Source organism: Panthera leo, chromosome A1 (assembly GCF_018350215.1).
Source record: "Panthera leo isolate Ple1 chromosome A1, P.leo_Ple1_pat1.1, whole genome shotgun sequence".
NCBI classification, from domain to species: Eukaryota; Metazoa; Chordata; class Mammalia; order Carnivora; family Felidae; genus Panthera; species Panthera leo.
This window is the reverse complement of record NC_056679.1, coordinates 27335449-27466643: the sequence shown is the minus strand read 5'-3', so window position 1 is coordinate 27466643 and position 131195 is coordinate 27335449. Positions and strand designations below refer to the sequence as shown.

Genomic DNA, 131195 nt, shown 5'->3' with positions numbered 1-131195 from the left:
TCATGGGTATCTATTTTATTCAATGGGGTATAATCCATTATTATCATTATTTATTTAGATTGCCACATTTGGCCAATGAGAAATCCCTTCATGCTGGCTCCTGATACTTTTGACATGTCCCCATCATTTTTTGAGTACTTCCTCACTTTCTGTTACAAGATGTTCCAGGCTTATCTTGTACTTTTCCTGCTTCAACCATACAATTATCCAAGAAACCCTCTCTCCATTTAGTGAGGAATGATATTTAGAAACCATTTGAGTGCAAGGTGTATATATTTTTACTGGGGTATCATTGTTTCTAAGCTCTTTCCAAAGACATGCATAGGAAATACACACACACACACACACACACACACACACACTCTTCCATATCCATCCATAAAGATATTTTAATCCATTGGGATTAATTCCCATGATTCCCATAACAATATGGGGAAAAAAAGAATTCTAAAGATAGCTTCCCTAAGATTCTTGTCTCTCATTTATTCAATCAAACATTAATGTAGGTACTGCTCTTAAGTGGTTTTGCAGATATCATTCAAGCCCCAAATCAGATGCTTCAGGTAGGTAAGTCTTGCCTATTCAGGTGAGTTCTTTAAAAGTAGAGAGTTTTCTTCAGCTGGAAGCAGAAGAGAAGTCAAAGATGTGAAGCACAAGAAGGTTTGACATAATGTTGCTGCCTTAAAGATAAAGATGAAGGGACAATATGTTGAAGAATGCAGGTGGCCTCCAGTGGCTGAAAATGGCCCTGTCTGACAGCCAGAAAGAAACAGGGACCTCAGTCCTACAACCACAAGGAACTAAATTCTGTCAACAACCTGACCAAAACAGATTCTTTCCCAGAGCCTCCAGATAAAAGCCTAGCCTGACAGACACCTTGATTTTAGTCTTGTGAGACCTTGAACATAGAACCCAACTGAACTCCCTTGGATTTCTGACCTACAGAACTAAGAGCCAATTAATAAATGAGTGTTGTTTTAAGTCACTGAATTTGTGGTAATTTTATAGTAGCAATAGAAACTTATACAGATAGACTATGAGGTAAATATAAAACGGAATTTACACTGATTCTGATTGAATACCACAGGGTTTTTCTGATCTTCCCTTTTTCGTATCTGTACCTCTCATAGGCCAAAGGCTCAGACCCACAAAATTGCAACCTCAGTCTCACTTCAGATGCCAAATACAAGTCCAGGTTGTTACCTGTGCTTCTGATAGACTGGCTAGAATTTGGAGGTTCCTAAGACTGCCTCCTCGGGTTTGATTAATTTACTAGAGTAAGTCACAGAACTCAGAGAAACATTTACTTTTGTTAACCTGTTTCCTCTAAAGGATGCTATAGAGGATACAGACGAGCAGCCAGATAAAGAGGTGCATAGGATAAAGTCCAGAAGAGTGCCAAGCACAGGAGTTTCTATCCCCTTAGAACTGGGGTGCAGGATGCTCCTGAGTTCACAGACTTGGAAGCTCATCAAATCTCCTAGTTCAGCACTTTTTAACAGCCTAAGGTGCAGCCTCCAGCCCCTTTCTCCTTCGCAGAGGTTGGTGGGTGGGGGCTGAAATTTGCAACCTTCTAATTACTTGGTTTTTGTGACCCCCTTATCCTGAGGCTATCCAGGGACCCCACCCTAAGCCACTCATTAGCATAAACTCAGGCTGCTCCAAAGCAGCTCAGTTTGGATAGCAAGAGATGCTCCTCTGTATTGCTGAAGCAATTCCAAGGGTTTTAGGAGATCTGTGACAGGAACCAGGGGCAAAGATCAACTATATTTCTTATTATACCACAATTAGGAACACGTCTTCCACACATTTCTTCTCCTTTTGGAACAGAGAGAGAAAAAGGAAGGGCCAGATTCGGGAACATGTCAAACATAATAAATTCTAATTATAATAGTCAGGTAATACAAAGAACTTGTTTTGCTATCTGGTAGAAAAAGACCTCCTCTCTCAACTATAAATCTGGCTGAGAGACAAGGACAAAATAATTATATATTCACCTCCGTCTTTCAATAAAAGCAGAAAGAGCTTTCCATTTCAAATTTGTTTTGTTTTGTACCACATGTGGGTTAATTAGATAAAACCATGTCATGTGCCAGATTCAATCAGCCTGAAAATAATCAGAAAACCGGGTTTGGCATTGTTTATGCTGTTCTGGCTCAGATAGACAAAAGCACAAAATGTAAATTGGCTCCAGAAAATAACATGTGTGTACGGGTGCCAGCTTTTCTTTCATGGGATTATCTCTAGCTGGCACCTGGACAGCAGAAGCTGCTCTGGGTGACCATTAGACGAGCCTACATGATGTAGATTCCCATTTTCCATGAGTGGACACCTCCATGAAGGGCACTTACTTCACTGCCTTTGACATAGGCCAGAACCAGCTTTCCAGCTACTGGTAGTCAGTCAACTGAAAATACGTGTTGAAGCGAAAAACTGAAAATGCATTTTTGTTTGGCTTATCCCCTAGTGACTTCCTGGAGGCTTATTTCTTTGGTTTTAAAATCTCCTATCAGATTAGAAATACAGTCCTGAAACCACGCCTCAGCTGTATTTCTTTGCCTTAGGTAGTTCAGTGAATTTTATTACGGGGAAGAAGGCAGAGTATTTCACTGTCTTCCTACTTAAGTTCCAAGGGATGAACTTTGTAGCAATTATCCAAGCCATCATGGAGTGAGCAATAGTCATTTTAAAAAACTAATCATCTGATGGATGATAAAATCCAAATTAACTCATTTTTTGCCTTCTCTTTGTGCTATGTAAACTGTCTGATATCAGTGCACAGGGGAATAGGATTCCACATTGCTCAACTCATACTTTTTTTTTAAAAGAATATTTTTTAGAATATTCTAGAGTGTGTGATGGGAGGTGATGGATGAAACTATTTTTGCTCTGGTCACAAGTGAGCACCTGAGATAGGGAAACTAAGAGGACTCCATGAAGAATTGCTTTTTTGTTCATTTTCCTGCCTTTTTTTATTTTTATTTTTTGCTGGGACCGGCACCCCCCCCCCCCCCCACCCCACATACCTTATAATAGGTATGTCCTCTTTGTAAGGGTGAAAGAGTTCATGATTTCTTTGGAAGCTTCCAGCACAGTAGATAACATCTGAGGAGTGACCAGGTCACTTTAAGACTGTCATGTGTGTTTTCCAGACCCCTGACTCCAGATACCTGACACAACCACCACCGGCTGCAGGACATAAATGACTTATGGAGGATGCCTAGATACTTGTCTTTGTCTTTGTTCCTGGTTGCCTGAGAGGACACGTACATGAGACCACAATCCTCAAAAAACCCCGCAGACCCCAAGCAAAGGAGAGACTCACTCTCCTTTCCTTTCCCAATTTCCCAGATGCTCTGTCTGTATCTGCATTCTTTCTCTATCTTCAGTAAACCCTGATCTCACTTCCTTCCAGCTGATGTTTGATTTCTATCCTACGTGAAGCCAAGGACCCCCTTGGCTGGTCCTATGGGACCCCTTCTGGGTCCTCGGGCCTGGCCTGCCTATGTCATACCTACTTGTCAAATTCAATGGGCACATTAGACCCTCATCTTACTTGGTTTACCTACAGGTATCTGGCATTTTCCACTGTTTCATCCTTTTTGAAATTTCCTTGGTTTCCATGACCCCACTCTCTCCTGATTTCTACCTCTTCTACCTTTCTGGCTTTTTATTTGTAGTTTCCTCCTTCTCTCCCTTCCTCCCATCTGCTTTCTCAGTCTTGGTGTGCACAGAGTCTAATTCTTTCTTTCTTTCTTTCTTTCTTTCTTTCTTTCTTTCTTTCTTTCTTTCTTTTTGTTCTATATGTGTTTTCCTACCCCAGTAATTGCCACTGGCAGAAATCTAAGAATCACTTCGAACTCTTCCCTTTTCCTTTTCCCTTCTATCTGCTCAATCCCCTGTCTTCTTGACACTATCTCTTCACTCCTTAGATTTCTCCCCTTGGATTAGTAAGACTACTTCGGTGACAAATATGGAAAATCCCACTAAAACCTGGCTTAAAACTAGGGTGATGGTTTCTTCAACAAGTCAATGGTATGAAAAATGTGGGGAAAGGGATTTTGTGATTAAATGCGACTAATGTGACATAAACATCAGCTGCTGCATGTTTGTTTGGATTTTGTTCGGATCCCAACATGAACAAACCAGCTATTTTAAAGGTTTTTTTTGTAACAATCAGGGAAATTTGGATAAGTACTGGATATTAGATGACACTGTACTGTACAAGGGCAGGCTGCCCCAAGGTGGGTCTCCTTGGCATGAGCACTATTTTGAGTTAAATATAATCTGAACACAGCAGATGGAGGAAAAGCCCTCTTCCTGATTCTCAACTGCCTGGATATACATTGGAAAGAAGAGCCCGTACCAGAAAGGGAGCTATTAACAGAAACTCCCATTTACCTAAGAAACTTACCTGTATAATAGAGCAAACTTTTTCCAAAACATCTCCTTTCACCTTCCTGCTAGTGGCCTTCCTACTTTTTGTCTCCTCAGACCCTACCCCTCTCCTTAGCTCATATAAACTTCATGTTGCCTCATTGTCTTTGGAATTCGATGTCTGTATGGATTCCTCATACGTACACCTATTAAATTTGATTTTCTCCTCTTAATCCGTCTCATGTCAATTTGATGCCAAGTCCAGCTAGAAGAACTGTGAAAGGCAGAGGACAGTCTTCCTCCCCGACAACACAAAAGGCTATCAACAATTTTTGTTAGGTTCACAATGACGTGACATTAGAACATGTCCACACTGAAATGCCTACTGAAATAATCAGAAATAATCAGAAATGACGTGATACCTTGATTTTCTTTAAAATACTTCATCAGAAAAGGAAAATAGATGAAGAATTGCAGCAGAATCTTGACAATTGTTGAATCTGGATTTGCGGAATATGAGGGTTCATTCTACTATCTTTATGCTTTTTAAATACTTAAAGAAATTAAAACAAAGGGAATTTTTACTTTAAACTAAGAAGTTCAGAGATGAGGTAGACTTTAATTGAAGCTTGAAATAGTAGTTAATATCATGAGGGCCTCAGTTTCTTTTTAATCTCCTTGTGGCTTTCAACGGTGTTTGCTTCATCCTAAAGTCCTAACGTAATTATTTATAGCACTGACTTTCATTCACCTGTAACCTAGTTTGAGATGGGAAGTAAAATGGTCACCGTAGCTCATGATTGTCCCATGATTGCCAACCACAATTAGGTCTTTACGCTTCTCTGTTCATGTCTAGCAGAAGAGAGAAAAAGCTGCTCTCCCAGAAGCACCCAGCAAATATTTTCTATAACCCCAATGTCCTAGAAGAGATATGTGCCATCCATGAAACAAACATATGCTTAGAATGATGTGATACCTTGGTTGGCTTAGGTTACTCAGGACCGACCCTGACAGTTGGGGGCAGAGTCAATCCTTGGGTCCCTTTGGGTGGGGCCAAGAGGGATTGAAGTGGGGAGGAAACTAATAAAGGTCACCATATTCCTCCTTGCCGTGTCTGCCCACGTTCCTAGTTCAGCACCCGACATTTCTTACTGAGACTTTTGAAATAACTTTCTTGCAGATTTCCCTCCTTTTGTTTTGACCCATCAATCCCACACCACTACCAGAATGGTCTTCTTAGCGTGTAGATCTGATCATGTCACTGCCACAGTCTACATTTTTTGATGTCTTGGCTTTACCTATAAGGTCAATTCCAAATGCCTTTTCTTATTAAGTAAAGCTGTTTAATATCTGGCCCTCCTCTGGTTATCTGTCCACTCTCATCTACCTATATTCTCTTGTCTATACTTTAAGCTTTAGCAGAACTGAATTACTTGTAGTACTGTTCATACACATTGCTTTCTCATACCTTGTTCCCCCAAGCCTGTCTCAGTCTTATCAATCCAGCAAATCTGTATTCATTCTCCCATAGTCAGCTTGAACGCTGTCTTCTGTGAATCCTTTCCTCTTTTTTTAGACCCATCCTCCTTTATGCTCGCTGCACTTGCCACACAGGAGAGCCCTCTTTTCTGACCAGACCAGGATAGTGGTTGATGGGTTAATTGAAAAACTAAATAAATCAGGGATCATAACGATAATGACATATGCTTTAAACATTATTATTAATATTTTGTTTTATTTTATTTTATTTTATTTTATTTTATTTTATTTTGAGAGACAAGGAGAGAGTGCAAGCTGGGGTAAGGGGCAGAGGGAGAGAGAGAGAGAGAAAGAGAGAGAGAGAGAGGGAATCTCCCTGCTGAGTGTGGAGCCCAACATGGGGCTTGATCCTATGACCCTGGGATCATGACCTAAGCCTAAATCAAGAGTTGGCTGCTTAACTGACTGAGCCACCCAGGTGCCCCTAAACATTATTTTTTAAAGATCCCTTATAAATCACTATTTCTCACTAAGGAGCTTTCTTCTTCTTCTTCTTCTTCTTCTTCTTCTTCTTCTTCTTCTTCTTCTTCTTCTTTTCCTAAGTAACCTCTATGTGCATCGTGAAGCTTGAAATCACCACCCTGAGATCAAGGGTCTCATGCTCTACCAACTGAGCCAGCCAGGCACCCTTCACTAAAGAGCTTTTTCAGACTTTTATTTTTATCCTAAAAGCATCCTTCCTCCCATTGCCTATGAAATTTTGATAACATAACAGACACACGCTGTATCTATTCATGTGTTCCATGTCTATCTTCAGGGTTAAGGCCTTTTATATGGATGTGGGTCCTCTGCCTCAGATTTCTTCCGCATAGATAATCTTCTGATATGATTCCTAATTTGGGTTCCTTTAAAATAGAGGGGGAACAAAACATTTGAAAAACAAACTGAATATAGAATCATGCTCCATTGTTACGATTCTCACCCCATGCCTACCATTTAACAGCATTTTATTTTACTTTATTTTTAAATGTTTATTTATTATTTTTGAGAGAGAGCGAGAGAGAGCCCTAGCGGGGTAGGAGCAGAGAGCGAGGGAGACACAGAATCCTAAACAGGCTCCAGGCTCTGAGCTGTCAGCACAGAGCCAGACACAGGGCTTGAACTCACAAACTGTGAGATCATGACCTAAGCAGAAGTCAGACACTTAACTCATTGAGCCACCTAGGCACCCCTATTATTTTATTTTTATTTTTTTAATGTTCATTTATTTATTTTCGTGGGGGAGGGGCAGAGAGAGAATCCGAAGCAGACTCCCTGCTGTCAGCACAGAGCCCAACATCTGGCTGGATCCCACAAACCACATCATGACCTGAGCTGAAATTAAGAGTTGGAGGCTTGGGGCGCCTGGGTGGCTCAGTCGGTTAAGTGTCCGACTTCAGCTCAGGTCACGATCTCGCGGTCCATGAGTTTGAGCCCCGCGTCGGGCTCTGGGCTGATGGCTCAGAGCCTGGAGCCTGCTTCAGATTCTGTGTCTCCCTCTCTCTCTGCCTCTCCCCCGTTCATGCTCTCTCTCTGTCTCAAAAATAAATAAAACGTTAAAAAAAAAAAAAAAGAGTTGGAGGCTTAACTGACAGAGCCACCCAGGCACCCCTGAGTTGTTTTTTAAAAAAATAAGTTGCATAAGTTGCTTTTTATGAAGTATTTCTAATGCATTTAATTTCATTTTCATAAAAATAAATTTTTCTCTCCCCACACTTACACTTTCTCACTATATATAATGTTTAATCACATTTTATCATTTCAAAGACAGGACAATCACTTGGAGATCAAACACAATCGCTGGCGGGGGCAGGGGGCATCAATGAGAAAATACATAGAAAACAAATAGGTGAAAGAAGTAATAAACAGAAAATAGTAACTAACACTTTCATAGAATTTACAAGGCATCCAGCACTGTTTTAAGAGCTTTACAAAAGCCGGGGCACCTGGGTGCCTCAGAGGGATGAGAGTCTGACTTCAGCTCAGGTCATGATCTCTCAGTTAGTGAGTTCAAGCCCCATGTTGGGCTCACTGATCATCTCCCATTTTCCTGATGAGGAGACTGAGGCACACAGAGTTTTTTTTTTTTTTTTTTTTTTTTTTTTTTTTTTTTTTGCTAAAAGTATTCTTAAGCAACAAATGTTTAAGACATCTTTTACCAAAATGTTTCTAAGATATATTACCAGCACCCGCCTTTCTTTTACAAAGTCTATTGAACATAATGTAACCTGTCTTTAAAATGGTGTAACTAATAAAAACGGGCTGATGAAAATTTAATGTGCCTTCCTTTTTGGGTTTCACAAAAAACATTCCTTTTCGTTCTCGGGGAAACCAGAGAAGTGAATTTAGCTCAAGACATCTGTGTGAGGTGAGAGGGGACTTAATTGTTCATTTCCACCCTTTCCTTGGGGGTGAGGGGGACCTTAGCAACGAACCAAAAGCTGAGAACTGATAGTCTCTGTGGAAGGTTTTTCTTTAAAATTGGAGTCATCTGGGGCGCCTGGGTGGCTCGGTCGGTTAAGCATCCAACTTCGGCTCAGGTCATGATCTCACAGTCCGTGAATTCGAGCCCCGCGTCGGGCTCTGTGCTGACCGCTCAGAGCCTGGAGCCTGTTTCAGATTCTGTGTCTGCCTCTCTCTCTGCCCCTCCCCTGTTCATGCTCTGTCTCTCTCTGTCTCAAAAATAAATAAACGTTAAAATTTAAAAAAAAAAAATAAAAAAATAAAGTTGGAGTCATCAGACCCTTCTCTGAAGATCCCTGTTAAAGGTGACTATGCCCTCCCATAAATACCAACAGCATTGTGGTAGTAACTGTGTGTAGTATACGGTAACTGCATGTACAAGCTGCCTGCATATCCTTCTCTCCTCCCCCCTCCCCCTCCCCCCGCCTTTTTTCATTTTATCCTTGCAACTTCCCTGAGTCTGAATTTTGGGCAATGTCATTCCCCTTCCACAGATAAGGAGAGATTTGGAGAGGTAAATGGGTATTTCAGGGACACAAGCCCAGAAAAATGATAGACCATACACTAGAACTCACACCTCTTCCAATGGTTACAAACGGCAAAAGAGGGGCCAAGTGGGTTCAGGAGTTGGAAAACCCTTCACTGGCTTCATCTGTTGGTTAATTTTTGCACCAAAAGGCTTCACTTAAACATTAATAATAAAATGGGTCTTTCTACATCCAAGTCAGCACAAAACCATTCGTGGGGAGTGAGGTTTATTTCCTTGCTTATGTTTCTTCTTTGTAATTTCATCTTAAATATAACCGTCCATGCGGAGCGAAGTGTAGAATATGCAAATTACCACTTCTATTGCTTTCATGGGTTGGAGAATTGCGGCATTAAACAGAAGTATGATCAGTAGTTGCGGGTGGGAAGAAAGGTCTGGTGTGGGTCAGAGACCTATAGGCATTGCAGTTGGAGCCTCCGGGTCTCCCTTGAATAGCAATTTGATGAGAATAACATCAGACCATAGGGCTTAAGTCCTGGCCCCTGGTAGGAAGGAGGGTTGGGGAAGAGCCAGCTCCACCACACAATGCCCAAGAGGCCCAACCTTGACTTTGGGCCTCCTAATCTCCGTCAAACAAAAAACCCTACACGTCCTAGGGGGTCTCAGCTCGGAGTCTGACCCCAGGTTTCGCTGGGACGAAACGGTCCCAGCCTGGGTGAGAACGAGATCTTCTGGGGCCACGCCCTCCTTTGGGGCAGCGGGGGGCGGTGCCAACTAAACCCGCGAGTGAAGCGCCCTAACTAGTTTGTCCCTGAGGCCGTCTCGTAGGCGACGCCCCGGCGCCCGGAGTCCTCCCCGCCTCCCATTGCCATGGCTGCCGGTGGCGGCGTCGCTCCTGCCGGCGAAGGTCTGCGTTACGCCGAGTATTCGCCGCCGGCGACCAAAAGGGCCGATGCGGACATCGACCACGGACTGGTGAGTCCCGCCGGTCGTTCCCGCCCGTCTCCGGGCCTGCCTGCTGGCACCCCGCGGACTCCTGTAGGCCGTGCGTCACTCCTCACCCCTCTCTCCCTTCCGACGGTGGTAGTCCCGGCGTTCACGTCCTTGTCCCACCCCCTCTTTCGTGCGCCGAGCTGTGCTCCGTGCCGGGCGTGGACGAGTAGGCGTGTGTAGTCTCTGTTCCCTCAAGGAGCTTACAGTCTTGCGGGGAGATAGACCAGGAGACAGGCAGTTGCAGATACCGCGTGGTAAGTACGGTAGGATGGATTCGCCGATCACCTATCATCCTAGGTAGGATGGATTCACCTATCGCCTAGAGTGGACCCCACTCCAGCCTTGCGGGGGTAAGGGGTGAAGTCAGAGGAGGCTTCTTGGAGAAAGACGGTTAAAAACTAAGATCTGAAGAATGAGTGGCAGATAACTCAGCGAAAGGAAGAGGAAAAAGTGTTTCAGGCACCAGTAGTAGTGTCTACAGAGTCGTAAGCCAGAGAAACAGGGCCCAGTTGGAAATTGCAAGTGGTTTCTTCAGGCTAAAATGCAGAGCTGGGAAAAGTTAAGTGTCCAGTAGAAGCATAATGCAAGCCACATACAGATCTTTAAGTTTTCTGTAGCCATTTTTAAAACGTGAAAAACAGGTGAAGTTAATTTAATTATCTTTTTAATGTTTATTTTTGAGAGAGAGCGAGAGAGCGGGGGAGGGGCAGAGAGAGAGGGAGACACAGAATCGGAAGTAGGCTCAAGGCTCTGAGCTGTCACCACAGAGCCTGATATGGGGCTCGAACTCACAAACCGGGAGATATGACCTGAGCGGAAGTCGGATGTTTAACCGACTGAGCTACCCAGGTGCCCCAGGTGAATTTAGTTTTAACAATGTATTTTATTTAGCCCCGTGTATCCACATTGATATTTTGACATGTAATCAATATAAAATTGTTGAGGTATTTTTTATTTGTATCCTTTTTTTATTGTACCAAGTCGTTGAAACCCAGTGTGTATTTTACAGTAATGGCACATCTTACCTGAGACTAGCCACATTTCAAGCGCTCAGCCACATGTAGCTAGTGGCTACATTATTAATCTGTGCAGTTGCCAGATATAAGTGGGGGCTAGAACATGCGAAGTATCTGATAAAACACGTGAACAAGTTAGGATATCCTGAGGGCAGTGATACCATTTTGATGAGCTTTAAGCAGAGAAGTGACAGGTTTGGCTGTTGTAGAGTTCTCTCAGGCTTTGTGTAAGAAGAGTGGAAGAAGTCTAGAAACATGGCTGTTTTGTTTCTTTTTCACGTGGCATTCCATGCTGTGCCAGCCTGCGGTGATGTAGACCTTGCCTTTAGATGCACAGCACTTAACTGTCCCATACCATTTGTTGACTACTGTACTATGACATTTTTTATGTTGACCGGTCGTTTTCTGGTATTTTTCTAAGTTTCCTAAGAGCAGGGACTGGGGATTTTCTTCTAGTAACCGCTCACTTTGTGGGCACTCAGTTATCCTTACTTGATTAACTGATACATTTCTGGAGCGGTCAGATTGGGCTTGCCTGGGAAGGTTTCCGGAAGCAATGTGTTTTCATTCAACAGACACTTCTTGAATACTGCTAGGTGCCAGTTATTATTCTAAGGCCTTGGGATAGGTGAGTAAACAAAACAGGTGAAAGTTTGAAGTAGTAAGCTCTGAGCTCTTACTTGTTTGAGTCATTTCATACCACAACCTTGGGAGGAAGGTTCTTTTTTCTCATTTAAGAAATGAGGAGATTCAGAAAGTGGTAAGTAGGGGCGCCTGGGTGGCTCAGTCGGTTAAGCGTCCGACTTCAGCTCAGGTCATGATCTCACGGTTTGTGAGTTCGAGCCCCGCGTCGGGCTCTGTGCTGACAGCTCAGAGCCTGGAGCCTGCTTCGGATTCTGTGTCTGCCCCTCCCCTGCTCATGCTCTGTCTCTCACTGTCTCAAAAATAAATAAAAACACTAAAAAAAAAAAGTGGTAACTTACCCAAGGATCATTGTCATAATAAGTAAGGGGCAGACCTAGGATTCCCTCTACCCTTCCACTGTGACTTGCTGACTTCTTAGAAATAAGGCTTTTTGAGGGTAATATTCAGTCTGTGATGTAGAACCGGTAAGTTCTTAGGTAGAGGAATCTCTTTATGGAGAATTGTAGAAATCTCAGTACTGGACCGACTTGCAAGGCAGTTGGCAGCTCTGGTATTTTGAAGATAGAAGTAATATTGGTGATCTTTCACATCTGTAGGTACTTCATTTGGAGGAGGGTATGTGTAGAATTTAAGATATCAGTTAGATGTCTTCAGTAGTCCAGGCACATGAAGGCTAAAGTGTGGGCCAGTGATTCTAAAGTGATTCCTGTCCTACCTAGTGCCCCCTTTTTTATAATAAATATTTTGTAAAGTCTTCTGTAATATCCTAAAATGATCATCATAGACAATGAAATATACTCATAAAAATAACTTTTAAAAGTCAACGCAATGCAGGGCACCTGGGTGGCTCAGTTGGCTAAGTGGCGTCTGACTCTTGTTTTCAGATTAGGTCATGATTGCACGGGTTCGTGAGATCAAGCCCCGCTTGGGATTCGGTCTTCGCTCTCTCTCCTTCTCCTTTCCTCCCTCCCCGTCTCTCAAAATAAATCAATTAAAAAAAAAAAAAACAACCAATGTAGTGCTTTAATTGAAACATAAAGGTGAAATATTTTATTAGAAAATAACAGGTTTGCTATTTAGGTATGTAAATGCTCAGACATGATTATATTAGAAGATAAAATGAAGTAATCAATTGCTGGCATATTGCAAAGAATCACTATGAATGTGACAACTATATATGCAGACTGATTTCACATGCATTCTGGCATTTCAGATACCGTAAGGGCCATCATCCTTGACAAACTGATTTTTCCCAAATTGTTAACAATGTTTGGTAAAATTTTGAACACAACAAAGTGGATGCTTCCCTCAATTTACATAAATAATAGTTGCACTTCTGAAAAATTTGGTCTTCTTTAAAATAGCACAAAAACGATATGTTTTATATATACTATATTATAAAAGTTTAGACTAAGATGATCATAAATAAACTTTTCACCTACTTAATGCCCAGCAGATCTTTTAAAATCCTGAGGGATGCAGACAGTTCTCGGTTATACAGGGTTGTCTTACACATTTTAGGACTTCTAGGATGAATAGTTCCCCATCCACCAAATACCCTCCCTCCTATCCAAATGATTGTGACAACCAAAAGGTCCTCACAGATTTTCACAATGTCCCTAAGGATCTGTTCAGCTTCTGTTGGAATCATTGGTCCAGGTAATGACCAATGATGTGTTCGAAGATAAGAGAACTGATAGTAATAATTTTGGGAGAGCTTGGAAGTACTGAAAGTGATGGGAAGCTGACAAAGAGTAAGTGTTAGGAAAAAAGAAACAACCCAGGAGTGGGACATGTGGGTAATCTTAGGAAATAAAATAGTAAAAAATAAAATATCAAGGAGTTGAAGAAGAAATTTTTTACATTGTTTCTTAAAAAGATCCAATTTATTTTAAAGTTGTTGAAATATACTAAAGCAGCTGTAGATGTTAAATAACTCTTTCTCAGGTAAACTTCCCTTTAGAGACTAGGAATTAATGTGCAATAACCAGTTTAGGAGATTAAAAAGATAAAAATATAGGCAAAAATACCCATGTCATACCTTGAATAAAATAGTAGCTTAAAATTAATTCTTTAATAGAGGTCATGGTCAGATTTTGCTTTGTAGCAAAACTGATTCTTATGAAAAAGTAGAGAAGAAACTTGAATGTTAGGAAGAGAATATTACCAATTTTTAAAGCATTTTGAAAAAAACCTGGTTTGTATGAAATGATAGCCTTCAGTTTTCAGTACTTTCCCAAAAAGCGTAACTCCTAGTGTCAGTAGCATAGTGTAACATGTAATTAGCCACATACACATTTCAGTATAGGCCAGCTTGGAAACGAAAACCTATCAAACATGTAAGTCATTAACTACTTATTACCAAAACAAATCACTTCTAGTATTTTTCATCGCAATTTGATTAAAATGTTTACCTTGAAGCTTCCCTTTGAAGAAATCACGTGACTTACATATTGTATATCCATAGTTTTAATTTTATCTGATTTTTTCCCTCACTGTTATCATAAGCGGAGGTTAACTTTATATGATAAGAGGAGGCTGAAATCTAAGCTCCATGGGCAGGGACTTTGCTTGCTGTCTGTGTTTTTCCAGCATTTATAATGGTGCCTGATATGTGATAAGCTTTCCAAAAAGAAATTGCTGAATGAATAAATGTTATTCTGGAATGGGAAGGAATGGGAACTATTCTCTCAGTGAATGGAGTTAATACGAATTTCCACTTGTCTCACCACTGAGTCCTACAAACCAAAATACAAACTTCAGCTGCCTAAAATGTAGCTTATTATGTCCTCTCCCCATACGAGCTGATTCTCTTCTTTCCCCTATCGTGAACAATGCCATTATCATTTCTGGTTTCTTCTCTATCTCCAGGTTTCTTCTGTTAGTCCGTTATCCTGATCTCTGATTTCTTCCTCTGACCTTGCCACTGCTATTCTGTTAGTCTTTATCATCTCTCCCCTGGCCTATTGTAATAGCCTTTAAAAAACAGTCCTCTTGGCTTCTGGTACTTTATCCTTTTTAAACTTCACACTGCCATCAGTTATTTTTATAACCTTTTTTAAGTGTACCATGGTCCAAACTTTCCTCAGGGTGGTATACAGGGCTTTCTATCAACTGACCCCCAAACAACTTACCCCAACCCTATTTTCCATTCCCCACACTGCACTGGACCCTGTGCTCTGACTTCACTTGTGGTTTTCTCCTGTCTGAAATTCTTTGCCTGGCAAACTCCTGTTCATTTTGTAAGACTCAGGTTACTGATGTGAAGCCTTGCCTGACTCAAGTTCCCTTTCCCTAGTAATGTTTCCTCTTGTGTACTTCCTCAGAAAGTTGTACAGTTTTTTGAAATATTTCATCTATCAAAATTATTCATCGTTGGGGTGCTAGGGTGGCTCAGTCAGTTAAGCATCTGACTCTTGATTTCGGCTCAGGTCATGACCTCACAGTTTGAGTTCAAGCCCTGTGTCGGACTCTATGCTGACAGTGCAGAGCCTGCTTGGGATTCTCTCTCTCCCTCTCTTTCTATGCCCCTTCTCTCTGCATGTGCACTCTCTCTCTCAAAATACATAAATAAACTTTAAAAAGTTACTCATCTTTGTATAAGCACCCAGGCTGTGAAGTCTTCTGAGCAAGAACTTTTTTATGCTTCTGTGATTGCACTGTAATTGACCCAGGGTGGTCACTTAATTGTTTATTAAATAACAGCTATTAACTTTTATTACTGTTGAGTGACTTAAACATGAATGTTTGATTCTGACATTGATGAATGTGTTTTTTCTGTAGGATTTCTCCTTTATGTTAGCCTCTGAGGGAGAACAGGAGTCTTTGTCTTACTTAGCACTGGGCCTGGTGCATGCTGAGTAAATGTTTGTATATGTATATGGTAAATGCTAAATAAATATTTGTGGTATGAGTGAATAGTCTCCATCTTTACTCTCTGCATCGCCAGTTCTGCCTCTTTCTGAGGCAGAATGATTTTTTTCCTTCTTAATTTCCCACTGGTACAGCTATTGTCTAACTTGAACTTAAGTGTTATAGTCTCCATAGAAGTTTCAGCATTTTATAACACTTTCAGGCAACTTATATTTATTGAGAAGGTTATTTACTGCTTATGCTGTTTTGGAAGAATAGAATGCCTTAGGGAATTAGTAAACAAATTTGATGCTCTTTTTCCCCTCCCCCAGCAGTGGCAGCTGTGATGGAGTGAGCTGTTTTCCCAATTTTCAGAAATACTTGGATTCATAGTAGTGGAACATTTAATTTTTTTGGTTTGTTTGGTTTTTTTGTTTTTTTCTGGTGAAGATTTGAAATTAGGTGACAGTAACAGATACCAGACTTGACCCACTTGTTGATTTGCTGGTATTTAAATAGTGCTTCTCCTTTTTGAAATATGTCTTTTAAACGAAGATTAGATAGCCTTCATAGGCAGGGACCAAGTTTTAAGGATCCTCATTCTCTCAGCTCTCAACATAGTACCAGTAACCTGGTTACTGCTCCATAAATTTTTATTGAATGTTTAAATTAGCAATTGAATGAAAACAACTGGATAGGAAAAAAATAGAAGATGAGAGAAATGTTTTATAGAATTATGAACTGATAGCCCTAAGGAATAGAAAAGAATAAGATAAATGAGACTCTCTTGTTTCACTTTTTAATGGTAAAGAGAGGGCTAAAATATAAGTAATAGTATGTGTAGTCAGAGTATACCTAATACTCTGACTTCTGATGTGCTTTTCCAGGTTTTGGTAATTTTATTGCTTATTACCTCCAATAACACAGTCTCCAACTCTGTTTTTAAAGTTTGTCAATTCAGTTTAATTAAAAAAATTTTGGGGGCGCCTGGGTGGCTCAGTCAGTTAAGCGTCCGACTTCAGCTCAGGTCACGATCTCGCGGTCCGTGAGTTCGAGCCCCGCGTCGGGCTCTGGGCTGATGGCTCAGAGCCTGGAGCCTGCTTCCCATTCTGTGTCTCCCTCTCTCTCTGCCCCTCCCCCGTTCATGCTCTGTCTCTCTCTGTCTCAAAAATAAATAAACGTTAAAAAAAAATTAAAAAAAAATTTTTTTTGAACACCAAATATATGGAAGCTATATACTAGATGTCTGTGGGGAGGATATGGATAAACCAGGATTGCCACTCTCAAGGACGGATGTCAGCAAATTTATTTTGTAGAGGGCTAAGTAGTATTTTAGCCTTTGCAGCCACAGGGTCGCTACTACACTACCGAACTCTGCCATTGTAAAGCCAAAAGTAGCCATAGATAATCCATAAATATGGCTGTATTCCAAAAAATATTTATTCCAATAAAACTTTATTTATCCAACAAAATAGTTGGAGGGCTGCATTTGGCCTGTGGGCTTTAAGTTTGCCTGTCACTGCTCGAGAAGGTAAATTGGATCAAATTTAAATACCTAATGCAAGACCGATTCTATTAAGTACTGTCCTACTTTAAACCTCCTAGAAGAGAAAACATGGGCAGCAATTTCTTTGATATTGGCCTTAGCAACATGTTTTAGATATGTCTCTTCGGGCAAGAGAGACAAAAGCAAAACTACCTAAATGTGAGATATGGAGTCCCATTTTATTAGGTAAAGTACTGAGGCTAAGTGCTGTAGTAAGTACAAAGATGAATCAAACATGGGTTTCTCCTCAAGAGCCTTGAAAAATATCTCATTTTTCGAGAGAAGCTACAAAGAGAGAAAACCAACTGTAGCTTATATTAAGGGGGAAAAAGTAAGGGAAAATATGTTGGGATAAGATTGTGGATATACCTGAGTGGCAGGTTAAGGAACGAGTACCTTATCTATAGGCTGTTGCAGTTTTGTAGGAGCTGTGTGATCAGTAGTGGGCTTCAGGAAGATAAAGCCTAGGGCACTGTTCAAGAAGGGTAGAGGATAGAGAAGCAGAAGAGGGCAAGACCAGTTAAGATTGTATTACAGTGGACAGTCCTCTGGAGTCTAGAAGCCATAATGGCAGCTGTAATAGTGGTGGTAGCTAAATGTTTTGTACCAGGCATTAGGCTAGTTCTTTAAATGCATGAAGTAATTTAGTCCATGTAATAACCCTGTGAAACGTAGATACTGTTATAATCCCCCACTGATGGATGAACGAATCAAAGCTTAAAGCAGTGAAATAATTTGCCCAGGGCCACACAGTTGATGTGTGGATGAGCTCCAAAGGTGTTCTGCTTTCTTTTCTTTCTTTTTTTTTTTTCAGTTTTTTTTCTTTTAATGTTTATTTATTTTTGAGAGAGAGCCAGAGCATGAGCAGGAGGGGGGCAGAGAGCGAGGGAGACACAGAATCCGAAGCAGTCTCCAGGCTCTGAGCTGTCAGCATGGAGCCCGACATGAGGCTCGAACTCACGAGCTGCAAGACCATGACATGAGCCGAAGTCGGTCGCTTAACCAACTGAGCCACCCAGGCACCCCGGAATTCTGTTTTCTTTACTTTGCTTTTACTCAAAATATATTCCATCTCCATTGCCCTTCAACCTGTCTGTGTCCTCAAGGTCTAACTAGGAAAACAGACACATTTAAATTATGTAAAACAAAGGGAATGTAGAGAGTTGGTTTTACAGGTGAAGGAGTTGTTGAGAAGATGGGATTGTGAGGCAGTGCAGAGGCTGAGAACAGGAAAAAGCCACTAGCGCTCTCCGGCTGCAGGGTCAAAAGGAAGAGGTGTTTTCATAACCACTGTTCTGTAACTAGACCGTGGGGGTCTGTGCAGGAGGGAGCTGGAGCCTCGGGACGCTGCTGCTGTGAGAGCTGCTACAAGGCAGAGGAAAGGGGAGACGTACCGTGGACTTCCCTTTTTTCCCACCCTCCTGTCTCCCACCATTGAGCCCCATTCATCAGACTCAACTGGAGCCAGGTGACACAGGAGCCTGCAGGACTCAGCTCTCCTCCCAAAAGAACAGAGTAGGGAAAAGCCGGGAAATGGATCAGTGAATGCAAACAGGTCTGGGACCAACACACTTACTTTTATCTATTTTCAGCTGTAAGATGATTTGAATTTCACAGATGTGAGAAATTTGAAAGCATAGTCTCCTACAAGCAGTGTTACCAAACACTAGTTTATAAATGGTGTGTATTCCCTTAGCCCACAGGTCTATGTAACTCACAGCGTAAGACAGAGTATTTCAGGAACTCCATTTTCACTGTCTTATGTGCTCTGAATGTTATCTAAATGCTGTTAGGGATTCAATAAACATTATTAGCTCTCGTGAAAATCTAATCACATATAACATTTTTTTTCTTTTAAAATTAGATGTTTTTTCAACTACAGTTTTAGATTTACAGAAAAGTGAGAAGAGAGCACACAGAATCTCCATGTACCCACACTCAGTTTCCCCTTTTAACATCTTGTGTTAGTATGGTACATTTCTTATAATTAACAAACGATTGTTGCTTCATACATTATTAACCAGAGTCCCTACTTTATTCAGAATCTCTTGGTTTTTACCTACAGCCCTTCTAATGTATTCCAGGATCTCATCCAGGAGATCACATTACATGTAGTTTTCATGTCTCTTTTGGCTCCTCTTGGCCGACAGTTTCTCAGACTTGCCTTGTTTTTGATGCGCCTGACAGATTTGAGGAATGCTATTCCGATATTTTGTAGTGCCTCTCCACTGGAATTTGTCCATATGGAAGGCACGTACTAGAAACATGATTTCTCACTATTTAGGTTCTCCTTGAACTAATCTGATGACGTAGTATTTGTCTGGTTTCTCCACTGTAAAGTTAGCTGTTTTTTCCCCTTTCCCTTTCCCTACTGTACTTTTTGAAAGGAAGTCACTATGTATGGCGTACATTTAAGGAGTAGGGAGTTATGCTTCCCCTCCTTGAGGGTGGAGTTCTTTATGAAAGTATTTGGAATTTTTCTGCACAGGAGATTTGTCTCTTCTCCCCCATTTATTTATTTATTCCATCATGTATTTATATTGGCCTGGATTCATGGATATTTATACTTTGGGTTATAACAGTATTGTTTATTTTGTTGTTTAAATTATTCTTCCTTCGGCCTTGGTATCTCTTTCAGTTGGTTCCCATATACCTTTGACATACCCCATTATTGTGGAGTTTTTTTGAGCACTTCCTTACTTCTGGCACTATAAGGCGTTCTAGGCTTATTTTGTATATTTCTTGCTCCTGTCCTAGAATCAGCCATTTCTCTAAGAAGCCTTGTGTGTATAACATTTTATCTCATGGGAAACTTCATTCTGGGTCACAACTCTGGATCCTAATAGTTTCATTTTTATCCTCTTACCCAACTTGTCCCCATTTTCCTTATCTTCCTCTTGTGTAGCTGATGAAGTATGATACTAAAAGATTTCCTTGTCTTGGAGTAAGTGGCTTTGCTTTTAGTCCACTAGAGAATGTGGCATTTCTCCTACAGCTTCAGCAATGCACTTTTTTGTTTTGTTGGTTTGGCTTTATTTTTGTTTTTCAATATCTGCCAACAGAGAGTGTCAGGGGATTGTGAAATCAGAGAGAGAGAGAGAGAGAGAGAGAGGGAGAGATTCATCAATTGTTCTGTATTTATCATTATATTTCAAGTTTGTTATAGTTTTACCAGGTCAGTGAACAGAAGTGCCTATGTCCAGGGATATGGTAAAATATCACATATTCCTCTAAGTAATTTATTATGGTCTTCCAGAGAATAATTCCACTTCCTTTTGGTATCTCTGGAATTTCACAATAACTATCATCACCATCACAACTGAAAAAATAGTTTTGGGGGTGCCTGGGTGGCTCAGTCGGTTAAAACGTCCAACTTCTGCTCAGGTCATACTCTCCTGGTTTGTTAGTTCGAGCCCACATCCGACTTCTGCTGTCAGCGCACGGCCCACTTTGGATCTTCTGTCCTCCTCTCTCTACCCTTTCCCCCGTCATCCTGTCTCTCTCCCTCAAAAATAAATAAACATTAAAAAATTAGTTTTGTATAGCAGGCATATAGAACTGAGGAGATAAGAACTAAGCCAGCCATGAAATCAGTTACAGATGGTACTACAAACAGCACTTTTCCCCTCAAATACTGCCTACATACAATGATGTTACAGTTTTATTCACCAAAAACTTTATTACTATATAGTATTTAATAATATTTCTAAATATATGGTTTTTGTAAAATTAGTAGATTTTTAAAGAGTAGATTTATTTATTTATTTTTTTTAGAGAGAGAACATGAGCAGGGGAGAGGGACAGAGGGAGGGAGAGAGAGAGAGAGAGAATCTTTTATTTTTATTTATTTTTTTATTTTAAAGAGAGAGCATGCAAGTAGGGGAGAGGGGCAGATGGAGAGAGAGAATCTTAAGCAGGCTCCACACTCAGCATGGAGTCTGATGCAGGGCTCGATCCTACAACCCTGCAATCATGACCTGAGCTGAAATCAAGAGTCAGACACTCAACTGACACCCCTTTTCCAATGTGTGGCTTGAACTCATGACCCTGAGATCAAGACCTGAGCTGAGATCAAGAGTCGGACACTTAAGCGACTGAGCCACCCAGGCACCCCTGTGAAGAATTTTAAATAGAAGTTTTAAAAAAGGCTCTGAATTGATACCCAGTTTGTATATTCCTTTAACTGATTCAGGGTAGCCCGTTTCAGCCTTTCCCTCCATTCTAGAAAACTTGTACTATTCTATTTAAACTACATGGAATATCATGTAGTTTAGAACTGTTGACTCATTCATTCTCATTTCTAAGTGTCAACACATCTATTTCTTTTTTTTTAATTTTTAAAAAATATTTATTTTTGAGAGAGAGAGACAGAGAGAGAGAGAGAGAGAGAGAGAAGGGTAGGGGCAGAGAGAGAGGGAGACACAGAATCTGAAGCAGGCTCCAGGCTGTGAGCTGTCAGCACAGAGCCCAATGCAGGGCTTGAACTCAAAAACCGTGAGATCATGACCTGAGCTAAAGTTGGATGCTTAACCAACAGAGCCACCCAGGTGCCCCTAACACATCTATTTCTGATACTAAAGTTGTCTATATTGGTATCATAGAGTTTTTGACTCAGATTTTGTAGAGGATTACTTTTTCACTTTTGGGGGCGCCTGGGTGGTTCAGTTGTTAAGCATCCGACTTCAGCTCAGGTCGTGATCTCATATTTCGTGAGTTTGAGCCCTGTGTTGGGCTCTGTGCTAACAGCTCAGAGCCTGGAGCTTGCTTCGGATTCTGTGTCTCCCTCTCTCTCTGTCCCACCCCCACTCACACTCTGTCTCTCTCTCTCAAAAATAAACATTAAAAATAAATAAAGGAGTTTTTTTTTTTTAATTCACTTTTGGCCAGTACAAGTTTTTTCCAGATTTGTTTGCCCCAAAACACTGCCTCTTAATCTTTTCAAATGTAAGTTCTTTTATAAAATGAAAAATTTCATACCTGTCTCCTCCTGCTTCCATAATATTAGTAATATTTTCTATTTTTATTCATTGCGTGTATGAAAAGAAGATAAAACTGTATGATATGCATGAATGTACTGAGTGCATGATGTGCATGCAAATGGTTAAGGAGGAAGTAAACTAACAGTTAATGTCTGCTAAGTACCAAACACTGTGATTACATTGTCCCATTTCTCATCTTAACCCTGTGAAGTTAGATGCTTCTTTTCTTACATATAAGAAAACCGAGGACCAAAGAGTTCTCAAGGTCATATAGCTAGTAAGTGGCAGGACTAGAACATGAAACCAATTTTGACTTTGGAAGTCCTTGACTTTTTCACTAAATTATATTGCTGCTTCGTCATTTAGATATCGGAAATTGATGAAATCCAGCTCCAAGAAATGATTTATAGCCCTGATATTTGTGGTAATTTTCAGAGTCTTCAGATGCTTCAAGATAGTTTAAAATTCTTAAACCTTGAAGCAGAGTTAATTTTATCTCACCTTAACTCAGAAAGGAAGAAAAGAATACTGTGTAATGAAATTTAAGCTGTGAGTATTACCACTCTAAGAAATTGTTGCCTAAAGTAAAATAGGTTCTTGTAAGGGAGTAAAAGTAGCTTTTAGAAAGTGGCATGATTTGCCAAGCAAGAAGAATAAGCAAAGCTACAGAGTGTTGCTGGTAAGGTGTACATCAGATGTAATCTAAGAGAGTTTAGGGAGTACTTGCCCAGGGCCTCTAAAGTCAGCGTAATAAAAGCTTGTAGGAGTACATGATAGAGAAGAGGCCAGCTAGAGATTCAGCAAGATCATTCTTATGCTCAGGGTGCAAACTTAAGTGCAAGGATAAAAAGGGAGATGCCAGAGATCAGTGCATTTGTTTTTATTGGAGAGTGCCAGGAAGAATTTGTTTTTAAAGTTTATTTGTAAGTAGATAGGTCAGTGCATGTTTCACATATGCACTAATTTATTTAATTATCCCCTGTTGTTGGGTATTCTAATTGTTTCCAACTTTTTATATTATGAATAGTGCAGTTATAAATATTCTCATATATAAGCTTTTATGCACCTCTCTGATTATTTTCTTAGTGTAATTTTTTCTAATTGTAGTTACTGAGCCTAGTGTCTTGCATATATTTAAGGATGTTGATTCCTATGCTGAAATTACTTTCAAGACAGATTGTCCCAATTTGCATTCCCAGCATCAGTTCATGAGATTGTTCATTGAGTTACTCCCTCAACAACTTGTAAGACTTTCAGTTGTTGGCTAAATTGTGTGCCTTTCATTAGTACTGGTCTTTATACTGAAAGAATGACAGAGTGCCACATGTTCCCATCCAGAAGAAAAGTTGAAGGAAATATGAGTAATTCCACTTATTTGCTTATTGAAGTGGTCAGTTTTATCCGCTTCCATACTTAAAAACTGAATGATTTTATATTAAATGTGAGAGTATTGAAAATACAACTTATTGGGAGTGGGTGAGGGAATATAAAATTTTGTGAAAAAATAGGGAATTATGAGGAGTAAGGGCATCAAGGACTGGTGCTAGAATCTAGTTTGGCATGAAATAATTAAATGACATTATGTTCTCTAGGTCATTAAAAAACTAATAAATAGGATAAGACATTATAAGGTGTTTGTGAATGGGTGTTGAAGTCAGATAGGGATGTTTCATTGCCTATCAGCTCACACTGGAAAGATTGACGAATTTTTATAATCTTTTAAAAGAGCATGGCAATAATTTAAATTTTTTTTAATGTTTATTATTTATTTTTGGGAGAAATAGAGAGACAGAGTGCCAACAGGAGAGGGGCAGAGAGAAAGGGAGACACAGAATCCGAAGCAGGCGTCAGGCTCTGAGTTATCAGCACAGAGCCCAAGGCGGGGGTCGAACCCATGAAACACGAGCCGAAGTTGGATGCTTAACCGACTGAGCCACGCAGGTGCCCCATTTTTAAAAAAAAATTTTTTTAATGTTTATTTTTGAGAGAGATAGAGTGCAAGCAGGAGAGGGCATGGCAATAATTTTAAATTGTTGCTTGAAGACATAGGGTCTGGTCTGGAATTAGGATACTTGTATTTTAGTCTAGGTGCAGACACTAATGACCAATGCTAAACCTTGGACAAAGAATGTCACTTTTTAGGACATCAGTGTCTTCCTCTATAAAATGTGGGTTTTTCTATGCTAGATGTTTTCTGTAATTCCTTTCAGCTCTATGATTGTGACACTGACTTACTGTATTAGTCAGAAACGACAACAAAACATTGGACACCCTATGGAAGCTGTTGGAAATAAAGCAAAACAGAAACATATCTTTTTGTATAAAAGTATGGTGTCTCTATATCTAGAATAATTTGTGTATTTCTGCTTGTACCTTTTAAAACAGTCAAATAGAAATGGAAATTTTCCAGGGGTGCCTGGGTGGCTCAGTGAGTAAAGTGTCTGACTTCGGCTCAGGTCATGATCTTACAGTTTGTGGGTTTGAGCCCCACATCAGGTTCTGGGCTGACAGCTCAGAGCCTGGAAGCTGCTTCAGATTCTGTGTCTTCTCTCTCTCTGCCCGTCCCCCACTTGTGCTCTCTCTTGCTCTCAAAAATAAATAATAAGCATGAAAAAAAATTTTGATTTTTTTCCTTTTTAAATATTTATTTATTTGTTTATTTATTTTCAATATATGAAATTTATTGTCAAATTGATTTCCATACAACACCCAGTGCTCATCCCAAAAGGTGCCCTCCTCAATACCCATTACCCACCCTCCCCTCCCTCCTACCCCCCATCAACCCTCAGTTTGTTCTCAGTTGAAAAACACATTTTTAAAGAGAAATGGAAACTTTCCAGAAAGAGATGTATTGAGGGGAGAAGTATGTATTGAGTGTGGAGGTGTGGGGAAGGGAAAGCTCATTTGAAGAAAGGCGAAATTTGTTTAGAACTGTAATTCAAGGATAGTTTAGAACTCTTAATTCAGGACATCACTGGACATGGAAATAGTTTAATAAAAGTACAGTAATAAAATGGTAAAGGATATCCATTGGGTAAAAAAGTCTCTTTCCTCCAAATTTTGGAAAACAGAACTGAGGATACTCCTTAAACATAAAAGAGATCAATTTAGGGCCAGCAAATTAAATAGCAGTGATGAACAAGTTAAAGTAACTCTTAGACCTAAATGAACCTTGAAGTGCCCAGAAGACCCAGCTTTTGAGAAGAGGTATATCTGAAGCTTCAGATCAAAGAACACATTTCAGAAGTTGTATTTATAGATTTGATGTGTTTAACATCAAGAGCTACAAAGGAAGAATACAGAGCCTATGATAGTTATTACTTTTTAATAGGTATTTTCCAAATGCTGTGGTTATTTTTCAGTATCATTCTGAGTTAGCTTTCTGATCAGAATTTTGCTTCAAAAATCTTGTCTGTTTTTGGTCTGTCTGCTTAATCTTGAGATGATTCCGTATTGTTAAATAGATGGAAGGTTGACTTTATGTTTTATGAGTTGTCTGATCTAATCTGTTTAAAATATTCCATAGGTAACTAGTCTAATCTGTATTTAACATTTTATAGATTTTTAATATATTCTATAGATGATCCCTGCCCTCTATCACACATACACATTCACTTGGGATGACCAAAGGTCACAATGAGTTAAGGGCAGAACCCTAGTCAGAAGTCAGGTTTCCCAGCTTCTAACCTTTATTTTGTCCCTATACCTTCACTTTTTCCTCTTTGGCCTAACCTTGACTGTGTCCTTCAGCTTTATCTGGACTCTTCTCAGAAGCCATCTATTGCCCAGAAGCAGAGGACTCAATCAGCTGGCCATCTGTCTGTCGAACCATCTGTCCCCATATACATCCATCCTGTCAACTAACTACTAGCTTATTTAGCCCATAATATATTTTGGGAATATAAAGATGAATAAAGCCTACTTTTTGCTCTCTAGAGGCTCATGATTTAGTAAGGGAGACAATTCTGGGATCACAATGGAGAAATAAACTGGGAGATAGGTGGTATTGATGTTGGAATAGGGGAGATTCCAATGACATTGATTTCTTTCATATTTGAGAGTTTACTTGATCTTGCTGCCTGTCTAGAGTAGTTCCATTTTTCTTCTTTCCTGTTTAGTAGCTGAAAAGCCATGTTCGCAACACTCTTCTCTGTTAGGGATAAGGATTGATCATATCACCTTTTCGTGAAGGGTGGTGACATAGAAGGGCAGGGACTAGTGGAGTCAGTGAGGGTAGTGGGGATATGACTCAGGTACCTCTGCTCCGCTTCAGAGGAGAGAGAACTTATTTTGATAAAAAGTGCCGTGTTCCGGATACAGGGTTGGGACCAGCTCCTACGGAAAATGTGTAAGAGTAGGTACAGGTTTCTTATTGGCAGCCTCTGTCAAATATCTGCAAAAGCCCTCTTTCAGCCTCTCAATTCCATTGCTCCCTACTACATCAACGAAAATGAAATAAAGATATTAAAATGAAGTCTTCCCCTCTCAAGTTATATCTAGTGTTAAAGTGAAAGTTTTCACAAAATTTCTAATTCCAATTACTATATGATTATAATTTTATACGCATAGAATAGTTTTTAGTTAGTGCATCCTTGTTCCAAAATTTACTGATGAACTGTGTTAACACTAGCAAAGTATGTGTACTGGATTATTCTTAGCGCTCTGGTTATCTCAGTATAATCGTATAAAGTGGTGGATCTTAACTTCGATGTTCCCACATATTAATATAGCAACACGAGAAAATGGATGGGGTTTACAACCATGTGCTTTTGCAAGTAGCCTAGAGCATGCTTTATATGTGGTCCATAATCTGACTTAAAATCTGAGCCTAAGAATGAAAGTGTCCAATATGTCAACTTTTGAGAATCATTGACAACTAGTATTAGCATACCTTTATTATCCAAGAAGTATTTCTAGCTAAAAATCTAGTAAGTTTTAAAAGGAATTAAATATGCTTATGGATAAATAAAATAATGAAAGCAAACTAGTAAAATTTGAAGGCATGCATGGTTTAAGATTGTGAATCAGTTTGTAACCTTTGTGAGGTCATCTTATTGATCTGTTTCTCTATCCCTACTGCAGTGTCTGGTCTGTAGTAGGCACCCAGATTAAATGTTTAAATGTTGATTTAATTAGTGAATAATATATGAATCAAGGGCATATGCCTAAAAGCTTTATTTTCTGGTCCTAAAGCAGAAATCTGTATCAGTCAGGATTTTCCAGAAAACAGAACCAAGTAGTATGTATTATTTATCTATTTATTTTGATGATTTGGCTTAAATAGTTATGTGGACTGGCAAGTCTAAAATTTGTAGGGCGGGCCTGCAGGCTGGAAACTTTCAGACTGCAGCTTATTCTTGAGGCAGAATTTCTGCTTCCTTAGGGAAACTTCGGTTTTGTTCTTAGCGCCTTTCAGCTGATTGTGTGAGGCCCACCAATATTATCAAAGATAAATTTCTTTAAAGATAATACGCACTAGCCACAGGTATGAAATACCTACACAGTAGTGTTTAAATGACTGATGTAGCCAAATGGACATATGAAATGAACCATCACAGTGTCTTCAGGTTTAAGGACATGAAACCAAATGTACAGCCTGGTTTGGCAAACCTGTGATGAGCCCAGGAGCTCTTTGTGCTCTCTGAGGCATCCAGAGCTAGGTTGATACTGGGGCAGGATTTTGACAAGCTATGTTGAATGTGAACAAAGAAAGCTGCTTATCTTATTAGGAAAAGGGGAGATAAGGTTTACATCAGTGGGTCACTGAAGAAATGCAAAATAGTACTTGAAGACTATTCTTAAGAAATCACTGTTTACAGCAAGAATTTCAGTTTGGGGATTTTAATTATATTAGAAAGTGGAGAAATACTCAATTGGGCCATGCCTGAGTTTTGTTTCTTAACTATGTTTGACTTTTGGCTTTGTTTTGTTTTATTGTTTTGCTTTGTTTTTGTTTTACCCTTTTATTTACTGTCTAGTCTTGTATAAATTAATGCTTGTCTATAGTTAAAAATAAATCAAGTGACTTAAAAATTTTTTTTAATGTTTTTATTTTATTTATTTTTAACGTTTATTTATTTTTGAGACAGAGAGAGACAGAGCATGAATGGGGGAGGGTCAGAGAGAGAGGGAGACACAGAATCTGAAACAGTCTCCAGGCTTTGAGCTGTCAGCACAGAGCCCTATGCAGGGCTCGAACTTACGGACTGCGAGATCATAACCTGAGCCGAAGTCGGACACTCAACTGACTGAGCCACCCAGGCGCCCCAAAATATGTTTTTATTTTAGTTTTGAGAGAGAGAGAGAGAGAAAGAGAGGAAAGGAGGGTCAGAGAGAGAGGGAGACACAGAATCTGAAGCAGGCTCCAGGCTCTGAGCTCTCAGCACAGAGCCGGATGCGGGTCTTGAACCCATGAACCGCGAGATCATGACCTGAGCTGAAGTTGGATGCTTAACCGACTGAGCCACCCATGCGCCCCTCAAGTGACCTTAAAGTGGAGGAAATACAGATGTAGTCAGTATTGCCTTCACTTTTTACGTAATTTAAGATTTTCAGGGGAATTGGTATTTTGAGAGAGGTTCAAGTGTGTTTGTTTTTGGCAATGGCTGGTAAAGGCAGGTAGATTAATGTGGACTAGTCCAATTTAGATATGATAGTCTGTGAAATTCATGCCAGCTTGAAGATTTTAGGGAAGGGTAATTGTAAAAATTATCTTCCTAATGTCATTTTATCATGTCTGACATTTTTTCTTGAATGTCAGTTCTCTTCCTCTCTTTCTTTTGATCTGAATGTGCAATACTTTTCTTTCCCAAATTCTGCTGATTTGCCAGCAGTCTTTCTTGTTTCCTTTTTTCTTTTCCACTTATGTTGTCTAAATTCAAAGAGCTTTCTTTGTAGAAATTGAACCAAATAATAAGGCAGCATAAAACTCTGAGTTCAGCAGAAAGTGATTTGCTTGTGATTAACCCTTGAGAATTGAGAGTCACTGCAAGATAACAAAGAAAGAGTGTTTTTTGATACAACTTGCTCATTCTTCTTTTCCAATCGTAGACGAGACCTTTTTTTTTTTCTCTCCAGTTGTTATGAATTCACATAGTGCTTTGGTTGGGCTTTATGTATTATACTTATCATGGCATGGTTTTAGAAAAATAAGTACCAAAAGAGAGCTTATGGCCTCCCTTTCCTCTGACTGCAGTCCTGTCACAGACTTTACTCTCAACAAAAAGGGAACTCATTTTCCAGTTGTTTAAGGCAAATAACCTTGACATCTCTTCTTACCCCCCAGCTTTATTGAGGTATAATTGACACATAAAAATTGTTTACATGTAAGGTATACTTGTAATTTGATACACATTGTGAAATGATTACCACAATCAAACTAGTTAACACATACATCACCTCACATTGTGTGTGTGGATATGTCTGGTGAGACACTCAAAGACCTACTCTTAGCAAAGTCAAGTGTAAAACTTAACTCATCTTATAACTAAAAATTTGACCAACATCATCCCCATTTCTCCTACCCCCAGCCTGGCAATCACTGTTCTACTCTGCTTCTGTGAGATCATACAGTTTTGTCTTTCTGTGTCTGGCTTATTTCACTTTGCATAATGCCCTTAAGGCCCATCCACATTGTTGGCAAATGTTAGAATTTCCTTCTTTTTTGTGGGTGAATAATATCCTTTGTATATATACATATTTTCTTTATCCATTCATCTGTCAGTAGACACTGTTTCTTTCATACAGTCTCTCAACAAATCTTAATGCCTTTATCTTGAAAGTGTATCCAGAATCTGACCCCCCCCCCCATCTCCGTCACTAATCACTTTGGTCCCAGCTACCGTTATCTCTTGGATTATTTTAATAGGCTCCTGATGCATCTCCATACCTACGGCCTTGACATTCTATTCTTTTTTTTTTTTTTTTAAACGTTTATTTATTTTTGAGACAGACAGAGACAGCATGAACGGGGGAGGGTCAGAGAGAGGGAGACACAGAATCTGAAACAGGCTCCAGGCTCTGAGCGGTCAGCACAGAGCCCGACGTGGGGCTCGAACTCATGGACCGCGAGATTGTGACCTGAGCCGAGGTCGGATGCTTAACTGACGGAGCCACCCAGGCGCCCCGACATTCTATTCTTAACATGACAACTAGTGGTCATTTTACAGTTCTAACTAAGATAATGTTAGGCCTCTTCTCAAAACAATCATGTCTCCTATCACTCAGAGAGAAGTTAAAGTTTTTATGTTGATCCTTAAGGCCTGACATGAGCTGTTCCCCATGTTATCTTCTGATCTCATTACCTTTTTCCTCCCCCCCTCCCCCCTCCCACGTTCTGCTCTGTGTACCCTGGCCTTCTGGGTATTCCTCAGGCACACTAGGTATATCCCTGCTTTGGGGCCTTCAAACTTGTTCCACCTGCCCAGTGATCTATCTTCCTTAAATATTGGCATGGCTTCTTGACTTCCTTCAGCTTTATTTTTGTTTTTTTCCAAAAATCACGTTTTCAGTGAATCTTTCCCTGCTTATTCTATCTAAATTTGCTGTTCTCAGTATATAAATACACATCCTTGTCTTTACCTGCTTAATATTCTCCATAGCACATAACACTTTCTATTGTCTCTTTTCCTGATTTATATTGTTTAATGTCTATTTCTTGTGCTAAAATGTAGCTTCAGAAGGATAAGGATTTTGTCTGATAAATCATTAGGACTTAGAATTGTGACTGGCATATAATATCGTAGGCACTCACTGAGTATTTATTGAAATCAGTCAACCAGTCAGAGATGAGAGATGGCCTCCAAATAGCTACTTGAAAAATATCTAACTCTTTTATTGGGAGTTTCTTTATTTTTCTTTGTATAACAACTCAATCATTTCTTCATGTTTTCCTATATGGACCTGTGGATTATCTTCACTTACGTAATGAAATTTACTGACGTACGACTTTTTAATTCATTTTCTTGGTCATCCATGAGACTTTTGGATATGTATTTATCTGGTCCAGGATATTTAGAGACATGATTATGTGTTATTTTCTTAATTAAATGTGACTGTCCTTGTCCATTTTATTTTCCTATTTCAAATAAAATTCTGTTCAGTAGCAGACACCAATGTCGTACACAAATCATACAAACTCCAAAAGGCATCTGGATAAGTGGGGAACCTTCTTAAGGTCATTTTTATCTCATTATACAAGTTTTTGAAAACCTATTATGTACTGGATACTTTGTTAGATTTTGGAAATGCAGAGATAAACAGTCCCTACTTCCAGAAAGCTCACCTTTTAGGAGGGTTTGAAGTAGACAGATAAAACCATTATTAATAATGTATCATGTATTATAATCTGTTAAATACCGTGAGAGCACTAGTGAGGGCACTAAAGAGGTTTGCTTGGGTGAGGAGGTGAATGGGGAAAGCTTCATTGGGAGATGACTTAAAGCTATTTGTTGAGGAGTAAGTAGGGATTTTCCAGGTGGACTGAGCAGAGAGGAATAGAAAGGAGTAAAAGTAAAGAAGGACTAGCAGAGATCTGCTATTGTTTGCACAGTGTGCTGGTCATTTTTTATAATCTTGTCTCATAAATCGTTTTGAGCATCCTATGACGTAGGCATTCACATTGCCATTTTATTGATGAGGAAATGGGCCCAGACAGATCAGCTTAGGGTAACAGAACTGGTAAATGTTGGTTTGGATTTTGAACCTGATTAACTTTGAAGCCCATGTTTATCTATACATTCAGGAGTGGAATGTATGGATAATCAGGGTGGAAGATTGAGAGAGTTCATACCTGCTGCATGGATGAAAAACATGAATGAAGTCTTATTTAAAAAGTAAATGTTTAGAATAGTAAAGGCAAAGAGGAACGGTATGAATTTGGGTTGAGGATGATGATGATACTGAACAGATTTGAAGGTCAGCAGACATCAGAAGCCATAATTTTCTACTGATGCCATTTAGTGTGGACATAAAACTTTTCTTCAGCCAGACTTAGCAGTCTAGGGAAAAGATTGTCTCTGGTAACTCTCTAACCATTTTGAAACCAATCAATGATTTCATTGAGAAGTTACCATTCATTGGTTTCTGCATATGCTATTATGCATATGCCTGGACATTTTAAAATTTAAAATACTCATACTTTGTGTATGGTCAAAGGTGATGCTTTATGAAAAGTGAAAACCGCTTTGTGGCATTTTTCACAGATATAATCTAAAATTGTCATGAATTTTTAAGACTTAATTAAATACCATTGGGCAATATCACATACATTTATTATGTGTATACATATAGTCTTTGTTTTCCATGGTGACCATAATGAAATTGTTAAGAGCTGAATTTCCAAATTTGGTGCAAGTAGAATATTTTCTGTTTTCCTTATATATAGACCACTGTTCCCAAACACTAGTCTGGACCGGTTGTAAAGAATTAGTTGGCTGAGGTCAGAGAGGTCTTTTCCTGCTTTCTCCTCTAGGGTTTTGATGGTTTCCTGTCTCACATTCAGGTCCTTTATCCATTTTGAATTTATTTTTGTGAATGGTGTGAGAAAGTGGTCTAGTTTCAACCTTCTGCATGTTGCTGTCCAGTTCTCCCAGCACCATTTGTTAAAGAGACTGTCTTTTTTCCATTGGATGTTCTTTCCTGCTTTGTCAAAGATTAGTTGGCCATACGTTTGTGGGTCTAATTCTGGGGTTTCTATTCTATTCCATTGGTCTATGTGTCTGTTTTTGTGCCAACATCTTTCTTTTTAAAGAACACTGCCTGATTTCTTCTATTTTCAGCACCTATTGTAATTTTCCTAAGTCAAAGAAATAACATTTCTGTAGTTTTCTGTGAAATCACAGATGTACCATGTCTAGTCGCATGAGCAATTTTAGACATTTAACCTGGTTATTGCCTAGTTGTTAGAAAATGACTGTCTTTGTGGTAGTAATGCTGTGCCTCATTCACCATTTTGCTTTTAAATTGTCTTTTCAGTGTCGTTTTTGTTGTTCTGTTACTGGCAATTTAGTTTTAAAGAATCATTATTTAAAACACATTCAAAATAAAAATTGAAGTATATCGTGTGCTTGACACTGGATCAGATATGATGTTGCTTATATAAAAGAAAGAAATTAGATCCTGTTAGCCTGAGGATATAATACTGAAATTTAAGTAAATGTGAAATAGCATAGTGATAGAGCATATGTGAAATTTTTTTTGAATAGTGGTAAATTAGAGATGTTGATGGAATTCTCTGATATTTACAGAGTTAGGCCAAATGAACCATGGGCTATTTAAACGCCCCAGTATGTTTTAGATGTTATTTTACTTTTAAAAATTAAAGTCGAATAAAGGTATTGTCAAGAATTCTGTCTGAACTACTTGCTGAGATTTCAGATTCAATCTCCTGTACTTCCTGTTTTCTACATTTGCAATTAGATAGTTTCTTTTCCCCTTTGGGGTCATTCAGATATGTGGAGGGCTGGGGGAATTTATTGTTGCCTTAGAGCTCTCTCAATTTGTGTCTGAAAAAAAAATACCAATGATGTTTTAGTGCATGAAAAACTGTTACATAGCAGATAAATGTGTTTTTCTAGGAAATTGATCATATTCTTATTTTGGACCAGTTAATGTTAAAGTTTTAACTTAATTGCTTTATATCTAACAGTTTTAGTATTTCCATAGAAAACTTTATGAGAAAGACCTATGTTCTTATTTCAGAGTCTAAGATCTGATTGTGTAAGATACATGGTATTTTTTGAAAATCTCAAGTGGAGTTCAATTTCCAAATAATATATTTTTATTTGTTATAAATGGTTTATGCTTAAAAAGTGTAAACTATTTTAATATCAATTAATTAAAATATAATTAAAGAGGTAAATCAGTTATAGGTCCCTTCCAATAAGGAAAATGAGATTGGTTTTTTTTTAATATTTATTTATTTTTGAGAGAGAGAGAGAGAGAGACCAAGCCTGAGTGGAGGATGGGCAAAGAAAGAGGGAGAATCCAAAGCAGGCTCCAGGTTCTGAGCTGTCAGCGCAGAGCCTGATGCTGTGCTCAAACTCACAAACCATGAGATCATGACCTGAGCTGAAGCCGGACGCTCAACCGACTGAGCCACCTAGGTGCCCCAGAAAGATGAGTTTTTGATGAAAGCTGTGCATAACTTTGTCCATTCACTGTGGGTAAATAAGATTTGACTGCAGTTTTTGGTCATATATTGAACATTCTTATTTGCGCCAGTGATCTTGGTTTCTTTTTGACTTTAAAGGTTGTAAGGCCTTTCATGTTTATCTTTCTATAAAGTTAGTCTTGAGAAACAGAGGTTAACTCTGTCGTCAGTGTTATTTTTCTGGTATTTGATATATTATTGTATTAATACTTTTCTTGTATTGTTGAATGAATGTAAAGTGAAATATATGTGGCAGGTCTTCTCATGTGCTCTAGGACCACGAAGGTAAATGATACACCCTTTTTGACTTTAGCGAGCTTATTTATTTATATATTTTTTATGGAGGTTCTCATGTTGGGCTTGTGAACTAAAGGGCTTCAGAGAAACCTTTGGATCCCTTCAAATTATGTATAAAAAATTTGCTGTGTGTATATATCTGTGGTTTTCTGGTGTGACCCATAGATTTAACCAGATTTTTAAAAAGTTCTTTATATGTAGAAAAGCTAAAGGAGACAGAGCACATCTAACTATAAACTAGTGTAGTAAATGTTGTAATAAGGGTAAAAATAAAGGTCTTTGGGAGATTAAACGTTGGAGGCCCATCACGTTTCAGGTCCTACATAGGACTCATTTGATATGGACCTTTGCCTTGCTACATGCTATGTCTGTTGTGCATAATATAGTGACTGATACAGTAATTTTTGTGTCAGTGAGGGTCCTGGCAGTAATGGATGGTTTTTTTTTTGAAGATAGTTTAATGAAGAGATTATTTGCACAGGGAGGCATGGTTTAAGGTAACCAGAAATGGGTGATGAATCATCCAGGGGCTAGCAATGGTTGGAGACTGTTATCCACCCAGAGAAAGGGGCAAGAGAATGGGAATTATGTATGTTCCAGAACCCAGTGAGAGTCGTGGGCATGGAAGAGGAGCCCTTTAACAGGAGCTGTGGCTGAAAAGGAAACATAACAGGAAGTAAATTGTACCATTACTTCTATCTTTTTCCACCTTTTGCTTTTCTGCTGATGCTTCTTGTTTAAGAAGTCGGTCTTTTGTGCACAGTCATCAATCCCACTTGGCCACATAAAAGTGGGTGCTGGGCTCAGAATACTTCCCTACCAAGAGATGAGGAGTTCACATACCCTGTGCTGGGATTACCACCTTTGTGGGATTTGTTCTGCTGAAGCATAGTCAATGGCTCTCACATATGCCCTCAGCTTTCAGTATTTCAGACTCCAGGGATGGTGTGGGGTGGAGAGGGGTGAGTCCTTCTGCTGCGCCACCAGAGGGGTGGGTGTTTGTAGGCCCATTTCCCTTAGTTAGCTAGCACTGGGGGTGGGGGAGGGGGAACCCATTAGCCATAACGGACTGATGCATACAGCTGGAGCTGAACTTTGTCTTCTTTCGTGTAAGGAAAGCATTATCCAGTGCTTGACTGTGTAATGTTTTCCTTGGCAACTTTGATACCAAGATGCAACAGGCAGAAGTGTTTGGAGTCCTCTCCTGGGATTGGTCACCTGTGCCTGGTGTTCTTTTTGACACTTCCTCTCTTTGGTAAAGCCCAGACAGAAACTAGTGGGCAAGTGAGGACTTGGATAATGTGGATAAGGGGATGCAGAAGTACAGAGCAAGTCAGAGAAGGGTGGAGAATGAATCTAGAAGGACAAATGGAGAATGACAGCAGAGTGCTTAATACTTATTTGTTGAATTCAATTGAATATTGTTAAAAATTTTAGATTTACATATTAAAGGGAAAAATGACCGGATGCCTAATGGTTTAATGTTTCTGATATAAATACCTCCAAATGAAAATCTCTTTGGAATTGTAGAGGCAACAATTTGTATTTTGAGTAGTTAAAATAGTAAAAGTGACACAATTATTAATCTATAAAAATGTGAAATTAGAATAACACAACTTTTTAAGACTGTATTTTTCAAATATGGTTTTTTGAAATGTGAGAATTTGGATTATTTAATTTAGAGAAGACCAACTCATTTTCTAGGGCCTACCTCAAAAATTACTTCTATGAATCTTCCCTTAGACAAATTTAAGTGTTTGCAGAACACTGTTCTTTTTTCTGCTATACCACTTATATTCAATTAATAGTAGTTATTTTATTGATAATATTAAAAGCAGTTCACATTTACTGACTGCTTACTATGTGCCAACCCACTGTGTTAAGTCCTTTACATACATAATTACATTTTATCCTCACAATAACCTTAGGAATTATAGATACTGTTGTTTCGCGCTTGAGATGGCTCAACGGACAGAAGTTCCACAAAGGCCAGAGGTCTTTATGTGCTGGTATTAATATTTCTGCAGCATTTTGTTGTTAGCATCCCCTAGGTATTCTTTTAGTTGAGTACCTTTTCATATGTTTATTAGCCATTTAGATTTTTTTCTATAAAGTCCCTGACCTTTTTGCCCATGGTTCTGTTGGATTGTCTCCCTTACTAGTAATATGGAGGAATTCTGTACATGTCTTTGGATATATGCTCATTGTCAATTATGTGTTACAAATGACTTCTCCAATTCTGTGGCAGATTTAGACTAAAGTGTTAAGAACAGGACATATCTGGTAGGCAAAGATAAATATTTCTAGACAGATGAAAGACTAAACAAGGTTATAAGGAAGGAATAAATTCACACATGAAACAGTTGAGTAGTTTGTTAGGACTGAGGTTCATTAAAGTGAACCAGTGGAAGATAAGACTGGAAATTTCAAACCATACAGCCTCAGGGAAGCTTTAGAAAATGGTAAACATATACCTCAACAGAATATCCTCTTTAAATCTATACTCTTTAAATCTATACCTCCCTTCTGTTCAGGACAGACAACCTGTCTAGACAACCTGAAGGGAACTTTGAAAACTGTTTTGCCTCTCTGGGTAGCTAGCTCTAGACTTCCTCTGCTCTGCTGGGGGAAAAAGATCTTTCTTTACTAGGGTGTCCAGTGTTACTGCCTGGTAAAAAAAGTATATCTTAGCATTAGAACTGAGGAGGAGAACCATAGATGAACTTCCTTCATCTTGTCTATGAAGAGCTCTAGATTTCTAAGAGACAGATGCTGGATATTAAAGTTAGACCACTTTCATAACATCCCTCCAGGCTCAACCTCTGTCTTACTACTTCTGCACCAGTGTGAAATGAATCCATTCTGTTCCCTACTGAGGAAATTTTTTTTCTAGATGTATTTTTTAGTCTTTCCTGGATCTTAACAGATTTACCTCTCACCATTAGAGAAAAACATTTCTATCGTGTCTCTTCTGAATTCTGTATCCATCAAAATTTGATTTGGCTGCAAGCGCTTACAAAGATAGAATTTTATTTTTATCTTGTGTAAATAGAGGCAGTCCTGGGGTGCTATGGCGTCTCCCTGATCATCTGGGGCACAGTCTCCTTTCATCTCATTGTTTTTCCTTCTTTATCCAACATGGCTGCTCTAGCTGTAGAATATCTACATTTCTAGCCGGTAAGAAGGAGGAATAGAAAAGGAGAAGGACATTTCTTCCATCCCCCAAAGGACTTCTCAGAAGTTGCATATACCACCCTGCTTATATCTTATAAGCCAGTATTTAGTTAACATAGTCATAGTCTAAGGGAGGCTTGGAAATATGTCTGACTAAAAATAGGAATTCCCGATCCTAGAGAAGAAAGGGGGAATGGATGTTGGGGTGGGGGAGCTATTGAGCTCTGTTATGTAAACCTTATCTGTTTTGATTTAAATATTTTTCTGAGATGGTAAAGGAGAAAAGCATAGAATATAACCAATTTAAATTAGATTTTTATCAGAATGAGCTCATAACTTTATGGATTCTAAATTCTTGGCTCTTATTTAAAAAACTTTACATTGGTCTGTAAAGGTAGAAATAAACTAACTTTTAAATTATTCATAATTCTTACTAATTTTTGGCAGTTTGACTTCTTTACTAAACATAGATCTAATGTTTTATCAAAATTTAAAATAATAGCAAATGCTATTGCAAATATAAAGGAAATATGTTCCTTCTATTTTTGTAGAAGATAAATATATTTAACCACTATTAAGAATAACCTATAGAAAATATTTTAGCATAAAAGATCTTGGGTAGAATGAATTCATATATACAGAAATTAAGTGAAATCTAGAATAATTTTAGTTTACTGAAAATTAATTTTTTTTAATGTTTATTTACTTAGAAGGACAGAGATATAGAGCATGAGCAGGGGAGGGGCAGACAGAGAGGGAGACAGAGAATCTGAAGTGGGCTACAGGCTGTTAGCTGTCAGCACAGAGCCTGACGCGGGGCTTGGACTCATGAGCCATGAGATCATGACCTGAGTCGAAGTCGGATGCTTAACCGACTGAGCCACCCAGGTGCCCCAAGTTCACTGAAAATTAGCCAATATGGTACACAGCAGGTAGAATCCCATAGACACTGCAGATTTAAAAAAAATTCTGTTTTTCACAGCAGAGCTTGAGTAAAATGTTGTATTTAACATAATTATTCTCATTATTTTAAATGGTTTACTTGAAGAAAAAAAAAAAGCCAGTGTAAGACTGTAAGTGATAATCATTTTTTTCCTTTATAGGCAAGAAGTTTGATAGCTGTTGGACTGGGTGTTGCAACTCTTGCCTTTGCAGGTAAGATAAGTAAAGCATACTTCTCAATGAATGTTGCAGGAGAAATATTTCCAAATAGCTTCTATAGTGATTCATGAGGATACCCTCTGTATTCTGAGGTTTGGGTTTTAAGACATTATACATTCTCATTTGTTTCTCCATTTATAGTCCCTGAACATTTGTCAGTGTAGCAAAAGCTAGATAACTGTGTAGTGAAGAAAATTAACAATAAGAAGCTAGGAAAACTAGCCCCAATAATAGTTGATCTTCATAGTATTTTTTTTTAGCTTGAACTATAATGTACTTTAAAAACATTGTTCAGGGGCGCCTGGGTGGCTCAGTCGGTTAAGCGGCCGACTTCGGCTCGGGTCACGATCTCGCGGTCCATGAGTTCAAGCCCCGCATCAGGCTCTGTGCTGACAGCTCAGAGCCTGGAGCCTGTTTCAGATTCTGTGTCTCCCTCTCTCTGACCCTCCCCCGTTCATGCTCTGTCTCTCTCTGTCTCAAAAATAAATAAAACATTAAAAAAAATAAATAAATAAAAATAAAAAATAAAAACATTGTTCAGTATGAAGCAATGTAACTGATATGGGGTTCCTCTGTTCTCCCTTGTTTTTTTGTTTGTTTATTCTTGTTTTTTTCTTGCAGTAAGATGTCACATTTCCTGAGTAGTCACTTTTTTTGTTTTTTTTTGTTTTTTTTGTTTTTTTTTGTTTTTTTTTTTAATTTTTTTTTAACGTTTTATTTATTTTTGAGACAGAGAGAGACAGAGCATGAACGGGGGAGGGGCAGAGAGAGAGGGAGACACAGAATCGGAAGCAGGCTCCAGGCTCTGAGCCATCAGCCCAGAGCCCGATGCGGGGCTCGAACTCACGGACCGCGAGATCATGACCTGAGCCGAAGTCGGATGCTTAACTGACTGAGCCACCCAGGCGCCCCTGTAGTCACTTTTTTTGATGAGTATAGTTATTCCCTGTAATGTATTAATTACTTCATTTTTTTTTTAACACATTGGTGTAATTTCTTTTGAAAACCTGGGAGAATTTCTTTTACTGTCCAAATCACCAAATAGTTATAAAAATTTAAAGCAAAATTGTTATCTCTTCCAGTTGTAAATTGGATAGCTATTTCCTAATCAGATGTTGATCTGAGAGCATGTCTCGTTACATTTTTTGTTTTAGCATTTGTGTCTCTTAAGTTTCGTGGATTTGATTTTGTTTGTTGGATCTTCTCTTTAAGTGAAGCTACATTCCATTGTGGTTATATGGAGTTGGTAAGATCCAATTGCAAAATGGGACATAAAAGATTGTTGTTTTGTTTTGTTTTATATGATACTTAATTTCATGCAGTTCTCTTAAAGCACCTTAAGCATAAACACTTAAAAATCAAGATCAGTGGTTCAGATTCTCTTGGTCTTTGTGCCATCAACGTCTTGTGTCTCATCGTGATGACTACACTGAGGTTTTCTGAGAAGACTATTGTCCAAAAAGGAATTCTGACAAACTTGGCCCTAAACATGAAACGTGAATTTTAGTATCAACTATTTTAGCAGAATTGGTATAGTTATTTTGAAATTCAAATGGAAGATTTTTATTTGAAATTAAAGACAGATGCTGTACTTTTGCCAGGGTTTTCTTTCTAAAATGAGAAGAATTGGTGTGTGAATTGTGTACATACCACACTTTTGCCAAGTTCTTATTACTAACTAGAATGTTAATAGCAGGCAGCTCTCTTCCAGAGCCAAATGCAACTGAATAATGGAATTTAGGAGAAAGTACACTTAGACTTGTTGGAACTAGGTCTTCTGGTTTATGGTTAAAGTAAACCTTCAGATGTCACTTGTTGAAGACTTTACCTACTTTTTTCATCAAGACTGCCTGATTATATGTGCTTTTATATTTTAAATTTTGAGGTAATTTAAAAGCTATACTGTGTACTATTGTAGAATCAGATGGAAATTGACATCTATAGGACAAGAGGTTTGGATGAGTTAGGCTCTCACTTATTCAGTGTCACTTATTTAACTTAATTTCCCTTTATTTAATGCTCTCCTTGAGGTCAAGAACTTTTTCTCTTCTATGTGGATTGACTATTTCCCATCTCCCATACCTAGCATCCTATTTTTCACATGTTGTTTGCACAGGAATAATAGTGTGTTTAGACAGGTAACTACTTCTTTTTTTTTTTTTTTAATGTTTTCTTTTTTTAATATTTATTTACTTTTGGGAGACAGAGTGCAAGCAGGAGAGGGGCAGAGAGAGAGGGAGACACAGAATCTGAAGCCGGCTCCACACTCTGAGCTGTCAGCACGTAGCCCGACGTGGGGCTTGAACCCATGAAGCGTGGGATCATGACCTGGGCCAAAGTCTGCCGCCTAACCGACTGAGCCACCCAGGCGCCCCTAGACAGGAAATTTCTAAGAGGTGTATGTAATTGAGCTTTCCCAGTGGAAATCTTGATTTGCAAAGAAGGTTATGGTTGGAAATTGAATAAAATCCAGAGTATCATAGTGGGTTTTCTAGTAAGACTTTTGGGAAGAGAGACACTACTGTTGATCGGTACATAATGCTGATTAGGGTATAAAAGGTAAATTAATCAGGTAATATTTTATTCTTGTTCTATGCCCTCAAAATAGTTTGGGACCTGTTTTGCTATTGATGACTCAGGAGTTTTAATTATTAGGATACCTAAGAAAAGAAAGCACCAAAATAAATTATGCTTTTAGGAGAATAGTTAAATTTGATGAGAAATTGACAGTAAATATCTTTGGTGAATATTTCTTACATAGTTGCTTTTTACTTTGTAGATAGTTCCATTAAAATTGTTCCTATGTTTTACAGATCCTAGATAGTATTTGTTCTCTTAAGTATTTCAAAGTGATTATCACTGGGAAAATCAGTACAAATAACCAGATGTGTGAATCTACACATACATAAAAGGACTTTATCTATAGTTTGTGTTAGAGTACTAGGATGTTTTGTTTTTTTTTTTTTTGTTACCTATCATATGGTATAAATAGAAGATATACATAAACATTGACATTTTCTAATTTTATAATCATTAATTAGAACTTGATAAATAATAACTTTATTTTTATTTTTATTTTATTTTTTATTTTCGAGAGAGACAGAATGTGTGAGCTGGGGAGAGGGGCAGAGGGAGAAAGAGAGAATCCCAGACAGGTTTTATGCTCAGCACAGAGCCCAATGCAGGAGCTCGATCCCACGACCCTGGGATCATGACCTGACCTGCAAGAGTTGGATGCTGAACCAGCTGAGCCACCCAGACATCCCTCAATCTAATAACTATTTTAATTATGTTAAAATGAAATGCTTCCTCCATTCAATAAATTAGACATTTGGAAAAATAGAACTTTCTGGTAAATTTTGAAATAGTTATTGAAATAATACATAGAAAAGAAACTATCGATAAATATTGTAGTTACTACCTTGTGGGTATTGTCTTTCCATATTATGGAAAATATGTTTGCTCTTATTCCTGTTGTTTTTTAGGTCGCTATGCATTTCAGATCTGGAAACCTCTAGAACAAGTAATCACAGAAACAGCAAAGAAGATTTCCACTCCTGTGAGTTAAAGATGGCTTTAGTTAGAAGGCTTGTTTTGATTTTTGTTTATATGCCATATTTGATAGTAATTTAGAAAATGTCTTAGATTTTTCAACATTTGTAGTTTACTTTCTTCATGATACCCTTGGGGTGTTTATTTATTGATTTGTTTCAGTCTCTTAGTCACGTTATTTTTATTTCTAATCTTATTCCTCCTTTTGACATCTAATTATTATATCTCTCTTAGTAGTATTACACCAACTTTGAGGTAATTTATCTTCCTTGTTTAATTAATATTAATTCTTTTAGTGATTGTCTATATTAATTCTTGTGGTAGAAGCTGGATATAGTTGATGAATAAAACAGACAAGTTCCTTGCCCTGATGGAGCTTACCCAAGAGTTTATTTCATCATAAAATTTGAAACTGATCCCCGTGTACCACCGCCTGATCATTTCAAACATAAAATTATAAGATTCCAATCCTGAAATCCTATAGGGCTTATACATTCATCTATAGGCATTGTAGCTACTCTGCTGAGCTAAATGTAAGTGAAGAATGAATGATAGTAGATACTTAAAAGCTACTGCGTAGTGGACTGGTTTGTAACTACTGGACACAATGCAAAGAAAACTCACTGAAGCGTTGCAGCATAATCGTTGACTTCTGGGAAATAGAAGCAGATATGGGATAGATCAACTTGGCTTGCAGCAATTGGAGAATGAATGACTTGTTTTAGCAAAGGCATTACAGGCTTGTGAGGCTTAGTTAGCCGTGAACAATGACCACACTTTCAAAGGATGACATACTGACAAATAATTAAACTCAGGTCCAAAAGAACTGCAAGTGATTTTGCAGACCTATAAATGTATGTCTGTGATTAGAGGGAGCATGTGTGTTTTGTTTTTTTTTTTTTCTGTGTTCCTATTTATATTTTATTTGGCTACAGTATTAATAGGTATTTAGCATTCGTTCAGTAATTATTCATTCTACATGCCAGACATTACTGTGGAGAGTGGGGTATAGTCAAGGACCATATAAAGATATTGACCTTAGGAGTGTATATTTTAGTGGACACAGACAATTAACAAGTGAATGAATAAGTAAAGTATATACTATGTAGAAGTGTTGACTGCTTATAAGAAAACTAAATCAGGCTAAGAGTTTAAAGAATAACAGCAGAGAGGAATTGATACTAGATGGGTCAGGGAAGGCCTCACTGAGAAGATGAGAGAGCAGATGTGAATCTCTGAAGAAAGAGCTATCTAGGGACTGAAATACTACAGAGGTCCTGAAGTGGAAATGAGCTTTGCAGCAAGAATAACCCCAGTGAAATATGCAAAGGGAATAGTGGTAGGATAGGGACCAGATCATTTGAGGCCCCATAGACTATGATCAAAACTGCGAATTTTACTTCAAGTATAATGGAAAGCTTTTGGAAGGTTTTGAGCATGGGGGCAACGTGATTTGCATTTTATTTTATTTTTAATGTTTATTTATTTTTGAGAGACAGAATGTGAGCGACGCAGGAGCAGAGAGAGAGGGAGACACAGAATCCAAAGCAGGCTCTATCCAGGCTCTGAGCTGTCAGCACAGAGCCCGATGCGGGGCTCGAACTCCCGAACCATGAGATCATGACCTGAGCCGAAGTCAGACACTTAACCAACTGAGCCACCCAGGTGCCCGTGATTTGCATTTTAGATGATCACTTTGCTGCATGGAGGGTCAACAAGAACAAGCCAGAGTAAAAGCTCTCAATCCAGTTAAGAGGGTATTGAGATACTTCAGGTAATAGATAATGGTGGCTTGAAATACAGGAATGAAAATAGTGGCATAATTCCTTAATTCAGTGTTACTTATGTCTTTCCATATGTTTATAAATAATGAATGGAGAGAATTTCAGAAATTATTTCTCTTCTGTTAAGGTGATATTCAGTAGATATATTTATACTATAAATAAAGGACTCCCAAGTTTTGTAGAATGGCATTATTTAACATTGTAAAGGAAGAGAGAGCAAGAAAATGAGAAAATTTTCACTGCTCCGTGGAGGCTCACGGATAAGGTAGAATAATTTAAGAGATTGTCATGGGTATACTAAATAGAGAAATAATGTGTCTCTCTTTCCTTTTCCTTTGTGGGCTTGAGTTAAGAAACAGTTTTTGATAAATCTGGCCCTGTTTTCCCCCACAAAATACTACTGTTGCAGTTTGCAGTGAAAATATTTTTTAGAACATCTTTATCATCATCACTGTCATCATAATTATACCTCTGTGAAGATAAGGGTGTTTTAAACAATTCTTTAAATATTAATAATTCTAGGGAAACTGAGAAATTAAATATGTGCATGCTTTCTCTTGGCACTAATGATTCCAAAAAGTCAAACTTCATAAAACACAGCATTTACAATGTTTTGATGTTATTAATATGATTCATTATTAAACCAAATAGGGTTGTTAAAAAAAATAGGAATTTGTAACTGTGTGCCACTAAATCTCTGTCGCTCAAGAGAACCTGGAAAGCATTCAAGGTTCAAGTTTCTATATTTTTAAAAAAAAATTTTTTTTAAAGGAGCCTGGGTGGCTCAGTTGGTTAAGCATCCGACTTCAGCTCAGGTCATGATCTCACACTCCGTGAGTTAGAGCCCCGCCTCGGGCTCTGTGCTGACAGCTCAGAACCTGGAGCCTGCTTAGGATTCTATGTCTCCCTCTCTCTTTGCCCCTCCACTGCTCATGCTCTGTCTCTCTGTGTCTCAAAAGTAAATTTAAAAAAATAAAAAAAAATTTTTTTTAATGTTTATTTTTGAGACAGAGACAGAGTGTGAGCGGGGGAAGGGCAGTGAGAAAGAGAGAGACAGAATCTGAAGCAGGCTCCAGGCTCTGAGCTGTCAGCACAGAGCCGCCCCACCCCCCCATCCCCCCCACCCCCGTGAGGCTCAAACACAGGAACTGCTAGATCATCACCTGAACCAAAGTCAGATGCTTAACCGACTGAGCCACCCAGGCACCCCTCTATGGGTTCTTTTTAAATTTCTTCTTGAAGTTTGTTTTCTCTGTACTTTATTTAACATCATTTTGTCCTTAAATCTCATCTTTGTATTTTCATACCTTTTTTTCCCCCCATTTTTCTTGAATACTACCTGGAGTAATTTTTTCATATGGAATGCGTGGATGGTAAATGTTTTAAGTTCTTCTCTACTAAACGGTTTGTTTCTTTTCTCTCATTGTTAGTCATCAGCTGCTGGCTCCTTGGAAATCTGGTGAGCCAGTATGAGGGAAGAACAGAAGTTTCTGCTCAGGGGCCAACTGGCTGGCTCAGTCAGTGGAGCCTACAACTCTAGGCTCATGAGTCTGAGCCCCATATTGAGTGTAGATTACTTAAAAAAAAAAAATCTCTGCTCAGACTGAACCTCAGTGCTCACATACATGCTTTCCTGTATACTCTCAGCCACATTTTCTGGTAACTGAGACTCTTAGCCAGAATTTCTTGTGTTCTTATTCTTACTCCTTTGTAAGCAGCCTGTTTCGGTTTTCTTTTGTTGTTTGTGTTTTAGGTTTTTAGTTTTTTGGTAATTTTTATTTGTTTTTTAACTATGGAAGTTTTGGGTTTTTTTTTTTCTTTATTACTGATGTTCTGAAATTTCACAGGTATTCTCAGTGAAATTTAAGTGAAAATTCCCTATCTTTTATTCTGGAAGATTCTCCTATACTTTTTCTTTAATTATTTTTTCTTTTACATTTTCTCTCTTTTCTGTTCCTGGAACTCTTACTAGAGACACATTGGACCTCTGAGTCTATCCTTTATGTCACTGAACAGTTTCTTTCTTATTTTTCATCTTCTTATCTTTTTGTTTTACATTCCACAGTATTTCCATAGCTTATCTTCCAGATCACCAGATTGGGTTTTAGCAATGGCCAGTCTGTTATTTAATCCATCACTAAATGTTTTACTTCAGTAATATTTAATATCTCTTTTCATAGCAATTTACTCTTTTATGGATATAAGATACTAATTTGAAAATTGTCAAGTCCTCTTCTGCTTTCTGATTTACCTCCTTCCTCCAAAAGCCAGTTGTTACTTGTTCATCTTTGTTCTGTTTTATTGCCCCCCGTGGTATTGGATTTGTTCAAATGTCTGACAATCCTTGGTTATTGGTGTATGTTTGTGAGGACTGAGTTGAATAATGTAAGTGTTATAATAGTATAACAGTTTGGTAAACTCACTTTATTAAAAAAATTTTTTTTAATGTTTATTTATTTTTGAGAGACAGAGCACAAGCAGGGGAGGGGCAGAGAGAGAGGGAGACATAGAATCCGAAGCAGGCTCCAGGCTCTGAGCTGTCAGCACAGAGCCTGACGTGGGGCTCGGACTCACAGACCATGAGATCATGACCTGAGCCAAAGTTGTACACTTTAATGGACTGAGCCACCCAGGTCGCCCCTGTACATTCACTTTAATTGAACAAGAGTGTTGATAGTGGGCTGTGAATACAAAGATGGTTTATGTCAACAGGCATGTTTTCCAAAGCAAGGCACCCAGAGGCAGGCTTGAGACCTCCAGAGAGAGGTTGAGGAAAGATTAAGCACTGTGTATATTTCATTCCTTGGCATAACTGTCCCCCTCACTGGCCTCCTGGGTTCTGTAGTGTGATCTGCTAGTACTCTCCTTTGCTTCTGTTGGGACCTACCACCCACAATGAGATACATCTCAGTCTAGTAGTTGTTTTTCTTAGCCAGAGGGCAAAAATGGCAGGTGGTAGGCCCCTTATGCTCTGTGTTAATGGAGTTAGAAATGGTCATCTCTGCTGTCTGGTTTAATTAATTATCCTGATGTCATTATTATATTTGTTGACTCTAAAGTTAGTGCTTTCTTTATTTCCTGGGAAGGCTTTTCCACTTTCCTCTGGTGTTTGAAGCTGCAGTGATGTTTTTGTGTCTTTAATTGTAATCTTACCTGTTTTCAGCTCTCTGGTTTTCTCTTTGTCTCATTTCTTGTTTTCTAGGCCTCATATGGACTTTTCTGTTTAAAAATATCTCTCTTCTTATTTCAGAGGCACTTTAGGAAGCAAAAGACCTTTTTTTATTCAATCTTCTGTTTTGAACCAGTAGTTTTTTTGCTTGACCTTTCATATGTTAGTGTCTGTTATAAACTCAGTCAGTGTTTACCCCTAATTTTTTTTCCTGGGGAAGAAACCCAAGTCACTCATCTTCTTCTGAGGCTTTTTCTTTTTAATTTTTAAAAATGTTTTTATTTATTTTTGAGACACAGAGAGACAGAGCATGAGCAGGGGAGGGGCAGAGAGAGAGGGAGACACAGAATCCAAAGCAGGCTCCAGGCTCCGAGCTGTCAGCACAGAGCCTGATGCAGGGCTCGAACTCACGAACTGTGCGATCATGACTTGAGCCCAAGTTGGACATCTAACCGACTTGGCCACCCAGGCACCCCGAGGCTTTTATTTTTCTATTTGTGAAAATGTCCCTTTATTTGAATACAGTTTTTAAAAATTGGACTTCTTTTGTTTTATGGTTAAGTGAATTTCATGGAAACAACGCAAATTAAAATCGTACCTCTGTGGCTCTATAAACGAAATAGATTATTGTAAATAATAGGAGATTATAGTTTATGGTAAACTTATTTCTTCTTAAGATTATGGAATGATATAGTTCTTCTTTGGTTGTGTGGAGGGCATTTGTATTTCAAGCTCTTGGCTGAGCCAATTAACGAAGTTTTGTTGAACTTGGTTCATTTCATATCTCCTTTGATAATATGTGACACCATAGCATTTAATGCTAATTTCAGAACGAAAATGATTTTGAGGTATGTTGTTTATGTGTATGCTTTATAGATAGAATAACACAGAATAATAATTTGTAAGGTGCAGGGTATATTTCAAATGGCAGCATAAAAGTCGTGGCATCCTGTTTCTGTTCTTGGAAATTCTGTTAGAAAAATATAACCATTTACTCTATTTGATGGAGTTTTTGTATAGTTAAACTGTTCCTTATGGATATGCAGAGATTAACTTACTCATAAGAAGGTCAGTGTTTTAGGGTATGAGTCTCATCTAGATGCTATATTTTAAGTAGCTTTTTCTAGGGCACCTGGGTGGCTCAGTCGGTTAAGCATCCAACATCAGCAGAAGTCCTGATCTCACGGTCCATGGGTTCGAGCTCTGTGTTAGGCTCTGTGCTGACAGCTCAGAGCCTGGAGCCTGCTTCGGATTCTGTGGAATCCGAATTCTGTCTCTCTCTGCCCCTCCCTGACTCACTCTGCTGTGTCTCTGTTTCTCTCAAAAATAAATAAACATTACAAAGAATTTAAAAAAAATTTAAGTAGTTTTTTCTGTGTCTCCTTTTCTACCTGGGCAAACCAGAAAGTAAATCAATTGCTCTGATACAATACCTGCTGTTAGGGCTAATGAGTTTCTGACTCGTGGGGTGACACTTCATGAAACATCAGTTTATCATGTTTATTATGCTGAGATTTTGGAGTTCCCTAAGGTAAATAAATACTTACAGAAATGTCAGGGAGTAAGGTACGTATCTAGTAAAAATTTTGATCGGTTGAGAGAAAACTTAAAACTAGCTGTTATTCCTCTGTGAAGTCCCCTTGTTCTTTATATAATCTCCATGTGCATGTGTGTGTATAATTTGTCCAGGTTACTATGTGTACTTCCATAATTTGATTCTTTTGCTCCCCTTACAACTTAGAGACGGGTATTTTTAGTTTTCTTTCTAGATTGTAAATTACTTGAAACTTGAAATAGTACGTCATATCCCTCACGGCACTGGTGCATTGATACATTAGCATCTATGTGATAAGGATGGAACTTGACCTGTCTCTTTTGAAATGTTGCTGGCATGTAATAGGTGCTGAAGTGTTTGTGAAATGAATTAATTGCCAGGGAATTATTCCCAGGTGGAAATTTATATCAAGCTGTTCAAAGAGAGCAGCTTATATAAGTGACCAGATCTGGCTCCCTGGGACTCATTTTTAAGTTTGTTTTCTTGGTCTTTTATTTAGTCCTCCTTTTTAAAAAAATTATACGAATAGTCTGTGTTCATTGTTGAAAACTTAGGAAATAAAAATAAGAAAAAAATTATTCATAACATCACCAACCAGAAGTAACATTTTAGTGTATATATACTTTCAGAGTTTGTTTTATGTAAACATACACTTATTTATCTTTCCTTACAAAAATAGAGTTTCATGTTTTAGAAACATGTATACAGTACAGTCATCGATGCATTTTTTTTTTCCTTCTAAAGTTGAGTTCGTGCATCCTGTTGCTTTGTTACGAGCTCCTAAAGAGCTGTCTCCCATTCCTTCTCTCCTGTTCTCCCTCAAACCCAGTCTCATCAGACTCTCACTCCTACTCCCTGCGACTCTTGTCAAAGACTTTGACCTCTTTGATAAATCTAGCAGTCAGTTCTCAGCTCACATCTGATTTGACCTACAGAAGTGTTTGAAACTTTTTTCCTTCCTTACTTTGGGCTGCTTTTCCTTCAGCCTTACTGCTGGTCCTACTCAGTCTGCTTACGGATTCCTCTCCTTTTGTGTGCCCCTAAAACCTGCAATCTCTAGGGCTCACTGTTTGGACTTCTTACCTACTCTTACTCCTTAGGTGATCTCATTCAGTCTCATGGCTTTACATACTGTCTATATATACTCGTGACTCCTAAATGTTATCTCCAGGTCAGACTTTTCCATTTAGATATTTAACAGACATTTCAAACTCAATATATCCAAAACCAGTCTCCTGATACCTATTACCCTCAATAAACAACTGCTCCCTCTCTAAGTCATTTAGTGGCAGTTTGGCAATTTAGGCCAGAAACCTTAAAGTCATTTGCAGTTTAAGTTCCTTGGAACTGAGACAAAGCAGACAGACAGAAATTAGCAAGCTGGTAGTTCATCAGGGAGTGCTTTTAGGATCAACAGCTCCAGAAGGGAAGAGAAGGAAGGACAGAAGGACAATTTAGGCTGCAGTAGGCCTCAGCCAACCCCATAGTGAGCTCTGGAGCACGGGTAGCTCATTGTGGTTGTCCCAGGTTGGGGCAAGGAGCCACAAGACTGAATGATGTCACTCGATAAGTGAATATAGATGGGAAGTTTAAGGACTGAACTCAATGAACTACAATGTTTATCCCCCCATATCAACCAGTCATTAAATAGAAAACTGCCCTGGGAAGGGGGCCTGAGCTTGACTTTCTTTAGCCAAGGCAACTCCTCTAACGAGTCTGACAGCTGAGTGCTGTCTGCCAGCAACAGCCCCAACGTCCACGAAGTAAGTCCTTCACGTCTGAAGGGGGAGCTGCACGTGTATAGCAGTGTTTACTGCATCATCTTTAATCCCTTTTTCATATCCCTTATGTAATCTGCCAAGCAAATTATTAGTTTTCCTTTCAGAATACATCTAGAATGTGACCAGTTTCAAACTACCTCCTCTATTACCACGTTGGCCCATACCACCATCATCTCTTGCCTAGGTTATTGTTATCTCGTCTTAACTGGTCTCCTGATTCCCTCCTGCACCTTTCTTCCTATTCTTCACGTGGTATTTAGAGTAATCCTTTCAAACGAAAGCCAAATGACATGACTCCAGTGCCCTGGTTTCTCCTACCATTGAGAATAGAATCCTAAAGATTGCTGCCACTTACAGGGCCCCCCACAATCTGGCCCCTAGTTGCCTCTCTGATACTACGGTCTTCCTTGCTCATGCATTTCCAGCCACCTTTCAGTGACCTTTCAGTCCAGTTTTGTGCTCTCTCTTGGCCTTGCTGTCTGCTATTCTGACGTCCTCCCCACTTTGTCAGTTCCTCCTCTTCCTCTTCCTTCTCTATCAACCAGTCCAGTGGGTAAAAAAGATGTGTGTCATATCAATATTAAATGACTTGTCAAGGTTACCCAATGAGAAAATTATTGCAGAGCTTAGGAAGACTTCAAGCCTTTGCTTCTGTTGATTTCTTTGATTCTGTTATAATCTTAGTGTAGAAAAATCAATGTATTTGAATGTGAAAAAATTGTTAATGTTTTTTAAGTTCGTCTTGGTCATAGTTTCTTGTAAAGGATCCTTGTTTAGTGCCCTCCCCCCCTACAGTTTCAGGTTGCCTTGTAGTAAAATGCATTACTCTTATTGCCGCTATGATAGGTTTGAGGTCCTGCCACCTCATACATGCAACTAATTATTTCATGCTCTTTCTTTCCTGTACAGAGCCTTTCATCCTACTATAAAGGAGGATTTGAACAGAAAATGAGTAGGCGAGAAGCTAGTCTTATTTTGGGTATAAGGTAGGTGAGCTACATAAGTCTTATTCTGTGGCCAAGCTTGTCTTGAAAAAGGGAGAAAATGTTACAGTAAAGTTTTCCTTATATTTTAAATTATGAATAGGAAGCAGAGGAAAAAATACAAAATTTTTACATTTTAAAAGCCCAAATCCCTAAAAATATCAGGCAAAGATGTGATGTGTCCTTATTCCTTAACAAGGGGCTCTGAGCTCTTATGTTGGAATACAGTACTAAAATTTCAAAGCAATTGTTAAAATCTCCCTTACTGTGATACCCCATTCTTTCTGAACTCAGTTTTATGATTTATTATCTATCATATTTTCTGTTATAATATAGGATATATTTCACAGTTCTTTTCTATTTTCACAATTTGACATCTAGCATATTTTATTATAATTGTTTCACCCTAGTATCTATTGTGTGACTTTGGACCACATAGGAGAAAGCTAATGATGTTGTGTGATTGCTCTGTGATAACATTTAACACTTAAAGTTAAGAATATGCCCCCTGCCATTTAGTTGCTAGTCGCTATATTCATTTGTTTACCTTATGTTCCCTTAGAGCCCACTCAAATTTTTGTGGGGGTTGGTTACAGTATGTCATCTGCAGCAGATCTTCTGATGATTTAATCAACATCATTAAGCAGAATAGGTCATAAAGTCCTGTACTGATACAGTTTTTTGGATCTCTTGTAGATTTGCACATTTTTAAGGCCAAAACATGTTATTATTTCTTTTGACTTAGCAAGAAAAGATAAGGGGTAGGGAGCAAAGGAAATGGTTCGGTTGAGCTTGGTGCTTTATTTAAATATAAGAGATGAAGCTTCTTACTGAGAATAGGTTTTAGGTAGGGGAGGGAACCAAATTAGGAAGTTGGCTCTATTTCTGACCATTCTTTGCTCTAATATTATTCAGGATGGCCTTGTTATTTTTCTGGAACTATTATTGGACCCCCATAGCATCCCATTCATAGTCTTGAAATGTGAATATGGAACTTACTATAAAACCAAACACAAAGGTTTTTGAGACTGTCAGTCGATATCATCCAAAGCATTCCTGTTGTTACAACAGATAATTAGGAGTTGACTTAAGATTTCTGTTTTTAAAGGTTTATCTTGTTAACCTAGAAACTGTAGAAAATTTCACAAAGATGATTTGCTGGTTAAGCGTATATACTCTCAGGGAGTCTGGGTGGCTCATTTGGTTAAGTGTCAGACTCCTGATTTCAGCTCAGGCCATGATCTGACAGTTTATGAGAGTGAGTCCCAGATCTGGCTCTGCGCTGACAGTGTGGAGCCTGCTTGGGATTCTCTCACTCCCTCTCTCTCTCTGCTCCTCCCCTGCTCACTTGCATGCACATGTGCTCTCTCTCACAATGTAAACTGAAAAGTATATGCTCTTAACAGGTGAATGTGTCCTCATTTGTAAAATAGAGATAGTAATAGTTTCTGTCTGGTAGGGTTGTTGTGAAGACCGATACATAGATAATTCTGCACGTAAACACAGCACTTAGTGCCACAAGATTAGAGAACGCCACTCGGTCCCGTGAACCCCACTTCCCAAGTCCCAGTCACGTGCATTCCAGGGAACAGTCTGTATTCCTTGATGTAGGCAACATGATATTTAAAGTTATATTTCAATTTCATGGTGAAATTGTCTGTACTGGAGATCCATCCGAGCTTTATTTAATTTTTGTACTGTGTTTAAGAACTAGGATTCTCCCATCCTGTTTAATCTTTAGAATAACAAATAAATGTCTTATGTATTAACAAATAACAACAAATACCAGCTGAGCCAAACAGATTCTTATCCTGCTTCTGTCACTGAAGCACTGCATTATAGGATCCAAGTCAAGTTATTTTTAGCTTTTCTGCCCTTCAGTTTCTTCATTTTTGAATGGAGTTAGTAATATTTAGGCTTGTTGAAATAATATAAAATGATATGACGATACCTTTTTATAATAGTGCCTACCAAATAACAGATGCTAAATAAATGTTGGCTCCTCTTTCTTCCCGTTTGTATCACAAATGCAGAAGCTAAATATTTGCCCTTTACATATTAAACAGAAAGGTAACCCTTATTTGCTTTCCTCTAGCCTTTTCTTTCAGTCAGGTAGTGTTGTTTTTGAGAAGACTCTTCAAGATGTGAATACGTTGCTGTGGCTCCCTTCTCTGTGATCATTGAATCTAAACTACTTAGACTATGTAACAAGTAGGTAAAGGCACAGTGGAGCTGACTGTTGATGACCTATTAAAAAAATACTCTATATGCTATTAGATGAGTCTATGCATTTTTATTGATTTCTCGAAGCCTAAAATATTTTACCAAGCGGCCCAGGAAAACTATTGTTCATACTTGTTACTTTCTGAAATGATGAACATTTGAGATTTTCATACTTTCTGAACACTTCTGTGGAATTATGTTAAGCTAAATGTTATTCAAAAGACCAATAGTAAAAGTGATGAAACCAAAACTGCTCCATTTGCCACGAGATTAGAGAACACCACTCAGTCCCAGGAACCCCACTTCCCAAGTCCCAGTCACATGCATTCCTGGGAACAGTTTGTATTCCTTGATGTAGGCAACGTGATATTTAAAGTTATATTTCAATTTCACAGTGAAATTGTCCGTACTGGAGATATATCCAAGCTTTATTTAATTTTTGTAGTGTTTAAGAGCTAGGATTCTCCCATCCCGTTTAATCTTTAGACTAACAAATAAAGGTACTAAAGTGTATTAAATTCCTAGAGCCTTAATATAGCAGTCAGGAAAAGGGAATAAATTCTGCAGGCACACAAGAATATTTCCCTTATCACCAGAGCTCACCACTAGGACTCTGATCATTATTATCTTAAAGGCATAATGTTTTGAATGGCCGTACTTGTACATAGAAACTTTCCTTGCGTTTCTTACTTCCTTCAGTGCAGTTCAGTGGTTGGCAGACTACATTGTACATAATGCTTTATGGACTTTTATGTACAAAACCAAGTGTTAAAGGCAATGTAAGTGATTATGAACGATAATCTATGAGATATAATTATCAAGGATAATTTTCAGATTTTGTCCTACATGCTAAATTAAAGTTTAATATCCAGAATAAGATGCAACTTACCATTTATACTCCCCCCAAAGAACATAGAATGTACATTTGGATTTTACCCAACTTACATCTTCATTATCTAGTGGTTCACATTTGATTTGTTTTATGAAATGTTTTTTAAAGCGCCTCTTTTTCCATTTTAAGATTTTCTGCAATACAGTAATCCTTTATAGTGTCAGTGTTTACTAATATAGAGCCATTATTTGAAGGAGTTTACCTTTTAGAGCCATTTTGTTTTGGAGGACTATATAAAATGCATTAAGCACATATTGCATATTCAATACTGGATGCGATTTTAAGATACAAATCATAGCTTCTGCTCTTTAGTATCTACCTTAAGAAGACATGTTAAATACTTGCAGAGCAACTAGAAAGTATAACTAATAAAGGAAAGAAGGGTTGTAGAGCACCACAAAAGAGAATGAGAAATGTAAGTTTGCGGCAGGAAACTAACCATACTGGAATTAAAAAAATAATGTGTGTTTCATTTCTTAATAGGCAATTAATAAAGTATTCACAGCCATGATGTAATTTTAGTGACTTATTTTTCAAAACTTAGTAGTCTTTAGAATCAGACACTGTCTTGATTATCTGGGAAGTATCTACAAACCAAAAAGTTAAGTTTGAAATGGTCCCCCAAAGGACTTTCATAAGCCAAGAGGAATACCCTAAAGTCCTTATACTAAAAGACTTTTTTATTATTAAAAAGGTTTTTTTAATTTAAAAAATTTCCCTCGTTTCATTGAGATATAATTGACATATAACATTGTATGTTAGTTTAAGACGTATAACATAATGATTTGACATGTATAATATGTACAGATTGCAAAATGGTTACCATAACAACTTTAGTTAACATCCTTCACCTCACATAGTTACAGATGTATTTTTTCTTGTGATGAGAACTTTTAAGATCTACTGTTCTATCACCATTCAAATATAAACTACAGCATTGTTGACTGTAGTCACCATGCTGTATATTCCATCCCCAGGACTCACTTATCTTATAACTGTAAGTTGTACCTTTTGACACTCATTTCCCCCACCCTTCTCCTCTTGCCTCTGGCAACCACCAGTCTGTTCTGTTTTTGGGAGTTTGGCTTTTTTAGATTCCACATATAAATGAGATCATACAGTATTTGTCTGTCTTTGACTGATTTTTTACTTAGCATAATGCTGTCAGGGTCAATTCATGTTGTCACCAAGTAGCAAGATTTTCTTCTTTTTAATGACTGAAAAATATTCTGTTGTATATGTGTGTGTGTGTGTGTGTGTGTGTGTGTGACATTTTTCACTCATTCATCTGCTGATGGACACAGGTTGTTTCCATGTCTTGCTACAGTGAACGTGGGGGTGCTGATATCTCTTTGAGAGACTGATACTTTTTTTTAAGTTTATTCATTTATTTTTGAGAGAGACAGAGACAGCATGAGTGAAGGAGGGGCAGAGAGAGGGAGAGAGAATTCCGAGCAGGCTCCACACTGTCAGCACAGAGCCCAATGAGGGGCTCAAACTCACAAAACCAAGACATCGTGACCCGAGCCGAAACCAAGAGTTGGACAGTGAACCGACTGAACCACCCAGGCGTCCTGAGAGTGATTTTATTTCCTTCAGATATATACCTAGAAGTAGAATTGCTGGATCATATGGTAGTTTTATTTTTAATTTTTTCAGAACCTCCATACTGTTCCATAGTAGCTGTACCAGTCTACATTTCCACCAACAGTGTACAGGGGTTCCCTTCACGTCTTTCTAACACTTGTTTGTCTCTTGTCTTTTTGATGGTAGTCATTCTAGAAGGTGTGATGTGATATTTCATTGTTGTTTTGATTTGCATTTTCCCTGATGACCAGTGATGCTGATCACCTTCGCGTGTACCTGTTTGCCATTTTATGTTTTTGGAAAAATGTCTAGTGAGATCCTCCACTCATTTTTTTTTTTTTTTTAAAACGTTTATTTATTTTTGAGACAGAGAGAGACAGAACATGAACGGGGGAGGGACAGAGAGAGAGGGAGACACAGAATCGGAAGCAGGCTCCAGGCTCTGAGCCATCAGCCCAGAGCCCGATGCGGGGCTTGAACTCACGGACCGTGAGATCGTGACCTGAGCTGAAGTCGGACGCTTAACCGACTGAGCCACCCAGGTGCCCCATCCTCCACTCATTTTAAAATGAGATCTATCTATCATCTGTCTGTCCGTCTATCTTTGCTATTGAATTGTATGAGTTCTTTATATATTTTGTATATAACCTCTTATCAGATATATGATTTGCAAATATTTTGTCTTATTCCATAGGTTGCTTTTTCACTTTGTTGATGGTTTTCCTTTCTGTGTAGAAACTTCTTAAACTTTGATGGAGTCCCATTGTTTTAATTTTGTTGCCTAGCTTTTGATTTCAGATTTTAAAAATTACTGCCAAGAACGATGTCAAGGGGTTTACCCCCTGTGTTTTATTCTAGGAGTTTTATGGTTTCAGGTCTTTAGTTCAAGGCTTTAATCTATTTTGGGTTGATTTTGTGTATGGTATAAGATAAGGGTCCAGTTTTATTCCTTTGCATGTCAGCTGTCCAAATTTCCCAACGCCATATTGACAAGACTATCTTTTACTTGTTTTACATTTTTGGCTCCTTTGTCATAAACTAATTGACCATATATACATGGGTTTATTTCTGAGGTCTCTCAGAACTGTTTCATTGATCTGTGTGTTTCTTTTTAAGTTAATATTATACTGTTTTGACTTTTATAGCTTTGTAATATACTTTGAATGCAGGAAGGGTGATGCCTCCAGCTTTGTTATTTACCAAGATCTTTGGCTGTTTGGAGTCTTTTGTGGTTCCATACAAATTTTAAGATTGTTTGTTCTATTTTTGTGAAAAATGCCTTTGGAATTTTCATAGGTCTTTCATTGAATCTATAGATTGCTTTGAATAGTATGGACATATTAACAAATTTCTTCCAACTTATGAGCATGGAATATCTTCTATTTATTAGTGTTTTCAATTTCTTTCATCAGAATTTTATAGTTTTCATTGTACAGGTCTTAACTTCATTGATTAAGTTTATTACTAGGTATTTTATTCTTGATGCAATTGTAAAAGGGATCATTTTCTTTTTTTCTTTTTTTGGAGAGAGAGAGAGAGTGTGTGTGTGTACATGTGAGCAGGGGTAGGGGCAAAGGGAGAGGAAGAGAGAAAATCTTAAGCAGGCTCCACATCCAGCACAGAGCCTGATACGGGGCTTAATCTCACGACTCTGAGATCATGACCCGAGTCAAAATCAAGAGTCAGATACTTAACTGATTGAGTCATCCAGGCACCAGTGGGGTTGTTTTCTTAATTTCTCTTTCTGATTATTTGTTATTAGTATATAGAAAGGTAACAGATTTTTGTATATTGATTTTATATCCTCCAACTTTATTGAATTTGTTGATCAGTTCTAAGTTTCAGGGTTTTCTTTATATAATATCCTGTAATCTGCAGTTTTACTTCTTGGTTTCCAATTTGGATGCCTTTCATTTCTTTATCTTGCCTAATTGCTCTATAACTTCTAGTACTATGTTGGATAAAAGTGGTGAGAGCAGGCAACCTTGTGTTGTATCTGATCTTAGGGGAAAAACTTTGAGCTTTTCACCATTGAGTGCGATATTTGCTATGCATTTGTCATATGGCCTTTATCATGTTGAAATATGTTCCCTCTATACCCATTTTGTTGAGAGTTTTTATCATGAGTGGGTGTTGAATTTTGTCAAATGGTTTTTCTGTGTCTTTGGGGAGATCATATGATTTTTATCCTGTATTTCGTTTCACATTTATGGTGTTTCACATCGATAGGTGGATGTTGAACCATCCTTTCGTCCCTGGAATAATCCTACTTGTTCATGATGTATGATCCTTTTACTAATATTTTGTTGAGGACTTTTGCATCTATGTTCATCAGGGATATTGACCTATAATTTTCTTTTCTATAGTGTCCTTGTCCGCTTGTGGTGTCGGGATAATACTGGTCTCATAAAATGAATTTGGAAATGTTTCTTCTTTTTTTTTGAAAAGTTTGAGGGGAATTGGTATTCTTTAAATGTTTGGTAGATTTCATTTAAGCCATAGGTCCTGAGCTTTTCTTTGTTGGGAGGTTTTTGATTAATGATTTAATCTCATTATTAATAATTGGTCTGTTCAGCTTTTCTGTTTCATCCTGATTCGATCTTGGTAGGTTGTATGTTTCTGGGATTTATCTGTTTCTTCTACATTTCCATTTTGTGGATGTATAATTGTTAATATAGTCTCTAATGATCCTTTGTATTTCTGTGGTATCACTTTTAATGTCTTCTCTTTCATTTCTGATTTTGAGTACTGTCTTCTTTTTTCTTGGTGAGTATAGCTAATGGTTTGTCTATTTTGATTATCTTTAAAAAAATAACTTAGTTTCATTGATCTTTTGTCATCTTTTTAGTCACTATTTCATTTATTTTTACTCTAATCCTTGTTATTTCCTTCCTTCAGCTAAGTTTGGTCTTAGTTTTTCCTTTTTTTCTAGTTCCCTTGGGGATAAAGGAGGTTATTTATTTGAGCTCTTTCCTTTTTCTTAATATAGGCATTTATTAGTATAAACTTTCCTCTTAAAACTGCTTTTGCTGCATCCTATAAGTTTGTTACGTTATATTTCCATTTTTTTGTCTCAAAATATTTTTTCTCTTTTGATTTCGTCTTTGACTCAAGACATTTTTTATTCATAGAAGAATGTTTTATATGCTTATTGCTTTAACATGTTTGGTGATCTGGTATTTAACCTCAGAAGATTAGAAGTAGTAAGTAATGGTCAAGGAATAGCTAGAGACTGGAACAATGGCAGAATCAAGGCTTGACAGCTGATAGCAAAGGAGGCAGTTCTAAAAGTAAATAGAAAAACTTAAATGGAAAGCATTCTAGAACTCTTTAAAACAAGGGTAAGCAAATCTCTGCAGACCTTAAGAATTTCTTTGCACTTAATTTATACTCATGATAATACTTTTGAGTCCTTCAAGAGATGTCAAATTAGGTTATTTATACCCCAGTTTTGAAAGGAAATATGTAATGTACTTTCATAAGCATCCTTTGTCTTCATAATAATTACTAAAAACTATTTATTTTTGAACACTTTGAACACTGTATATGATGTTATGCTAATCCTTTTACTTGCATTATCTAATTTATCCTTAGAATAATCCTGGGAGGTGGTTTATTATGTCCATTTTACTTAGGAGAGTTTAAGTGAGCAAAACTACAGAGTTTTGTAGCTAATGAGTGGTGGAATCTGGATGTTAAACCTATGTCTGAATATCTCTCTAAAAGTACCTGCTTTTTAGCTATTGCAGTGTGGTTCATTCATATGAATTAAATTACTTTGAGTTTTGCAATGCCATGCTATACTTTAAGTCAGTTGCTATTATCCCCATTTGAGACCCATAAATACTAAGTAGCTTAGATAAGATAATAGAGCTATTAATAAGCAATACCAGAATTTTGTTGTTGTTAGTGTTAATTTTGTTTCCTTGCCTGGAGAATGTGCTAGTGAGAAACATTTCCAATACTGGATAGATTAGTTTTTACTGAAATAATTTTAGGTTTATTTAACTTTCTCCTTTAATTTTTGTTTACAGCATAGGCTCTAACAGCTAGGCTTTTCCCATAGGTTTCTCCCAAGCTAAATAAATTATGAGCTATGAAATTTAACAGAAGACCATGGGGGAGGAGAAGGGGGGGAAAAAAGTTACAGAGACAGAGGGGGGCAAACCATTAGAGACTCTTAAGGACTGAGAACAAACTGAGGGTTGATGGCGGGTAGGAGAGAGGGGAAAGTGGGTGATGGGCATGGAAGAGGGCACTTGGGATCAGCACTGGCTGTTGTATGGAAACCAATTTGATAATAAATTATATTAAAAAAATTATGAGTTATGAAGAGTTTTGAGATGCTTTGTTGAAATGTAATAATAATAAAAGCTAACTAGTTTGGAACACTTGATCTAGCACTTTGTTGGCTTTAACTGATTCAGTCCTTACAGTTGCTCTGTGAGGAATATGTCTTTCTGAGCCCTGTTTTACAATGAGAAAACTGAAATACAGGGAGGTTAAAAAATTTCACCAAGGTTACCCCTATCCTAAATAGGAATGGGATTAAAATCTGGTAGTCTAGGAGCTCAGGAGTCTGAATATGTGTCTTTTACACTATATAAAATACCTTCTCCTCAGATAACTTGAAGCATAAGTTTTCAAACTGAGTATAATCTATAGACTGTGACTGTCCTACCCTATATATTGTGTTTTATTTTTTAAAGTGATTAAGAATAGAGATTGGCATTACAAAGGAAGAAAAATGCATGTGACATTGAATCAACGGTTTATTTTGATAGTTAGTAAAATTAAGTGACAAGCTGTAATTTCATATTTATCCACAAGATGGTGAAATTCTCATTAGTTTTTAATTCCTTAAAACCCATATAAACTGTTAATTTATAATCTGCATTTGACACTATTTATTATAAGCACTTTAATTTCTTTTTACAGCCCATCTGCTGGCAAAGCCAAGATTAGAACAGCTCATAGGAGAATTATGATTTTGAATCACCCAGATAAAGGTAGGCAAAATTCCTAATTTTCAAAATATGTGGATGTGAATCTGCTTTGAATTTCTTTTCAGTTTACTTAAACTCATTATAAGTGATATATGTATACACACACACACACACACACACACACACATACATACATACAAAATGGAAGATTATGTGCCACATGTATTGTGATTTTTCTTATAAATAAATATGCTTTTGGATTAGAGTTCATTGACCCACAGAAGTGGTGGGTTTATATCATAAGCTTTCAAGAATTTAGTTACTGATTTTTATATATGTGTACCTAACTACTGTTTGAGGCTCCTAGCATTTTGATTGGGAAAGAGAAAACATGAATTGTAGACTCTGTATAAACTGATTTGGGCATCATGAGTTATGTTGGTTTAACCTTAAACATAAAAACATAAGATTTAGAGGATATCCTCTAAATCTCTGTAATATGTCATAGATAATTCTGTATTTCTTAATTTTATTCTGGAAGGCTCTGAGGCTGAGCCATTTGTTTTTAACTGGCCAGGTTTTTAATGTAAATTTATCTTACAGAAAGACAATTATTATAACTTTAACTACACTACAGCTGCTTGAGAGAGAAAGCCCATATGTTCATTACTGTTTCTTCTCTAAAATAACAGATGGTAGAAAGTTGCACTGTATTCAGAAGTCAAGGGTGGCGGGGGGGAGTGAAGGGTTTTTTGGAGTCTTATTTACAGGATTTCAGTTTTCTAATTATTTTGAAAAAAATTAAAAACAAATTTTGGATTTCTACACATCCTAACTCACACCAAAGTAGGGCATTCGTTTTGAGTTTTCTTACTTAATTATTTCCTATAAAAATTCTTTTCACTAAACATCATCATTGATTTTTGCATTTGCTATTCTTTAGTATGAATAAACAGAAAATAAACTTTGAAAAGAGGTTTTGCTTAAAATTTCCAAATAGCTTTAACAGTTACTGAAAGATCTACTCAACTATTACTTTGTATTGTGGGGTTTCTGAGGTAATCGACTCAGGCAGAAATGTGTTTAAAGTGCCTCCTTAAAGCCCTCTTTCTCCTAAACATCTTTGTCCCTTCCAGGTCAAGTGTGTGCCCTTCTCTGATTGATTGCAGTGGGATCAGGCACTCAGGTCTTTCAGACGATTGACAAGTTGTTGACGGTGCCTACTGGCAAGGAAACCAGTTCTAAAATGGATCTAAGAGAACATCTATTTTTAGCTACCTGTAGTGAAAGAAAAAAGAAAATGTGTATCTTATACAGTAGTATTCAAAAAATTACTTGATTTGTGTTGAGGTCATATATTTATCAGAGGTGGGATTGTTGATTGCCTGTAGCCTGCTTACTGATAATCCTGTCTGGCCCTGTGTAGGAGGCAGGATGTTAGGGAAGGGACCTGGAAGCAGGAGGCTGGTGTTTTTCTCTGGCTTCTGCCTTCCAGCCAGCATTATGGCCTTGAACACTTCCTTAAACTATCCAAATGTCAATTTTATGTTCTGGAAGATGAAGGGATTTATTTCTAAAGTCCTTTTGGTTATAGAATGTAATGTCTTTATATACCTATTCAATTAATGAAAAACCTGTAGTCTGTATTTTTCTTTCTTTCTTTTTTTAACTTTTATTTATTTTTGAGGGATAGAGACAGAGCATGAATGAGGGAGGAGCAGAGAGAGAGGGAGACACAGAATCCAAGGCAGGCTCCAGGCTCTGAACTGTCAGCACAGAGCCCAACACAGGGCTCGAACCCACAAACTGTGAGATCATGACCTGAGCTGAAGTCGGACATTTAACCGACTGAGCCACCCAGGTGCCCTTGTACTCTGTATTTCTATTTGGATCACTTTTTTTTTTTTTTTTAAGTTTATTCATTTTTGAGAGAAAGAATGGGGAGAGGCAGACAGAGGGAGAGAAAGAGAATCCCAAGTAAGCTCCATGATGTCAGCACAGAGCCTGATGTGGGGCTTACACTCACAAACCGTGAGATCATGACCTGAGCTGAAATCAAGAGTTGGACGCTTAACCGACTGAGCCACCCAGGTGCCCCCAGATCACATTTTTAAGAAAGATACTTTTAATCATTTTGGATTATTGTACCCTTTAAGAATATGTTGGCAACTGTGTACATTTTGTCCATATAATTGCTCATTCACCCACAATTTTAAAAAACATTCGGAGTTTCAGAGAGTTCATAGACCTCTCAACACCCAGCCATATGCTCACAGTTAAGAACTCCTGTTCTAGGGACACCTGGGTGGCTTACTTGGTTAAGCATCTGACTTTGGCTCAGGTCATGATCTCACAATTCCTGAGTTTAAGCCCCACATCGGGCTCTGTGCTATCAGCACAGAGCCTGCTTTGTATCCTCTGTACCACCCCGCACCCCCGACCCTCTTCTGCATACATGCACATACATTCTCTCTCTCTTTCAAATAAATAAACATAAAAAAGAACTCCTGCTCTAGTACAAGTAGTGTGAATTAAGGAATACTGGAATTACTGAAGGGAGAATATTCATAGATGATGGAGTTGGGAGATAATAGTCCATAAATCCTGAAATTGTCTCTTGAGAAGGAAGGTTGTTTTATTTTATTTTTTTGTTTTGTTTTGTTCTGAATGAGAAGAAGATAACAGATTTTAAACAAAAATGTCTCACTGTCCTCAGAGAAAGCCAGAAGTATTGGGGGAAATACGAGAATGGGCAACTCTTAATTTTGTCTCCTCTTTTTCTAATTCTTCACCATATTGCTTTGGCCAGATCAGCACTGACTGTTACATAGGTAGTTGAAAAAACTTAAATCCTCTACTCCATGCTTCTGAAATTCATGAATGTACCCCCACTTTATCCCCAAGTCACTTTTACTGCCAGCTAGTAAAACAAAGTTAGAACTTCAGATGTGTGATCAACTATAATTTGTCACACATTTCATTATCAGATTATGCAAAGAAAGTGACACCAGAAAAGTAGGTGTGGTAATGGCTGAAAATACATTTTTTGTAACCAGTTTTAAATAAGCATTCAGATGTGCTTTGGTAAAAAGTAAATTTTGCTATTCAATTTAGGGAGATAAAATCTCAGTTGATCTAATGTATTCAGATTAGATTATGTTTTTTTTGAAATTGCTGGAGAGGCTAGATGTTTGGAAATAAGTAGTTTGATATTATGCCTCATGAATGAATATAGAAAGGAAGACAGACTAGGTAAATTTGAAAAACTGTAGAACCTCAACGATCTCTTACAAACTCTCTAATCCAGTGCTACTCAGAGGATAGTTTGCTCGTGCATGCAGGCCGGCTTGTCACCTGTATGCAGTGAGTTTCAAACAAAAATCAAAGTAAGCATTTAGAAGCCTCTGTAGCAATTTGACATTGTGGTGACATCCAAATGTGTGATACTTTTGTAATTTGTGAAAGTATCGGTCCACTACAAATTGGAAATATTTTAAAAGGTGCTTTTTTTACCATAGTTTGAAAGACACTGATCTGATCAATGTTGCCTCCTAAGTCAGGACTGTTTCTGCTCATCCTGGGGAAAATGGCCTGTTAGCTCTCCTGAAAGATTTTTAGTGATGGAGAGCTTTCTGCTTTACAAGCAGCCTGTTGATAGGCAGCTCTAACTACTAGAAAGTTCTTACATTTAGCTGCAGTTTACCTGCCTGCAGCAGAGATTCTCTGTCTTTTCTCATTTATGCCCTCTTTCAATAAACATTGTTTATTGTCACTCTTCTTTCACAGTGTTTCAATAAAAATTAAATATTGGGGCTACAGACAAATCAAAGTATACCATTGAATGGATTTCCCCTAATTACTCTCATTGTAGAAGAAGCTAAATTTGACAAATAGCCCTAGTAATAAGATATTACAATTTATTACAATATGTTACACTTAGAAGATGTACTGCAAACATTTATAAAAAGAAAGACATGATCACCAAGAGTCAAAATGGATTCACTAAGAAAAAGTGGTGCTTAATTAGCTTGATTTCCTTTTTTGATAGATGTACTAGACTCATACTTGTTTCAAAGGGCTCATCTTTTCTTCCCCTTATTTCAACAATTTTAATTAGATTTAAGGCTGTGTATTTGAGTTAATAACTTTTTTAGTAAATGTATGATTTTGTTTTATCCACATTGATTTTCCTTGGTAAATAGATGATGTGATCTTTAAAACATAAAGAACATGGGTTATTCATCTTTATAGTTTGTATAGCTGACACTTGAACTTTTTTTTTCATGAGTAATGAATAAGAAAATGGATAAAAAGTAAGCAAATAAAATTTACAGGTAAAATAGAATTGGGATTGATAATACATAATGATCATATGAAATATTTTACATACTTATTGATTGATATGAAACCATCTGTAACTGTTCTTTCAGTCATTCAGAAGGTATTTATTTAACTTCTGTAATGTGCCAGATGTGGTAAATCTTGGGGCTTTAACTGTAAAACAGGACAACTGGATCTTTGGCTTCAAGGAGCATGAATTCTACTGGAGAGACAGACAAAAAAGAAGTAAACCTATTTCACGTTGTGCTTAGTTTGGTAAAGGGTGTGAGAAAGAGGCAGCTTTACATACAGTGACTGGGAAGGCCTCCATGAGGAGACCTGAAGGATGAAAAGAAGCCAGCTGTGTGAAGAATGCTTGCAAGGCCAGGGAACTAGCATAAGCAAAGGCTCTAGGGGTGTTTAATTACTTGGAAGAAGACTAGAATGATAGGGGTGTAATATGCAAGGGGAGAGAGAGCAGGAGATGAGGTGGTGTCCACATTTTGAAAACTGCAGGTGTGCTTTATGATAATGAAATGCTGTAGGTGGTGTGTAATACTTGATTCTAAACACAGTGGGAAGTTTCTGTCAGCTTTTAAGCAGTAGAGTGATGTAATTTACTTCTTAAGAAATTTTTCTCCTCAATCTCTGCTTCTTTTTCTTTTTTTGAATATACTCCGTTTTGAAGTATGCAAGCAGAAAAGTGCACAAATCATAAGTATATATCTACATAAATTTTTACAAACACACCTGTATAACCATCCCCTACGTCAAAAACTAGAACGTCACCACACCCCTGAAACCCCTTCATGAGCCCTTCCAGTTCTACTTCACTCTTAAAAAGAACCACTGTCTTGATTCATAGTATCACAAATTCATCTTGCCTCTTTTGAATGTGTGTAGTCATTTGCACCTGGCTGCTTTCGTTCAGTATTTATCCTTGTGAGAATTATCCATATTGTAATGTGAAGCAATAGTGTGTTCATTCTCACTGATATATAGCAGCCTTAGCAAGGTGGGCTCTGTGGGCCACCAGGGGTTCCTGAGACCCTTTCAGGAGCTCTTAGGTGAAACTGTTTTCCTTTTACTGTGTGGACATTTGTAATGATGTTGCAAAAACATCATTGGTGTGTAAACTGCTAGTGCCTTAGCACCAGTAAAGGCAATGGCACCAAAGTGTCTGTACACCCATATGAGAAAAATGCATGTTGACTCCATCTCACATCATGTAGAAAGTTAATTCTTAATGGATTTTAATGTAAATGTGTGATACGAAACAGCAATACATCTCTATATTTCAAAACACAGAGTAGGTAAAGATTTCTTAAATAAGGCATAAATAAATAGTACTTAAGGTATTTACAAGGAAAAATGTGCCTTTGTTTGTGAGAAAAATTAGCCTGTAGTTTTGCTTTTTTAGAAAGTTAATAGATTTTGCTATCAGGGTCACTCTAGCCTCTTAAAGGAATTGGCAGTGTTCTCCTTTGTTCTCTGAATGAGTTTGTGTAAGATGTGTTACTTCTTGTTTTAATATTTGTAAGAATTCACCAATGAAGCCATCTGGGCTTGGAGACTTCTTTGTGGGAAGGTTTAAAATTACAGATTCAGCATTTAAAAAATATACGTCTCTTCAGATTTTCTGTTTCTCCTTATCCCTAGTTTTGGGTAACTTTTTTATAGGAGTTTTTCCAGTTCACCTAAAATTTCAGATTGGCACAAGGTTGTTTATAATATCCCCTTATTACCTTTTTTTGTCTTTTAAAGTTTATTTATTTATTTTGAGAGAACAAGAGAATGAGAGCGATGGAGGGGCAGAGAGAGAGAATCCCAAGCAGGCTCAGCACTATCAGCTCAGGGCCTGACTCACAAACGGTGAGATCATACCTGAGAGAATTAAAGAGTCAGACACTCAGCTGACTGAGCCACCCAGGCACCCCTGCCCTTAATACCTTTTTAATGTTTGTAGTAGCTGTGGTTTTCACTACTTTTTCATTCTCAGTGTTAACGTAATTTGTTCATTGGTATCATCCCCTTTGTTCTCTTGACAGGTCATGCTAAAGGTCAATATATGTGCATTAGTCTTTTAAAAACTTATGGTCGTATTTTGTTATTCTGCATTTGTAAGTTAATTTTCTGTATCATGAATTGTTATTTTTATTTCTTCTAACTTTGGTTTTAATTTGCTGTTCGTTTTCTTTTTTCTTTTTTTTTAAGTTTATTTATTTTGAGAGAGAGCAAGCAGGGGAGGGGTAGAGAGAGAGAGGGAGAGAGAGGGAGAGGGAGAGGGAATCCCAAGAAGGCTCTGCACTATCAGTGCAGAGCCCGACACGGGACCCAAACCCATAGACCATGAGACCACGACCTGAGCCAAAGTCATATGCTTAACCCACTGAGCCACGCAGGCACCCTGCTGCTCTTTTTCTGTTTTTTAAACTGAATATTCAGATCATTGGTTTTAGCTAACATTAGTTCAAAGTTTTTTTCTTTCACTCATGTGTTAACATATATTGCCTAATTTCCTAGTGACCGAATATTTTCTAGTTATCTGTGTTAGTGATTTCTGTCTTCATTCCACTTGGGAAGAGAACATACTCTGGTTTCAGTTCTTTAGAAGTTGTTTGAACCTTACTTTATAATCCAGCATATATATGGTTAATTTTTGGTAAGTAATCTGTGAACACATTGTATAGTCTGTAATTCTTGAATTCAATATTAAACATATATGAGTAAGGTAAATTGTTTTGTCAATTAGATCTTCTATATCCTTGCTGTTTTCTTGTTTACCTACTATGGTTGTGTATTTGTTTATTTCTCCATTTAGGTTTTGTTTGTTTTGCTTCACTTACTGTGATGGTATGGTTATATACTTTGCTTCACTTACTGTGATGGTATGGTTATATGGTATCTTGGGGACAGATAATTTAGAATTGTTATATTTTCCTTGTGGATTGACTCCTCGTTTTGAAATATCCTTCTTTATATCTAGTATTGCTCCTTGCCATAAAGTCTGCTTTATTTGAAACTGTAGCTTCCCCAGCTTTCTTTTGGTTAACGTTTACATGGTATATCCTTTCCTGTCTTTTTCTTTCAGCCTTTTTTAACTTTTGAAGTTTGACGCTTCTAAGCAGCAGGTTTTAGTTTTTTAATGAGATCTAACAGGTTTTGACTTTTAATACAAGTATTTAGTTCTTTTATGTTTAATGTACTTATTGATGTTTGAATATATATATTTATATACATTGAAAAGAAGTTGTGAGAACAGACATTTTTGTCTTGTTTCTGATCTTAGGGAAAAACATCCAGTCTTTACCACATTAGTATGGTATTCTCTGTAGGTTTTTTTTATGGATGCCCTTTATCAGGTTAGGAAATCCCCTTCTATTTTTGTTTTTTATTCTATAGATGTAATGGATTCCATTAATTGATTTTCAGTTGTTAAACCAACCTCAGATCCCTGGGATAAATTTCACCTGGTCTAGCGTATAATTTTTTTATATGTTGCTATATTCAGTTTGCTAGTATTTTCTTGGGTTTTTGGAATACATATTCATAAGAAATATAGATCTGTAGTTTTATTGTGATGTCTTTGGTTTTAGTATCAAGATAATGTGGGCCTTATAAAATGAGTTAGGAAGTGTTTCCTCCTCTTCTATAAACTGTCTAGGCCTGGGCTTTTCTTTGTGCATAGTTTTTTGATTACTGATTCAATCTCTTAAGTTGTTATAGGTCTATTCGATTGTCTATTCCTTCTTGAGTCGGGTTTCAGTAATTTGTGTCTTCCATGGAATTCGTCCATTTTATCTAAGTAATCCAATTTGTTGAAATGCAACTGTTCATAGTATTCTTTTATAACCTTTTTTTTATTTCTCTAAGGTTGATAGTAATACTGGTTTCTAATTCCAATAATTTGAATCTGTTCTCTTTTTCTTGGTCGAACAAGAAAAAGGTTTTTATTGCTGATCAACAAGTTAAAGGTTTCTTTTCAAAGAACCAGCTTTTGGGTTCATTGATTTTTCTGTAATTCTTTTTTTTCTGTTCTCTCTTTCATTAATTTCTGTTTTAATTTTTACTGTTTTCTTCCTTATAATTGCTTTGGGTTTAGTTTATTCTTCTCCTTACATTGTCTTAAGGTTGAAGGTTAGGTCGTTGATTTAAGATTTTCTTTTTTTAACATAGGCATTTATAGCTATAATTGCCTTGTAAGCACTGCTTTAGTTGTGCTCCATAAGTTTGAGTATGTTGTGTCTTCATTTTCATTTATCTTCAAGTACTTTCTAATTTCCCTTTTTTGACTCATTTGACTCATTGATTGTTCAAGAGTATGTTGTTTAATTTCCACATATTTATTTCCTAAATCTGTCCTTATTGATTTCTAATTTCATACCATTGTGTTTGGAAAACATAATGTGATTCTTTCTATCCTTTTAGCCTATTGAGGCTTGTTTAATGGCCTAGCATATGGTCTCTCCTGGAGAATGTTCCATGTGCACTTGAGAAGAATGTATATTCTGCTTTTTGGGGGGGCGGAGTGTTTTGTTCTGTAGATGTCTGTTAGATCTAGTTGGTATAAGTGTTGTGCAATTCTTCTGTTTTCTTGATCTTTTTTCTAGTTGTTATATCCGTTATTGAAAGTGGGGCATTAAATTTTGTTGTTGAATTGTCTGCTTCTTTCTTCATGCTGTTAGTTTCTGTTTCATATATTTTGGTCCTCTGTTGTTAGATGCATACATGTTTATAATTGTTATATCTTCTTAATGAATTTGATCCTATTAGGTGTTCCTTTTAAAAATCTCATTTACATTTTTAAAGTCTATTTTGAGAATATGCACTCTAGCTTTTCTGTGGTTGGTTTTTTCATGATATATCTTTTTGCATCCTTTTACTTTCAATCTGTGTTTTTGTGTCTGGCAAACAGCATATAGTTGGGTCGTGTTTTTTTAAATAAAATCTGACAACATTTTGATTAATTGGATTGTTTAACCCATTCACATGTATTATTACTAATAATATAGTTGGATTTATGTCTGATTTACTTTTTGTTTTCTATGTTTCATGTCTTTTTTTTTTTTTTTTTTTTACTCCTCTGTTCCTCCTTTACTTTTTTCTTTTACGTGGAGTGAATATTTTCTAGCATTTTAATTTCATTAATTATTTTTTCACTGTTTCTGAGGTTTTTAAAAAGTGATTGCTGTAGGGTTTCTCATATGTACCCTTCCTTTATCAGACTCTGTTTCGTATTTGTACTAGATTCCAGTAATATTTAGAAACATTAGTCTTACATAGCTCTATTCCTTGTGTACCCTTTTTGTGGTATTATTGTTACACGTATTATATCTACTAATGTTACAAACCCAACAGTACGCTTAGTATTACTACTTCATCATCTCATGTTATTTCCTTAGTCCATATTAGCTTTGTTCCCACAGACCTCCTTTGTACTATTACTAGCAAATATATTTTGCATATGTTTCTAAATGTTATAGGTTCAACAATACATTCTGTATGTATTATCTTCTACCATTCATTGCCTTTTCAGTGAATTAAGAGAAGAAAGAAAAATATGTGTTTATATTGTCTTCTATAATTATGGAGATCTTTACCTAGTGTTCTTTGTGCGTGTGAATTCAGATTGCTGTCTATGGTCATTTGCTCGCAGCCTAAAGAAATTCCTCTAGTATTTCTTGTCAAGTGGTCTGCTAACAACAAATTCTTTCAGTTTTGTGTATATAGGATAGTGTTTGTTTTGCCTTCGTTTCTGAATGAAGGCCTTGCTGAATTTAGGATTCTTGGCCTACCGTTTTTTTCTTTGAGGACTTTGATTATGTATCCCACTGCTTCTGGCCACCATTGTTTCTGTTAAGTCAGCTATCAGTCTTATTGGAGGGTTTTTTAAATAAGTGACACATTGTTTTCCTGTTGCTACTTTTAAAAGATAAACCTAGGCGGGCGCCTGGGTGGGTCAGTCCGACTTCGGCTCAGGTCATGATCTCGTGGTCCGTGAGTTTGAGCCCCGCGTCGGGCTCTGTGCTGACAGCTCAGAGCCTGGAGCCTGCTTCAGATTCTGTGTCTCCCTCTCTCTCTGACCCTCCCCCGTTCATGCTCTGTGTCTCTCTGTCTCAAAAATAAATAAACGTTAAAAAAAAAAATTAAAAGATAAACCTAGGCATATTAAAAAGGTTTATGTGAGCAAAAATCTGTTTGAATTGAGTAGCACCAAATTGCAATTGGTTAGGAACACGCCACTGACAGGAGCTAGGGGAAATACTTGTATAGAGAAGAGGCAGAAGCAAAACAAAGAAATTGTTTGATTGACTACAGCTTAAGCATTTGCTTTATTTGGAAGAGTCTGGTTGGCTGTTGGTGATTAGTTGCCCTCAGGTTTCAATTTCTTAATGTTGAGGGATTTACAGGCTTAGGTTTTGGTTTGGTTATGTAGGCTACTGAGGCATTAAAGCCACTTCTGTACAATGGCCACCTTAATTAATTTAACACTGCTTTATAGATTTTCTCCTTGCCTTTGACTTTCAGCATTTTTACTGTGATGTGTCTGTGTTTAGATCTCTTTTTATTTATCCTTCTTGGAGTTTGTTGAGCTCTTTCGGTGAGTAGGTTATTGTTTTTCAGGAAACTTTGGACATTTTTAACCATTATTTTTTTTAAAGATTTTTTTTTTTCCCATTTTCTTTCTCCTCATCTTCTGGTACTCACATTACATGTATATTTGTGGTTTTAATGATGTCCCACATTTGACTGAGACTGTTCTTTTTTTCTCATTCTTTTTTCTTTTTGATCTTTGGCTTGAGTAATCTCAATTGCTCTATCTTCAAGTTCACTACTTCTTTCTTAGGCCAGTTCAAGTCTACTCTTGAGCACCTCTCGTGATTTTTCAATTTTGTTCTGTGGATGTATAATGGCTTCTTGGGAATCTTTTCCTATAAATCCAACATCTGATTATTTTCACAGGTAGTTTCTGTTGCTGCTTTTTCATTGTGTATGTGTGGGTCATACTGTCATGACCTGTTAATTTGTATGCCTCATAGTATTTTGTTGGAAACTGAACATTTTAGATTATGTATTGTAGCAGCTCAGGGTATTTGTCCACCCCAGGGAGGGCTTATTGTTTTTATTTATTTGTTTAGTAACTGGATTATTTTAGTGAAGTCGATACCCTCACCCCCCCCCACCTCCCCTTGTTAAGCTTTTTACACTGTTCCTCAAGGCGGCATAGTTTTGGGTATGCAACTCAGCCACTGTGGGATGACAGTGGTATTGGTCGGGCACTCTTCCTCTCTTTTCTTGATCACACCCAATTGTAAACTCCACTAATTGCTGACCAGTTGCTCAGTTGTTCTCAATAATGCACTGGGACACAAATTTCTTTTCGAATGAATGCAATCAACTAGTTGCATCTTTGATGAAACGGTTTCTGGAGTCAGTGTCTGATGTTTGTTCTGAACCCAGGAGGGCTCCTCTCTGCTGTTTGTTCCCTGTTTCTGTCCTGTGAACATACAGTCACTGTGTATGTTCACTAGATTCATGAATCTTCTCCCAGTTGCTTTTCAGAACCTCTGCTGTCCCTCCCTGTACCGTCCTTGAGAGCACCCTCCATGCTCTGTTGTAAATGAAGTCAGTTCCTTTGGAAAGAGGTTTGGGGCTCTCTGTTTCATGGCCTGTTTACTTCATAGGAAAAATATCTTCCAGGGCTCTGGAGTTGAGACTGGGAACTATGGCAGTCTTCTCTCCAAATGAAACCCCCGCTGTAGGATCTAAGCATGCAACACAGGGAGCAGTAGCCTGAGGTCTTCTTGGCTTGCCTCTCTTGTGTGGAACTACCACGCTTTATGGACTGGAGAAGGACTCTTGAGGCCCAGTATTCTAAAGGAGCCACACTTAAGGTAGAGCTTCTGTATCACTTGCTTAGCACTTAGCCTCAGCAGCAGGCAGCTGGGGGAAGGAAGAGAAATAATGGAGATCATGCTCCTCCCAGAAAGAAAACCCTTTGTCCAGGAGGTAGGGAGAGAGGGGAGCCCTGTGTTTTTGGCTGCATCAATCCAGCAGAAGTGTTTGTCTGGCTGAGCCGAGAGGAGAGGAGGGAAGCTGTTTTGGTTCAAATACCAGTTTCCTGCCTTTCTTACTGAATTGTCGTAGATTTTCTTGAATAGATGTTTCTTTTTTACTTTTGCTTTTAAGACCATTTTCAGAGGTTTTAAGTGGCTGGGGTTATTTACATAGTTTTCACCGGTTCCACTGGGGAGCAGATCAGTGGAACTCCTCATGCCAGAAGTCCATCTGTCTCCGCATGATTTTAACATCTTTCTTTTAAGAATTGTGGGTAGCCTTTAAGGATCCTTCAAATCAGCAGATGGTAATACTTTTTACTTCTGTCTTAACAGGTTTGGAATGTAGACATTCATAAGTTTTAATGAAGGTTAAAGAATATGTAAAAACCCATGAAAAGATCTACCTAAGGAAAGCCCAAGGATATAAGGGAACTTGTATTTTCTTAATCCTCAGATTGGTGTGCTAATTATGAAACTCACATTAGTAACAATTATTCTACTTAATTAGATATAGTTATTAAGTTATAACTAATATTATTAGTTATATATAATTATTAATAATTATACCTAACTTTGAAACACTTACTAATTATAGAATATTTATTTTCTTTTGTACTTGTTAGGATTTCTTACTCCGCTGTTTTGCAGATATTTATTTTTTAAAGCACCTACTCGTGACACTCTTGTTACTGTTTTCCATATCTTTGGGTCTTTGGAGTGGTTTTTCTTCTATGAAGCTGGTACCTGATGCAAGAAAAATAATATGGGGTACCTGGATGGGCTTGGTCAGTTAAGTGTTTGACTCTTGATTTCAGCTCAGGTCATGATCTCACACGTTGGTGAGTTTGAGCCCCGTGTCTAGCTCTATGCTGACAATGTGAAAGTTGCTTGAGGTTCTCTTTCTGCCTCTCTCTGTCACTCCCTTGTTGTCTCTTTCTCTCAAAATTAATAAACTTAAAGAAAAACTTTTAAGAAAATAATAGATAGTAACTCATCACTTTTTCTACTCCTCCACAAAGAGTACCTCAAACCCCATCGGTGTACTCAGAGCTGTGTTGATAATACAGAGATATAAGGTTGTTCTTCAAGGTATTTATTATCTAATGGGTACATTAGATATATACTTCAAGTGATAAATCACACTCACAATTTCAATCTTCTCTAGAAGGAAGGGGATGGCCTAGGATGAGATTATGGGCTTGAAGAAAGCAGAAAAGGTCTACAACAACCACATGTTCGATACGATAGGAATTTAAAACCCAAGAAATCTTGTAAACAAAATGGTGTGGTATGGTGATCAAGAAGATTGCCAGCTTGGGGTACCTGGCTGGCCCAGTCAGTGGAGTGTATGACTCTTGATCTTGGGGTTGTCGGTTTGACCCCACGTTGGGTAGAGAGATTACTTTAAAATCTTTTAAAAGAATATGGGCAGCTCAGGAGCCAGGCTTCCTAGGAATCCTGGTTCCACTTCATATGAACTCTGTGGCTGGTGTTGGGCAACTTACTACACTTTGTTTTGTGATTTAGACTCTTTAATTTATGAAAATAGAATTGGAAACACCAAATAATGCCTAGTCACTACCCTCATCATCATGGTCTTGATCATAGGTTTGTTGAACCTAGTGATTTTTGGACAGTATGAGTTTGTAGTGTCATCAGACTGCAGGAGGTCGACATACCTCAGTAAATTTTTCAATAAGCTTTTCAAAATTGAAATATACATTCATGAAAGTACATAGATGATAAGTATACAACTCAATGAATTGTCACAAAATGAATTCATTTATGCAGCTATTACCCAGATTAAGAAATAAAACCATACAAATCTCTCCTCAGGTACTTTTCCTGTCATTCCCCACTCCTCAGAGGTGACCACTGTCAGGCTTTTATAGCCATAGATTAGCTTTGCCTTTTTTTGAATGTCATGTAAGTGGAATCCTGTAGTGTGCAGTCTTCCGTATTCATCTTCTTTCATTTATTATCTTTGTGAGATTCATTTATGTAGCAGTGAATGTTATAGAAATGATTCATTCATTTGTATTGCTGTATAGTATTCCATGGTACGAATATATATTCTCCATTTATTCATTTTTTGTTGTGTTGTCTCCTTTTCTTATTGACGTTTGAGAACATTATATATTCTAACATTCCAGACATGAGTCTTTTGTGTTGTAAGTATCTTCTCTCTGTGTCTTGCTTTTGCCTCTTAATGGTGTCCATTTATTGAACAGAAATTCTTAATTTTAGGGGTGTGTGGGTGGTTCAGTTGGCTAAGCATCTGACTCTTGATTTCAGCTCAGGTCATGATCTCCTGGTTTGTGAGATTGAGCCCCGTGTCAGGCTCTGCACTGACACCACAGAGCCTGCTTGGGATTCTCTCTCTCCCTCTCTCTCTGTCCCTCCCCAACTCATGCACACCTGCACACATTCTCTCTCTCTCAAAATAATTAAATAAACTTAAGAAAAAAATATCAATGTTAATAAAGTCCAGTTTGTCAGATTTTTCCTTTATACCTAGTGCATTTTTTATCTGTTTACGAAATTTTTGCCTGTCTCAAGGTCATGAAGATAATTTCTGAAATCTTTTACCTGACATAATTGTATTTGTAATACACTGGAATCAATTTTTGTATATGGTGTGAGATAAGGGGAAAGTTTCAATTTGTATTTAAGTAGGCTCCACGCCCTGTGCAGAGCCCAGTGTGGGCTTTTTTTCTGTCTGCTAATTGCTAAATGAGCATGTTACGATTTCAATATCCAGAGTGCATATCAATCAATTACAGGTTATATTTGAATTCAATTAATATTTTAATATTTGTTGAGGACATGCAGAATGCCTGGCATTGCCTTGGTAACTCTAAACATTTAAACAGCTTTCCAAGATTGACATTACCTAAGTTAAGATCATTTTCAAAGATAATCATGAAATCAGTTTATTTCATAACCAAGTGCATATGGAAACTTTCATCAACGTTGCTTGTAATTCTTACTGTATATTCAAGGACACTCCTTGATACATTCCATGAGTGTTTACAGCAGTTCAAATCTTGATGTAAAAATGTCATTATTATCCTCAAGGGCAAAAAGCTAAATATAGCTTCCTCCAGCATTGCCCTTTCTGCTATAACCATGTTTGTTGATTTGTTTCCCTGCTTTTTTATTCCTATATAAGTGGGTGGTATCATATTAATAAAAGGCTTGGATAAAACCTGGACAATTTACACACCAATGCTATCTAGGTGTATTTTGTTTTTTTGTAAGCTAGTGAGGTCTTATGAGGTTTTCAAAAGCCGTAGATGGTTTGTACTCAAGGGGAGAATAAAAAAATAAAAACAAACAGAGAGATAGGTGAACCATAATATGATTGTTAGCTCAAGCATTAAGCAGTAAAAATGTTCAGGGGTAGAAATGAGAAGGCATATAATGCTTAAATAGCCTAATGTGACTGTTTGGGGCTAGTATTTTTGTATGTCAGTTAGGTTCTGTTTGTGATTTATAATGATTCTGAGTTTGAAAATCAGCTCAATTTCCTTCTTACTATTTGCATTAGAAAGAATTCTAAAAAAAAGAACTGATGTAATTTCATTTTAGGGTACAGTGAATCTAATGTATGTAATCTAATCTTATGTATACTCAAGTATACATAAGTATCCTAATAGGATTATTTTGGAGAACAGAGAGCATTTCCTTTAAACATTATTTTTATTACCACTCATCTATTAGTTCATTCATCTACATTAGGAAATATGATTTTTAGGATTGGATAGTACATAGTTGATTTTCTAACATGTTTTTCATTTTTGTGGGAATGTATGGTTTGATACATCTCTAAAAGTTCCTGTGGATTGCTTTACCTCCTTCAGAAAGATACCTTCCTTCATAGATGAATATTCTTCTCTTTACAGAAAAAAAGTCTTGGACAGAGACCATTATTTTATTTACCTAACCATCCACTTAATTTCAGAAAATTCTGTGATCAAATATTTGAATGGCAGTGTCTGACCAATGAAATGTTTGAGTGTTTTTCAAATTATTCCTGATCATAGCTTTCTTTCATTATTTTCCTCAGAGGTTATCTTTGATTGTTGGGTATCTGTAGTGCTTCACTAAACAAATTTAATTTATGCTGTTATGATTTCTACTTAGCTGGTAAAATAATTTGTCAACAGGATGAATGTGTGGGAAAATATCAGAGGATTCCAATTACGAGTGTTTTTCTTTATTTGAGACTTAAAAACGTCAGTGATGAAGTTTTAATCCATTTGTTTTTTCTTTGTCCTCCTAGGTGGATCTCCTTACTTAGCAACCAAAATAAATGAAGCAAAAGACTTGCTGGAAGCAACCACCAAACATTGATTGATGCCCAAGAAGCACTCTGAAGGAAGAGAAGGGGGAATTTAAAGCAAGAAAGTCCTGCAAATTAATCTAAGCCACGACCTTCACAATTTCCGTACATGTATTGACCACAATCATTTATTTCAATATTAAGGTATATGATAATAAAATATTAATAATCTATCTGTTTATTATCTTTTAAAGGAACACTCTGCTTATTTTCCTCCTTTCTCTGTGGTAGTTACACAGTGTAAGATTTTTGTTCATTAGTCCTAAGGTCCCCCAGCTCCCCTCCCTCACTCAAGTGTCATCATCAGTAATGTGGGATTTGTGAGCAATTAGTAGAGATTTTCTTGCTGCTTCTATTTATATTCACACTGTCCCTTGTTTCCTCAGAGGACTTTAGTACTCTGCCTGTGTAAGGTGCTTTACATGTTTTGAGATCAAACACTGACTGCCATCCCATGGGGAAATGATCGGAAACTCAATCGAATTTACTAAATGGTGTTTTGTAAAGTAGTGGTTAGGACTTGTTAAAGAACTCTGTTCTCTCTGAGACCCTATAAGTGAAGCATGAGAACTTGGAGAGCTACTAAAATGATTAAAGATTTGCAAAATGAGCCCTGTGAGGAAAGGCTGAAAAGACGTAGGAAAAGTCTGAGGAATTTGTCTTTAATTATAGCCTTCCAGTACTGTATATTTATTCAATTATTCATTTTGCAAGTATTTATTGACCACCTATGATGTGAAGGCACTATAGTGGGTCCTCTGAGAGTTACAGGTGTGAACTAACCATGGATCTTGACCCCCCAAAAATTAGATTTAGAGGAAAGATAAATCACAGGAATACTATTAGGGAAGTACAGGTGATATGCTAAAGAAGTTCCAAGAAAAAGAGAGTATTTTAAGCTGAGAGCATAAGGAGGAGCCTCAGAGAATAAGTGGCTTAAGAGCTGGGCTTTAAATACAGTTAGTAAGAAATATACCACATGATTGGCGAGTCAGTGTTGTTTCCCCTGAGATCAGTCACAATTAGCAGAAATAAGATTTATTAGTGTGATTACAGTACAAGGTTTCTCAAAAGTGATAGATGGACGCATGATCATGAAGGGCCAGCCTTTTATACTGCCTGGAATTATTATCTCATAGAGCCCCAGTCATCATCACTTTACTATCCCAATGTTGAGAAAACGGATTCAGATACAGGGTACCAGCAATATTTTCCTGTAATCCTTTATTTTTAAAAAAAAATTTTTTTTTTTTAACGTTTATTTATTTTTGAGACAGAGAGAGACAGAGCATGAACGGGGGAGGGTCAGAGAGAGAGGGAGACACAGAATCTGAAACAGGCTCCAGGCTCTGAGCAGTCAGCACAGAGCCCGACGCGGGGCTCGAACTCACATACCGCGAGATCGTGACCTGAGCCGAAGTCGGACGCTTAACCGACTGAGCCACCCAGGCGCCCCCTTGTAATCCTTTATAAATCCTGGGTCATCCCAGGTAAACTGAGCCACTATACTTCATCTATCTTCAAATACTTTTTTAATATTCTAGTTGCATCTCTCAATTTATGACATCCTATATAGTTTGATGGCTCTCAATATTCGCAATATTGACATCTTGAGTTGAGTAATTCCTCTCTCCTGTGCATTGTGGGATAATTAGCAACATCCCTGCCCTTAACTGCTAAAGGCCAATAGTACCCCCTCAGGGTGACAACCAGAAATGTTTGCAGACATTGCCAAATGTTCCTTGGAGGGAAAATCGCCCCTGGTTGAGAGCCACTGCTGTAAATTTTAAGTATTTTTTTCCTTTGGGACATAAAATAATGATCTCACTGAAAATCAGTTGAATCTTAGGATCACTAAAATATTGTTCTCACTTTAAAGTCCCCACGGATGTCCTAATTTTCTTGTGCATTAGGGTTTTTCGTTTTTCTGGTCATTGTTATCCCTGTACCTTGAATGCCCTAATCCCTGCATCTCCACCTGCCAAAAGCCCAGGAATATTCAAGGCCAAGCTAAAATGTATCCCTGTCTTTCTGGCGTTTCCAGCAAAAGTAACACCATGAATTGTCAGTTCTCTGAGAGCAGGGACCATATCTGTCTGTTCACTGCTGCGTTGGCCTTCAATAAATATTTGTTGAATGAATGAATAAATTCCCATAGCACTTTATTCCTCACGCATGATAGTTACAACTTGGTACCTTGTGGAAAAAAACTCTTTGTGTAACATGCCTTATTTCTCAAAAATGCAAGAACCGTTGGAGCAAGAATCTTGTCGTTCATCTTCATAACCTCTTTTTAGCATGGAGCACTTGCACACAGCAGATACGAAGTTGTGAGCACTGAGAAAATGTTGTTTTCCAAATAGTGTGCTTTAAAAAATGCTACCACTAATTTGAAAAGTTATCTTAAGCAATATTGGGATGTTCTCAGGACACACTTTTTAAAAAAAATTATTTTTTTTTAACGTTTATTTATTATTGAGAGACAGAGCGAGACAGAGCATGAGCATGGGAGGGGCAAAGAGAGGAGGAGACACAGAATTTGAAGCAGGCTTCAGGCTGAGCTGTCAGCACAGAGCTCAACGCGGGGCTCGAACCCACCAACTGCGAGATTGTGACGTGAGCCGAAGTCGAACGCCCAACCAACTGAGCCACCCGGGCGCCCCTCAGGATATACGTTTTAATTGACATTCTGTTTTCTAATCCATACTGTATTTTATTGGAATTTGAGCCTGTAGCATTAGCTTGGAATTTCCTTCATCCCATTTTCCTGCTAAGCATGTGCCTAGGAGTCTGACAAGATACAGTTTTGAATACTCTCCTTCTGTTACGTGATCTTGGGCAGTTAATCTGCAAGTCTGTAGTGACCTCGTTTGTAAAATAGAGAAAATAATCCTATTTAATAAGGTTATTGTAGGAAATAAGGATATGTAAAGCATTTAGTCACATAGCAAATGCTCAAAAAATAGAATTATTGCGTTGTTCACTGCCCGTTTAATTTAAAATCTTTCAGAATACCTTGAATTAAGGTTTGAAGGTGTGTTCCAGTAATCATTAATTTTACTCTTGAATCTGCAGTTTGGGTACATGGTGGAGACAGTTCGTCTCTATTCCATGCAGCATCAGCTGTCTCTGGAGGAGCCACTTCACGTGGCTGGCAAGCCGGGACCGGCTTTGGCTGGGAAGTCCACCAGGACAAGTCAGCCAGGAGCCTCAGTTGCTGTCCGAATAGGCTTCTCCATGGAGCTGTGGAGAGAAGCATCATCACATTCTGGTGGCCGTGTTACAAAGAAAGTGAAGGGACAGGAAGTAGAAGCTGCAAACTGAGGCCGGGTCTGAAAACCGGCAGTGGTTCCGATAGGCACAGAGAATGCCAAGTCTCCAAGGGAGAGGATATAGAGGATAGTGAAAGAATTAGTGGATTAGTGGCCATTTTTAATATGTAGCAGGGCAGGGTTTAGATTTTCCTCTCCTTACTCAAGTCACTTAAGGCATTGCTTTCAGAATGTTGTCAGGAGTGTAGAATTCAAGTAAACTAGCTAGAGTAGTTTCAGGTGACACAACTACTACTTTAGGTAGACATTAACTTAGTAGTCATTCTGCAAATGGCATTGTACTTACGGAATAGAATTTTAAAAGCTACCCACCCTCAACTCCTTATTATCTAAAAAGCTTATTTGAATCGTCACTTATCCTCAGTAAAGATGGCTTTTACATATTTGCTGTCATTGCATATTCTTCTTAATTAGGTTCTTTGTTGATACTGCAGTTTCTGTTTATTCTTAACATCTTAGATGCAATCTGAGGAAGCGGGAAAGACCTTTTAAAAAAAAACCAATTACTTCCCAGATTCCAGAGAAAGTGTAAGTCAAATGGACAGTTAATTAAAGGGAGCATAGAATGCCACTTAGACTATAATTGGTGGTGCAATCTCCAGCCTAAAGTCAAAAGTGGAGAGAAGTCTAGTAAGGAAAAAAAAAGGATGGTGATTTTGGAAGACATTGTTTTAGTCTTCAAACCATTTCCTTTATTTGGTTTGAAAATTATGTCAGGCAGTAAATTTATAAAATACATTTATTCTTAAAATGTGTAATATGCTCAAACTAAATAGAAAAACAGATTCTTAAAAACAGAGACCTTTTTTTTTTTTTTGCCTGATACTTTTGAAATAAGAAATATTAAGAGTCGTATTACCAGTCATGCTTGTGATGACCAGCATGGTCATTAGAAATAACGTATCATATCCAAGGACAGAAATTCTTTTGTTGTCATGGGGAACCTTGAACACAGAAAAGAGCCTTCAATGACATATTTCCGACACATTTGGCAATTAGCTTAAGGTGGTTTAATGACATACGTAGGAGAAGATGAATCAGCTAGGCCCTTAATGTCAAAAATACTGAAGTTTCCCTGACTCAACTCACTTAGAATGAACTACAGGGGCCGTGGTGCAAACTTAAATATCTAAGTAGATCGGCTCATTTTGCACATTGGCAACCACGCCATCCACAGGCACTCAGCCCCTTGCCCACAGTCACCTCCTTAAAGGCCTCTGGCTCCAAGGAGGATTTGATGGTAGCAAAGTGAATGTGTCAGCATTGTGCTTCCCTCCTAACAGGCAACCCAAAGAGCATATCCCGTTAACACTAGATCAGTATCATCTACTTGTCAAAAGCATTCCGTCAATTACCAGCTGAATTTTATTTATGGCAGAGTTATACACATTAGGAAATTAGAATTTTAACTTATTAGCTGGAAAAGTTGAGAAGTTCTCTGGACTCATTTTTTTAGGTAGAATCTAAGTGATTTGGATCATTGCCCACCAGTAAAATTGCTGGGCATGGTAGACAAAGAAAATGTTCCTTCTAATGATTTTTATGAGCTGAGCAGCTATTGTTCCCAGTTGAGTGCTCTTTTCCTTTTTTTATTGTTGCTGAGCAAAAGAATTTATAAAAAGCTTTTTTTTTTTTTTTATTAAAAACCCTGCTCAATTGACATGCAAGTTCATTAAGTACTATTCATTTCTCTTCCTGCCATAATAACCCCCTGTCCCCCTCTGCTCAATTCAATAGAGCCTAGCCGCACTGGTCAACACTTTAAGTCTGAACAGACTATTATATAATATAGATATGCAATCTCCAACATCAAGAAAGAGTTTTATTTCAGATGGGCAGAGTATGATCACTCAGGCTAAAATTGGCCATAAATTTCACATTAGTTCCTCAACTTAAGGTGGGGAAGATGCCCCTGGAAATTTAAATGAACAGTGGGAAACTTAATTCGATTTTGACAAGATGGAAATCACATTGAGATATTGGTTCAGTATTGACATCTAAGCAGTAGTGCTAAAGACTAAGAAATTAGAATCGGCTTGTTAGTGTAAGTTTAAGAGATTTTATTAATAATAGCAAGTATTTGTTGAACACCATGTGCCAAGCCTCCTACCTACATTTTCTCTTTTAATTTTCACAGTACCCCTAAGAGATAGTTACTATCTGTATCCCCCATTTCACAGATGGAGAAAGAGAGGTAAGGTCAGAGGAGTTTAGGAACCTTGCCAAAAATTCCATAGTTAGTAAGCAGTGAAACTGGGATCCAAATCCAGTTTGGCTTGACTGAAGCACATGCTCTTTCCATGCTCTATTGTATTAAACTAATTCTGGACACATGGGAATCGTTGTAAAATGGAGGGACTTGACTCATTCTTTGCTTGTGAACCTTGGGTTATAGATTGTGAAAGGCTTATGGGAAGGGTCGTGTCATTTGGCGTTATGAACAAGGAGTGCCTAAGGTCTTTTATTCTACCCTGGAAGCTTGTGATATCCATCCAACTGCACATACCGAAAGTTCACTTAAGGAGTTTAGCAGCGTGAGTTTCTGACTTCAGTGGGGATGAGATTTTATTTGAAACTTTCATGGGCAGAAGTTTCCTACGAAAACATCTAGAGCAACGTTCAGAAGATGGCTTGTGAAATTGAATCAGCAGACCTTGGGGGAGAAATGAAGAAATTGTTCGGTATAATAAAGATGAGAATAAGAAAGCTGAATTTATTGAAAGGAACAGAGAGGTAGTGAAAAAATTAAGGTTAACAAGAGAGACAACTGAACCAAGAAGAGATCACTTACAGCATTTGAAAGAGAATTGCCAGTGCTCAGAAGAACATTTCAAAATCATTTTCCAATATTCCCAGCTGTGGACTGGGTTATTTGTTCATGCCACGCTTTTATGCCAGATTCCAAAATTACATTTTGCAGTTATACGCTTGTCTAGTAGGACCCATAGATCTTTAGTCGCCAATCTAAGAATGTGTCTTGAGATTATCACTCAATTTTCTATGCTTTCAGAAAGGTGCTCTAATCAAATGGTGAAAAGGTTTCAAACTTCCAGAGATTTATAACTATGCACGACTCTCCTATTCATAGGAGATTTGTGCGTTCCTTGAATGTTAGATACACATGTATTCAAGAATAAGTACATTCCAAAGCCAACTCCAGCATCTTCCATCTATCTACTCTTAGATTACCCTTGCCTTTGTTCTTTTCCATCTGTTAATGTGGATAATCAGGAGTCGACTTCAGAAGTGTTTACGTTTTGGCTTCTCTGCCTCTGGAGTAGGATGAAATCTAATAGTGTTTGTCCTGTGATGGTGAGATGCCACACTGTATCTGCGTGGTCTCTATCTTTCAAGTTGTGCCGGCACATTTCTGTAGTACAGTGTTGCAGAAAGCCGCATGTACACACAGAAATGCAACCTTCCCTAATTAACCCTGCTTGGGTCTGATTTTATGCCTTGTTCCTCAGCTTCTTGGGACATAGGTATTCAGCTAGCACTTGATTCTGTTCTGGTTTACGCTTACATACTATATACTTGTTTGGGCTTTTCTCCCCTTGCAAGCAGATTTTTTAACCTAATATGTAAAAATTAAATACATACATACATATATACATACACACTTGTGTTTGTTTCGCTTTAACATTGTAAAGGATAAACTGTAGGATACTTTTAGCTGTCTCATTTTCCCAGCACAGTTAAAAATGAAGTCTGACTTGCTAAAATTGAATTTACACTCAATTTTTTTCTGTCGTACAACTCTTGTAGAAAAGGCCCTAATCTTATATGTAACGTAACTTCGTCTACACTGAGCTTTCATGCAGGCGCTGCTTTTATTTCTTTTATTTCTACTTCAGGAGATGCCTGGCCAGGTGTCCCTCAGGACACGGTATTGATTGGTTTACTTCTAAGGATAACTGTCAGGCACCAAAATTGTGAACATGCCGATTTTCTTAGAAGCCGTTAGTGAAACTTGGGTTTTTACCCTGCATACCAAAATAAGCAAGGGGGAAAAAAAAATAGAAATCAGCCCAGTAATACTTTAAATTTTATTTTTGTAGGTATCTTGTAATGCAAATACCAAAGAGAATGCCTGTTCCCTTGGTTTACTTCTTCCTTGCCTCGGGTGTATCCCTAGCAGTTTTTGGTCTGCAGCACTACTAACTGCCTAAACAACTCGAAACGTAGGCATTGGTAGTGGAAATGCGGACACAACCCGAACTGTTACCCCTAGAATGTATTACCGAGTATGTGGGCACAGATGCCTGATTCCGTACTTAGTGTAAGTGAAGGATAAGGCTCCTACTGTTTGTTCAGTTTCCAGCTTCTGACAGGAGGGGAGTCCAGATAGGTGTGGACCCTCTGTTTCTCCAATCTCGCCCTTCATCATCCCACCGCCCCCCCACATGCCATGCCCCATACAGTGGTCGCTTCGTAATTACCTCCCACGGCCAGAGCGTGCAGCAGTCACTTAAGTGTTCTGGGAGGGTCTCGTGTTGTCCCGAGGCCCCATCCTGTGATCTGTTCTTCAAATCGGTGGAGGAACCAGGACTGAAGGTATTGAGCTAACATAGGGTGTGTCTGTCATACAATACAAGCTTGAATTTTGTTTCGTCGGGGAGGGATGTTTCTCACAGCAGTCTGGTGAATTAAGAACAGTATACAGAATCATACGGTGAACGCGTTATATTTGGCTCTGCCGATAGGATTTATGTATGGAACATCAATTTTCTGAACAGACATAATTGAGTACATATTACCATGGTATGAGAACTGCAAGAATACGTACGGTGTGTGGGATGTTAAGTTTTAAGAAATGTAACGAAGGGGAATATCAGAGAAACCTGAAAGCAACGCAACTGATAACATTACCTTGAATTTTTTTGCTCAGAACACGTGTGAAGTACGTATGTTCTATGCAGAAATACAAAGACAAATACGTTATTTTAATATGTTACCATCTTCCTTTTGGGGTTGAATTTTTTCGCAGAGCAAGAATGCCTAACGGGCAGTTCCTAGGGTCCGGTGTATGGCTCAGTAACACTCTCAGTTTGTTAACAGCTTCTTCCCGTAGGGCTGTGAGTAAAGTGTGGTGTCAGGAGGTCTGAGGGTCTCTCCTACTTCCTACTATCCAGGGAATAGTGTGCTTTCCCCCAAAGCCTGGCTGAAAGTTACTCTTGGGGAAAGAAGAAGAACTTGGCTGACAAATCCGTCACCCGTTTGAAGGAATTATCTGAAGCCACAAACAACCTAGTTAATGGAGATCAGCAGGAGTTTAGGCAGTAATTGTCCAGAGCCCCATTCATTGGCGGTGGTGGAATTATCATAGAATAATGTGACTTTAGGGGACATATTGATCAACCGAAAGAGGTTTAAAGCTTTTCAGTGTTGGTGTTACAGTAACGGTTTCGACTTTCTGGATTCAGTAAGGAAATGCATAGCAGTTGACTGCTTGACTTCAGGTTTTGTGTTCCCCCTGTGTTCCCCCAGTAGCATCCGTTTCTGGTTCTTAGGCTGCCTAGCCTGAAACCGAGCTTTTGGTCTTTGCTGTCTGGGAGTTACACATCCACAACGTGGCAGTCAGAGTTTTTCTTTCTCCTAATAAACCAAACTGCCTTTGTCATCTCCTACTCTTGGCCTCTTTTTCACCTTCGTACCAGTCACGCTTGCATCAGGCTGGGAGCCGCCACAGCATCCGGCATTGGGGCACCGGGGCGTGATTCCTGCTGGGCCGTCGGTGAGCTCTGGGCCCACAGCCCAGCTCCCCAGCCTGCCTCGCCGTGTTTGCTCCTGCTGGAATACCATCCACCTACCTGCCCACAGAGTGAGACGGTGAGACCAATGAGAAACGAGTGGGAAATAATGAGAGACACGTTGAATGTTCTGGACACCTTGAAGAGAGATGTTCATTCAAGTCATTATTAATATTTTTTGCAAAGTATGGCAACATTGATTTTTTTCATCTGAGAACCATTTTGCATGTGTACAGAGTTGGAATGTTGAATTGAACCTTTCTCTTATAAATGGGTGAAGTACCTATTAGGCCCACCGCCTAATAGCACAGACTTTGAAGTTGCTATTTTTTATTTCCAGCTTCAGGCATGAATCTTTGCTCCATTTTGTGGGTGGCCGGGAGATAATACTGCATTATTTTAAGTTTTCTACCTAGGGCTGGGTGTGTGAGCTGATGTCGAGCACACACACCATTGTGCACAGGATGCTCTGTGCATCTATGCTGCAAACTCACCAGGCGCAAGGATTTAAAATTGTCCTTGGCAACCCAGCCAGTCAGGTGTCCAACTATACCTGGAAGCCAATTAGTATTTTTCACAGAGCCAGGTGCAAAGCTGCCAGGTAACATCTGTAAGTGACTCGCGTGGCTCTGATGGGATCTGCATATGTTCAGCCCTATATGAAGATGTTTTTCACTTGACACTGAGTCATCTTTGGTCTTGTTCTCCACCCACTCCATTAAGCAGACGCACCTACACATGTTGCTGATTTGATTTGCTTTCAGACGAGGATGGTGCCTCGAGTTTCTCTTCCTGATGCTAGTATTTCTGTAGATGCCTCTTGGAAAACTATCTGCCCATCCAAAGTGCTTCCAGAGGGGACGGGACGACAAATCCTTATGTTAATTATCAAGGCATTTTCTGATAATCCTGTAGGTCTGACCTAAATTACCCAATAAGGATTTATTTGAGGATTTTGTGTTTTCTTTTTGGACAATGTGTTTGAAGATGGCGGTTTTCCTCAAAGAAAAGAACACACCTGAGTTCCTGTAACGTTGAGGACTGAAGACTTGGGTTCTAATTGCCCTGGTTCCGCAGCTAATGAGCTATGTGACTTTGGGCAGGACGCAGCCTTTTCGAAATACTTGAATGCGCTGCTTTCTCAGATGCATGCAACCTGGAGGAGCACTTGTTCCCGAGTCACACAGACCTAAGTTTAAATCTCTGCTCCACCTTCTGTTAGTAGAGTGATCTTGTGGAAGTTCTGTTTCCTGACCCATAGAATGGGTATAATATTATGTACCTCAGAGGGTTATTTCCAGAGTTTAAAGATTTCATAGATACGGATGTGCATGCTTGTTAGCGCCTGTGCATGGTAGCTTTTCCACAAATGTTCGTCTTTACTGCTTGTCTCTTTGACTTTACTAGTTTTTTTTATTTCGTGGAGTCTGCTTGGGATTCTGTCTCCCTCTCTCTGTGCCCCTCCCCTGCTTGCGCTTTCTCTTTCTCTTAACAAACAAACAAACAAACAAACAAATAAAAGAATAAAAGAATGAATAGCAAATTACCAATAATTCCAACATCTGAACATCAACCATCTTCTTTTTTCTGGGGCCCCTTCAAGTGCATCTTAATATAGAGCCTTAGGAATTTATCTTCTAGAAAACCCCTGTGGACAAATACACAGATCTCTAGATGGGAAATCAAACTATATTTTACAATGACATTGTAATAAAATTAGAATGTTTTTATTGAAATGAATAACTGATTATCAATAATTGTGACTAAATAAGAATATTTATTCTTATTTATTTAACAGCTGAAAAATCGATCCAAGAGAATTTAGAGAAAAAAACAGTCCTTTGGCCAGCTTTACGGCAGAGCCAGGTATGACAACTGGTAATTACTGAGTGCCTGATATTTGTGCCAGACAGTATTTAAAAAAAATTTTTTTTTTTTTAGTGTTTATTTATTTTCGAGAGAGACAGAGAGAGAGAGCGTGAGCAGGGGAGAGGCAGAGAGAGAGACACACACACACACAGAATGCAAAGCAGGCTCCAGGCTCTGAGCTGTCAGCACAGAGCCCGATGTGGGCTCGAACCCATGAACTGTGAGATCATGACCTGAGCTGAAGTCTGATACTTAACCGACTGAGCCACCCAAGCACCCCCAAAACATGCTATATACATGATGTCTTTAATCCTTACAACAACCCACTCAACTAGGTATTTTTATCCCCATTTCATCCATAAATAGGGGGGTTCAAGAGCTTAAGCACTTGCTCAGGATCCCAGTTAGGAAGGAATGGCGTTGCCTCTGCTTCCAATCCGACTAACCCCAAAGTCCGTCCTCTTTCCCTTGTCCAGCTGCCTCCCAGGAAGCGTTCCCAGCCAAGTACAAAACTCGCCCTCAAGACTTTTAGCCTGAGTTCCCGAAAACTTCACTCCTGGCTTAGAGAGGAGGCTGGGGATTTTATGAAGTCTCCTCGGGGTGGTCATTCATTCCAACATGATCACAGTCCAAGGGCCTCCCTACCTCTGAAGACATTTGTCACTTGTCATGTTGCGTTCAGGATGCCAGAGGAGGCATCCAGCGAAATGAACGGAGGCCCTTTTGTGACAAATAGACTTAAGGAGCTGAAGCTGGAGCCGGAAAAGACCTTGTAGATCTGCCGGCCTCCTCCAGGCGCCGTCTGATGGATTTCCAGATCCATGGCATTTTCTAAGCACTTGATCACAGCAAAGAGGATAAACATTGTGAGTTAAAAGGGATAGCATCAGGCCTGGGGGTAAAAGAGAGTGGTACCCCTTTTAAGTCCCCTCCGTTGGGAAACGGCAGGCTTCCAAGAACTCAGGCTTTGGAGACAGACTAACGTGGTTTTAAATTCTGGCTCATACACTTCCTTGCTGTGTGGCTTTGGACAAGTTATTTAACTACTTCTTTATTTTTTTTCTTTCTTTTTTAAAGATGCAGGTCTACAGTTTTAAGGAATTATTTCTTTTAAAGTAAAAGGAGATCACAAATTATTGCTATATACCATTATATCACTCTTGTTTTATTGACAAGGTCTTTATTTATTTAAAAAAATGTTAATTCCAGCGTCGTTAACACCCAGTGTTATATTAGTTTCAGGTGCACAATATATAGTGATTCAACACTTCTATACATTACTCAGGGCTCATCATAATAAGACTTTACTTAACTTCTCCGAGCCCTCAGTTTCCTTATCTGTAAAATGGGGATCGTGTCACCACTTCACACAATTGCCATGAGGATGAAAGAAAGTGATGCGAGCAAAACCTCCTGGTGCACAGCCAGCACTCCCTAACTGCACATCATCGATTTCCTTTCACGAAGCCAGGGCTCCTCTATTTGGGCTGTCCCTTGGAATCACGTCTGTAGCTTTTACAACCCTTAATGCCCAGGCAGCACCCCGGATCAGACTTTCTGGGATGGGAGCCAGGCAACAGTTTCTTTAGAGCCCTTCTGGTATTTCCTTGTCCAGCCAAGGTTGGGCATCCCGGGGCTGGGTACAGTACGAGTGACCCAGCATGTGCCCAGGCTCTGTAGGAACACCTCCAGCAGGTGTGGGGCCTGAGGGCCGCAGTGCAGTGTGGGAGGGACTCTGCTCTCCCTGGGGGCTGTGGGCAGAGCTGTCCCCAGGGCCTGGTGGAGGTTAATCACCCTGGGGCCTCTCCTTCCCCCACAGCACTTTTATCCAAGTGAGACCAGCTTCACATGGAATTTGAGGGCGTCTTGGAAAAGAATCAGGACCAAAGCAGACTGCTTAAGGGGAGATGGCATGCAAAGAGGGAGAAGAGACAGCAGAAGGAGATGGTGAGAGCAAGCCTTTCCCCGCAGGTCCTGACATCACAGGCACTCTGACTTTCAGTGGAAGGTGCCCAGAGTTCCCCTCTCTTTCTTCCTCTGGAGTCAAGGACCGCTGATAGACTCATTACACTGAATGGGGTCTCTCCGAATCATTATTGGGAAGTGCAGTGTGGTCTGTCGCAGGACCAGAGGTATCACCGGGCAGCTAGTCAGAAATGCAGACTCTCAAACCCGCATCCCTCGGCAAACCTGAGTCAGAATCTCTAGGGATGGGGCCTAGGACTATGCATTTGAACAAAGTTCCCAAGTGAGTCTTGCGCTCATTAAAGAATGAGAAGCACCGCTACACTAAAAATAAAACAGGCTTTAGAGGTGAACGTGCTTCTGAATTTGAACCCTGGTTCGGTCACTTACTGTGTGATCTTTGAAAAGTTAACTTCTCTGAACTCTAGTTTCCTCATCTGAAAATTGGTGGTCAATATTTTTACCATAATAATGGACTGCCAAGGGAATTGTGGATGGAGTCCAGGGGGCCTGTGAACTTGGGTAGGAACAAAAGCATTTTTATTTTCACTAATCTATACCTGAAATTTAGCATGCTTTTTAACTAGGAATGTAGGCAGCAAACCACAGTAGTTTTAGAAATCGACAACTTTGTCAGCAGTAGAAGGCACAGAGATTCGCATCTCACATTACCATTGCTGCAGATATCTCTACATGCGTTTGTTTTCATCTACTTCAAAATTCCAGTTGTTAGACTCACTGCTAGTTCTCAGTATTTAATGAATTAATAATGAGGCACTGGGGCGCCTGGGTGGCTCGGTTAAGCTTCCGACTTCAGCTCAGGTCATGATCTTGCAGTTCATGAGTTCTAGCCCTGAGTCGGGCTCTGTGCTGACAGCTCAGAGCCTGGAGCCTGTTTCAGATTCTGTCTCCCTCTCTCTCTGCACCTCCCCCATTCACACTGTGGGTCTTTGTCTCTCAAAAATAAACATTTAAAAAAAAATTTTTTTTAAACTATAATGAGGCACTTACATTACTCCATCGTAAATGTTTTCATCTTTTTGAAAATTGTGTTTTAAACTAATTGGTGTCCTTTGGAATTTTATTTATTTATTTATTTTATGTATGTGTTTGAAAACTTTATTCTGAAAAGGGGTTTAGTGGTTCAGGACACAAGAAAAGCTTAAGAAACCCCTCTCCTGCCTTGCAAGTTTGATGATTACACAAGGGAATCCAATGTGTCTAACGCTTAGCAGGGATGCGAATGAAAGCAACCTGATTGCCCTCCTTGGCATCATCATGCTTTGTCCTACACTTGGACCAAAGGATCCCCCAGCCTTTCCCTGTACACTGTGTCTAGTCAGTGTTCCCTGCAGGCATCTTTCTGGTTTATTCTGGTTTTATGGAATGAAAATTATTCTTTTTTGAGGGTCTGCTCTGTGTCAGAGAGGTGAAGGAAAGTTGTCGAGACTCACCCTAGCCAGGAATGGGAAAGCAGGCATTCAACCTTCACACCGCTATGTGTACTCCAGGTGTAGGGGGATAGGTTAAGGGCTCCTGCATCGTCCTGGCTCAAGAAGGCAGCAGAAGTGATATCAGCTGGCTCACTAAACACCTATAATCTCTTAGTTCTTATACATTCAATGAACATATATAGAACATATATAGAAAACGCATGGGGAGAAAGCTCTTGGTGATGGTTTTTTGGATTTGACACCAAAAGCAAATGCAACAAAAGCAAAAACACACAAGTGGGACTACGTAAACTAAAGAGCTTCTACACAGCAAAGGAAACCATCAACAAAATGAAAAGGCAGCCTACCAAACTGGAGAAAATATTTGCAAATCATTTATCAGAGAAGAGGTTACTGTCCCAAATACAGAAAGAACTCATGTACCTCAATAGCAAAAAAAAAAAAAAACCAAAAACAAAAACAAAAAAACCAAACAATTTGATTAAAAAATGGGCAGAGGATCTGAATAGATATTCTTCTAGAAAAGACAGATGGCCAGCAGGTTCATCAAGGAAATGCAAATCAAAACCACAATGATATATTACCTTACACCTGTTAATAGAAAGATAAGAGATAACAAGCGTCGGCAAGGATGTAGAGAAAAGGAAATCCTTGAGCACTATTGGTGGGAGTGTGAATTAATGTGCAGTGAAGGAAAACAATATGGAGACTCCTCAAAAAATTTAAAATAGAACTACCATATGATCGAGCAATACCGTTTCTGGGAGGGTATCCAAAGGAAAGGAAATCAGGATATTGAAGAAATATCTGCACTCCTCTATTCAGTACAGCATTATTCACAATAAACCAAGATACAGAAACAACCTTAATGTCTATCGACAGATGAATGATTAAGACGATATGGTTTATATATATATATATATATATATATATATATATATATATATATATATAAATATATATAATGGAAAATCATTCAACTACGAGGAAGTAGGAAATCCTGCCATTTGCAACAGCACAGATGGACCTTGAGGCATTTTGCTAAGTTAACTAAGTCAGAGAAAGACAAATACTGGATGATCTTACTTATATGTGGAATCTAAAAAACCAAACTCATAGAAACAGAGAGTAGAATGGTTGCCATGTGCTGGTGCATGGGATAAACGGAGAGATGTTGGTCGAAGGGCACAAGCTTTCAGTTATAAGATGAATAAGTTCTGGGGATCTAATGTCCAGCACGGTGACCATAGTTAGCAGTACTGTGTTGTAAACATGCAAGTTGTTAGGAGAGTAGACCTTAAATATTCTTACCACAAAAATATAAAACGGTAATTATATGAGGTGACGGAAGTGTTAATTAAGCCTATTGTAATTATTCTGCAATGACAGTATATAAGAGGATCCAATTATCAGCTTATATACCTTAAATATATACAGTGTTGTATGTCAGTTATATCTCAACAAAGCCAGACCAACAATAACAACAAAAACCAACAACGAAAATCATGAAGTCCAATTGACTCCATCCACACGTGATTATGCACCCATGGGCTTTACCTTTTGTTTGATTGTGTCTTATTCCGTGGTTCTTGGCCTGGGATTCCAGGATTCTAGGCCCCTGAGAGATTTTTATTTCATTACAGACCCTTCATAACAATGGTCTAACTAGGCCAACGTAAACTGTGCTGGTTTACTGGGCACAGACCATTTAGGGAGCACTGAGAAGCCCGGGGTTAGGAGGGAAAGGAAATAACATTTAGTGAGTGCTCAGCACGGTGCATTTTACATTCACTTTAACCTCTACTTATTAATACACAAAAAGGTATTTACAGAAAAGAATTCTGCCCATTTCACAGACCAAAAAAACCCCTGAAGGCTAGAGAGGGTAAATGACTTTCTGGCAGTCACTCAGCTAGCAACAAGGAACACAGTTGGCATCCAGACTTTGATGGGTCTGCCTGACACCCAGGACAACCAAGGCCAGGCTCTTTAAAACAGGTGTTGCTTCCCACGGAAGGTGCTTCCTACCACCAATGGGCCCCTGTAGCCACACCAGCCCCGCCTGTGAGAGACCCTCTGTAGCCTGCTTGAGGTCCATCAGGGTCACCAAGTTGTCAAAGAAAGGAGCCCTCCAGTCTCAGGAGAGTCTTTGAAACATCCCACTTTGATCTTGGCGTGGAACTCGGGCTCTCTGTGGGCCTCAGGCACGTTGGTCATCAAGCTCCACTTGACCCGGCTCCATATTTCATTGCACTGCACGCCTGCCATTTTGCTCTGCTGATGGGAGTATCCATGGGGCCGAGTTGAAAGCTCTCCTGCAGCCCTTGGAGATTGCATCTGTTGTTGCTTCCTTATCTCTGTGTCCTTTCATTCTAGCAGACAAGGAAATTAAATAGGTCTGGCACCACTTGCTCTCCGGAAAGCTACTTTGGCTGCTAAATCTCCCCAAAAGGGTGGATTTATTTGGGTGTTTCCTTCCGAAGTGAGTGAACAGGCCTTTTCAGAGCTGCCCACGATTAGCCAAAAGGCCCGAGTGCCGTGCCAGGCCCACCTGTCAAGAGGATGGCGGCCAAATGGGGCAGATGGAATCCAAACAGGGCCAACAGATAGCCTCTTAATTTAGCCTCAGAGTCCTTTCCCACTCTGTTCCGAGGGCCCCTGGAAATAGGAAAACCGTGGAAGGCAAGAACCTGAGTCAGAGAAAACCATCCAGGAGCCTGTGCGTTGCAAACTCACCTCCGGACCGCAACAGCAATTCTTTAGAAGGAAAAAAAAGGCCGAACAACAAAATTAAATATTGGTTTTTATTCATGCTGCCTGGAAGGCTCTCCCTTGCCTTGTCCTTTTTGCGAATAAATGTCTACCTCTCCATCCTTCAAAGGTCATCCCCTCTCAGGAGCCTTCCCCAGCACTGCCCCTCCTTCACCCACCCCACCAGGCAGAGCCCGCTGGTGCTTCTTTGTGTATCCTTAGCATTTTGAAATGACCTCTTGACATAATTGTGAGTTCTCATTATTGTATATTTTTAATTTTGACGTCCTCTAAGAGGGAGGTAAGGTGGATTTCAAATATACAATTAAAATGTAAAATAAGCCACATACTTTAAAGTAGGTGACAAAATCAGGGCACAAGGAAATAAGGGGTAGAGAGGGAATTAAAAAAAACGAAGAATGAGGTTTATGCGTAGAATACATACTCTGGGGTCTTCTACTCAGGCTTCAGATGGGCCACGGCTTCAGCCCTAAGCCTTATAGCAGCCAACCCAACTCTTTTAGGGGTCACGAACAGTGTCCTCAGCAGTGTCCTCAGAGCGGGCATAGTACGTTTCAGGGGCTGTGTTATGCGACATCCTTTACTGTCCCCCTATGACATCACACCCGAGTGCCCTTCAGGGTAAGCGATTCTGCGGGGAGGCCGATACAATCAGATCTGGCTACACGGGCTCTGTTGGCCTGGCTAGACTCACAGATGGGCTTTACCGAATCAGAGGGACGGCAGGGCTTTCTGGCCTCAGTGGAGATTTGGATACGTGTCGTGTGGTGGTCGTGAAGGCTATCCATTGTCTTCGTTACCGAGCATCCGAGCCTCTTTCCTAGCCTTGTTGAATTCCCTGAGCTCGGGCAAATCCTGCCTGCCCTTGGAGAAGCTGAAAATGGCAGCTACTTGCTCCATCAGCCTTCTTTACAACTGGCAGGTGGGCAGACCTCTAACTCGCCCCAGAGTTATGACAACGTAGGTGCTGGTAGTAGCTGCGGAAGGACGACCTTTTGAGGGCAAGCGCTGGTAACGGCCCTGACTGGTGGCACCCAGTGACTGACGTTAGCAGTATCTGTAATGTAGACTGTGACCTCCCCATTTGATCCAAGGAGCTGTCCTGGCTGCAGGCCCCTGAACCTGGTTCCTCTGCCTTCCTGGTGATTCTGTGTGCCTCTTGATATCCTTGTAATGAGTTTATTTTCTGCTTAAATCAGCCTGAGTTCGTTCCAGTTGCTTGCAAGAAAGGACCTGCCTGATTTGCATAGCTCTTCGACTCTGCCTCCTGGCTGCTTGCACACAGAGCGAAGGAAAGTTGACCTACTATGAAAATCAGGATTGTATAAAAACGTAAGGACACGATTCACGTCTGCCCACAGAGGGTGCCCAAGAGGCATGGAGAGGAGAATTGAACAGAGGGAAGACTATTCCAGCACTGACCCACCTGAAATCTCAAAGCCTAGAATTGCACAGTCCAACATGGTAGCCAATGGCCACACATAGTGGTTAAAATATGAATTTAAGTTACTTAACATTAAATACAACTAAACATTTATTTTCTCAGGTGCACTAGCCACATATCCAGTGTTCAATAGCCACCTGCACCTAGTGGCTACCATTTTGCACAGGAAAGATACAGAATAGTTCCATCATTGCAGAAAGTTCCATTGGACCATGCTGGCCTAACCCTTGAAAAAACCCTTGAGTGTCAGGATTACTGCCTTGTTTGGTCACATCCATCTTTCTGGTGGCTGATGAGGCTAGGAGTACAAAGGCAGTGAGGCAGTAGTTCTGTGCTGCTTCATCCTGGTGGACCTCAAATCCATACTGGCTGGCAGGATCCGGAAACACTGGGTGTGCCCTGTGAGAAATAGGCAGAGGTATGGGGAGCCCCAGTTAACCTCCTGCATTTTTGTCTTGTTTATGTCCTTTGTACTGCTTGTTGTTGGCTGCTTCCTAGGAAAACAAAAGTAAGGCAACTTTCAATCTAGTCCTGACCATCATGCTCACGGTTCTAGGACCTGGACTGTGCTCTGCAGCCCAGGAGGGGCAGAGGCTGCCTCATGTAGAGACATGTGTTAGCGGTGGGGCCCCCTGTGCTTACCCAGGACCTGGCACAGTACTTGACATTGGAAGTACCCAGCCAACATTCATTGGGTTGGCACAGAGCTAATGCAGACCCCAAGGAACTTTATGTAGGACAGTCAAATAATGTTTATGCCAAATATCTTTCATTTAGGGGTGAGGGAGACGCTGTAATAATGATGACATGATGATGTATGAAGAAAATGGGAGTATATGGTATAAGCTTATTATCATTGGGCTTATGGAAAAATAGGTTGCATGTGTGAGTTAGGGGACTTTTTTTCTCATTTTTTTTTTTAATGTTTATTTATTTCTGAGAGAGAGAGGGAGAAAGAGCATGAGTGGAGGAGGAGCAGAGAGAGAGAGATACAGAATCCAAAGCAGGCTCCAGGCTCTGAGCTGTCAGCACAGAGCCCGACGCGGGGCTTGAACTCACGAACTGCGAGATCATGACCTGACCCGAATTCGGACACTTAACTGACTGAGCCACCCAGGCGCCCCAATTAAAAAAAAAATTTTTTTTTAATGTTTCTTTATTCCTGAGAGAGAGAGAGAGAGAGAGTTACGGGATTTTTTTCTTCTAAAATTCCTTAAATATATACATATATATTTTTTATATATCTGATATATACATATATTTATACACAGATATGTATATTTATATATATCTGATATATATATTTATATACAGATATATATACACATATATATTATACAGATATATATATTTATATATATCTGATATATATGTATCAGAGTGGTTAAGAATATGTTCAGACAGATGTGATCCCTTCTGTGAAATGAGAGCAGTGATAGTGCCTACTCCCTGGGTTGTATGATGAATAAATGAGATAATGCATGAAAAACATTTAGGACAGTCCTCGGCACATCAGATATGCTAATACAAGATGGCAATTACTGTTATTTTGCTCTAGAAATCTTCAGGATAATAAAAGATCAAGGAGCCTTGGCATCCGTGTTGTGTTATGACTTTGGTCCCCTTTCCTGTGGGACAGGGATGAAAAGGTGCTGGGCCTGGGGGTGGTTTCTGGATCCTGAAAGCCCCAGCCCTCTGCCCACAGGGCAGTTGTGCTAAGTCTCCGTTGCGTGCCCCCTGCACGAGGACGCTGCCAGGCTTCTCATACCATTTTACACTTCTTGGTTTAAGCTATGGAGGTTTGGAGGGATTTTTTTTTTTTTTTAATTATAAGTCTGTCATTTTTGCAAATGATTTTGTCTTTTACAGCAATCCCACTCAAAACAAACACACTCTCCAGTTTTCTTTTCGTTGCCCTGTCTCCTCCTTTCCCTTCACATCCAGCAGCTATTTTTTTTATTAAAAAATTTTTTTAATGTTTATTTATTTTTGAGAGAGAGAGACAGCAAGCAGGGAGGGGCAGAGAGCAAGGGAGACACAGAATTTGAAGTAGGCTCCGGGCTCTGAGCTGTCAGCACAGAGCTCAGCGCGGGGCTCGAACCCACGAGCCACAAGATCATGACCTGAGCCAAAGTTGGACACTTAACCAACTGAGCCACCCAGGTGCCCCCACATCCAGCAGCTATTAATAAGGGCCTCAGTCAGCAACTTGGGGGGGACCCAAAGAGCTGCCTCCTCTCCTTCTCTCTCTCTCTCTCTCTCTCTCTCTCTCTCTGTGTATTTTTGTCTTTTTCCGTGCATCTCTTTCTGTTCCCTCCTCCATTGCCTGTCACTCTTTGGCTCCTTGTGTCCCTGGAGTCTTCAAAGCCCCTCTGGGGACTGTGGTCTGGAACTACTAATAAAACCCATGCCACCCCCCAACCTCCACTACACCCTTGATAGACATTTGCTGCAGGAGCAGGAAGGGGGCTGCACCTCAGCAAATGGTTCCTCTTTCCCAGGCAGGAGATAAAAATGCACCCTTCCTTCTGACAGCCCTTTTTCCTAAAGAGAAATAGTGTACATGGGCTCTTGCTGGGAAAACCTCCTGGGTGAGGAGGTCCCATCACAAAACAAACTTTCAAATATATCAGTTGTATTGAAACAAAATCTTTGTGGCTGTTTAACTGATTTAGTCTGCTTGGAAACATGCAGAATAACTACAAATAAAATGTTTATAATTATAGCATTGCATTTAAAATCCTAGCCCTTTCATAATCTATTTTTTGATCTACTACCCTACTCTTTGTTTCTTAGGATAACCTTTTTATAGTAGGAGAGGTGGTATTATTATCGTCTCCATTTTTGAAGGTGGGAATTGAGGCTCAGAGAGATGCCATGATTTGCTCACCCTCACGAAGTTTCATTGCCCCAGGACCCCCATCTGCTGGGGACCTTGAGACCCTCACTCCCCTCCATGGCCCCAGCTCCCAGATTCTCTGGTTCCCATCAGAAATTCCAAATAAGGGGCTCCTGAGTGGCTCAGTCGGTTAAGCATCTGACTCTTGATCTTGGCTGAGGGTCATGATCTCAGGGTCATGAGATTGAGTCCTGGGTCAAGCTTCAGGCTGAATGTGGAGCCTGCTTAAGATTCTCTCTCCCCGCCCCCCTCCCCTGCTTGCTCTCACGCACATGCTCTCTCTTTCTCTCTCTCTCTCCCTCTCAAAATAAATAAACATTAAAAAAAAAAAAAAAGAAATTCCAAACAACTCAGACCAAACTTGCCCCAGAGAGTCTGGGTGGCTTCAATGCACACAGTGTTCTCTCTAAATTGTCACCTACGGCCACATGCGCTGGCCGGGGCTCCAAACTGAGTGCCGCCCAGAGATCTAATCAGGTCTGCAGTTTTAGTCACTGCAGTGAATCTACAGCAAGTGGAACAGCAAGAACCAAAGCAGAAACCCTGGTGGCAGTAGGAGCTCTCTGAGGGTTTGGTGGAATAAATTACTCAAACGCTTGGGTTTCTCGAGATGCCGTGAAACTTCATTCCTACTATGATACTGGGATAAACAAAATGTAACCTACTGCGTTGTCCTAGCTCATCCAAATCGTATCTTCTTTTTCCATGTAAGTGATTGCAAAAAAAAACCAAAACATCGCAGAGACCTTCTGGAGCATTATCTTTTTTGGATCCGATTTTAACCGGAAGGCCAAACATTTCGCACCAAAGGCAAGTGCATAGTTGCTGCGAATGTAAGGCGAACTCCAAGGTGAAGTGGCTCCCCTGTACGATGGGAGATGCAAATGTTTTAAAGCTACTCAACAATTTCCCCTCGCAGCTGCCCATTTTATCTCGTGCAAAACTAGCAATGATACAAGCAGTTGATTATGGTTTACAATAGCAATAAACCTCTCACAATTGGTTGTTTCCAAAATAAATAGCCATTCTGTTAAATGTTAAATAACAAGTCATAAACCGCTGAAAACAACCAATTTCTTGTGGATTATTGCCTGAATAAATTTCAGCAGGAATGGCAGATCATTAAGCCGTGAACACCACAGATCAAAACCATTGAAATTAAAAAAAAAAAAAAAATCAATCAACTAATCCATGAAGAAGAACTCCCATTTTACAAACCAAATCACACCACATCTCGTAACATATTCTTTGGGTCTTTTCCTCCATTGGTCAACGGTTAGCTCTATTCTTGCCCAAATCCTTACACACTTTTTCAGAGATTGAAGAATTTCCGGCCTGGTGGTTACATTGGCCCGTTCTGAGAGCATGAGGTTTCACTCAGCCACATTCTATAGGCATCACGTTTAAAGTCTACAATATTCCAATTGCTAAAACACAGACCTGTCCACTAAGTTAAACATTTGAGTCAAAGCTCAGCGGCAAATATATTCAAACTGTAGCTCTGATTGAGGCTGTTCTTACAAGAAGAGCCAACTTCATCGGGGTGATTGACAGAAGATTCCTCGCCATAGCAACCGGGGTTATCTCTCTGGAATAACAACATTAACCTCCTTCATAACCAGTTTTTCATCCTTACGTAGAAAAGGCAGTTGCATGCATCTTGCGTGATCCTTTATTTTTATTTTTGAGTGAACAGTTCGCACTTAGACAAAAATAGGACAAGATGCAGGGAAACCAAATTAATTTTCAACTTCTCCCAAAAAAAGCATGACAATGGGTCTTGGAGGCAGAACAGCGAAAGGGCAGGAGGGGTCCCTGTCTCTTCTGAGCACAGGGCGATGGCGGAGAGATTTCTATTCATTGGCTGCCTCTAAAATAGCCTACTGCATTGCATTGATTTCCTTTGTGTTGTCACGGGGCTGGGGTGGAGACTTTTTTCAGATCTTATTCCTGCCTCATTCTGTGGCCTCATAACCCCTCATACACGTGTGCATGTACACAACCCCCCCCCCCTTACCTTAGCTGCGTTCAAGTACAAAATAATCAATGATCTGTGGAAAATGGTGGGAACATGCCTGTGTTCCATCTGGGAAAATATGCATATTCTATCACCTTTTTGAAAGAAACTGCTAACTGGATCCAAACCGCTTCTCGTCTTACATCTCGAGTTCTCTGGAAGCCTTGGACATCAGTGGATTAAAATGTCACTGCAGCATCTCACCAGCACCTCGCAGAGATGCTGTGCTTACCTGTGACACCAGTCTCTGCAAGTGAGAAGGCACTCAAGCCTCAAGGAACACTAGGACAATGATGACGAGAGACAGACCGTGAACCTGGAGGGGCCACCTCCAAGTCTCGTTCTCCCCATCTCCCATCTCAGAATCGTTTCCCATGGGAGCCAACTTAATTGCAACTGCTACCTTGACAGGCCGAACGATCTTTCTTGAGGCTTGTGTATCGTTCAAAGTCACCATCTTGAAACCCAGGTTCCCAGGTGTAGTCTCGGAGAATTTTAGTCCTCTGCTGAGGAAAGGGCCTGGGTGGGAGAGTAAAACAAGGTGTCGCTTGGGCTAAAGCAAGAGGAATTTGGGAATACGGTATTGAAAAAGTGCGAAACAACGTGGGCCTAAGAAGGGGAAGGTAGCAGAATCGTTCCAAGTGAATCTGTGTCCCGACTTGGATTTAAGCGAACAAATTAGCCAAAAGGGATGACGACGGATTTCAAAAAAGTGTTCTGTGAAGAAACTGTGCACCCACTTTGGAAGTAGGAAGAACTCTTTGAGATCCCCCCTGTATGGGACACAAACATTGGAGGCGCCCTCAGATGCCCTTCAGGAGTACCTTGTTTCTGAAGAGGCCGCCCGTCCCCACATCCCCCACCAACAGCATCGCTGTTTTTGCCAAGCTCTGGAATAGACCCCTTGCCAAGCTGAGGCCCTAAGCCTCACAGCCTCACTGTGGAGCACATTCGTTCCAGATGCCGTCTACTCCAGGATTTAGATGTCATGCTACAGCCAGGGGCATGGGACCTGGTTTCCAGAGTGGCTGCTCAGGGACCAGAAGACACCCAGAAGAGCAGGATGTTGCCTCCCCGGGAGTGAACGTGGACTCAGGTAACTGGAGATGGGGAACCTATTCTGTCTCTGAGGGGTGGCGTCTCCTGGCAAACCTACAGCCGTTCCTCAGGCTGAGGGGACACACCACAGAGCAGCCCGTGTCTTTGGCCACCCACCAAGAAGCAGTGTCGGGACAGCGCCATGGCATCACATTGCTTCTTGTCTTCCCTGCCCTTCTTCCCCTTTTCTTCTCACCCCCACCTCTCTAGGGTTTTACTTCCCAAAGAAAATAGCTGTACTATAATCCTTGTCTCAGGCTCTGCAAGGAGGACGTGACTGAGAAAATCGCCTAGAAGTGTCATCAGGGCTGTGGCAATGTTCTCTAAACAGCTTTCAGGCAAATAAATGGGTGGGGAAAAGCGCAATCCTTCTCTTTCAGTGAGTCTATAGACCACCTGCCCACCCCGCCTTCATTTGCTGCAGGATCCCTGACTCTACAGTGATTTCTGGAAGCTGCAAGTTTCCTAAAGGCCGAGGTGTGAGAAAGGGTTGGTTAACTGCTCTTAAGAAATAGTGTAATGAGGGGTGCCTGGGTGGCTCAGCCTGTTTAGTGTCCGACTTCCGCTCAGGTCATGATCTCGAGGTCCGTGAGTTCGAGCCCCACATCGGGCTCTGTGCTGACAGCTCGGAGCCTGGAGCCTGCTTCGGATTCTGTGTCTCCCTCTTTCTCTGCCCCTCCCTGACTTGCACTCTGTCTCTCTGTCTCTCAAAAATAAACATTTAAAAAATTTAATAAGAAAAGAAATAGCATAATGGGCCTTTCTTATTCATCAACAAAGGTATTGAACTAGGAGAAAATTAAGCGTCTTTGCACCCAAGGAGTTTGCAATCAGTTTCTCTTAAAACAGAAAAGAAATGTATTTTAATAATCTAAAGAACACCAACAGCAGCAAAACCCCGTCGCAAATTGCTGGGGCTATCAGACTGAAGAGACCTGGTGCCTACTTTCAAAACACACAGCGGGGGCATTGCCTTTCCTGGTTGAGAGGAAAGAACCCTGATGCTCTCCCTTTCCCACTCAATGCTCTCCTCACAAAGTCTTGCTAAATCCTGTGGCTCGTGTAAATATTTCATTCTTTACCGGTGTGTTGGTTTATTCATGGGCCTGGCCCAACCATCCTGTGATCTCTCTTTGTTTTGCGGAGTCTGTGTGCGACTGGTGGGTTGCAGCTGGTGCTAATGAGGCCAAAGTCTGGGTTCAATCCCCCTGGGGGCCAGTTAACTTCGCTCTCCTCCACTGCCAGGGGCTGCACCCAGCCACTCTGGCTAGAGCCTGTGTGTGACACTAGGGGGAGGGCACGCCAACAGAAAGGAGGGAGCAGCAGGAGATAGACGGTTCAACACACTGTCTACACCTCTACTGAAGAATGTAGCTACGTCCTGTGGTGCCTTTGCCCTCTGCAAAGGTCAACGCTGGTTTTCTCCAGGATTCCCTATTTGATCCTCTCTAATTGTGCATGTGTTTTTGGCGTTTTCCTTTTGTATTTAATCAGTAAGTATTTGCCAAGTACTTGCCGTACATTAAGGACCGTGACGTACTTCCTTTGCTTCAATCCCCGGCACATTCGTTGTTCATTCACTAGAGAAAACTGAAGGCTCTGTTGCGGGAGGGGGGGGGGGGAGGGGGGTACAACCTACGGACACCAGAAAATAAACTAAGTGGGGTTACAGATTTTGTATAATGTTTTGTGAACATATTGAAAAAAAAATCATTTGTTCACTCAACAAAATGTGTTGATTATCTTTATGTCTTGGGACTAGGGCTACAGCAGTGAAACGAAACAGATGGAAAAATTCCTGCTCTCAGGGAGTTTATAGTCCAGTATGGGGTCCAATAAACAACAAATAAGAGAAGCTGATGTGTGTTACCTGGTGACAAGTGTGAAGGAGAACAGTGAGGCAGGAACAGGAATGGGGGTGGCTGGGAAGGATGCTGCAATTATAAATAGGGAGGTCAGCACAGACCTGGCTGAAGAGTGAACGTTGCCAGCAACGACCCGGCAGGGGAGAGAGAGGGCACTGTGTGAATAACAGGCCGGAGAACCTTCCAGGCGGAGGGAATGGCAAGGGTAGAGACCATGAGGAGGGAGCATGCACGGCATGTTTGAAAAAGAGCAAACAGGCCAGGGTAGCTGGAGCAGAGTGAGCAAAGCGGAAGCAATGGGCAATGCAGCAAGGAGGGAGGGAGGATGGGGTACCAGGGAGGGTCTACAGGCACTTGTGTGGGTGTTGGCTTCTTTCTGAAGAAGTCAGAAAATGCTTCATCAGCTTGGTCTTAAAGGCTGAGTAGTCTTAATGCATTCTCCCATGGAAAGAGGTGTTGCCAGACCTACCGTGTGGTTTGGGAGGCGACATTTGCATGTACCAGGGTGTGTTTGCAGACTGGAAGACTGACAGGAGTCAGCATCTATCCCCTGCCCCACCCTGTCCCCAAGTGCGTCTGTGCTAACAAGCCTGGGAATCACGTATGGTCCTGTGGTGGAAATCCACAAGGTCACTGAGATTACTTTTCCCACCAGCTGGGCAAGGGGCGGGGGGGGCTCAGAGCAGATGTAGAAGAAAAGGGAATCAGTCATTTCTTGTCCTGTAGAGTTAGAGTCACCAGTTCATAGCTGACAAAGGAATAGGAAAATTACCTGGCAAGGCAACCCAAGGCCAAATGAGTGAGGAAGAAAGCAGATGTTCCCTGGGTTCCACGCAGGAGAGGGTGACCTCAAGGTGACCTTAGGGTGGCGGTGGGGGGGAGTGCAGGGAGTGTTGGGAAGGGATTATGTTGGAACACATAGAGGAGGGGGAGATTTGAGTAGGTTGGGACGCATGGCTGAGATGTGGACCTATGAGCAGGAGGGAGAACGCTACAAATTTATGTCCCCGTGTGAGGGACAGCAGGCTGTTTTGTACATGTTCAGGGCTCAGGAAGGAGACTGCCCAGGCTAGAATGGAATTGCTTTACTGGGAAGGAGTAGGAAAAGGGCTGGCAAAGAGTAGGGCAGACAGCGGAAATCCTGGAATGCCAGATGGAGAAGTTTGGACTTTTCCTCGGGGCGATTCTCTGCTTTGGACGGCAGGGTTATAGCAGACAGAACCATATCTCTTTCCTTTAGGCCTGTGTATATGTATGTTGTAGCCTTGCCGGCTATAAAATACAGGGAACCCAGTTAAATTTGGACTTCAGATAAACAACAGATAATCTTTCAGCCTGAGTATGTTCCATGAAATATTTGGGACATAAAAACAGGACACCCAGGTAAATTTGGATTTCAGATAAACGATGGACTTTTTTTTTTTTTTAATAGAAGTATGTCCCATGGGATATTTGGGACATACTTATACTGAAAAAACATGCATTGTTTCTACGAAGTCCAAATGTAACTGGACATCGGGTGTCTTTATGTGCTAAGTTTGGCAACCCTAATATGTAGTATTGAATAAGTGTTGCTTTTCGATGCTGTGGACTCCAGCCGGGGCCGAACCCCCTCCGGTGACACTAACTGGCCTGGAGAGCTCTGTCTTGGCCACCTTGGGTGCTGGCCCTCAGCACTCTGATGACTCCAGTCTGAATTAGAAGAACTGGTGGACCCCCAGCTGTCCCCTCAAGGGTCAGCTGCAGCTCCCCAAGTCTGCCCTTCTGGAGTTCAGCACCGCAGCCCTGACTTTTGCCAACAGACTGGTAGCAGCAGTGAAAATCAATAGTCTCCTCTCCTTCAGGACTCTGTCTCTCGCGAATCTGGTCTGCCACTCAGTTTAAGAACCGAAGCGCAAAGTGGGAAACGGAACAGAAGTTGTGTTGGAAGTCTAGAATGTGCCGAGCACGGTAGTGAGCATCTTGGACGTATGGTGGTATCTTATCCCCATAGGAATTCTAGGAGATACGCAGTACTCTGCCCATCCTACATCATTCAGAAGTAGAGAGTCAGCAAGGCGAAGTGATTTGCTCAGGGCAAATCCCGCTAGTGGGTCAGAGCCTGGGTTCAAACCCAGGCCGATTTGACTTTTAACACTACTTCCTGCTCACGGAGCCAGATATGCCACACACACGACTGGTTTGTTAGACTAACCGGTCCTCTAAAATTCCCAAGTGATAAACATCCTCTGAGAAACCGTTCCTGGTTGCTTTGAAAATGATCAGGTATCTCTCTCTGCGCTCGCACGATTTCCTTCCCACCTGTGTTGTTAAACAACGCCTGGCTCCTGCCACCCCGCTGTGCTGCAGAAACATTCGCTTTTCTGTATTCCCACTTATCCCTGAGGTCCTCAAGGCCAGCATCAGTGTTTTTCTATCAAGTGTGTCCCTTTCTACCTGCATGGCCTCGGATATTGGTCAGCGCACGGCAGACTCAATAGATATCTGCCCCTGAATGCCGTTATAATTTCCAATTGTCTTTTCCCATTTGTGCAGTGATGTCCAAGGATGCCGTCATGTTCGTGTGTCTCATTTGTGACTGCTGGTACTCTGCATTCTTATCTACTTTTTTACAGTGAGTTTTATATGTGTTTGTTCTTACCGAGGGCTCAACTGACTGGTCAATATCAATACTGGGAGAAGGTTCTTCCACGGTCAAATGATGGACAAGTGGCTATCTTTGCAGAAGCCCAAACTAGTCTTCCCCGTTGTCCTTCTTTGCCATCTGTTGGGAGGTTTTGGAGGGAAGCAAACCCGACGGGAAGCCTAACTTCCTAGACTTAGGATCTTAAGGCCAATGTCTTTTCGGTCACAGTGATACAGGGATGGGATACCAAGAGAAGGGGCTAGAAGACACCAATGAAAGAGAATGACGGATCAGTTCTGATCCTATTTCCTCACAAGAACTTCATAGGAAAAGTCACCCTATATTTGAAAAGAGCACACGTTCCCACAGAACCTTCCAGGAAGTAGACGGACAAAATTTTCTCATGGTTCTGCTTCCAGAAGGAAATGTGTGTATAAAAGGAAGTGTGGTATCCCATGTGCACGCTGGCCCTTCAGGGGCCAGGCTGTGGAGCTGATGGTTGATGTTCACAGACAGGCTGTGGCTGAGGGGGTGGCATGGATTTTGAGCCTAGCCACCTGACTCTCAAGCACTTAGTGAGGTCTATAAATGGAGATCATGGCATTTAAACATTTTTGATCTTTGTGATCTTCTGCAGGCCCGAGGTCCTTCCAGGAGTTTTATGACTAACAGTGATTGCCCTGTCACATTAATTCATTTCACATCGGCCGGTTTTTTATAGGTCCTATCTGGGGCGACGATGACTGTGACAGAAATCTGGGCTTGTTCTTGCTGACAGAGTTAAATTTGGCCTGTGTTCCTTCTGCACAAGAAGAAAGCCTGAATTGCACTGAACAACTGTCTTGAGGGCATGTCCAGAGCTGAGTTTGTCTCTCTCATCTTCAACCTTTTATTGTTTTTGTTACTGTACATATTTCAGTGATGTCAGGCTTTTTTAAGGCTCCACCTTGGGAGAAGCTCAAGAAATGGTCTGTGTTAACATTGGCGACGTTAAGACAGTTTTATGCATATGAGCCTGGCTGTTTATTGATCCCATGGAATAAGAAACCATTTGGAATATCCTGGCTGTGAGAAATATAACCCTTGACCAGCCAAAGCCATTTGTCTGCCTTCTCAGTCGAGGCAGGCGCATTTAAAATTTCTCACCTGGGAGGAACTTCTTGGAAAGAATATTTCAGGCAAAACGAATACACTTCTTAGACTTGAATTGCAATTTGGCCGAGAAAAAATGAGCTCGTTATGTCTGGGCATGCATTTTGTTAGAGTCCATCTTGAGAGCGAGAGCATAGACTACTCAAGGGGTTCTTGTGTGTCATGTATCTTGGAGTAGATCTGGGATGTATCTTGCTCCCCATCCTGTATGAGGGGTTTGAGGCTGGGACCGCTGATTCTGTTGATTTAATGCTGTATGTTGCTGGGGAGGAGATCCTAACAAAGTTCAGAATTTTAAAATAAAGTGCTAAAATATGCTAGGAGGAAATGGAGAACAGTTCTCCATTCCTATCTTGAGACCTTTATGGATATTTACTGGGTGGTGGGGGGAGGGAACCTCCAAAACTTGAAGTCAGACTTAGATTTTGTACACATTTTGAATTCGGGAGAACGTCACATTGGCCTCCAGAGGTTCTGTTTTGTTCTTTTAAACTAGTCACTCTGTGAAATGCATTCTCTGAGGAATGTTGAAGAAACATCCAATCGATATTTTCAAGTTTCTACTGCTTTGGTGGCACCAGCTGTGCCCAGAACTTTCTTCCTCACAACCTGCTATTTTCGAATGACGCACTGAGCTTAGAAGGTGGCTGAGTGGTGTGTGAGTACTTTACTAGAGAATGGATTTCAATAGCCCGTTGTGAGGTGATAAGGGCTGTGGGCCCTCCTAGGTGGATGGAGGCACGTGACTACAGAAACCTTAACAATTTTAATTAAAAAAAACATGTAGATATACTATACATAAAAATCATCATCGTCATCATCACCATCTGGATTTTGAGAAGTTGCTTTTCAGAGAATGACCCAGAAGGGCAAGGCTTTTGAATACACAGGCTCCCCCTCAACATATGGGATATAGGAAGTGCTGTCTGGCTTAGGGTTCCTCTCCTAATGTCACGGACATCATCTGGGGTGTCTGTTAACACAAGATTTTAGCGCCTTTTTGATTTTTTTGCTTCTCAAATGCTAATTTGCATATGAATCCCACAGGATCTTGTTAAAATGCAGATTTGGGTTCAGTGGTTTTTAGGTGGGACTCAAGATTTTTCCTTACCATCAAGCTCCCAGGCAGTGCTCAGGCTGCACACCCAGGACCCACCGTCTCCCTCACGCAGGAAGATAAACACAACCTCTCTTTCTGGTGTCAACAGGACTGAGCTGGGCATCTCCTCTGGGATCTGGCTGCACCCTGGCTACTCATTTTTGCAACACAAGGGAAGAAACCAAAGGGTTGAGACACCTTTGGGGAAGGGTAGGGTTTTCCAAGGTGGAATGGGGGGGAGGGGGTTCCCCTTACTGGGGAACTGTAAGGAGGGGGCTGTGTGGGGGCAACGGGGAGAGTGAGGAGCAGGGGAGAAAGGAAGGTGGCGGGGGGACGGGGGTGGGGGTGTCCATGGGAAGCACCTGTTCTACCAGAACCTTTCCCAGACTCAAGTCTGTGGTCCTTCCTTCCATGGCAAGCCAATGCTCAAATGAATCTACAGAGAACGTCTGTTTCTCCAACATGGTAGTGCTACTCTGAACTATACCTGACCCTTCACTGAAGGCTTTTTTACCAGTTCCATCGTAATCCTCTTACTACCATACATGTTTCAGCTGCACACAATGGGGTGCCACTTAATGGTTTCTTACCATTCTCTTTCAATCCCGCTGTTCCCTGCCCTTGGACGATACCTAAGGCAGAGTGCATAGCTTTTCTGGTTATTTCCAGGTGACAATAGCCATTCTTATTAGCAGATGTTAAAAACTCCACCACAATCTGATATCAAAATTGTTATATGTCACCGTATTTAAACTGCTCCCCTCTCTCTAGCTCCAGCCGGATTCAGAAACCTGGAAGGAAGATATAAACAATTTCCTTCCTTCCTCCTGGTCAGCCCTCCCCTAGGACAGCCCTGACACTCACAGTACAGATGCCTGACTGGGCCCGATGTCAATTGCTGACACTTTGGCCAGATGAGCCACGTTACAGTCATGCTTGAGCCCTGTAAGTGGAGTAAGAGTTAAACCTTAATGCTTCGCTGTCATTCACCAGAAGGCATCATTTTCGAGATCCCTCTGTTAAGGGTCGAATTGTGCCCCCCACCCCGAAAAGATGGGAGTTGAAGTCCTAACGCCCATACCTCAGTTATGACCTTACGAGGAAAAAAGGGTCATTACAGATGTCATCAGTTCAGCTGAGGTCATACTGGACTAGGGCGGGCCCCTGACCCAATATGACTGGGGTCCTTGTAAGAAGAAAGCTACGTATACACAGAAACACACAGGTCTCCCTGTGGCCACAAAGGCAGAGGTTGGAGCGATGCAGCTTCCAAGCTAAAGAGTGCCAAAGCTTGCCGATGACAAAAAGAAACGAGGAAGAGAAAGAGAAGGATCCTCCCCTAGAGTCTTCAGAGAAAGCCGGATCCCTACTGACACCTTGATTTTAAACTTCTAGCCTCTAGAATTCTAAGGGAAAAAATTACTGTTGTTTTAAGCCACCCAGATTGTGGTACTGTGCTGTTGAAGTCCTAGCAAACCAACCCAGCCTCTTAGGGTCCTTACAGCGTGACTGTGAATTGCATTTGCTTGTGAGCATACCCGATCTCACTCAGTAGACTGAAAGCTCAAAGATTCCCTACAGCCCACTCCCCGACACAGATCACAGCGCTTGCAAGTAAATATTGGTTGAGTGGACACATTTTAGAAGTTTAGAACTTAATGGTATGTTAAATACAAACAAAATACAAGAATTAACAAGGGAGAGATGCCTGCCTGCATTGGATCAGTGTGTATATTTTATTCATTACGACATGATATGATCTCACTTATGATTTGCAGAAGTGAATTATTGTGCTGTAAGCTGAAACCCATCAGTGGCTTCTCTCTGCAGCACGAATGCTACAAAACAAAAGTCTTCATCTCCTCTCTGGGTGGCAAAGATGGCCATTGTGTTAGTCAAACGGGAGACCCTGGTCTGCACCGCGTCCTAACTCCTCAGCATCTTTTCCGGTTACTCACTGAGCTGGAATGGCTGCTGGGGGACTCTTCCTGCCTGTGAGATTTACATTATTGGAGATTTAAAGCAAACACTATTTCAGAACTAGCAGTAACTTCAATAATTGACTGAAGTTAATGCCCCAAGGCAGAATCTCAGATCATCAATTTAACTTACCTGGTTCTTAATCGCTTGCAAATAGCTGGCATCTGGATGACTGCTGTGTACCTAAGAGGCCATGACAGGAGGGACCCAGTGCCTTGGAAGAGATTTGTGACGTTAGTCTCATTGGGTCTTTATTTCTTCATGGATTTCTTTCTGAATAGCAACTTAGCAGATACTCAGTTGAGAGGACCAGTTGCGTGTGTGTGTGTGTGTGTGTGTGTGTGTGTGTGTGTGTGTTCATGCATGAACCAGAGCCAGCAGAGCTGAAGGACTGGGGAGGACCCACACTGCAATCTTTTAGAGAATGTATAAGAAAATACATTGAAGGCAAGAGAATGAAAAATTGAACTAATTAGAGAGGTTCTCAATTCCTTTAATGATTTTGTTTCTCCTTTCACAACCCCTTGTTCTTTGTATTTAAAGATTCTACTTCCATTTAGTGGTGTCATTTACTTCTTACTGAAGTGAGATGAGCAGTGGCTTCTTTTTTTGATACTGACAGAGCCCATGCCCTTCAACCTCATCCTTAAATCTATCGCCCAGAGGTACGTCTTATTCAGTCTGGCTTTAATTCAGTCCAATAAATATGAATGATCTCCTACCTTATGCCAGACTCAGTGCTTGAGAGTTGAATACAAAGACAAGTAAAACATAGCTGCAAATGATGAGGGGGTTATAACATGGAGAGGGATTAGATAAATTGCATAGGTGTGGTAGGGTCCCTTCATTTTCTGTTCGTAAGGGGGATTTTTACCAATCCTTGGAGGACAGTCAAGAGGTTAATCATATTGCCTCCCAAATCTGGAGTCTTATCCAGCATCTCCTGGTCATGAGTCTCTTCTCTGCAGCTGGCTCCATGGTTTATCTAAGAAGGAACCCACCCAAAGGGCTAGACCAGGTCTGTCTCACCTAAGGTGAGATAGACCCATGCTTCAGCCTCTTCCAGGTCCACTCCTTCAGACTACAATGTAGATATGTGAAATTCTTTACTGCATGGCTATTTGTTTGCAGGTTCTAATCAATCCAGAAATGGTACACATTGCCACCTTGGCAAGTAAAAAGTCGGATCCGCTTTATTGCGGGTCCGGAAGGTGCTCAATGACCCTGACAATATAGGTCTCTGGGCAACTCTGGGCTATAGCATTGTGGGGCACCCAGGGCCCAGTTGTGCTTTCTTACCCCCTTCCCCAGAATTGAAGTTATAAGGTCTGCGGTGAAGGCCAGCGGACCCCCCACTGAGTCAGAGATGAAGGAAAAGGAACTAGGAGGGCAGACACCTAGCCAGGCCTCCCAGCAGCAGGCCTGTCTGGTTTGTGACCTAATCCCTGTGCAGCTTGGGAATACAAAGGACCCTTTGGCCTGAGCAAAGAGGGGCCAGGAGAGCAAGAGAGGGGCTGAGCCTGTTCCCTACTCTTAAGGCCACATACCCCTACCCGCTGGTATATGGGACAGGATCCCAGGAATTTCTTCCTCTGTCCACTCATCAATCAGGTCAATCCCTCCTCTTTTGGGAACTGTGAAGAAAGGGTGAGAAAGAGGACCAAAATAGGCATTCCGATACTCCTTTCTGATCTTGGGGTGGAAATCCCCTTTCCTCCACGAACATGTGTACGTGCATGGGGCAGGAAAGGCAGCCGGGAATGTTCCTGGCAAGACAAACAACTGCCAGACAAAATCTCCGATGAGCGTTTGCAAATATGTAGGGAGGGTTACAATTGAAATTCTAGGTAGACGTGTCCTTCTGCCACACCTTCCAGACTTGGGGCTGTACATGGAGGTTGTCCCCTCACGTCGGCCCCTCCCCACCGCTGGTCTTGAATTTCTTCCCTCTGGTCACCCACCCTACGGCCACCTCCCCAGATCTCAGTGCAGGGGCCCCGCAGGTGCACTGGGAAAATGCTCTGCCTTTCTAAAGGGTTTCTTCAAGAATCCTCTAACCTAGAGCTTTGCCTCCATGTGCAGTGCTGTCTCCTGCTGGGGACTGCTGACTGGCCCAGGGGAACCTGTGGGCAGGCTGACCGCCTTACCAGGCCATCTATGATGTCGCACCTAGCAAGATTTCCTCAGAGACCACACAGCCTGATCCTAGAACCCACCTGGAGAAAGGGGCGCGTTTCCAATTTGTCTCCTTTTGGTCTTGCTTCTTTGAAACAGCGCATGCCCCACTCCCCCACTCCCCCACTCCCCCACTCCCCCACTCCCCCACTCCCTCAGGCCCAGTGCCCTTCCAAGGCCATCAGGAGGTGCTCGCTGGTGCAGAGGAAGATGGAGACGTGGTGCCAGGCCTGGGGCACTGTCTCGGATTAAACTGTCTTGATCCGGGTCTTCTGATAAAAGCAGGCCGGAAGCAGCGTCCCTGGTTCATCCCCAGATAGACATGTAGATAAGTGAACCGATTCAAGGAATAGAGGGTAAGGGCTCCGTGGGAAATGCTGAGAAACTTTTGAAGGTTTCAAAGATGAAAAAAGCTTAAATGTAGGCCGGCCCCAGAGGATGCACCCTGGAGGCAGCTCTTGGGGAGGGAAGTGCAGGCAGAGGAACCCACGCGAGGGCAGAGGCCTGGAGGTGAAAAGGCAGATCCAGGGCGTGTTCGGGAAAGGTGGGGCTGACCCTTAGGCTGTGGTGCCGGAAGTAAGTGAAAAGGCCCATCCAACGTGTTGCCATAGACCCCGGGCAACAGCAGCGGTGTCGCTGGAATGGGGACGCCCAGACGGGGAGCTGGCACCCAGAGCAAAGTGGAGCACTGGTGGCCGGGACCAGCATCCCTGGGGCTGGAATCCTGCAAGAGGCTTTTTACTACTTTGCCTCCTTTCACCTGCCCCATACCAGCCACCCTTTACCCCGGGGAGCTCTACATAATGGAAAGCGCATCGTGTTATTCCCCGGTAAAATCCTTCAGTGTCTTCACGGCTCACAACTCTAAAAATCTGGGTTCCCGACTCCGGCTGACAAAACCCTACCCGCAGTGGCTCCAGCCAGTCTGTCTGACCCCGCGTCACAGCCCTCTGCCCTGGTCGGCCTGGCTGCCACCTCCCCACACCCACGGAGCCCTGCCTCCCCCGCCGAGTGCCAGCTGCTCTCGCTCAGCATCCTTCCAGGCTCACGGGCTCCCGCCGAAATGCTCACTGGTAAAGGAGGCCTGCCCCGGCTGTGTCGCCTGAGCTGGCACCTCTCGTCCCCATCTGTCACATGCACAGTTCTGTCAGTCGCCAGCAACGTACTCCTGTTTACTTGTACACGTGCGTATTCGTCTCCTAGGGATGCGGAAACCGATTAGCACATGCTTGCTGACTTGAAACCACAGCAATTTGTTCTCCCACAGTTAACTCAGGCCGGAAGTCTGAAATCAGCGCTGGACCTGGGCCAAAGTCAAGGTGTCCGTCCGCAGGGTCATTCTCCCTATGGAGGCTCTTAGAGGAGAACCTGGTCTGGCCTTTTCCACCTTCCGGTGGCCGGCAGCACTCCTTGGCTTGCGGCTGCACCCCTCCAGCCCCCAAGGCCGGCTCTCTCAGCTCCGCGGCCGCGTCACCTCCTCTCTGTGTCTGTGTCAAAACCCCCCTCTGCTTCCCTCTTAGAAGAATACATATAATTGCATTTGAGGCCCCCCTCTGATAATCAAGGGTAATCTCCCATACCAAGACCCTTAACTCAATCACATCTACAAAGAACCTCTTTCCTTGCAAGCTGACATTTACAGGTTCCAGACATTTAGGGCCTGATATTTTTTTTTTTGGGGGGGAGGGGCATTATCCTGCCTCCTGCAATTTGTCTCCCTCGATTGCTCAGTGGGAGCAATCTGCTATGCCCCAGGCACCTAGGACTGTGCCCACAGCATAGCGGATACTCAGCTGGTATTTACTAAGTGACTAAATAAATTAATATAGCCCAGTGTATTTTATTCTAAAAAGTATTTTTCATTATATGTTCATAATTTAATAACAATACGCCATACTGTTCTAACTCCTATAACAATAAAATAGCTTTGATATGACAGTCATCTTACAGAAATGAAAACATGATTTAATGAAATGGCATTTTATGAGCTTTAGGCAAAGCAAATGTTTGAATTATCTTGTTTAAATTAAATGGCTCTTTTGTGTTCAGTAGTAAGCATCACTAAGTGTGTCTATCTTGCTAATACAGTGGCATCATTATATTCTAAATTATACAATTTAATTACATGTAACTTGAAATTTAAACTGAAATATTGTTGAGGTACAAGCATAACCTTTACATCCACGCGTTATTTTTTTTTTTTTCAAATGGCATGACACTCAGGAAAATTTAACAAAATCGTATGTTTTCAACCAGCTACATAAACCGTAAGAACTGGACAAATTCAGTTCTAACCTTTGCTTTGCCACTTATTGGCTGCGTACCTCTGGGCAAGATCCTCAAGTCTTCGAGGATCTCCAGCTCCTGCTCCATAAAATGCAGTTCTCGAGAAGAGCAAGATGAATTCAGATAAGCACCTAACAGGTGTCCCTGGCAGTCAGCCAGTGTTAGCACCTCCTTCATCCTTCCTTTCTCACCAATAAGCCAGGGACAAAATCCACTTTCTTCCTTTCTTCTTTTCTTCCTTCTTTCCCTCCTTCCTTCCTTCTTTCCTTTCTCCTTCCTTCCTTCCTTCCTTCCTTTCTCTCTCTTTCTTCCTTCCTTTCTTTCTTTCTTTCTTTCTCTCTTTCTTTCTTATTTAAAAAAATTTTTTTAATGTTTATTTATTTCTGACACAGAGAGAGACAGAGCACGAGTGGGGCAGGGGCAGAGAGCGAGGGAGACACAGAATCTGAAACAGGCTCCAGGCTCCGAGCTGTCAGCACAGAACCCGACGCGGGGTTTGAACTCATGAACAGTGAGATCGTGACCTGAGCCAAAGTCAGACGCTTAACCGACTGAGCCACCCAGGCGCCCCTCTTTCTTTCTTTAAAAATTTTTAATGTTGATTTATTTTTTTTTAATTTTTTTTTTAACATTTATTTTATTTTTGAGACAGAGAGAGACAGAGCATGAACGGGGGAGGGGCAGAGAGAGAGGGAGACACAGAATCGGAAGCAGGCTCCAGGCTCTGGGCCATCAGCCCAGAGCCTGACACGGGGCTCAAACTCACGGACCGCAAGATCGTGACCTGAGCTGAAGTCGGACGCTCAACCAACTGAGCCACGCAGGCGCCCCTAATGTTGACTTATTTTTGAGAGAGACGGAGGGGGGGAGGGGCAGAGAGGGAGGGAGACACAGAATCCAAGGCAGGCTCCAGGCTCTGGGCTGTCAGCACAAAGCCCGACGTGGGGCTCGAACTCATGAACCGTGAGATCATGACCTGAGCTGAAGTCAGATGCTTAACCAGCTGAGCCACCCAGGCCCCCCCCGCCAATCCATTTTAGATCTGATGACGCCACAAACCCACATACACTATACATAAACGCACTGGCCTAAAACATGTGACACGAAGGCCTAAGCCCTTCCGGTGTGAGCCGTGCTTGTTTCTTTGCCATTGCTCTGCGCGGTGAGAAACCACCCCGGCCACATTCTGGGATTTGATATCTCAGCCCGAGGGATGAGGGAAGAGGCATGAGAAGGATTGAAGTTGAGCCCTTTGCAGAGAGGACACCCTCCTTTGGGCACCTGGTGGTTGACAGAAGCTGGTGGAGACAAAGGAGGGGTTGTCATCAGAACTGTCCCAGGGACAGAGAGGGAGAGTGGGCTAAAGCATGGTGGTGCCCACGTTTCCTTCGAGGGGAAACAGACCATCTATGGGGGAGTGTTTTTGAAACACGGGACAGTTGACCAGTCTGAGGCTGAGCACGCAGTGATGCCAGAAGTCGCAGAATATGTATCAAAGCAGAATGGGGTGGCTTCTCTTTTTTTTCCCCTGTACCTCTCTTTATTATGGGCACACCATTTATTTCATAGAATTTGAGATCCAGAAGAGTCCTTAGAGATAATTTGGCTCAACCTCCTTCTCCATGCAGACAATCCCTTAATGACCTTCACAACAGATGGCCATCCTTTGTGGTGTTGCTTTTGTTATCATTTATTTTCTTTAGTAATCAGTTTTTGTAGAACATCATCAAGTGAAAGCGTTTATTTTTCAAGTCCCCATTGGAATGGCTGTCTGTTTACTGTCTCTGTGTGTGTCCCATATCACGTTAGACCCTGGGACTTTCTGCTCCCAGGTGACTCCAACTATTAGTAGGGGCAGAAAAGGGGACAGGAGGTCTTGACCTCTCAGGCAAGACTCCTGGGTAGGATTCAGGCCAGGGACTTGGGAAGAAGGTCAGGAATAAAAAAAAAAAAAAAAAAAAGAAAGAAAGAAAGAAAAAGAAAAATTCCTAGTTTGAGAAAGTTTTTTCTGACCTTCACTGTTGTTTTTCAAATCAGGCCAATTGAGATTTTCTCCTTATACAAAGAAAGTTGGTTCAAAGTTGGTTTCAAGAAAACTTGTAGAAATACAGAAAAAACACACAAAAATAATAAACATTTGAGGGTCTTGCGATTATATGGTTTCTTCAATTTTCTTATTCTTCCCTTTTTATATTGGACTGTGGAAATTTTCCTTGTTGTTACATGTTCTCCTGCAACGTAATTCCTAATTATGCAGCACATTCTATTGTGTGGCTGTGGAATTATTTACTTAACCAGGCCCTCCTAGTTCCTCTAACCTCTTGCTTCTTCATGCTGGTCAGGGAAGCTGCTTCTGGCATAAGCGCTTCTTAATCTGCCTTGACTTTCATCCAGACACAAAATGCTTGTCCCAGTATATTTGGATGCGATGATACAATTACCGTGTGTTTCCTGGGAGTGATCACGGTGATGCTACGGAGTCCATCTTTGGGCTTTGTGCCGATGATGTGTTAATTACACTCTGTCAAGCCCCAAACTTCGATTCCCCAAACAACTCTCGGTAAGAACGATCATTTGTGTTTCACGCCGCAAGTGAGAATCAGTCTAAATGGTAGCTTTAAATCAGCCTTGGCTGCTAACTTTGGCTCCATTGACTTATCTATAGTCAAGGCTCAGGCCACGGCAAGGCTTGCAGTGGGCTGGCGAGACCAGAATGGGCTGCGGCAGAACCACCTGCCTCACATTCTGTGGCCACCCACCCAGGCAGCGGGTCGAATCAGGGCTCCCCCTCCTAGAGCAGGCAGGGCTGCTCACACACCTCTATTTCCGCCCCACCTGGCTCTCTACTGTCCCTAATCCGCATGGGGCATCTGGCTGCACTGTCATTACCCAGGACAAGTGGCAATGGGGCCTGAAGGCAAAAGGCAAACACTTGCAATGGGACCCCCAGAGAAGCTCTGTGACCTGATGTTTTGAGAAAGACGTAAAGAGTCAGGGATGCTAAGGTTACTGAATCTTGAACCTGTGTAGGATAACTGACTTGTTTGTTGGGTTAGTTGGCCCTGTAAGGACAGATACAACCCCCTACACACACACCTTTCAAAGAAACCCCTGGGCCAATAAGTCTTCGTCTGCTGGTTTGATCTCTGAGTTCACAAATCTCTATCTCATTTGGTGCTAACTGAACAGCTGTCCATAAAACCAGTCCTGGGACACTGACCTTGATTCTAAAACTTTCACCTCCTCTTCTTGTAGAGTCACACACTGGATATTGTCACTGTTTTCATCCTACTTCCTCCCTCATCCAATGCTAGATAGCACTGCTGACTTTACTGGGAGTCCTTGGGTATCAGACTATGAATTTTCACATGAAAGAATGCCCTTCTTCTCTTCTTGGGGATGCAGTTGTCACTGGGCCTTAAATAGTGTTGCTTGTGTTCTGGGTCTCATGACGGCATTGGTAGTGGTGAGGTTTTACCACGAGGCTTTGGAAGCAGTGGACACAGACATGCAGGAAAGGATGACAAAGGAAGACACATGGGTAGTGGCCTGGGGTAGCGACTGATTTTGCCTGACACTCTCTTTCTCCCAGTGACAGACTTTGTCCCCTAGCTGCAGAGATGGGGAAGTGACCAGGCCTAATAATCATAGCTTCCCTTTCCCTGGCCACAGTGATGAGCCCAGGCATGGGCATGAGACCCGTATAGAGTTCATCAGAGTCTGTCCCTGGGATTGATTCACGTAGGCATGGTCTATGCCATGCGAGTGAAGACAGAAGATGAAGCCAGTACATAAAGAAGAACAAAGATGGCAGAAGTGAGAGACAGGAGGAGAGAGAAGTATTATGGAGGCACCAAACACGGGTTCTGGTCCTTGGGGCCCTGGTCCCCTCCACTGCCACCTCAATTAAATGAAAACCTTCAGCATCTTTCTTAACCATGAGACCCATTTATTCTCTCGTCTTGCATAAGCTCGTTTGTGATGCCCTCTGACACAAGTGGCAAAATGGCCCCAACTAATGCACTTTCTGATGCCAGCAGGTGCCAGTGTGATTTGTGAATACAGATGACACCTCCCTCTGGGGACTTTGGGAAATAACATGAGGACACTTTGAGGAAGACTTGCCTCCTGCAGGCAAGCAGGATGAGGTCTCCTGCCATAATAATTTGGATTGTAAAAGGGAAGTGTGACCTTGTTTTATAATCATAGGCGTGTGAAACCAGGAAACATGTAGGTTACACTATCACAAATTCACTCAAATCTCTTACCCAGACTGGCTCTCGGCTGGATCTCTCCCACCTGCTGGTGCCCGAGTGCATCAGACAAGCTCAGACACATGTCTAAAACGTGGAGATCACTTGGGCTCTGGCTGGACACACCGTCTACTTCACTCAATACTGTATAGAGAGGTTTATGAGGTCTCAATGGCCAGATAAATGCAGGAGGAGGAGGAAGAGGAGAAGGAGGAGAAATAATCAAGGGTCACATCAGGATTTAAGGTTGAGGAGGCAGGTGTTTGGTGAGGCCACAAGCCTAGATAGAAAACCTATTGAGGGGGAGTGCAGGTATGTAAAAGATAAATTCAGAGTTGGACTTAACCACAGACAGTGCATGAAAGACCCAGGGATCCACTGTTCTGCTGTTTTAGCAGATGCTTAGAACACAGCTCTAGAACTTGGGAGAGGGCTAGATGTCACAGGCAAAGAGATAGAACTGAGACCATGAAGACCGGATAAAATATTTCAAGATGCTTGCATTAGTTTCCTAGGGCTTCTGGAATAAATTATCACAAACTTGGTGGCATGAAAGGGCAGAAATGTTTTCTCTTCTTATAGTGCAGGAGGCTAGATGCCTGAAATCAGGTTTTCGCCAGGACCACACTCCCTCTGAAGGCTCTAGAGAAGAATCCTTCCTTGCCTCTTCCTACCTTCTGATAGTTGCTGGCAATTTTTGGTCTTTCTTGGCTGCCAACTGCATCAATCCAATCTCTGCCTCTGTTGTCACATGGCCTTCCCTCTGCGTCTGTCTATCTTTGTGGGTCCTCCCCTTTTCTTATAAGGACATCAGTCGTGCTGGATTCAGGACCCAACCTAATCCAGTATGACCCCATTTTAACTTAATTAATTGCACCTGCCAAGACTCTAGTTCCAGATAAGCTCACATTCTGAAGTTCTGAGTGAACATGAATTGTGTGTGGCGAGGCATTATTCAATGTAGTATAAAGGTAAAGAAAAGAATGAAAGAAAGCTAAGGGCAGAATCCTGAGAAGCACTAACATTCTGGAGGTTAGAAGGGAAGTGTCAGCAGAGAAATGAAAGGAGAGATAGAGGAAGTAAAAATGTGAGATCGGGGAAGCAAGGAAGCCAGAGGAGTAAAGAGACTTCTTGAAGCACAATTACTAACCCACATCCATAGTTGTTGAGAGGTCAAGTGCGAGGGATTCAAATAGGTCAGTGCATGTGTCCATTGGGAAGTAGTGGTGACCTCCGTAGGGTGACCAACCATCTTCGTTTACCCATGCCTGTGGGGGTGGGGAGCTGCTTTGGATGCAGCCCTTGCAGCCCAATGCCAGGCCCACCTAGATGGCCGGTTTCCTACCTCAGCATCAGCAGTTTTTTGGAACTGAGGATGGAGAGAAGTCAGGGATAAAGTTTAATGGGTTGGGGAGTGAGTAGGAATCAAGAAATGTACTCCTGTGGGTATGATTGTGGCTCTCGTGGTTGTGCTGTGTTTTTCTGACAATTTCACTAGATTGGGAATTTCACTGGTTAGGATGTGGGCTTGGGCTTTAGTCCAAAGTGAGATCTTCAGTAAGGTCAGCTTAGTCTCTAACCACCTGACATCATGGAACAACCAAATTACTGGGGATCAGAGTGTCCCTCAAATTCAGTGAAAGCCACTCTGACCTTTCTTGTCTGGCAGGATACTCTAGGGCACACCATTTAAATGAACCCAATTTGAAAGTTCACCTATCTCTACTAAATATGATAGCTATCTTGCTCTGCCTTCAGAGCACTTATCTTCAAAGCATTCAGCACTAGACAAAGTCTTGATTTTTCCTTAAAAAGAAATCATCAGGATGTCTGACTCCATCCAGACCTTTGGATGTATGATTTCATTATTCATGGCTGGCGCTCCTCTTCTGGCTTTTGATCTGTAGTTTACAGAATATGTGCATAAGGAGGCTCTCTTTTCCATAAACTGATCTCTTTACCCTCTCAGCCCAGAATAACTTTCCATTTATTCCTCTGATAAAGCGTTGATGCCGTGAGCCAGCATATATTAAATCTATCATTATACAAACACAGCCCTAGACTTTTATCCAGCCCAGATCAGCAACCAGATCACTGTCAGTGCTCCTCAAGTGTTTTCTGATGATGAACAGCAAAGGGGGCCTGAGGTTTTTCACAACCATCAAATCTGGAGAAGGAATCTCATCTGAGAACAGTTTGCAAGGTCTATCACCAGTATTCCAGTGCTATTAGTAGATTTCTAATGTAGTGAAATAAATAATCTCAGCCTTACTTCACTAATATGCATTTTAAAATACACATCAAAACACCATTTAATTAAAATTCGTCAATAGCTCTCTGCCTCTCTTCTGATGAAGATCAATCGTTAACATAGCTTCCAAGGACCCTGCCCTCTCTTGGGAAGTCACAAATACATATATATCTTTTATTGCTCTCTATAACGCTTATAAAACAATTATTTGTTGATACAGACATGAATGTTTCATTCATATATCAGATCTTAAGTTCTTTGAGAGCAGGAGGATATTGTATCTATTTCACCCTTGCGTACCCAACAATGCCCCATCATGCTCTTGTAGATAGTAGGTGCTCTATGAAGTTTATTGAACTGAGTCATATTCAAAGGATTATTGAAAGCATTTACTTTTTTCATGGATTTCTGATAAATGTAAGAATCTTCATCTTCTCCCATTAATAATATTTTTAGTAAGCTTCATTTCCACTGGCCCTGTTAATAACGTAATTCAAAAGCAAAGAAGTTTATCTAAATATGTATGTCTGTGCTACTTTTGACCTCGTAAAGAGTATATTCCATTCATTCAATTCAATTCAGTAAGTGTTCATTGAGTGCCTATGATGTCCAAGGCTCATAGTGTAGGAGTACAGTGCTTCATTTCAGTGGGGTGATTTGGGATTAAAAAAAAAAAATCTCTGAACAAGTTTGGGCTCCCAAGTCCAACTGGAGCAATCCGCAAAGTGATTCTCTCAAGTTTACTGTGTAGCCCTTCCTCTTCCCTCCATCCCTTCCTTTCTTCCATAAGGCGTTGTTGGACATCTCTTAGAGATGGTCGTAACAGCTCTGGATTAGATATTTTGGAAGGAATGAGACAGAAGAAGAGATCATGCTGTCCTTGCCCATTTGGAAAGAAAAGTTCGGTAGATAAGGCACCCCACAGACAGCAAGAGATCTGGGGTTAATTCCCACCCCTGTTCTGTCACTAAGAAGCAAAGCAAACTTAACAAGTCTTCCCCACAGCTCAAGACATCAGTTTGTTATCTATAAAATTAGGGCATCAGACTGGATGATATCTAAAGAATAGTAGAGATTAGAAAGTCATTGAGCCAGATGACCCTCCCCAGTAACTAGAGCCTTTTGGCAGGAAGGCAAAGTATTGTTTTATTGCTTTTGTTTTAGTTTTGTACCTATAGAGAGCACTGTCCCCTCTCATGGTGCAAATGTTGGAAGAATCCAGTGCAAAGTTAGGTTAAATGGGAGGTCCTTTCCCAACACCTCAGGGCTTTGTCCTGCTGCCATTCTTTGGCCACTTCCATTACCTATAAGGCTGGGAAAACATCTCAAGGCCTAGCATACTATCTTAAATCTAATGCATAAGGCTGGATATTTATTTTATTAGCATTTTCAACTGTACCAGCGATTTGGAGTTTGACGAGAGTGAATAGATGATATATTTCTTACCTAGTAATTATGAAGCCTTAAGGAAATAATTAGCTCACGGTCTTATAAATTTTATTTACTTTCCAATATTTTATATGATCTATATGAAGATAGAGATTGGGTTGTTTTTAATTTCAGACAGATGAACATAGGTAACCAAATCAACTGGAGACACTGTAGATGCTTGTCTCAAAGAAGTCTGAAATGAGATCAGTTACACGCATTCAGTCACAGCTAACTGAAAACCCAATGACTGAAATCATAAGAACACCTTTTGCTTTCCCAACAAGTCTCAGGGCCTGGGTTTCTATCTGTGCCATTTTCTTGCTTTTTCAGTTGTAGAATGGCCACCGTAGCTCCAGATATCAACTCCCCACATGACTGTAACCACAAGAAGGAAGAAGAATAGACCTCTCCTTGTGTACCTCTTTTATTGGAAAGATCACTTTTCCAGAAGCCTTCCCTCCAGACTTCCCTCGTATCTCAGTGGCAAAGGAAGCTGATAAAGAGAATATCCATTGTTGTTTTCAGCTTCTACTTGGGAAGGTATACAAGGGAAAAGAAGGTTGGGCATGCCTGTGGATGGCCTGCCAGAGTGTTTACCAGAATCCATCTCCTTGGCCACTCACCATCTCTAGACATGACTCCTCCCCAATAGCCACTGTGGATGGAATGCTGTCACCCATTTTCTATGGGAGGACAAACGTACAGAATCACTCAGTTACTACAGCTACCGCCAAATCCCCAATCTCTGGGTGGTTGGTAATCTCCATCATGTCTCCATGTAGACTCTTAAAGTGCAACAGCCTACAACTGAAAGATAACATACCTGCTTCGAACACGGTGATGTAGAAGGAAGAAATGGTCTTTAATAAAATCTTGCATTTGGAAAAGGCATAATGGGAAACACACAATAGTCCCTGGTTTTTAGCACATACCCAGTCCTGTTGATCTTTAATAAACAGTAAGAATGCAAGAGGATTCAATTTCTTAGTTAACCTATCTGGAAGCCTATGATACACAGTAAGAACTATAATACAAGGCAAGGAAAATACGATGCAAGGCAAGGAAAGCCTTCAGTCCCATTTTCTGTGAGAGAAAATGGTGAAGGAAGTCGGATTGGGCAGGAAAAGCCTCCGGCTTGGCTACAGATCTGATAAAGTCTTTGCTAACTCAGAAGGGAGCTTCAGAGCAAAGATAGTTCATTAGAAGATCCCCACATTGTGCAGAAATAGCCAGCCCTATCTAGTCACTGACTAGAGGCTTCTTGGAAAGACTGCGGCTTCTGATCTACAGCTGAGCAGCATCTCAAAGGGGCTCACAGCCAGAGGCTATCAGCTAACCATTCTCACTGTGCCTTCTTTCTTAAAGGGGTCCTGAATGGGGCTGCTGTGGAGGTGCAAGGATACGGCCAACAGTATAGTTGACCGGCTTTGTTTGTGTTCTCTCTTTATCAGTTAATGATGGCTGCTGTGAAGAAGTTAAGAACGAGAGTGTTGGATGGGGAGGCTTCATTTTTATCAGACCTTTGCCCACAGGCGAAGAAAACTGAACGAGAGGAGTTTGAGAGGTTTGGCTCTAACTTTGCCCGGCTTAGCCTTTGCTATGTCCACGCTTCCCTGCTTCTGACTCCAGTAAGTCTCCGAATTGTGAAATGCTCCGTCAGTTTAGATCGCTGGTTATCAGCAGAGAACATCCCAGAAGAGGTCTTTTTCTTCCCTTTGTCACGACAGATCTCTAACCTGTGTTTATCTTTTTCTTGTAGGACCTTGCCAGAAGCTGCAAAAAGTAGCCAACATAACCCCAAATCCTAAATGCTTCTTACCATTTCTTGTAACACCATAGCCTCAGTAGGCATGTGCTTTTGATACAGGTTGGCTGGGTCCGAGGACCTAGAGAGAGACCCACAGGACCAGCCATGAGGGTCCCTTGGCTTCACACAGGATGGAAATCAAACATGAGCCTAGAGGAAGTGAGAGTAGGGTTGTTTTTTTTTTTTTTTTTTAAAGTTTATTTACTTCTGATAGACAGAGAGAGACAGAGAGAGAGAGAGACAGAGACAGAGAGAGAGAGAGAGAGACAGAGCACGAGTGGGGGAGGAGCAGAGAGAGAGGGAGACACAGAATCCAAAACAGGCTCCAGGCTCTGAGCTGTCAGCACAGAGCCCGACGCGGGGCTTGAACTCACAAACCGTGAGATCATGGCCTGAGCCGAAGCTGGATGCTCAACCGACTGAGCCACCCAGGCAGGGATGTAGGAAGCATGAAAAGTTTTACACAGGGTCCCTTTAATTTCTCTGTTTCAGTTTGAATCTCAGGCATGAAAATTAAGAGTCTGAAACAAATGTCTTCCCACCACCTAGTAAGTGTTACCAGTATCCCAGCCTTTAACGGAAGTCCCCACTGCCCCTGTGCTGCCCCCTTGATTCTGTCATTCTGTATTTTCAGGTATATTACTTGTGCCTCTCTGTTTATTTCAACTAAATGTAAAAATACCGTGTTCAGCTACAAGTAACAGAAAACCTGAATTGCAGGGGCTTACACAATAAGTATGCTTTTATTTCCTCAACAAGACGCCTGGAGGTAGGTGGTTCCTGGGTACATTTAGCGTTTCTATGGCATCAAGACACATGACTGCCATCTCATTCAGTGTTTGGCCTTCTCCTCGTGGTCACAAGATGGTTGCCATAGCTCCAGGCCCTATATCATGACCAAAAGGCAGGAAGGAGGGTCACATACACGTGTTTGGCTTGTGTGCCTCCCACATTCGATCAGGGAGGAAAACTCCTTCCCAGAGACCTCCCAGCAGTGTTCTGTTAGCACCGCCTCAGAGGCAGTGGGGGCTTGGAACATGAGCCTCTAGCGTTTTCACTCTAGAATGGGAGGAGGGCAAAAGGGAAGGGGGATTTGGAGAAGAGCCAGACAACAGTGTTTGCCATGGGATCATGCCTATTGATCTTAGTCCTTCAACCTCCAATTTGAAAACAGAGATGAACCATCTGTTTTTCCCTTCCTGGGGAGTTGCAAGTTATGAATAAATTATGCTGCCAGAGCCCCAGAGAGTCCTTAAAACAAAGCACTGTCAATCCAAAGTCCTCATTTCATTAAACCCATATTAGTTTCTATTGCTCATTTGATGGCATCTGATTGTTCCCTAGGATAAGATGTATCGGCAGTATTGGAGGGAGGAGAAAATTACCTCAAATCCACTCTGCCACCCCCCCTTCTCCCCAGTGCTGAGTAATCACGGGACCCCAACGTCCTCCAGTCGTTTCAGTGTAACCAGCGAGCTAAGGCTACAAGTTCAGGGCAGGGGGATTGACACGTTTGAGAAACCTCCGTGCTGGAGTCCTGAGAAGGCCTTTGGACGGAGATACATTATTCATGGAGTGAATTTAGCCACCGGTGGCAAAGATGGAGCATCGGGGAAGCGCTGTGCCATTACATGCCCCTGAAATGACACGTTTGTAAAGCTGCCCATCTGCCTTTCTGCCCCCACCAGGCGCCCCTCACTCTAATTCCATCCTCCCAATTTCCTGTGTCTCAGGACTCTTCAAAGGGTTTGGAAGCAGTTCTCTGGATTTGTTGGATGAAAATGGCTAGATGTATTTATTTCTATTTTAAAATAGCTTTGTGTTGTTTCCTCATCGAAGTGTCACGTATTTAATTTGCGGTCTGTTTTGTCTTGCCTCGTAGTCTTTTACGTAGAGGACTGGCTCTTCTTATCTGGGGTGCGGTCTGCTAGCCCTCCCTCATGATGGCTCGCCCTGGGCCAGTTCAAGTCTGTTTTACTTCAGGACGGGCGGTGGACGGCCCAAAGCCAGATGCCCCTGCGCTTCCCTCCTCCTATTCTCAACGCAGTTAAGAAAAAAATAAAGGCAACTCCTTCCAAAAAGAAAATTCCCTTTTTCAGAAGATACTTCCTTTGGAAGCAGGCCTGGCTAATGGCTGATTATGGACCCACAGGTCTAAACCAGAAAGCTTGCACACGCAAGAGGCCTTCAAGGGGGCCTTGAAGGACCAAACACAGTCATGTAGTCCTTATTGTCATTTGTGGCCTGAGTCCTTTCAGTTGGCCCAGACTTCCCATGCCAAAGGGCTGGGAACAGGCAGACAAGAGCTGGTACCGCCACGCCCCCCGCACTTCTCTCTCCCGTGTCGCACCTACATCCCTTGTTTTCCGCTTCCCTCCTCAGGTTCTCATTGCTTTGCCCACCTGTCTCAGTTGTACCTCTCTGACGCAATGTGTTTCTTGCTCCTGGTGCTTGGGGGCCAAACACAGGAGCCCTCCTGCCAAGCAACCACTCCAGGCTCCTATGGACCCAGGCTGCTCTGGTTGGCCTATAGCTTCCCCAAGTTCATCATCCCTGGATCTTGGAACTTGAACTGGCTTCCCCAGTTTTCTGGTCTTTCCTAGACCATGGTCCATTCCTCTGCTTCCCCCCCACCTCGTGCTCTAGCCAGAGCTGTTCTAGTCCCCCAAAATAGAAATGCTGCGTGCCCTCCATGCCAAGGCCATCCCAACGGGCTCTCACCTCCATGGGCTGCTGGGGCTTATTTGTGAGCCCTGACTTGATAATCTGCTTCCCAAGAGTGCCAACGGACTCACAATACCATCCAAATGGCCCTGAATCCATTAGTTTGAAACAGTCAGTCACAAGGAATTTGCAGCCCAGATGTCAACTAGGATCCTTGTGCCTTTGAGATTCAAATGACATCGGCTTTAAAGCACAATGAAAAAAATATGAGATCCCGTCTGCCCAGATCCCACGTCTATGTACTCTCTTTACTTACTGTGTGATTTTGTGCAGATGACTTGACCTCTCTCTTTCTTTCTTTCTTTTTTTTTTGTCTATAAAATAGGCGTAAGAATACCTTTATATATTCGGGATGATGATTCAAAAAAGTATTGCAAATAAAGCATTAATAACGGGGCCAGGTACACAGTGTTACCATTAGCTCTGCCCCATGAGAAGAACCTTGTGGATGAGTTTACTTTTCTTCTAGTAACTATGGCTCCAGATTCCTGCAGCTACAAGAGTCCAGTTCTAGGGACTGTCCTGCCATCTCATGCTCTCTGATTGTTTTCTACACCGCCACTCCATGCTGCCTGCCACTCTGATCTCTTTACTCCCCCAGCAGCCTCTGATCTGTAAGGTTGTAGCTATAGAGGGCTTCCTGAAGTGTTAGGGCAGGGAAGGGGATTTATAATGCAGTGCTACACAACTTAGATTTAAATGTAAGACATCCCGTTCTTAAAAGTTCTTTAAACTCCTCAGTCCCCAGCCTCCAGCCCTCTCCCCATCTCTTTACAGACTGCCTCTTCCCTTAACTTTGTTTCTCTGTGCGCTTAAGGCAAAGTCCTTGGGTTTTACCTTCTGCACTAAAAATTCCCAGGATTTTCTTGAACAAAGAGAGTTCTCTTGTCCTAAGAGGAACCCAAGTTGGAGCTTCTTCAGTATCAAAAATCCCCCTCTTTCTATGGTGATGATGATAACTACTTGTGACAAGCAACGATTCAAATGGGCACTAATAACAAAATGGCAACTAACGACTATCAGTAGCATGTGGTTTACGGTTTACAAAGCACTTTCGAGTTCTTTATTGTCCCGTTTGAATAAATTCCCTATTCTCTTCATGCTTGGGAGGGTTTGCAAGCAAGGGCTTCATACCAGAGGAGGAACACACACAAATACCCATGAACAGACGCATACGTGCGCACAGCTCCTTGTTCCGTGTGGGCTCTGTGATGCTCACATAAAGCTCCATGAGGGACAAGGCCCCAGATCAATATATAGACAAAGTTGTTGGTACAGTGCCTATTGACCCTAAGTCCTGGGCTGGAAACCCCTGACACTGTGGGCCTCCATGAGGAGCTATTCCAACTCTGCGCCATTAGCGGGTACACGTATTGAGTTTCTGAAAATACAGAGAAACTTAGGCTCATCTTCCTCTCAGATTATTGGGTCATTTCCCAGCATGTCTGGAGCCTGAACGAGAGTGAGGCCCTGGTGAATCACACTCAGCGTCTATAGTTCAAGCAGGAGAAATGTGAAGTTTGAACAAAGATTTAAGTACTTCCAAGTACGCGGCCTTTCATCTTTAAGGACTAATTCACAGCGTGCATTTTATACATCTTTATGGGGTTATGTTGCCATTCCTGGGCCCTTATTTCTTAGCAAATGGGGGATGGAGTGACACTTATAAGTGAATGCATTCAGAGGAAGAGCTTGCCTTGACGTGTATTTCACTGGGAGAGGCCGTAAATATTTTCCGCACATGTGTCTGTGTATCTGTGCGATGCTTCATTTTGGAAAGCAACAATAACAACTGCGTCATTAAGCAACAGAGAGGCTAATGTGTCAGCTTGCCTAGTGGGAAAGACAAACAAGGATCATCTTGTCAAGTCATAAAATGGATTGTGCTTTGGCACAAGCTCCTTGCTGTTTCTGTGTTCCACAGTTCAAGGACTTGAACTTAACCTGTGGTTGTAAGGTAAGGTATCACCATGACCTCAGGCAGCTTACCAGCTTCCTTCTGCCCTCCAGGGTCCCTGCCACGACTGGGATGGGAAGTTGCTGGAAGCCTGCAACATGAACCAGTCATGCCCAGGACTTTTCAAAGTGTCCTGAATAGTTGCAGAAATGGAGCACAGTGATTTGTCAGGCATGTTTCGAAGGTCTCTGCCACCATCACAGCTTGTAAACATACATTTAACATTGTAATTGGCTGATTACTTCTTCAGTTTCCATCATTAGATCCCGAACTCCAGGCTTGGAGCTAATAACTGCCCTTATTTATCTCCATATATCCAGCATCCAACACAATACCTGGCGTATAGCAATTAATTAGATTTGTTGGTTGAATAAATGAATGGCCCTGTCCCAAGAGGACAAAGGAATTAGTGGGTTTTTTTCTGAACTAATGATTCTCCTATGACAATGCTCACCTCCCCTCATTTCCTTTGAGCCACTTTATCTCTCTTGTGTTGCATGTGGGTAATGAATATTAAGAACATTTACGCTTTATTTATTTACTCTCTCCCTCAACAGGGAGACAATGAATAATTCTACCATTAAATCAAATAAAAGGTCAAAGGGATGTGTGATGGGGTAGGAGCATGGAAGAAGGGACGCCTAAGCTTGTCCTGAGGCCAGGCTTGATGGAGATGTCTAAGCATCTTCAGCTGAGAGTGGGTCTCAGCCACCTCCTAGGGGCAGTTTGAAATGCGGGCAGCTGTATTTGTCTTGATTCTGTATTTGTCTTGTCTTTGTCTCTAATTCTCTCTAGAGAATGAGTGGCCGTTAATGGTGGAGTCAAGGATGCTCAACATCCTGGGACACTTTGGTCAATCCCTCTGATGAGTAATTCTCTGCCCAGATGCTATCAATACCCAAGATAGGAGTCATTTTTTATATTGTAAGTTAATTTAATTTCAGAATATGGTGTTTCTTTTCTTCTCCCACCCTTTCTTTCTTTCTTCCCTGCCTTCTCTTCCTCCCTCCAATGCTTACTGAACATCTACTATAGGAAATGTATGGTGAGGATTATGAAGATGAATCAACCATAGACTTGGCCTCAGGGAGCACAGCCATGCAAGGGAAGATATGACATGTGCTTAAAAAACA

General features: G+C 40.5%; 1 protein-coding gene across 1 annotated transcript; it reads left to right on the top strand.

Moving 5' to 3' along the window:
• Positions 1–9626: 9626 nt before the first annotated feature.
• Positions 9627–78027, top strand: DNAJC15 (DnaJ heat shock protein family (Hsp40) member C15). The gene is made up of 6 exons (XM_042926302.1): positions 9627–9820; positions 38602–38653; positions 42145–42218; positions 51410–51486; positions 61124–61194; positions 77797–78027. Exons 1-6 carry the CDS (start codon positions 9716–9718, stop codon positions 77865–77867), a joined length of 450 nt encoding a protein of 149 aa, XP_042782236.1. The 5' UTR covers positions 9627–9715; the 3' UTR covers positions 77868–78027.
• Positions 78028–131195: the final 53168 nt, after the last annotated feature.

What these genes read in the sequence shown, in the direction of transcription:
- DNAJC15 (XM_042926302.1), top strand. Translation starts at nt 9,716, where the DNA reads ATGGCTGCCGGTGGCGGCGTCGCTCCTGCCGGCGAAGGTCTGCGTTAC. An exon ending in TGCAACTCTTGCCTTTGCAG is followed by an intron (nt 38,654 to 42,144) that starts GTAAGATAAGTA and finishes GTTGTTTTTTAG; the next exon opens with GTCGCTATGCATTTCAGATC. An exon ending in TTTGAATCACCCAGATAAAG is followed by an intron (nt 61,195 to 77,796) that starts GTAGGCAAAATT and finishes TTGTCCTCCTAG; the next exon opens with GTGGATCTCCTTACTTAGCA.